Genomic DNA, 136,261 nt, shown 5'->3' with positions numbered 1-136,261 from the left:
CTGCCCTGACACTCTGCTTCATGTTTATCTCTATGTATCTTTTTTATATTTTTTAAAATGTAATAATAAGCACTATATTAAATATAGTAAACTTTCTATAGCCCAGAAGTATATGCTTAGTTGTTGCTCCGTTACATAATAATTAAATTAAATTAAGTCTTTATGTTATGTATGAGTTTGCGCCTGCGTGACAGGTCTGTATGTTTCTTATAGGGTTTTCAAGAGTATCGAAAATCAAGTCCAAATTCATACTAAAACTAGTATCGAGACTAGATACTAATGTGAGGAGTATTGATACTAAAAGAATATATGTTAACAGGACAACACAACCTTTCATGTACAGTTTTAGAACTTGAGCTTTAACCAAACTAAAATGATATAATGTTTAATAAAGAAAACACTATTATTATAGTGTTGCAAATGTCAGTCTACTGTTTAAAACTTTTAATATTAGTGTGGTTTCAAAATTAGTATCGAGAAAATTCCTTTATATCTAAATCGAGTTTGAAATGTTAGTATTTAGTAGTAGCGACTACGATTAGATTTTGATAATAGGATTCTGTACGAAGTTTATATTTTAAACAGCTCCAGAATTGACAGACTGAAATATGCACAAAAAAAAATGTCAGCACTTATATTTCAGCAGACATTTTTCTTACACATCTAAACTACAGGGTTAGCAGTTTTTATGCAGAATAAGCCAAGATATTTTGTCGATTTTAGAGAAATGTTGCAGTCTTTGCGATTTGCTCATTCATTCACTATTCGTTCAAATTTCGATTCGATTGCGATGACACTTACAACCCCTTTTCGTCCAACCGTCCCGTGGGTCGCGTTGCCTTGGTTGACTCCTGCGTGTGTCTTTCCGCTGCCACAGTCCAAAGCTGACGTCTCATTTACTCTGGGCCTGCCGCCTGCTCCGGCCCCCTGCCCTGTGAGGAAGCGTTCAGGGGTCACCGGCGGGGGCCCACAGCTCTGTATATTCACATTACCCAAGGCTAAGCAGACGAGGCTCCTCTATTTACTCAGAGCACACACACGGAGCAGCGGCGAGACCATGCAAAGGCCGACATGTTTGAACTCCTGTCTTAACCAGGTGAAAGCCATTACTGGCCTTCGTCAACGTGAAGAAAGAAACGTCCAAACGCAGCGACGGAAATTGTCGGTAGTTGTGGTGTTGTAACAATATTAGCCGTAGTATTGGTAGTTTCTATAATTTAGGGCTGTCGCAAACATTTGTTTTAGTAGTGGACTAGTCGGCGATCATTTCTATTGTACACTGAGATGTTAAATTACATTATCAAACAAATAAAAGGTTGAAATGTGGAGACTGAAAGCGTCTAGAATGTTTAAGGATAAAGTGTATTAGCAGAAATACTTCATTCTTGTTTTACATTTTGATTTTAATGTCACTGTCTTTGTTATAAAAAAAAGGTCCAGATAACGATTAACAATATAATTACATGAATTAATTACAATTACATCAGTTTTTATTGTCGACCAGTCACAATTTGTCGATTAATCGTTTCAGCCTTACTATGACTTTAAAATGGTTAAAATACTATAATATAACATATGCTACACACAAAGCCATATTATGAGTTATGTTATGTATGCATGGTTTAGTAGTGATAGAAGTAGTAATACAAGTGTAGTAGTAGTAGAAGTTTTGTGTAGTACCTGTAACTACCTGTAACTGTGAGGGACAGGCTTGTTTGCGGGCCTCAGTGCTGGTGTGAACATGTAGTAGTAGTAGTAGTAGTAGTGGTAGTAATAGTAGTACCACTGTTTTCTAAAACTTTCCATTGGGGCAGTGGGAATTCCTTGATAAGATACTTTGTAAAATAAGTAAGGGAAAATAGCTGAGCGGATGTGAAAACGGTGATAAGATTAGAGCGCGCCCGTGAGCACGTATCCACCTGCATCCTGAGTCTTCAGCAAAGGACATCTGTTATTCTTTCACTTCAGATACAATCAGGACAGTTGCAGCCTAGACAAATTCCTTTTCCTTAACGCTTGCTTGTCAGTAATCTCATACAAAAGGCTTCTGAAAATACTTTACGAAGCACTTTTTAAATCACAACTATTGAAAATGACGGGGTTTTTTCATGACATTTCAAGAACATGTATTTAATTGAGCTACTTTTAATGTGAATGTTGTGCATCTCCAACGTAGAAGCGAGGAATGTAACGAAGCACGCAAAGTTGACACATTTTGTAGTATTTATTATCATTTGATTGCAAAAAAGATATAAATAACATTCTGCGTAATCCCCCATTTGTCCAGGAGAGTTCCATCGTAGATAAATAGTCAGTTGTAGTTCTCTGGATACTGTTTTTGGACGATATCGTGAGAACCTGATGAACTCTTCTGTCTCCTGTGCTGCACGAGCCCATTCGCATGTCTTTGTCTCATAAATCACATGACTTATGTTGTATTTTCCTTCTTTACTGTGAATGGCTTTTGTCTCATTGCTGCTGGCTCCTCTACCACAGGTGGAAATTAGCTTTGCAGCTAAACCTGGCACACATGCAGAAACGTTCATTAAAGCTGGCAGACCTAATTTACACACTGTTAAATGAGAAATTAGATATTTAAACCTTCCAAACTCATTCCTCCCTCGCTCTCACAGACCCTTTGGCACGTCACTAGTATTGACATGCATTGATTGTATAGCTTTAGGTCAGCTTTTTCCCAACACAAAGGTGAAGCTGTTGATATCCCTCCACAGCCAATCAGCTTTCATCCCCAAGTGTCATATAGCGACTCACATAGATCATTTTTACAAGTTGGAACAAGATAAAATGTTTCATAATTAGATGAAGACAACATGTGGCGATCTGCTTTTACAATGCACTTTCTGGGTGGAAATGTATTTATTTCAGCTCTAATGCGCAGCGTCCCTGTTCAAACAAATAAATGAAGCCATATCAAATTAAATAATTATCGCTATTCCAAGGTACAGTATTGCCAACACAGTCTCAGCTACTTGGCCTGGCAGCAAGCTGTAGAACAGTTTGTATCTGAATAAAAAGGAATTAATAGGCCCTTTAGTATGCTTTGGCTTAAGCACGCTACCCCATTTCCCTACTTTGCATATTTTAAAACCTAACAGCGAATGAATGGGCGAGCTCCAGCAGTCACTTTGCAATGGACACACAGTAGGTATCCCTTTAAAGAACATTTGCATGTTCCAGGCTAAATCTCCTCTCCTGGTCTTCCCTCAGCTCTTTAAGATTCAAATGTCCCGTGCCAAGTTGGTGTTGGTGTTTGAGTAGGCAAAGCAGAAAGAACCCGAAGAACAAAACGGGGGGTTGTGCGGTGGTGGGAGACTGTTGGCCAAAGAAGGAAATTCCCAGTGACTTTGTTTTTTAGGCGTGTATCTGTATCGATATATAAATATGCAGCGATGAAAAACACCTAGCATTCTTCGTTTATCGGGACAGAAAGGCGTGTGCGCGTAGATAAGTCAAAAAGTACATTGTTGTGTCTTTATCTGATGCGGGCGGTTTTATAATCGCTAACTTTGACAGAGGCGTTTGCGAGCGTAGGCAAAGTGCAAAAGAAATGGGCACCACCGGTATCACTTCGTTTTGGGAAGAGCCCCCATGTCTTATCTTGCACCGGGGCCCCCGAAAGTAAAAAAAAAAAAAAAAGAAGAACAAAACACAGCCCTGCAATTTAAAGCAATATATAAAAGTGTATCGTTATTTCGACAAATGAGTAGAAGTAAAGGTGTTTATAAGTGCTTTTCACAACTTTCAGAGACCAGAGCAAAGATTTTCTGTCAAGGTAACAACACTAGCATGCTAACTGGGAAACTTCCTGGTTCGCGGATGATACACGCTTTATAATAAGATGCAGACAGACATTTTGACCCAGAGAGCTGCTTTTACAATATAATATCTGCACTGGGGTTAAGACAAATGTTGCTCAACTACACAGACAAAAATTGGGTACAAGTTAAGTATCGATTATAGAAATAGTTGTCGACTAATTAACTATCAAATAATCATTAACTAGTCAATACACAGACTCCAAAACATGCCATGAACTGAGAGAAGAGGTTTTATTACTCAGACAGAGCAAGAATCACATACAAGTGACATGGTAAACGTGTACATTTTGTGTTTTTGATGCGAATACCTTTTCATCTGTAAATAATCTCCACCAGCATGTCCTCAGTTCAACTCTATCCACATAAAATTTGATAAAAATCTCACATTTCCAAGCCTTTTGCATTCTGAACAACTTATCAATTCATTGAAAGAATAATTGCTAAACTAATCGATTGGCAAAATAAGTGGCAGAACTAAACCCAAGATCTACTATTGCAACTATCTTATCTTATCTTATATCTACTACTGCTATTATTAGAACTATAAATGTATTATCAGAAATATAAATTGAACTATTACTTTCTTTGTTTATCACATAAATCACCTTAAAAAATACTGAAAAAAATGATATATCAATGGTTCAAAACTGTAATTTACTACTTATCAAAAGACACACAAGACTGTTTATGTAAAATATGCGTCTCTAGTATCTATTCTTAGTCGTAGTTTATCAAAGAGCAAAGTTATGATCAGTAAAATTCCCCTGTTTACATGTTTTGGAGGTCATCTGTTGTTTTGCCTTGTGCATAATGAAAACAGTGACCTGATAAGGCCCAGGCGCCGCGATGTGTGACGTGTTGACTTTAGCGCGGTGAACGTCGTCCGGAAGAACGACATTAGCTGACATTGCTCTTCCCATATTCAACAGTAAATATTTGACCAAACATATTAACAATCACATTCTCTTGACTTAAATTGCCCAATAAACCAATATTATCTTGTGTTCTAGACGGGACATGTGGGGAATTGAGATAGCGTTGTTGTGTTGTTTTTTGCTGTGTGGTCTGAAGGATGGAAGAAGCCCGCTGTGTGTCTGTTTGGGCTGTAACTTATGGGCTGCTGAAGGCCGCTGGAATGTAAAAACAAGATGTTGAGAGAATAACACTTACAAAGACCTGTGCGGTGTCAAAGATCACCGCCATGAAGTCAGACGAGGTTAACACGGCAAAACGACCCACAACAATCTAAAAAAAGAAATCATGATTATTTGAACAACTACAGTGAAAGGTTGTAGAAGAAGAATATACTTGATCTGTCAGTACAAAACTAAAGGTGCACTATATATGCACCTTTAATTATACCTTTAAATAGAACACCTGCTTGTCCTGTGAATATGTTGCCAGGAATATTCAACATACAATATAAACTTGCCCAAAAACTACTTGGTTTTGTGCTGTCACGTGTTTGCCTCATGACATTTTTGTTTTCCAGAGTTTGCAAAGTTAGTCATTTCTCTTTATAATTTGCTCGCTACAGTTAAATAGCTGTTCACTCTCTACCTGCGTAAAAATAAGCACAACACAAGGTGCTGTTGCAGTTACAGTTTGTTCTTTTGTACGTGCTGTGTAATGATTTTGGAGCTGCAGGGGGTTGCGGGCGGTCCATGTATTTGACTATACTATCGTGTTTTTTTGCTGAAATATTGTAAATACTGCATCAGACGTCATTGAATCTTTTTTTCTGGCTCAGAAAAACAGACAGTACGTCCCGGGCTACAGGTCAAATGGTTTGGGAATGGAGAATATTTGCAGTGGCGGTAGTAGCAAGTAGCATTGTGTAAGTTAATGTAATATAAACAGTAGGCACGGTTGTATTTGAAATAACAAAGGAGTTCAATAGCAGTAATTGCAGTGGTATTAGAGGTATTGTATTAGGTGTAGAAACAGGCGTGAAAGTTAAAAGTAGAATCTGTACACACAAAGATACTTATATTAGAGACATACAGTGACAACGAGTTATTATAATTAATTATAATTCAAACAGAAGTAGTAGTATATATTCAATAATAGCATTGGAAGAAGCAATAATATTAAGTTCATAATATTGTCATTATTGTAGTATCAGAACACAGAACTTCTGTATTAGTCATATAAGTATTACATCACAAATTTTAAAATGTGGTTATTCATTGTATCGTGCAAGGATCTGGAATGGACACTGAAAAATGGGAGATAAAGTTGTCTTTATTTCAATTTTTACTGGTTCAGACTATTGTTGTTGTTGTTGTTGTTGTTGTTGTGTTTGTGCGTATGAGTGTGAAACTGGTTGTAGCTGCAGGCAGAGAGCTCAAGACTAATTTCCCTTTAGGGACAATAGTTTATCTAATCAAATCTAATCTAATATACAGTAGCATTATTCAATTATGATTCATGCTTTTTAAAACACTGTTATCTAAGTTTTATACACAACATACAAAATTGATAAATGAATTTTAAAAGTAAATATGATCATTTCCCTGCACGCGGCACGGCCCCAGCAGCGCCTGGTGGGAAAAGAGCACAATAAGGGCCTGTCTGTTGATGAGTGCTTTCTCTGGGCCTTTGTGAGCTTTAGTGTAATGATAGTCTGTGCTGATAGTTTAATAGGCAGGCAGCACACGTAGTTTGCCTGTAATTCCTGGTTGTAAATGAGCTGAACAGGTGAGTAATTCATGTCTTTGTACAGGCCTGACTCAGTGTAATTGGTAACTCGAGTGCAGAGGAGCAGATTTGTGCAGAGACATTACTCTCTGTTACATTCAAGCAATTTTGGGTTAAAGTGCATAGTATTTTGTGTGATTTTCTGTTTGATTCCATCCAATAAAGTGTCGCAAACTGTTAAACTGTACGTTCTCTTTGACACCGAAGTTCAGATACTTTTAATTTAACACTTTGAAATACTGTCTTTAGAGTACTAATTAGTTTGTCTTTTGGCTGTGATTTGTTGGTTATTCTATAAAGACACTAAGATGATGTATTGGTAATTACCAGAATTCATACATACAATGCTATTCCATTATTACTACTACTACTTTAACCTCCATTACTTGATCTTTTTCCTTGAATACCTTGGTTACCTGCCTCTGAACAGCCTTCCCCGCCCCTGCAGTAACTCTTACTGCTCAGTGAATTCACATTGTCTTTGTTATTAGCTCTGACCTTGGGAGGTAAGTGATGTCTCCGCTCTCCTGTAATCATGGAGTTCTTCTTCCTGGTCATGGTGACAGATGATGACGGCAGCAGAAAACTTGGTGAGGGAAATCTCCTGTTGGAACAAGAGGCATCGTGAAAAAAAGAGTGGAGACCACCTGTCTAGACACCATCTGTCTGGAGCTGTAGGTACACGGAGCACTTTTATATCCCCGCGAGCAACCTTCGCCCACTGAGATACTTCAAGAGTGTACAGTCAAACACAGCATGACTCTCAAAGCACAAAGTTGGCAGCGCATAATAGTTTATATAAAGTAATAAGATGAGTTGTGTCAAGTGAAAGGTTTAAAGAGAGAATCAGACTTGCCTCCACATGGTTAATGTCCAGAGTAATTCACCAAAGGCCCGACTTTTGCAGGGAAAGCGGCTGTAGTCACGGTAACAGACTGCGGTTCTGAATTGTTGTTCTATTAAAGCAATTACTCATCTTCTAATAAATGTTTTTATTTTGGCTCAGCTTTGTGGAAGAATTGGTCAAATTGAAGATAAGATGAGATATTCCTTTATTGTCCATACATGGGGAAATTTCATTGTTGCAACGCAGGTAGATACAGAGGAAAAGCACAGATAACTTATAAACAAAACTCTTATAAACAAAAACTCCTATAGACAAAACCTTTCATTTCCTAACAAGGAATGGAGGGGAAAAGTAAAGATAAAATAATATAAATAAATAATAAATAAATAAAAACAGCTAGCGTAAGACAAGATAATACTAATAATAATGGTAAAATAAACACTCTATTTTCATCAGTTATAGGCACATGAATATGACATTATTGCATGTGAGTACGACAGTAATTGCACACAAATATGATGGTAAATGTGTGATTTTAAAGGCAAATTTGATGTGTATTCGTTGTTCATTTTTTGCTCCAAGGGCTTTATTAGACAGGACAGCTGTAGTGAGAAAGGAGGAGGATAGAGAAGGTATAGACATTCAGCATATTGTTGCAGACAGGAATTAAACTCACAACCCTCTGCACCAAGGCTCGCCGGTTTAAACTCTGAGAACGTACATACACTTCATTGTCCCCATGGGGAAACTTGTCCTTTACATTTGACCCGTCCCTCCATGAGCGCAGGGACCCATCTCCAGATAAGTTTGCTCAGGACCACACTCGGGCGGGTGTTGAACCTGGAACTTCGCCGTTAAGGGAGAGTGCTAGTCGCTCGGCCACCACAAATCCACAAATACGGACAGAAATAAAATGCTGCATAAAACAATACAGTCTACAATAGATGCAATACAAGTACCTGCAAATAAAACGTTTAACTCATTGTGCCCGAGTGCTTCTTTCATATTACCCTTTTATCGCTGCATAAATCAACGAAACATATCCAAACATTACGCATAATTTGAGAGCGCTTCAGTGAATACAAAAACAGGTGGAACAAATCACTGTAAGGAGGGCCCCCAGGAAACCAGGAGCAATCATCATTTACCTTCAGCCTGACAAACAGTATCACAATATGGGAACGGACTCGCAGACATGTGCTCGCGCCGTCGATGTGTCGGAGCTCGTAAAGGTTGTGTTTCAGGTGAGCGCTCGCCGCCTCGCCGATCACGGCTTTGTTTATTTAACAATGAGGCTCGACCGAGTGTGAAGAGCTACAGAAGATCTGCCTGAGCCCAACACGACAGCGACAGATACACGGTTTCGCTGGCATTTCAACGCTCCTAGCCACGACTCCCCTTCCTGTTATGTCATAGCCCCAGGTTAATCAGCAATAAAACTAAAATGACACAAAAATGGCGTTATATTTTGGAACTTGGCGTGATGAGGGTGCGTAGTTTCCCATATCTCTGCGTAGCGTGTTTGTGCCTGTGCATTGGTGGGTACATAAGTGCGTTGAATGCAGGTGACGACAAAAAGAAAAGCAGGTTTGGTATAAAATGCTCATTATTTTGGAGGGATTAAAGGTCACAATGCAGAGCTTTATCCGACGGCTTGGACTCCTGTGACGAGACACGCCCCGCCTGAGTTAGACCTGCTTTGAACTGCTGCGAGCGTCACAAAAACAACTGATACCGTTTAGTATTTATCGAACAGAAGTCCGTGTACTTTAATGTACTTTTTCTAATAAACAGGCCAAAGCTTATCCAAAAAATGCATGTGTATTTATGAGATATTCATTCACATACTCACGTTAAATGTTTTCAACTTAAGGACAGTAGATGTTTTACTTGTACTGCATGTTTGTAGTAATAATACCGGTAGTTGTGTTTTTAGTAGTTCGGTCATTGTATCAGAGGAACTAGTACTGGTGGCAGTATTTGTTGAAACAGAAGAAAACGCTTCGTCTAATGTAAAATATACAGTCTATTATTTTATCGTCACTTGAGACAATATTTGACTGTGTATTTTTATCACTTTAACAGGTTTTCCGTGCTTTTTTTCAAGCCCGGGAAAGAACACATTTCAAACAGTCGCACGACAGAAAGAGGAAGGACGACTAAAAGGATTTGAAACTAGATTTATTTTCTGACAGTGATCGCTCTCAGGAGAACAACATGGAAAACACATTAATACAAGCTGTCCACGTTGCACAATAAACTTCTCTGTCCCCCTTTTTTCTTTCAGATAAGACTCCAGCCTAGAACTGCATCCACGCTGTGTTGTTTTGGAGCACAGAGCCACAGACTCGCTCGTCTTTGTGGAGCAGAGGTGTTCCCGGCTGGATTGTTTGATTTGCTTCCTTTTATAAGACTTTCTCAGCAGGATCAGGTGTCGGGGCCCCTGCGAGCCTCGGCGGTGCAGAGGAGGGCGTCCACGGATCGGATATTTGTCGGAAGGATGTGGGCGGAGCTTCAGTTTTATCATATACATCTCAAATGGCTGATCCGCTTTAGCTCCACACTTCATAATAAAGTATCAGGAGTTTCAGGTGCTGTTTCTACTGCAGCTTTCCCAGTCTAAGTTTATGTTAAGATGATGAATAGTAAAGCGGTTGAAGCCTTGATGGTTCAGTTTGGATCTGTGTTGATTTTGCTGACTAAAATAGTATTAATTGTTATATTTTTGCTGACTAAAACTGACTAAAACATAATCATAAAGACTGGCATCTCCTCCCATTCCCTCTACAGACTCCAAATGGTCCAAAACTCCGCTGCCCGCCTCCTCACCCACACCCGGTCCCGTGATCACATCACTCCCGTTCTCCGCTCTCTCCACTGGCTCCCCATCAAGCAGCGCATAAACTTTAAAATACTCCTCCTCACCTTCAAAGCTCTTCACCACCTTGCCCCCCCCTACCTGTCTGACCTCCTCATCCCCCACCGCCCCTCCCGAGCTCTCCGATCCTCCTCCTCTCTCACCCTGACTGCACCAACATCCCGACTCAAAACTTTTGGCGACAGAGCATTCTCCCGAACAGCACCCCGACTCTGGAACTCCCTCCCCCAACCTGTCCGCCACTCTCCCTCACTCACAACATTCAAATCCCGCCTAAAAACATACCTCTTCACCCAAGCCTATGACCTCCCCTACCCCTAGCCTCCTCTACCCCATTGCCTACTCTTCTACCCCCTGTTACATCCCCATCTTTTTCTCTCTACTTCTTCTGTCTTGTTCATTTTATCTGTATATTAATGTGTTCTGTACGTGTTGTCCCCCCCTGTCTGTAAATACCCCCCCTTTTTTATATATGTTCAGCGTCTTTGGGTCACTGAAAAGCGCTATATAAATAAAAGTTATTATTATTATTATTATTATTAAATCTATGGCTGAAATGACATGCATTTTCGTCAATGTTCTTTTTTTTCCCTTTTATCTTCTGCCTGTTTGTTTGATTGCTTTTATGTGTTGACAGATACTGCAAAACCCATTTCCCCTGTGGGACAATGAAGAGAACTACATAATGAATAAAAAGGACAAGTGGAGACTTGGTTCAACTTCCACGTTTCATTCCAAGAGTCAAACCAGAAACAAACTCATCAGCCAAGGAACACGGAACATTCATGAAGTTAAGTATTCATCGTGAAAAATAGAAATATATATTTTCTGGTGGACTAAAACTATTAGGGTTTAGTCAAGTATAATGTTGTTTTTTTCGCACTGGTCTAGATAAAATTTTCTTCCCCAAAAAAGCTGTGCAATTATTTAAAATCAAAGTTAGGATTTAAATAATTACTTCATGCAAATACAAAAGTGACTTAAATAATGAGCAAAATTATTTTGAATATAATTTTTTTCCTTTTTTCCGACACCAAAACACATACAAAACAACCTTTTATAACAACAACAGTGGCATTATCAAATCCAAATGCCAAAAAACAATAAACGATTTCAGAAATGATGAAATAATACACTTTGCTGTTAAATATTCTCTATTTAGAAGCCTTCAGTCACTATATTTCATTTGGCTGATAATGTATGTAAGTCCCAATGTAGAATAGAAATAATTATTCGACAAGATGACTACAGTTACTAATAATCTATAAGAACATTTCCTACTCGATTTCGATACTATGGACTACACTCGATTCTTGATACCAATTTCGACACCAAAATATTATGAATGCTTTTTTTAGATCAAAGTTTTATGACACTTTTATAACACTAGTACTAGTTCAGATAAAGCTCAAGATCCATCTAAAACTGTTCAAGAAAGGTCAGATTTTCTGGTCTGGTAAAAGATATTTCTTTAGTACCGATACTTGCCCAAACGAGACAACATCACATCTAGTTTCAATACTAGTTCCAGTATTGATTAGTATCTGATTTTCAATATGTTTGACAATCCTAATCGTTACTGAAAGCCCTTAGAGAATCAGAATAGTTGTATAATAGTAGAATAGTACAGCGTGGGGAGTGTGAGGAGTGAATGAATAACACATACAAACTGTAACTGCAATGGTGAGAGAATGCTATAAAATGCATTATTATCCGATGACTCATACGGAGTAAATATTGGCCGTGCATTAGCCTGATTTGCGTATGCTTGAGCAAATAAAACAGGCAAATTGCATATTTATCATGAAAGTGTCCGTGTTTTTCCCTGAATTGTGGACAGTATAGAGACGCAGCACTGGACACAGAGGGTTTACACTTATTACAGTTTGATTTGAAGGTGCCCCCCGTGACTCTGGGCTGTTCCTTTACACTCACTTTTATGTCCGTGGCTGACAAAGACATTTTCTGCTTGAATAATATCGCCGTGAATCGCGTCCGCTCTGGGAACAGACTTACTCCATCTCATTCCACCACATCACAGTGTGAACACAGGACTGTAAGAGGGATGTATGGAGGCTCTTACTGCCGACAAGAAAGAACGGTGAATGGTGTTGTAAAGAAATGAAAGGCTATTATATACAAGTAAAAGTACATGTTTGGATCATGTTTTGTATGGAGCTACTTATTTTTGCACGTCAAGGCTAAAAGCTAAAAGCGGCAAGTACTTTTATTCAAAATGCTTCATCAATTATAAGTTATACGTGCGATCTAGAAATAGTGATTCACAACTGAAATATATAATATACATCGAGACAAGTCCAAAACAAGTCAAAGTTGAGTAATACAAGTCCTCAATGTGAAAACCACAATGGAGATTGTATTGTTCTGCAAATATGTACCGCATATGGCATTAAACGTATCCATCTCCATAGACACAAGCAGGTCAGATCTGTGGAGAGGCGCACAGTGCAAATGCATGTTTTGTTTGCTTGTTTTTTTTTGCAATGAAACAGCTGTAAATAAAGAATACAGTTTGGTTTAATTCCATACTGTGGGACATTTCAAACAATGCAATGAGGTGCGGACTCTACCAGAGAAGTTACACCGTGCATAGTTTCATACATACAATGGAACTTTTGAAACACAAATAAGTTCATGGAATACAGTTATAAGTTCAGCTTTCTTCCAAGAGATCGACTGTATCTTGTGTCAAGTCAAAAGTCCACAAAATGAGGACAAAGAAAGTGATTTGTTCCTTTATCCTAGTGGGTGGAGTGAGTGCCTTTGTTTTGTCCTGCTATCAAAAAAACGAAAGCATTGTAAAAGGAATCAGCACATTTTTTACATGAGATCGGCCTAGTTGAAAACAAGGACTTATTATGTGGTGAAATTCAACCCTGGCAAATATATTTTCCATGCATTGACTTTATACTGCATGTGGTGTGTTTAAATGTCTGAGTGTAAGTGGGAGTATGTACGTCAGCCTCTCTAGTGTGTTTCTGAGCCTCGTAACTCCTCTGCTGTGTTTACACTGGTCCGAGCAGCAGAGATGCCTCCCACTGTCACCTGATATCCATGGAAAGTGGATAAGACCAAGACAGACAGTCCATTTAGGCCCTTTTTATGTTTTGGTCAATCCAGTAGATGAGGGATAGTACAACAGTCCACTAGAGCTGGTTAAAGGTGCACTAAGTAACTTTTCTGGAAGGGGTCCGCCACCTGCTTGTCTCCATGGAGATGCTATTTCTTTGCCTGGAATGTCATAACATGTATCTATCTGCAAGGACAACGAATGTCCCGCCCCTGACCGGTCGACCTAGAATCTAGGTCCAAGATGATGACCCTACACTGGATGTCCCACCCCCTCTCACGCCGACACTAGATGCCCCACCCCCTCTCACGCCCCTGACCTGTGGACCTGGATGATGACCCTACACTGGATGTCCCACCCCCTCTCACGCCCCTGACCTGTGGACCTGGATGATGACCCTACACTGGATGTCCCACCCCCTCTCACGCCCCTGACCTGTGGACCTGGATGATGACCCTAGACTGGATGCCCCACCCCCTCTCACGCCCCTGACCTGTGGACCTGGATGATGACCCTACACTGGATGCCCCACCCCCTCTCACGCCCCTGACCTGTGGACCTGGATGATGACCCTAGACTGGATGCCCCACCCCCTCTCACGCCCCTGACCTGTGGACCGAGATGATGACCCTGCACTAGATGCCCCACCCCCTCTCACGCCCCTGACCTGTGGACTGAGATGATGACCCTACACTGGATGCCCCACCCGCTCTCACGCCCCTGACCTGTGGACCTGGATGATGACCCTAGACTGGATGCCCCACCCCCTCTCACGCCCCTGACCTGTGGACCTGGATGATGACCCTACACTGGATGCCCCACCCCCTCTCACGCCCCTGACCTGTGGACCTGGATGATGACCCTAGACTGGATGCCCCACCCCCTCTCACGCCCCTGACCTGTGGACCTGGATGATGACCCTAGACTGGATGCCCCACCCCCTCTCACGCCCCTGACCTGTGGACCTGGATGATGACCCTAGACTGGATGTCCCACCCCCTCTCACGCCCCTGACCTGTGGACCTGGATGATGACCCTACACTGGATGCCCCACCCCCTCTCACGCCCCTGACCTGTGGACCTGGATGATGACCCTAGACTGGATGCCCCACCCCCTCTCACGCCCCTGACCTGTGGACCTGGATGATGACCCTACACTGGATGCCCCACCCCCTCTCACGCCCCTGACCTGTGGACCTGGATGATGACCCTACACTGGATGCCCCACCCCCTCTCACGCCCCTGACCTGTGGACCTGGATGATGACCCTACACTGGATGCCCCACCCCCTCTCACGCCCCTGACCTGTGGACCTGGATGATGACCCTACACTGGATGCCCCACCCCCTCTCACGACCCTGACCTGTGGACCTGGATGATGACCCTACACTAGATGCCCCACCCCCTCTCACGCCCCTGACCTGTGGACCTGGATGATGACCCTACACTGGATGCCCCACCCCCTCTCACGCCCCTGACCTGTGGACCTGGATGATGACCCTACACTGGATGCCCCACCCCCTCTCACACCCCTGACCTGTGGACCTGGATGATGACCCTACACTGGATGCCCCACCCCCTCTCACGCCCCTGACCTGTGGACCTGGATGATGACCCTAGACTGGATGCCCCACCCCCTCTCACGCCCCTGACCTGTGGACCTGGATGATGACCCTACACTGGATGCCCCACCCCCTCTCACGCCCCTGACCTGTGGACCTGGATGATGACCCTACACTGGATGCCCCACCCCCTCTCACGCCCCTGACCTGTGGACCTGGATGATGACCCTACACTGGATGCCCCACCCCCTCTCACACCCCTGACCTGTGGACCTGGATGATGACCCTACACTGGATGCCCCACCCCCTCTCACGCCCCTGACCTGTGGACCTGGATGATGACCCTACACTGGATGCCCCACCCCCTCTCACGCCCCTGACCTGTGGACCTGGATGATGACCCTGCACTAGATGAACTTTTCTATTTTTTCCCACTGGGTTTTTTGTCTTCCTCACCAAGACAGAGGGTCTAAGGCCGGGGAATGTTCTGGGACAGTTTTCCATTTGCTTAATTCCTTTGAACCTTGTTAATCTGCCAATTACTGTTTCATTGGACTTTTTGTTTGTTTTCTGACTTTCTGTTTGTTAAATCCACAGTTCTGGGAAGCAACTGCTGTTGTGATTTTGAGCACTACAAAAATAAATGGAATTGAACTTTCTATTCCATAGAACTAAGCAGTTAAGTTATGACCTCATCACCTAACAAAACCATGCAGTAACAATCATATCTAGTGCAGTTGTAGTAACATTTCTTTATTTCCTCCTCATTCAATAAAACAAACATTTATCCTAGCAACAATCTCAACACCACACTAAAGTTCATAACTTGCAGAATTATTATTCTCAATTGTGTAAAAGGTTTTCAATGCTTTTGTCCTGGAGAAGAGATGGCGAGGGGCCCGTATTTAGTGACACACATGTGCTCTGTGTTTTGTCACTGGACCAGAGAAGATGCACCTCAAATAAAGCATGACAAACAAACCATGTGATGTGTGAGAGCTGCAGCCAAAACCACAGCGAGGGCTCTATTCTAACAACTCTGTTTCATATGTGGACAAGACGGACAACATCAGATGTTTAACAATGAAATCCATGAACATAATGTGGAAGAAGAACTCACAATGTTTACTCAAGTATTTGTACTTCAATATGTTATTACTCAAGAGGAAATATCAAGAAAAGTATTTTACTGAAACAGATTTGAAAGTACTGAAAGGTTGGCATAAACTAGTACTTGTAACATCACACAAACTAAAAAGACTACTATTACCAGTAGTACTTTGGCAGCTCTCTAACTTCTGCCCTGTGACCGGCAGCACAAGGGCCTCCCCTTGTGTCAAGAACCGCACAACACAGACAAGATGAAAAAAAGTTGAGTTGTTGGATTACATCACTTCCTTTTAGAATACATAGCACTCCCATTCATTACCCCATACGAGTCATATAGTCTTCCGGGTCTTCGGTGGCTGTATCAATGTTCTTCGCCAAAATGTCTAAAATACTGGTTCTTTGGTTTATATTTTGTGCCTTTGGATTCGTCTCTGTTGTGAAAATGGACGGTATGTAAGATCACACGTTTTTGAACTGTAATTCTAAAGTCTGGGTTCATGTGGCGAAGTTCAAACTGCGTCACATGAAGTTTACGTTGTTTTTCATGTTTGAGAATTGCACTGATTATTATTTCTTGCTATCTTTGACAGAGTGCACTATACAAAATATTACATGCAAAGACATTCAGACTTCAGATGGATTCAAGTACCAGTATAATGTTGAGACAAAGAACCAGAACCCTGTGCTTGATATAGAAGTAACTCAAGGCGGGGTATGTGTGTTTACTTTTCTGCCATGTTCATTGTTTTTTATAACACCGTTTATATAGATTATTATTTAACTGTTGTTTTTGATGTAACCAATAGACTCAAATTGTCGTTGGTAAAGTTGGCGCCTTGAACTATTCATCTGAGGTGGTACACAGTGATGAAAACTCGACAACTACAAAGATATGCAGCGATCTCATAGTTAAATTCACACACGAGGTTAAGGTAAAGAGCATTTGAGTTTTGCATAAACAGGAACTAAAATGCATGATGCAATGTTGCCAAATAATGTGCATGTTGAAGGGGGATGGAAGGGTAGAGAAAAGGTAAAATAATCTGCATATTATTTGCTGTATTTATTTCTAGGGGGGCAGAATCTCAGACAGTTGTCAGATTTTCATCACAACAGGTGAGACAGTATTTGGTATTATCATCTCCATCAACTTCAACAACAGTTTGGTAATTGATCTGGTCTTTCCTTGTTAAGACGTCAATAATACAGACACGGATTCTCCCACTGGCTGTGGTGGAAAGTGCATTGGTGAGTGCATCTGCTCCACCTGATCGTATATTGTTTAGATTTATTGACATCAAAACATATTGAGTTATTTTACTATTTTCACGGTCATTGTCACAGTCTTGGGAGTTTTTGGAATCTTAGCAGTTTTGGGATTTTCTGGCTGGATCTTATGGAGAAAAAGGTGAGTTTTGTTATTTACTTTCCATTATGAGACTTTCTATTGAAGAGCCCTGATTTACAGGAAAGGGCGTGGCAAGTGTCTTCCCTGCCTCGGCTGCAAGAAGGGGAATCCCGGTACAAAAGTAGACCAATGGTGATAAGAAATACTCCTAATACACTAAGCAATTAAAGAGTAAACAAATAATAAACAACTGCCAGTATCTGTAATATTGTCAAACATTATGATCACAGCTTCATAGGGTTTGAGAAAAAAAGCAAAGTAAAAGTGCTTTACCAACTTACATTACATTTCTTAAAAGTTGTTGTTGTTGTTGTAGAAGTGGTAAGAGGAAGTAAGAGTTATAGTATATCAGTTTAGTGTGTCAACTTGCATTCTATTTTTTTTATTAACAAGTAAAAAAATAACATTTAAAAGAATACTCTAGTGTACTCAAGAAACTTTTACACGTTTATTCTACTCTTTCTTAACAGTGAGGAGGAAAACAACCGCAACTGTCGACAAGAACTGTTACTGGAAAGGTTTGGCTTTTACTTCTGTCGTAATTCCTGTCCCACGATGTTTGTTTGTCTATCACAGAGTAATAAAACGTGTCCTGTGTCCTGTTTGTCTTTACAGCGGTGACGCAAAGGTTAAAAGTGCGACTGAAGACGTTTCAATCGACATGGACGCTCTCAAAACCCTCACAAAGTTAGTTTACGTCAGTTTTACCATTAAGATGATTTTGTCTTCAGATTAAAGTTTGTCGTGTTTGAATTGCAGTGTCCATGTTCCTCGGGTCAACGGGGTGGCGGCACAGAATGGCCTGAACGGGTAAGTATTTGTTTCGTTACTTCCAATCCATACATTATACGCACTCCTTCATACGAGATCTGATGTTTTATTTTAGGAACATGAGACAAGATCCAGGAGGAGGAAAGGACAAAGGAGACTGGTGAATTTTGCACACTGATAATAGACTTATTACTTGTTTTTTTTTTTTAAATCAAAATCACTCAATTATGTAAAGTAGTAATTACACAGTATCCAGACAACCTCTATGTTTTTATCAGCAACGGGAATCTTCAAAACGGTGAACAAAGGACTCTTGATGAACAAAGTTTCAACCGTCGCGAGGACAACGGCGGCCTTTCGTCTCGCAATCACGGGTAAATGAAATTCTTTCTCTCTCTAAACTTGCTTACACTAAAACAGGGCATTATAACCTAAAGACAATTTGCAAACTAACAAACAACTGATGTTAGACAAAAAGGCTCGATGACATTTGAGCTTTAACTTGAAAAATTAGCTTGTGTTTAACGTGTTCAGCATCCACAGATATTATCTTCAAAAAAATTAAGAACCACTGCATTAGCATTATTGTGCTGACACGTTTCAGGCTGTTAAAGGTGCTGTTATTGTCCAAAGTTCTTTTTTCGATCCAAAACCCGTCATTATTGGTGTTTTCAGCATTTGCAGTCTTTTTTTTACCTGTGTCGTCGGCCCCACCCCAGTGTTACAGAAGTACTTTTCCTATGCATTATTCCCATTGGCATTCATTCATTTCTGAAACATTACAAACCACAAAGTTAGACAGACATTTATCCACACTTAGGTCTTCAGTCTGTTTTTGGACTATAAATGATCGATGTTAGTTACAACTTACTGCAGCTGGTTAGCCTCCGCAGTGCTTTTGGACTCATTGATTTTACAAAAAGTCTATGGGAAAATGAACACGAAATGTACTTTAGGGGGGGCTTCAAAGTGGGCGGGACTATTGAGCTATAGGCTATTATCATGGGTTTGAGCGGAGGGTAAAATTAGCAAGTTTCCATAGCAATTAATAAATCAGAATGGGATAGGCTCCAGTCACCCGCGACCCCAAACGGGAACACGCATACAAACTAAATGAATTAATTAACAACTATTCTATCTACTAAAGTGAAAAGTAGTCAACGTGTCGCCTATAAACAAATTTAATGAATAAATATCACGTTATAATCATATAAGACAACAAAGCAATGATGCAATGAGCAACTTGCACACACACGTCACACCAAAATAGTTTTGGCCGGGGTGTGACTTATGCTTATATTTATACTTATTTACTTACTTATACTTATACTCCGGAGCGACTTACATGTGAAATTATTTGTTATTTTCACACTTGCAACCGCATTTCATACTCCAGTGCAACTTATGTGTGTTTTTTCCTTCTCTATTATGCATTTTTTGGCTGGACTTATACCCCGGTGCGACTTCTAGTCCAGAAAATATGGTATAATAAATGAGTATACTACACAAAGACAGAAACATGCATAAATGGGAAGTGCTCAGGCAACTCACCGCTTCATTCAGCCTGTTGCCGTGGTTTTGGACAGCTGTCATGAAGTACCTCCAGCCCCAGCCGTGTTTTGAGGAGTTTATGCGGAAACAGACAACACCCAACTGCTGTCCGGGCCAAAATAGCGAGGGGTTGATCTTTGCGCTCGCTCCGTCTTCATTTCTGTTTGTCTCCGTGTCTAGATCTGCCCGAGAGGAGGCATTTGACGAGACGGCTGGAGATGAGGGCCGAGCGCTGGTGGACAGCTCAGGCCCGGGCAGAGAGAACCTCGCTCCACCTGTAAGCACAACACTGCTTATAAATATATCTGAGCAGTTATAAAGTTGTCACGTCACTTCTGATTTTGCTGCTTTTGTTTTTGCAGCACGGTGTGGGGAAAGGCACTGGCTGTGAAGAAGAAAAGGGGTTAAATAATATAATATAATGGTTGAAAACAGTAATAATATACGTAACTTTTCACAGCGTGGTACATTTTCTGGCAACATTGTTCCATTATACAGATTGAATTTATCTTTCAGATGATTTAATTGATATATTTTGGGGTATTTTGAGTGGATTCTATAGTAAACAATTCACTTGAATTTAAATTAGCCCAATGGGTGCACCAGAGGGCCAGGAACTGTACCACTGCTGGGAGTATTATAATACCTATAGAGTATATAGTATATAAATAGTATATAAAAATGTGGAAATAGCGTGTTGCGATTTCAAGAGTATGTGTATGATGTTAGATAAGATATGGAAACACAGCTATATTTATATTATACATTTATTATAACATACAATGGGCTTATATTGTGTGCAAGAGTATGTGCCCATTTATAGAGTGAATTACATCACACTGATCAGGTCTTGTGGTCCATGAGATTATTTACACACACACACACACACACACACACAGACACACACACACACACACACACACACACACACACACACACACAGACACACACACACACACACACACACACACACACACAAAGGACAGGCTTTTCTAATCACTACTATAATACTGATCTTATTTGCCTTGTATACCACTAGGGGGCAGGAAACATTAATGTACCACTTTTTCTTTTTTCTTTACATGAACCAAACTCTTATTATAAACTGTATTTTGACAACATGGAAGCATAATGATTTATAATTCCAGTTTTCTTGTTCTGCTTGTACTAATACATGTTAGAATTATAACAATTTCCCAATCAATGTTTTATCCATTACTACAAATAAAACTGTACATCTACCTTTATTGTTATAATACATAATCAAATAAATACACGGACAGGCTTACTGGGCCATATACTATTTTGTCTTCATTATTTGTACCACCAGTGTGTACTGTACAGTACAAGAGGGTTTTCTTCCGGGACCTGCTGGGACGCACTGCTCGTTTCGTCGGTGGCTGATTCTATTTTGGTCCCGTGATGTGCAGTGACCTTGAAAAGCCCCTCTTTTACCTCTTAGAGCCGGAGAGAGAGTGTCAGGGGGTGAGGAGAGCGGTGCTGCTGCTGCTGCTGTCTGAAGGGCCATCGTGCTACTGCAGGGCCAACGAGGAGCGAGCTGACACCGGTCAAGGCCCGAGACTGCACCCGCTCTGGGACAGTCACGCGCCGGTCACTGTGCCTCAGGGCGTGGCTCCCGCGGCACACGCGGGATGACGCGTCTAAATAGACCTCTTAGAATGTCACGTGAAGACAGGGAATATGTTTGAGCCATTAGTGACTTACTGTTAGTTAGGCTCAATTATGTGATTACAGGTGATTGGCTTAGAGTGCATATGAAAGGTTTTATTTTTGTTCTAAAATGACCTAGTTTGGTGGGACAGTCCTTGTGGTAAACATAGTTCTTACATCATGTTTTGAGTTCTAAAACAGAATCCCATATGTCATCAATAACCAACTGTCCAAACTGCAGAGACAATTGACATTTTTCTGACAGTTTAAACAATCATTTATCAAAATAACGTTTATCAAATCTGAAATATTGTGGCATTTACTGATACTGGCTCTGCTTTACAGTATGGTTGCTAGGTAACAGTTGTAGAATTACCTCTGCCCATTGCCGGATTTCAGATTATTATTATTACCGTGTATTTGTATAGCGCTTTTCCACCTTCAAGACACTTAAAGCACAGATGGCATCTCGACATTCTTCAGGCCAATAATATTTCACAGATGGAGGCTGCGAAAGTGAGTTTTGTTAAAGTATAGATTTTTGTGGTAATACAAGAACAAGAAGTTTAATCACTAATAGAAATAATTAGATTAAACATTTGTGAATTTGTCTTTTAATTATTTCACGGCAAAGTCCAATGTGATCTACAGGGGATTCTGGCTCCGATGGAATAAAAGCTCTTTAATAAAATGATTTAAGTGAGAAAAGTGACATAAGCTACATTTGGTACGCTTGAATGAATTGATTGTTTCATTTGCTAGAAGCAGGTTATGTGATGTGTGTGTGACATTTCTATATCTTCTTAACTTATCGCTATTTCAATCAATTTTGATGCTGCTTAAAGTGGATCTTCTTCCTCTCCTTTTACACGAACACTAAATATCTGATCATTATCGGATTTCTGGAGTTGTATCAGATTATTGTCGTGTCATGTAACATTTTCATCTAATTTGAGTAATCTGATTTCTATCTGATTATTCACATCGGTGCTGGTGTGGCAAAAATAAATTATGAGGTGGAAAATGGGGCAAACTAAATTTTAAATGTAATGGAAAATGTCATTACTACTACTACTCATTTCCTTCATCTCTACCTCCAGGTCTTGTGGCGTCCAATATTTCACTGTCCTTCTGGAGTCAAGGAAAAGGATGTTATTGTTGTTATTATAGATATTCTTTCTTAGGGACATGTTTTAAAAAATCAATGACTGTTTTATTTGAGTTTCTGTTGGTTAAATCCACATTTTTGTGAAGCCCATATGAGGCGACAAAATACAAAATAAAATTGAACTGAAATAGAACCAGGTCCATCGTGCTTTCATTATATATCTTGATGGCTTTTTTTTCGGAGGCCTTAGTTGGAGATGGTTTCAGGCCAAAATGTTTTACAGAATGTGGTTATAAGGTAAAGCCATTATTGACTAAGGAATAAATCCTTCCTCTGTAACATGTTTTTGAGTTCTTTCGCATGAGTTCCTTCTCATGAGCTTAACATGCTGACTGGTTTTGGTGCAGTAATTGTCAGGAAGGTCAAACGCAGAGTGAAATCTTACTGTCCGCCTTGTGTCACGTGTGCAATGAAAGTGGCCTAAAACATGGGAGAACTGCACTTATGCCTTAATTAGCTGCCAATGCTATGCTCGGATGCCCCTCATATGAGCCAATTTGTCTCCTGTACGACTTCCCTGTGACTGTGGCATTGTGGGAAATGAAGTGGCGGCTCACACAGGAGTTGGCACGGACCAAGACGTGTCTAATATCCAAGACATTTACCTGTACGATGTTTATCCCCTCAGTGATCTCCTGCTCATTGGCCTTCTTATTGTGGCTCCTCAGCGCATAAACACACAGCGGCGTGACTCTCACTACTCAGAATAAAGTTGTTATTAAAAGATTACATCGGGGATCGTACTCGCGGCGTGATTAATTAACCTTGACTGACGATTTGGAGAAACCAGGGCTACACAGACACTTGCTGTATAAGTTTCCCAAGAGCTGGCCTCTAATATGGACCCCGGTTACCGTCGCGAGACAAAGCCCCTCAGTTGGCGAGATTAGCATGGGCCGGGCTCGCTCAAGCCTCTTGTGTGGACAGCTCAGACTCAAATGCCTCGGCCAAACACTGACAATGCTGCAGCCTGCTGGGTTGGCTTTGTGAGGCGGTCTCTGCTGCTCAGTTGGCGGAGGATACACTTCAGATTGGGGGGAACAACAAGCAAGGGGTCCGACACAAAGGGTGTAAAGATATGCAAATTATTTGTGAGTGAATGTCCGAAGTAACAGTTACATTTCCCTAAATCGTACTTAACATGAATATTTTTCTGATTCATCTAGAATGTTGCACTGTATCATTTTCATGAATAAGAAAATTGTATGTGTGTGTGTGGATTGTCCTTTTTGGATGGAGAACTTATTACTCCCTGTATTTTTTAACTTTCAACTTTTCCAACTGCACTTGTCTGATTGACTGCAGTATTTACAACAGGTGCCTCCAAACAAATAGGCAAGAAAAAACAGAAAACCTTTTTTTTGTGATTTCTGTTTCTATCCCAGAAAAATGCACTGGAAGCAGAATTTTGAGACAAGAATCAAACCTCCACAAAGAGCCATGGATATTTCATTAAGCCAAACATACATTTTAGCATTCATTAAAAAATATTCTGACCCTATATAGAGTAATACACGTGACTGCAGTTTATTGAGTCAATGGCTCTGTTAAACCTTTTATATTGTATTTCTATGACCACTGGTTCAGTAGGGCAGCTATGCAACTGTAGTTGTTTTACGTTCCATTCTGGGAATTTTTCAATTCAATTTATTTTTGTTACGCCCAAAATCACAACAGCAGTTGCATCGAGGGGAGTAAACAATGTTCATGTGGACTTGGCAATGTCCCAGGGTCCCCTGTCCTTAGACGCTCCTTCTCGGCCAGGAAAAACTACAAAACCTCTTTGGGAAAAAGTAGAAACGTGGAGGAGTTCCAGAGTGAAGGAGAGATCCGACTCCTTCAGATGGACGCGAGATAGACAGAGGAGCTGGATCCACTCAGGAGGAGAACCAGTTCTTCCATGAGTTTCACATTGCTTTCTTAAAGAGGACATATTTGACATATTGTCAGTATTGAACTGTATAAGTAGATCACACATTTTGTTCATTATGAACCACAATATTGATCCAAAACTACTTAGGGCGAGACACAACAGGCAAAACAATTTTATTGGTCAGTTTGCTCTCTCAAGATAAGCTTTCACTTGGAAACAACAACAATGTCCAACGCTTAAAGAAGCACCTACACAAAGCAAACTTTGCCATTTTAACTGAATTTTGATGCAATGTAAAGAAAAATGTGTTCATATTTAAGTCGAAGTCTGATTTTTAAAAGTTTAAGTTGAAAAAATTAGGCAAAATTTGAATTTAAGTTTACTCAAAAAGGTAATAAAATAATCAAAATCCCCCCAGTATGTTCTTAGTATGACAACAAAATGAATCGTTCAGATTTGAATATGCAATTTTGACCATCCTACACATAAAATGTCTTAATTTTATATGAAAATACGACATGCTGAAACCCAAGGAGTTTCAAAGTAGTTTTTAAGACATTTTCCCTGTGCACCTGCAGTGACTTAATGATAGGAACAGGTCCATTAACTTCCTTTTCAAAGCAGCATCGCCTCTTCACAATTCATTTTTCATGAATTGTCATGTTTTGCGATACATATTTTTTAGATAAATGAGTAAACATATGATGACATATAATGATTGAGTGATGTGTCTGTTTTTTGATATTGTGTTTGATATAGCTTTGGCACAGTAAAAGTATAATTTCTGATTCTGATTTTAATGTGCCCTTTAATATAAATGTATTATCTATAATCTTTAATCTGGTATTCTGTAAATAAACCTAATGATAACATGACATGAATGCATACATGTAGTGAATATTGTTTATGTCTTCGTATCACAATTAAAAGCATCATTTTATTGAAAGGTTCAAATGTGGAAAAAAGTCACTTAGATGGCGTTTATTAATATCAGCTGTTTATTTTATTTTTCATTTAAATATGAAAAGGTCATGCTCAACTAGCTAGCATACATAATTTCTGCTTGATAGATTATTTATTTCCCCCCCAACTAAAACGTAATTTTACTACGCACATACATGTTCAATATTATTTTTATGCTACTCCAGCAACCTTTTTTTTCAGTGCATGTGAGTCACTATGAGAGCTGATTCACCCGCTTCACTTTTATGTTTGAAAAAGCTGATCTAAAGCTCGATGCATGAGAGCGAGAAGTGAGACGGAAAGAATACCTGCTTCACTGTATGATCATGTATTAATTGTATACATATATATTAAACACATTTTGATCAAATTATAAGGAAACAAGGGATATACAAATATGATTTATTGAATAATAAGGACTAAAGGGTGGGATTTTTGACTCTCACATACTCACTTTTCGAACATCCATCCATCCATCCATCCATTTTCTACCGCTTGTTCCCTTTCGGGGTCGCGGGTGACTGGAGCCTATCCCAGTGACTTCGGGCCTTAGGCGGGGTACATCCTGGACAGTGGCCAACTTGTCGTAGGCACTTTTCGAACATGTATTATTAATTTGTATGTCATGATTGATATAAAGTAATAATACGTTTTCTTGCCAAATGTCAGAGAGGGAAACCACCTGAATCAGAACTTACTTATACTATAAGAAAGTATAAGAAGGTATGTAAGTATCACAATATACTGCAAATAAAATACAGCTTCCTCACCTCCACCATAGAGTGTTTTTTATAAGTTATCTGTTCTCTCACTTCTGTACCTACTTATCATATACTTATACTAGTAGCTAAAATGATTAAATAACAAGGAAAATGTATAATGTTAAATTACACTGTCAGCACCAGCCCAATGTCAATCTGATTTCAACATTGCTTTTGTTTGCTGGTGTCACATTCAACTGTTTTTGGATAAACAGTTATTAAAAGCCATCTTTTTCATCCAAAGACCCTTGACTTATTTCATTATTTTTTTTCAATGATTGCATTTCCAAAACAAATCCAAAATAAATCACCCAACGAGATCTTAATTTAGTCTAATTTTCACTCATGATTGGGTCAGTGTAATTGTAAGTCTGAAGAAGATTGCGGCACAAAACCCATTCTGATCATTTTGGGAAACGCAGAGCTGTAGTTGTATCGTAATGGTGACTTTACTCATTGCCCCTTGTCTTGGTTGGGACCACAATAGCATTTTAGCAGTAGTTTTTGACCAGTCAAATCCACGAGAAAGGTCCCAGTAGCCACAGCGTACATCTGCATATGTATTTGGTTCAAAGGGGGGGCTGACTCAGGACCCAGCGCTCTCTTCAGTCCCACTACAGTCCACACCAGAGCCGCAGGACGCTAACCTGCTGGCCGCCCCATGAATAAAACATAAAGCGCAGAAGTGCTTAAAGGAATCTTTTCATTTCCATTTAGAATTATGAGGTTCATACACCGATGTGCATCTACTATGGTAATCACTGTTATTACACATGTATTAATTCAGCATTTGCACGTACAATAACACCACCACAGCGTTGCCTTTAATATGTTTCCACAGAAAGCCTCAAGCACCAACTGTGTACATATCTTTATCTATTTATTTATTTCTTATGTGCGGATACAAGGACGCTCCAATCTCCAGTGATGCAAATTCTAACATGCAAATTTGGAACCAAAACTGATTTTTTATTTTTCAAAGGCAACATTTATTATGAGACTGTTATCTACAAAAATAATTTTGATGCGTTTTGAATCACTTCAATTACATGGGTGCCACGCAACAAAAACATAAACGGATGGGACAAGACATAATTTCCACAAGACACAATTTTACACAAGTACCGGTAAATAATTGGTGTGGTTCAGTTCACAGTTTGGGCCTCAGATTCTGTATTTTTATCACAGGATTTTGTGGCACAATATCACGTCCCATCCCTGATAAATGTCATTAATTTTGGGTCCACCTTTCTTAAATTAAATTGAATCTGAGACTTACGGATTCTTAATGCTTAACCATCCTGACACAGTATCCCAATGTCTTTATTCACTGAAAGAAATACTGTAGAAAGTTTATTTTATTCACTTAAAAATCTAAAGGCCACAGTTACTTTATTACTTGGTTTACCGCCGCACTTAGATTATTGATTTCTACAATATAAATAAAATAAATTATTATAATTTTTTTGTACAAAGTACCGCCCACAATGCAAAATAGCATTAAATGAAATATAAAAAGCGGTATTAAGTCAAAAGATAAGAGCGTGTGAAGCAATTTTTCATCAAAATCCTGCGGGAGTCTGGGACGAAGCGGCTCCGTCCCTGCGCGCGGCCCCGGTAGAGCATGAGAAGACGCGCGCGCCCGTTTCCTTGTCTGCTAGGCACAGCGCTAACTCCTTTATATCGCAAATACACATTTTAAACCCATTTACCACGTTTCTCCAGCGCGTTTTGCAGTGACTAAGGCTGTTCTACCGATGCAAAACACGCTAAATCTACTGTTACACTCACCTGCACGCCGCGTCTCCCCCCCTCCTCCCGTGGTGCATTTTGGGTAAACAAGGGAGAAAAAATCTTTCTAAATTGAAATTATATTTACAGTGATCCCTCGTTTATCGTGGGGGTTACGTTCCAAGAAGAACCCGAGGGAGTCGAAATCCGCGAAGTAGAAACCTTTATTTTTTTACAGTTATTATACAATGAAATACTCCATAAAAGATTGAAGCTCACGTGCGCCGCTCTGACCGGCCTCTCACGCGCGCCGCCGCTCTCACCGGCCTCTCCCGCAGCTCACACGCGCTGCTCTCACCGGCCTCGCAAAATTCTATTTGGCAAGCGGTTTTACGTACGTGTACATATTAATCCATAACGTTATTGACACACAGGTAGAGAAGACGCGGAGAGACTGTTTAGCCAATCAGAATGCAGAACACAATGCATGATGAAAATCCGCGAAGCAGCGAGACCGCGAAATGTGAACCGCGTTATAGCGAGGGATCACTGTATATATATAAATTTTGCCGCCTGTTCAATATATTTCATTTTAAAAATCCGTAAACCAAGTAATAAAATAACTGCGGCCTAAACGGTAATGTATTTTGTCTATTGATTGGCATATGGCTTCACGAGTGCACACGTAGCGGCAGAACGTGCTAGTTTTCCTTTTAAAGTCCATTTAATAGCTACAGTTTGAGCAATTTGAAACAAAATGCCAACACAGTTCTTCCCCGTCCATCTCCAGCTCTGCCTCGGTTGAGATCTCATCCCACCACGGACTCACCTCAATGATTTTGTGACATTTCTGACATTGACGTTGCTGCGGCTCGGTTCCACCCGGAGCCCGTGACCCTTGATCTCCGGCGCCCCCGGGTTCACACAATACCCCTATCTCACGCTGATATGATGTAGTCCACACAAATAAGTGGTTAAAACGGTCCCGAATGAGTACAAGGTCAAGTGTGTGCGGACAGACCGGGCCCTCCACTGGGTAAATGATAGACTGCCACGCTTGGGTGAGCCTCGGAGATGACGGAGGGGTCAAAGGTCAGACAACTCACCTGCAAAACACCTCAAACATCTCAACAATTTGGGCTGTCTTTGTCTTCTCGATGAAGGTCACACGATGGGTACTCACGTTTCAGTGCTGTCTTAGAGTGAAGATTTTTCTCTTTTTATTTTGGACAAATTATAGAGACATTCTTTTATTAGAGAAATGCTCCTCAACATTCAGAGTGGCAGACTTACTGCTGTGTTCAAGGTTTCACAGCTTCACTAATGAAGCTTCACTAATGAAGCTGTCAGGTGTTTATCTTCCACCAAATGCAGGAGGTTTCTGAGTAGAAAGGCTCTTCAGTGAAAATGTACAAGGACGACCTTTTTGTTGTTGCTGCCTTGTTTTAATAAACTATATACGGCAAAACTGATGATAGTTTCTGTGTTGTTCAAACTGCTCAGCTCTGAGCTTGTTTGCAAATAGCAGTTAGAGATTCAGGACACTTCAGCTGCCACTCAACCATTCGTTTCCTGAACAAATAGACTCAAAAACATCTTGTTTAAGGAGAGAAAAATAATCAATTCAACTGTGTGTAATCACAAAGTCTGTATCAGTGATAAATGTGAGCTTAGTCCTGTTGTTTATTTGGTTTAAAATTAAAAAAAAAATTAGATTTCAGATAAACTAAATATTTCGTTGTATACCTTTATATTCGGTATGTTGCCGTGTTTTGAGCTCCTACAAAAGACAATGTCTTTACTCAACATTTTTGCCATTCACTGCAACAATTCAGATGCTGCAAAGTCTATGCAGTCTAAGTTAGAATAATGCATACATACGGAAAACAACTGAAATCTCTAAAAGAGTTCACATGTTGGTACTGAGAAGGTGGAATCAAGCCAAAAACAGTAATTGCAAGTTGGTGAAGGAAACATGAGCTCTAAAGTCACAGGTAGTGGAGCATGGGAGGTGTGTGGACTTAAAACAGAACCACCTGATGACATCACGCAGTGTGATGCAAATCTAGCAGGGTTTTAGCTCACAAGAGGCAGTCTCAGTCCAATGTCTAAGACGTACAACTACAGTAGGGGGCAGTAATGTAACACTTGGATACCAACCGGCATAAAACACCAAAGAAGAAGAAGAGATTATCTATTTTTGGTATAACTACAGAAGACGTACAACTACAGAAGACGTACAACTACAGAACACGTATAACCACAGAAGACGTACAACTACAGAAGACGTACAACTACAGAACACGTACAACTACAGAAGACGTATAACTACAGAAGACGTACAACTACAGAAGACGTACAACTACAGAAGACGTACAACTACAGAAGACGTACAACTACAGAAGACGTACAACTACAGAAGACGTACAACTACAGAAGACGTACAACTACAGTACGTGGCAATAAATACGCTTTTTCAGTTGGCTGTCAACCGCCATTAAAGTAATACAACAACAACAATAACAACAAGAACAACAGATGCTCTATTTTTACGATTACACCAACATGCAATGAAACAAAGAACAACTCCAGATATGTTTTTGATGAAGCAAAAAAGTTGTAGGATCTTTTATTATAGTTTTTCAGGTGCTTAAACGTCTGCGAATCACGCTGGACAATGTCAGTGTTAACTCGGGTTCTACTGGAAGAAACCATGGAATCTTGTTTGATCAGGAGCTCTCATTCAAAGCACATATACATTAAGCCTGTAAAACAGCTTATTTCTATTTGCGTAATTAGCTAAAATTAAAAAAAAAAAATCTCGCCTAAAAGCAATGCTGAAAAATGTCTAGATTCGACTACTGTAACTTTCTGCTCGCAGCATGTCCTAAAAGCTCCATAAAAAACTTTCAACTGGTTGAAAACGCGTCAGCAAGAGTCCTGACAGGAACTAAAAGAAGAGAGTACATGGTGCTTGAGTCTCTTCACTGGCTCCCTGTCGAGTTAAGAATCAAACTTATTTCTTATTTTTTAAGAAATAAGTTTGAGTCTCTAAAAGCACAGTAGGAGGTAGAGCGTTTAGCTCCCAAGCTCCTGTGTTATGGAATCAGCTCCTGTCCATGTTAAAGAGGCCGACACAGACTCTTCATTTAAGACCAGACTTAAAACGTTCCACTTTGAAATGACTTATGGTCAGGCCAGTTAGGAACAGAAATAAAAACCTACAGTTTCAGCTCTGCTGCCCTAGGAGCAACTGTGCTGGGGGAAGTATGGCAGTCAACAATGTTTAATATTTTAGTACACTTCTGTCTGTTCATTGCGGTTCATATGTTTTTCTTCTTTTTCCGCCTCCCTCGGGGAGTAATTCTGTTTCAGACACTAATTCTGACCTGTGGATCCGGATGCTCCTCCTCTGCCTGGATAAAGGGTTACCTGCAAATTGAAGTGCGTCCACCTGTCCATCCGTGGAAGTAGGATCTCTCCTTCACTGTGGTCCTCCCTGAAAGTTCTTTTCCCCCCAAAGGGTTTTGTAGTTTTTCCTCACAGAGAAAGAGGGTCTAAGGACAAAGGATGCTGGAGCAACTATCCATTTGCTCATTTCATGTGAACATTGATTCATCTCTCTATTTCACTGTCACTTTCGAGCCAACTGCTGCTGTGATTTTGGGCGTTACCATAATAAATAGAATTTAATGAACTGAACTATAATACAAGCAGAACTTTATTTAACATGTTGTTCATTGTTAAACTCAATATTTATCTAAAACAGCTTAGTGATAGAAACAAGTCCATTGTCGTGGAAGAGGAAGTGCTCGGGCCTCCATTGGACCACAACACAGAATAAATGAAGGACTCAATCAGATTACAGCCTTGAGTAAACTGATGATGAGGAAACACTGTTGTAACAATGTTAAAAATGCGCAGAAAACGTTTTAGCATAATATGTCTCCTTTAAAGACAGTTTAAAGCTATTCGCAGTCTATATTTTGACTTGTATCGGTTCAGCTGTAATCAACTGACATATGATTAATAAAGTAAAACATTTATATATATACAGATCATACAATTGCGAGATAGTATTACATATACTAACTCCAACCATAACGCCGTAAATGTTAACAAACCGATTTAGTGGACATTTTCTCCCGCACTAATTTACAGTCGTCCAACCATTTAAACTTGCACAATGGCTCCCTCACAACAAAATGTTTGCTAACACAGCCGGGCGCGAGCGAGTTCACTGTGGTAAATTAGTACCTTCTGCGTTATTGTAATGAAAGGTTTTGGAAGGGTCTGAATGCTGCTGGAACTCCCATCCTGCTATTCTACAAATCGTTAGCGTGGGCCCGGACATTTCTAACGTATAATCACGATCATCCAACACCACAATACAGTACGCCGCTGTTTATTGAGATATTAATCCAGGGATAAACAAACCCTTTGACAAAACAAATTAACACTAACAACACCGCACTAATGGAGTCGGCTGAGATTGATATTAAAATTGGTACGAGGGAAAAAAAATAGTGACGTATGATATTGCCTCTCCTGTGGGTTGTTGCTTCCCCAGGGCAAGTCCCGAAAGAACACTATCAGCACATTAAGTCAAATGCAGTAGATGGAACAGGAGCAGGCTTAATGGTGATGGCTGTGAGGAGGAGAATGATGATTATGATGAGGGCTCTCTGGTGGGGCGGCGAACACAGACCCAAGTGAACTGTTCTATCTGTGAGGAAATAGACTTGTCCTCTGTCGACTGGCAAACACACGAGGAGGTGAGCAGGGCAGGGCAGGGCAGGGCATGGCAGGGTAACGCAGGGCAGGGCAGGGCATCGCAGGGCTAAATGTTCGATAACATAAAAGCCAACTTATGTTTGTAGATGGACAAGCTTCTTAAAATAAATTTGAAAAGGGTATAAAGCAGAATTCGTCTTTCTTTCTTTTTTAAGTGTGTTGCAAAACCACCTGAAAGCATGTTCCAATTACAAGTCTGAATCTAATGGCTTTATAGATGCTGCTTTTTCCCGTTTGGCAACATTTCTCTATTTTTATGTTCATTATTTTTTTTCAATTAATATGAAATGAGCTCTCTACTCTAATAAAACATATTTGTAAGGCTCATTGCCTTGCCTTAATTAGTATTATTGTAATTATTATTATTAAATAAATAAATATATTGATTTATCTATTTATCCATTTATCTATTTTTCAAAATAAAAACCAAAAAGACCCAGACAAGACCAGGGAAAAACTAATTAGGTAAAATTGAAAACAAGGCATCCAATGAAAAAGAGAGTGGCAGCATTTCTTAGTATTTAGGTTTAAGGTAGGTTTGACAACTTTAAACATTTTCAGCATTATCTAAATGATGTTACAGTGAATATTACCCAGGAAAGCAGGGACAGTTAAAGGTGCACAATGTAACTTTTCTGATGGGAGTAAAGTTATCCATCTTAAATGTCTGTAGGTGTTTTTATTGCTGAAAAGCATGTGTGGCTCTCCATAGGGTCTCATCTATAACAATAATGTACATATAATATAATGTAATACTTACTAATCTACTACTACTTTTCATCTGTTCGAGTTCATTTGCTTTCTGCCTCATGACTGACAGCATTTTTGGACCGGACCATTCCTTTCCGAGTCAAGTTGTGTTTTTATAGTCCGCAAACTAAACGTGGAGAATCACATAAGTAGCATTGTTGTACGCACGCTTTTGAAATAAAACTCTTGATCTGTAACTTGGTCTGGTGATTGTCTCCATGGCACTTCAAGTTTAATACCGCACTTTGGAAGATTCCAGGCCAAGCAATACCATATTCAGGCGCAGACACTCCAATAAAGTTGCATAGTGCACCTTTAAGCCCCGGTTTGACATGTTTTAAAAAATAGCGTTCTCACACATTCTTTTAAACATTTTTCTGTGTTTAACCCGTCCTTCTTTTTGGCTTCAGGAGTGGAGGCTAAATTGTGTCCTTTACGCTGCTCAGAAGTGGGACATTGAGCCAAATGTCACATACAAGTGGCTGCATTCGCTTTCTCCTCACGTTCTGTCCAAATACTATCGCACTTTTTCACCGGGCCCAGGTTTTTACGGATGAGACTGCGAAAAAACAATGCCATGAATAAATCAAAATACATTTAAATATTAATAACACGCATAAAACGAATAAATAAAGCATAACAAATGTCTATAAATACAACTCAGAACTGTTTTAAAGGTCAGGTAGATGTGGTGAGGCAAAATTAACCTTCCCAGTGGGTTTTATTTTTGTAGTTTCTCAAGTGGCTTACACAAGGTGGAATATTAGAAATGTGTTGTGTCTCAATCATTCAAAGCCACTTGTCATGTTCACGGACCGCGCTCCTTGTCTGTCCCGGGGCAGTCAGGTCAATCCACCTTTATCACAAAAACCTGAACACCACGTCCATTTGTGCGCATTTATATCATCTGGAATTCAGTTTGCCCTTTGAGGTTCTACGTCAACACGCAGAGACGGAGGGAACTGTATTGTGTGCATCCATTCTATCCTCAAATTACATCGCAGTTATATTCTAATTTGTACTCAAGTTGATATTCCATTCACAAAACGACACAGTGCTTTGTAGATGCAGAGCTACAGGAGGTTTCTATGTTGTCAAGAGTGTGTACTGTGTGTCAGTGGGTCTGGAAACGAGCTGGAAACCCAATTGCTTCATGGATGCCGTTGTTTCCCACAATGCCTTTCTGCTCCTCTGAGGCACAGTCTGACATTTGGCAACGTGTCTTTCACTGTTCAAACACCTCCCACTTCCACCTCCCCAGACGCCTCCAGCTAATCATCCCGGAAGGTTCAAAGGTCGGACACAAACTAGCGAACTAGCTAAGGTTTAATTGCCAGACAAACTAGAAATGTCTGTAAAATGTATACCAGTATTTGACAGTTTACAATATAACTTTTTTCATGTTTATTTTTAATCAGCTCTTTGTCCAGCATTTCCCCTGTAAATGATATACTCAATATTAAATGTTGCTATATTGTTAGATGGATTTTCATTTTATGTCAGTGTGAACAGACTGTGTTCCTGGTATATTAAAGGTGCTCTATGTAACTTCTCTAGTTGGGAGGCTGCAACCTGCTTGTTTCCATGGCGATGAAATTACTTTGCCTGGAATGTTACACGGAATAATTCACTTTAAAAAGTATTATTGCTTAAAAATACCTTGAGAAACATGCATAATTATTCTGAGCGGCATCACCTCTCCACAGATCTGACCTGTAATGTAGCCTGGTGGTGTCTGCTGCTTGTCTTCATTGAGGTTAAATACACATACTGTAAAACAATACAACATCTCCATGGAGACAAGAGGCAACACGGTGCACCTTTAACAGGACAAGACAAAGAGAACTATAAAATAAAATAAAACAAGTGAGATGAATCTAAAAGTTCTTTTGTAAACCATCTGCGACAGCGCTTTACTGTATAAAATATTGATCAACTCTATAAATTAAATACATAAATAATACAAATGGTAAACTTTCCTGTAATTTGATTTATTTGTTAAAAAAGTCAACTTTACTACGATGATATTTACCATTTCCACCTCTTTTTCAGCGTAATCTCCTTCGTAACCTGCAGTAAAAGCCCAGGCGCACTGCAGCTCTCCAACAGAAATGTGCTTTGTGGAAACTCCATTAGTGTCGTTGTGTCGGCTGCGAAAGAGCAAGGGACCAGCAAAAGGGAGACAGTAATGTACTTCAGTCACAAACTCCAAAACATTTTATTTTCAGTCTTCAGTTTGTTGCAAATACAAGAATTCATTTCTCAAGTTATGCTGCTTTTGTTGCTTTTGATCATCTGGTGTGTCTATTTACATGGTAGGAATAAAGTAGATTCTTGTGTGGCTCCTATGTACACCGTTATACTATACCAATGACCAGTGAATCTGTGGCATTTCATCATTTGGTTTCACACAACCACACACAGAAACAAGTCCACTTCCAACTGGCTAGGCTGAACACAAAAGTCCTGAGGGTCTGGGAGCATCACGCGCTCTCAGCCCCCAATAGTCAACGAATGGAATACTCTCTTAAAAAACAATAGCAATGCAGTCATTTTTAAATGCCTAAAGCAAACGACCAGAGAGAAGAGCGAAGAGGACAGGCCAGTCTTGGGCGGGGGGTCGCGTCGTCAGCCCCCGCACATTAGAGTCCGTGTTCACCTCCCTTTTTTTGTACATAGTCCCGCTAGTTATCTATTCACAGCAAAGCATCAAGGCAACTCCACTGATTCCATTACTGATCTTCACGATGAGCACTTCTGATGAGTGGCTGTGTGCACATTTGCCTTGAGACAGTTCTACTTTCTGTTCTGGCTCAATACAAGATATTTTTGGCAACAATAAAGACATTTTTGTGTGACATGATTTTGTAGGTTATAATTGTGTACTAGACGGCCTCTCTCCACAGTGACTACTCCTATCAGATGATGAACTATGGACGGTAAGAAAAGGAAAGGAGACAATACAAAATCATAATGTCATCTCTGGAGGCAGGTTTGAAGATAAATTACATAAAAATCTTAACAAACACATATCTGAAGGTAAAAGGGGAAACGGGTACATTCAGATTGCTGGACTTGGCCTTAAGGAACCACAGGAAAGTGGGGCGTACAGGAGAGGGGGCACCTCTCCAACATGATGGGGGTCAAAAACGCCCCCTAAAGGTCACCTTTAGGTAAATCAGAGTCAGAGATAAAGGCATCCAAACATCAGAGAGGCGAGGCAGGAGGCGGGCCCATCACAATAGTCCCCAGCTTCCTGTCGGGCCACAGTCACAGGCTCGTGACCAGCTGCATCTGTCCGTCTCCCTCACTGTGGGGGGGCTCAAGAGCAGGGGGGCCCTCCCTGCTCGGCCTCCGGGGCGCGGCCTGATAGAAGGTCTGCATTGGGGCCCCGCGGGAGCCCAGCGCGGGACGTCCCGAGCTGTAGTAGAGTTCCTCAGGGGGCTGTGCGGATCGGGGCACCACCTCCAGGGGCTCGGGGCTGCTGTCGGGATAGGGTGAGTCTCGCAGGTTGGTGATGCTGGTGTACAGGGAGTCACGGGCCGGGGAGTCTGCGCCCCTACTTCCCCCCTGCCCGGCCGCGCTCTGTCCACTGGTCCCACTGTGCCCACTGTGCCCCAGGCTCTCAGTGAGGTCGGCTGTGTAGCTCTCTGACTCCTCTGCGTCGCTCTGGTACAGCACAGACTGGGCCTGCTGCAGTAACAGAGGCTCCTCCAGCGCCTTGTACAGCAGCTCCACGTCCTGTGGGGTGCGCTGGTGCCCCTCTCTAAGGAAGTCCTCGTCCTCATCCAGGCTCAGAGAAGGTTCCACCGGACCCCGGCAAAGCCCAGGGTGAGCGCGATTCATGTTAGCACACTTTCGGTCCGCTTGATCTCCCCCTCCTCCTCCTCCTCTTAGGTTGTTGTGCACAAGTTCTGAGATGATCATCTTCTCAAAGGCCGCAGCGTCTGACAGGTTTCTGTTGACTCCACCCCCCAGAGTCTCAGTCCCGCGAGGGTTCAACAGAGGAGGGCTGTTCCTGTCTCCGCTCAGGAAGTCACAGCTGCCCCCCGCCCCGGGCCCAATGCGCAGGGAGTAGCTGTTGTTGAAGTTACCATTGAGAGGCAGGGTTTCCATCCCACAGGGGTCGCGGCCTTTGGACAGCGTGCTCTCTGGACCCAAACACACACAGCACACGCACTCATTATTCCAAAGTGGGACAAAAGCATATTATATTTTAATTATAAGATGAGACGCTTACAGCAGAGTGAACTGTGGTGAGCTACACTTACTTGGGTCGCGAAAGGTTCCTGTGCATCAAATGGAAAGTCATGCAAAACAAAAAGAAAGTACAAGCTTAGTAAGTGTTTTAGGCGTGTAGCGACATCACAGTGACTTAAAACATTCAGTTTGTAATGTTTTAGAAGAATAACATTAACAGCATCACATGTCCTTGTCATCCACTCTTCACTGTCTCATCCACACAAACTTCCACCAGCTGTGGCCCACACAGCCTCTTCCTGGTTTAGTCAACTGACGGAAAACTTTGTAAGACTTTTATATTTATTTACTGTTGTCAGTAAATAAATATAAAAGTGCCTGAATGAATGAATAAATGATCGATTCACAGAAGTCGCAGCAGTGTTTATCTAATCACTTCACCAAACCATAAGCAGAGCCGCAGCCATCTCCCTCAGACAGCCAGGATCATGTCTACTGTTAAAATTTAATGCAGAGTTTGACTTTAATCAACGTTCTTATTCTGGAGTGCGGTGGGTAATTAGACATTGTAATGAAGCGCACCCCACACTTTCTCTCCCACTCAGTCCTAAAACCATCATGGCTGCCGAGCCTGTGGCCATCAGGCCTGACGTATTGTGCAGAGAGCCTCTAAAATATTAAATGCAAATGCTGCCTTAACTTCCTCCTCACACTTTGTGGCTGAACACTGCTGCTGTATTCTGTATTCTGTGATACACCGCACAGGCAGCCATTTCAGGGATGTAGATACAGGAGCAGAGGTGGGTAAAATGATCAAAATGTGTACTCAAGTAAGAGTACTATTACTTCAATAATATTACTCAAGTTAAAGAACAAAGTACAGGTACATGAGTAAGAGTAAGTAAATATTTGGGGAAATGATTACTCAAGAGTAACTGTTGTGACGTAACATCTGACAATTACATCAACATTTGAAGTAGATGTAATTGTAACGACAAAATTATTAATCAGGCTCAAATCTGGTATTTTCAAAGGATTGACACAAAAATGTGAAGAAACAAATTCATATTCATATAAGGAGTGGTTCAAGAAACTCAAATGTTAAAATGATTTAATATTAACGTTTTTGTCATTTACTTACTCATAGAGGGAATGGGAACCAACACATTTACATAAGAGTACTGTTACTTCAAACTCAATATTACTCAAGTAAAGGTATGATATCAAGAGTACAATTTCTTCAAAAAGTTACTCAATTAAATGTGAAAAACAAATGTACCCACCTCTGCCCCGAGCGTTACACTGTGGGCTGAAATACAACTAAACCATTTCCAATACGCCTTTGCCCTGTTGTTAAATGAAACAACAGGCATAACCTACTGCAGCAGAATTGGTTAAATTTAATGAAGAGCAAGAGAACCTCATTTTCTACTGGGCCACCAAAACATAAATATTGTTTTGTTTTTTTTAAATAGAAAAGTAAGTGTGTTTTGGCAGGTGCACTCGTCACTAGGGCGCACGCCAATTTCCACCGCGCTACCGTCATTAAAACGACTTCACTTCCACAAAGAGAGGTGGAAGAAAAGTGCGGCGTTTTGTGGCAGGCGCAGCTGTAGCTAAAGTTCCAATCAATTTGCACTCTTTTTTTTTTTCAACAGAGTCTCTGGATCTGGGCAGATGGCGGCCGATTCTGGCGGTGCTTGGCTCTGTTTTGTTTGGTCTGGTGCGTCCGCCTGACAGCTACATCATTTCAGGAGAAAAACGCCAGGTACACGGGGCGCACGCGGGACCACAGCTGTGTGAACGCACGCGCCGTGTCTCGCTCTGACGTACGCGGATGCAACGTGGAGATACACACTAACCGGTGGAGTTGAAGACGCCGGGGGACGGAGGGGTGAAGCTCTCCGCCAGCAGCGTGTTGTAGGGGGACGTGCCGGAGCGCGTCTGCAGCACGGGGTTCGTCAGGAGGTGGTTACCCATAGTCGCTGTGTGACGAAAAAACAAACCATAAGTGTCCATTAAATATATGCAAATACGCCACCGTGCTCTCAATAGGTGTAACAAATTCACAGAGTCAATAATAAAATCCGCTATCATAAAAAATATTTACTGTTTATCCATTCTGGGGTTATTTTTTTATGATGTTGCGCCTTTATAGAGTAATGCATTTCACAGTGTAGCCCTGGATGTTTACGCCTGCTGATTGTAACCTTTGAGTAACAAATAAAATGGCAGCCGACAGGTAATGTTTAAAAGCGTTGCCATTCATTTGTATTCCCTCCTTTCCTTTTACTCGCGACAATGTAGCCAGATGGGGGCAAAAACTGTATTGCCTGCCATTATGTAGTCTTGGGGTGCAGCCATCGAAACACAGTTAATTTCACAGTGGAAATGTAAATGCCAGCAACACAAGACAAATATATATAGTGTAGTGTAATGTCCATGTATGTCGGCAGCCTGAGGCGACTGGAACAGAAATGGCATGAAATTAAAAATAGGACAGCATGACGGAGAGTATTCAGGGGCAACCTTCAGGTCTGGTGTGCGCCGTTCATCACACAAAGAGACATCAGCGAATCTAACGACAACAACAAAAAAAACGGGAAAAAATGCGCTGGCACTCGAATATTTATTTGTCATTTCCACTCCCGGCCCGTCGTTTTTTGGCACAATCGTGCATCTTCTGGCTCGCTCAGCTGTGTCTTCAATTAGCTGTGTTCTAAAGCCAGATTTTTAAATTCATCCACAACAGAGATGGGGCTGGGATTTGCAGCGTGTTTTGTACCTAATAGGAGTGTGTGTACATGAAGCTCTGCAGGGGCTGTATGTAGCACTGGTTGGAGCCGGCACGGTGGGGGGTCGCTGGATAAAATACCATGAAAGCATCAGAACAAGGGCCGTGACTAAATGCATAAAATTTGAAGCTTTTATGCAAATGTGGGCAAGTCCTTCAAAGTCAGTGCATTGTGTTCAGTTCTATGCTTAGACTCATAAAGGGCCTAATGATGCTAATGGGATGGAGGAGGTACTCGAATCTGTCTTCATGTTATCGTTGAAAAGAACTTTTTATGTGTAGAAACATGTGCCGCAGCTAAATTTACTTAAACTTTTACTATATGGCTACTGCTACTTCTACTATGACTACTTATCAACAGCTCCTGCTTTTTGTACTGATTTTACTACTACAACCTGCCTTCAAGGAAGGCAGGTTGTAGTAGTAAACTACAACCTGCCGTTGCAGTAGTAGTAAACTACAACCTTCAAGGAACTTCCTGCCTCAAGGACAGGAAGTTCTCCTCCATGTAAAATAAAACTACTCATAGGGACATTTTTTTACAAGTTGTTTCTGGGGAAAACAAACAAGAAAAAGGACAAAATGTATAAAAATATATAATAACTACACCTTAATTGCCCTTAATAACGCATGAGCAAAGACATTGTAGACATAATGAACAAATAGCTGATTAAGAATGTTTCAGGCTGAGTAATATGTACCGGTATATAATGATTAATAAGCCTGGATTTTTCTTAGTAAACTAATAGATCATAATGTGTAGTTATTACCAATTCTTATTATTTGTTTATTTTCTTTCTGATTACCATTTCCCCAAGATGTAAAGTTAACTTTTAAAAAATGGTTGTGTAAAAATAATGCTACCAGAGCAAACCAGTGTGCTTAACAGAACAAAATGCATGCTTTTAAACACTGGTGAAATCTTTAGCATGTTTCACTACGTATTATCATAAAATCATATCACAACGTTTTAGTCACTTTTTGACAGAAAACAAGTCCAACAGGGGAAATTGCGAGAAGTCATATGCACGTCTCAACATATCAGACGTATTAATCACCATTGTCAGGAGGAAACTGCAGTTCAAACAGGAGTCAAACGGAAAAAATCAAAGTGCGGTGCTGGAATGACAGCGCTAGACTGGAACGAGGCTTCTTTAATGACTAATCCATGATGTTGGTTCTCTCACCCTCCAACCTCTGTGTCTCTCAGCTCTCTGCCAACAGACAAACTTCTCTCTGAAGGAGATGCTCCACCGTGCACATGTTTGACAGCACAACACTTGCCTCTCCTGGTTGTGTGTCTGCTGATTGCTGTATCGTGACGACCCCCCCCCCCCCACACACACACACCCCGACTCTCTCATCCATTCTCATCCCAACACATACAGCTCCTCTTCCTCACCCATCTTCGTCACCCCCTGCCTTGCTCCTGTCGCTCTCCTCAATTAGAATAATTACCCCCTGTTCGCTCGCACGCTAATCAGTTCATTAAAAACAAAATGGATGAAATTAGCATACAGAGTGACGGCTGATTTAGCGACTTGCCTGTGTGTCATCATCAGCGGCGGGGCTAACCCTGTCCTCAACCTGCCGCTGATTCTCACTGCTGAACCCTGATTGTCTATCTTTTCAGAGGTGAAAGCGGTGTTCAGAAGTGGCATTTTCGCCCGTCTCCGGCTCCCAAATACCAGTGTGGCGGGCTGCGTGTGGGTCAGAGGTGGCGGGTGCCTCATTACTGTACATGGATGAGATTGGTGCAAAAGGGGCTTGAGTTGCCACAGGGCTGCGCAATCCAATCTCAAGTCTGTGTAGTGGATAGATTGAACATTTGAAATCAGTTTAGGGCAATTATGTTATCAATTACGGTATTAATTTAATGTGCTTTGTGTCTAGGCAACTGGAATATCAGCTTGAAAGAAGAAAGTAGATATCTGTCGTATTTCAAATTAAAAAGGCTATTCTCGTGGTCAGTGTTGTGCAATGGCATTCTTGTGTGCATAGTATTATATTGTATCACTAAATTACCCTGGTTTATGTCTTGTATAACCGTTGTGTTCCAAACAGCCTGCAGCAACATGAACCGACAGGATTTTGAAGTGGGACTGGTTTTACTGCATGGATTGATTGGATGAGTAATGTAATTGTATTGATATAGTACTTGTCATCTGTATTGGGATTTAAAAAAAAAAAATAAAAAAAAAATCAGATACTAATCAATACTAAAACTAGTATTGAAATTAGTTACTAATTTTAACAAGTATCGATACTAAAAGATATCAAATCAAAAGTGTGACAATGTGACATTTTGTGAACAGTTTTAGAATGATTTTGACCATAATAAAAACTATCATAAGACCACAATGTTTAATCAAAGAAAATACTATTGTTTTATGTGAGAATGTAAGCCTATTGTGTAAAATTCTGAACTAAAAAACGGTGTTATCGAAATCAAAATCAGTGTTGAGAATTGAGTATATTCCTTAGTATCGGAGTTTAAACTTTATATATTGTATTTCATTGACAATTTTGACATAAACTAGTCCAGGAACCGCAGGTGGAAATGAGCAAATTTGCAATAACCTGACACAAAGATATTACCTCTTTAGTGGGTCAGTATTTTTGTGTGCACTGTCCCTGATGACCCAACAAACAATACATTCAAAGTCATTTAAGTCAGCCTGTTTCTTCTGCTGTGAGTCTGTCTGGACATGCACAAGTGACAAGGGAAGTGCCCTGGGAACGGGAGTGACTTGGACTTAAGAAATTAAAAGCTCTAACGATTGTTCAAAATATCTACATGAATATATACTGACAAACGGTAGCTTTTCATTAACACTGCTGTGGTGCGCTGCCTGTGTATCCAAGTGTAAAGTCCTTGGGAATAGTGGGGTGGAAAAGTCATTCAAGCAGAAGCAGATAGCACTGACAGTACAAGGGCTCACCGCGGTTCAGCGTCGGGGTGCTGTTGATATCCCCCGCCATGAACGAAGACTCCGACTGCTTCCGGACCGTGTCGTTCCACATCCGACGGATCCGGCTCTGGAACAACGAGCAGGCGAAAACAGAAAGAGGGAAAGCAGAAAGAGGGAGTAAAAAGAGGGGAGTAGAGATGAAAAGAGCAGCGGAGAAAGGGGAAAAGAGGAGAGAACAAGCGAGAGAGTGAGAGAGCGAAAAAGAGAGCGACGAGACAAGTTATCAACATACAGTAGGAAGTTGGAAGCAAGACTTTGTAACTCAGTGGGGCGGCTGTAATCAGAGCGGCGGGGGTCGCTCTAATCCGCAAAAGAACAATGGCAAACATGGCACACAAAGGCAGAGAGGGAGAGGCGAAATGTCGAGGAGGCGCGATGTTGTGTCACCTTATCAAGAGGAGCCCAATAATCGGGAGATGTCTGACACGATTACAACAGCAGATACAATTGTAGCGGGGTCGTGGCTTATTAAAGGAAGCCTTTGTTTGTTTGCGAGAATAAACAGCGCGTACGAGGGACGCAGCATGTTGTACAGTGATTCCACATTGACGCGTTTTGGTGCCAGTGTCTATCTATAACACAAGTTTTTTTTTTCTCCTAATGAGTCATCGAGTTGAATGAGTGCAGATGACATTTAATACCACATAAAAGCGAATCACAAGAGTATAGAACAGACTAAGGCAAATAAATAATTTCAGAAACGGAGTGGGAAAGTGTAAAGGGATTGTGTATTTCAAAGGAAGATGAAATATTACATTTGTGTCATGCAGGGAGCAATCAGTAATTGATATTATTTGTGATACTTGAAAAAAAATCTGTGTAGCACATATCAGCAGGATATTTCTTTGTTTTTTATACATCTATTCATTTTGGCCGAGCTTGGAAATAGGTTAAGATAGCATCAGGAGATTTTTCATTTCATTGTACTGAGGCAACTCCATTTCCTGTGAAGAAATTATTTTGACACACAAGCAGATTTGGTTTTGTTCGGTCGAAGAAAAAGGAATAAAAAACCTTATAACTCAGTGGGGATGCGAATGGCCTCGAAAAAGGTGAGATATGGGCCCTAACCAGCCTTTTATAACACAATAGAGTTGTATTGTTTTTTAGACAGATCAGGCGTAACATTTTTAGGAGGCATTTGTAAGGCTGAGTGAAAAGTTTGTGTAGAATGTTAGACGAGGTGAAAAGGGCAAGGACTGACCAAGACGAAACACACAAAATGGCTTAATTGGGTCAGAGAATCCCAAATTGGAGCTATGCAGTGCGGTCCAAGAAAGGATAGAGTTAGAAAGATGATCTGCTCCTTGCCAAGTCTAAAGCCAAACTGTGAAACCTTCCAAGCAAAGGCAAAGCAGCCGGCCTGCTGTCTGAACCTGCCTCTGTGCAGGCGAAGAACATCTGCAGATAGAAATGCATTGTTGTGCTAATGCTGCTAATATCTACATTAAGCTAATGCCAACAAAAGCAAAAAATCATATTAAATGTAAATTCTTAAGATGTAAAACATTGTTTGTGTAAATAAATTGATTTAAATGGATTGATATTTTTGGTTGATTTGAGAACCTTTGAGAAGTTGCAGGATAGCAAAAGACAACAAAATAACATTAATAATATAAACATGTAACGTTCCATCGACAGAAAAGTTTCATGGCGCACCTTTAAAGTTTGGAGCTATATTCTATTTCTGCAGTTGTTTTGTTTGCATGTTATAGTTTAAGTTTCAGCCCGGATTTCCCTGCAGGACTGGAGACAGTTGGGAGTGTGTTTACCTGTCGATGTGTGGCGGCGTGGCGGGCCTGGCTGCCGCTGTAGTAGCGGTTGTTGGTGCGGAGGCCGGAGTTCTTGAGCGAGCCGTGGGAGCTGCTGGTGGAAGTGCGACTGCAGCAGTACGAGTGACGCAGACACTTACTGTACTCCTTATGGACCTGGAAGAAACAGGGCTTTTACTCGTAAACACAAACACTTTCAATAGAAGTGGGTGAGGCTTTTAACACATAGCTACAGGGAAGAGTACTTAATGTGAAGGCCACTGTCTGAATAAGATATGCACACGGGCACGCTGCACTGTTACCTTCCCATACTTTGAAATATATTGCATTTATGTTGTTCTTGACTTGTTTTAATGAAAAATAAGAAGTACACTCACATTGTTCTACTTGAACTGTTCACTACCGCCTATTCTTTTGTCCATAGTTTATCATTAGACAATATTTAAAGAAATAAGTGCCATTTTAAAACGTTATTGGAGGCTTGCAGTTTACTCTTTGTGTACTAATGTGTTCAAACGCCAAATGTATTTTACTGCAATCAAATTATTATTTAATAAAACACATATGATGCTTTGTTTCGATAATACTTTGGATGGTTTAGCAAATCAGTAGCAGGCCTTCTTAATGCATGCTACATCTTGTAATCAAAATCAATCAATTACCCATTGCCCTTAGTGTTTTCATATAAGATGAGATGTTCTGCTTTTGGGGGGTATTAGATATTAAACTCACAGATAATTATTTTACATATTGTTCATCATAAACCTCATTATTGATCTGAAAATTGGCTGTTTTACATCTTTTAACCCAAATGTGTGACCTGGAGTCTGAATTTTATTGAATAATTACAAAAAAGGGTGGCGATAGTGTTGTTTTCTGAGCACTCAAGCTTCAAATGCATGCATGCAGGTGTAAAAAATAAATAAATTATCACTCAAAATCCAACTTTGAGTAAGATAACATTGAGCGAACACAGTTACAATATGTACAAAAACTCAAAGGGTCGATTTGGTGCCACATGTCCCCTTAAAGTACCAAACACGCTCACACAAAACCGTAAAGGTGCTTAGTTCACAAAAGCGGGTGAGGCGGTACCTTCTTCTGCAGGGCACAGTGAAAGATGAAGATGAACATGCCCTGGAAGGCGTTGAAGGTGGTGAAGAGGTAGGCCATGATCACTGTGTTCTCATTGATGAAGAGGAGCCCAAACGCCCAGGTGAGTCCGAGGAGGAAGAGCAGCGTGATGGCCCCGAGAGCCCAAGATCTGAAGAGGAAATACCTGTCACTACACCTGTATGCAGTTACTTCAAACTTTGCAACAACCTCTGATCACGGACTAACAACCACGCTCTGTTATTTTCTTGCAAGTTGGGAAAACATTTTGACTCGCTAATAGCATGTTGTAGTATCGAGCTGCCATTGTTTAGCTAACCCACTCGTCAATGTTGAACTTAATGGTGGCTGATACACAAACCGGCACAGAGGGACAACCAAAAACACCTCACATCACTCAAATTTAGGCTTATTTACTAATGATTTGTGGTGAAAAAAGTGCAATGTGTATTTTAGTAGCTTTAATTCCTTGATTTGTTATTCGTGTTTATCTCAAATTTCATCAAACTGACAGAGAAAATGAAGAAATAACACAACAACTCTTGATAGGTCTTGTCAATGGGGGCATGCAATTCTATAGTGTGTATGCAAATAATGGAATAATATAAATAAGATATAGGTAAAATAATAAATAAATAAGTCTAGATAGGAATACACACATACTTTCTGAACGATTTTTTTTTTACATAATTTATCGTATGTATGGCATAGATACATAATAGATCAGCAGCATGAATACTTTATCAAACTGGGTAAATAAGTGGGGCTTACTTTATGTTATCCAGACGACTAGAGTCAGGTTTAAGGGCTGAGGAGTTACGAATCATCTTATGTAATGTCACCATGAGGAACATTAGGTTGAGCTGGGAAGAGATAAAAACAATCAATAATTTACATCAGCATAACACGGTCAAATTATATACATCACATTATTACTACTGATTTTACAAACACAGTCTCCAATGCAATGTTTAAACAATGCTAAAACAACTTAAAGCAAATGTAATAAAAGTCACTGTTTAGTCGCATAATTCTTTCAAGGATTCTGCACCTTTTTGCGTGAAATAAAATGAAGGGAAAAAAGCGTTTACTGAACTACTCATAAGGCAAGCCATATCATATCATTTTTGTTACACCTTTCCATGTTCAATCTTACCATTTCACACTGTCTATTTCACGGTACAGTGCGGGTGATAAGATTTTTTTTTTTGACTGTGATATACTGTAAAAATAGGGACGAAAAGAGAAAGGCTAATACCATAATAACAAATGAAACGGGCCCAATGAAGCTCCAGATGAAGTAGTTATCCACTCGGAGCCAGCATCTGCAGTGGTACAAAGGAGAGGAAGACAGTTTTACACACACACACGCACACACACACACACACCACAGTGCTCACACCACTTTCCTGTCTCTGCGGATTATCTCATGAAAGCTAATCATAGGGCTTTGGCTAAGTGTGTTCAGAAAAAAGGCATTCCACGGGGGAGCGTGCTAGGTCTGTTCACACACACTTCTGCATATTACATATCCGACCGCGGGAATAGCCTAATCCTGCTCCTCTCGATCTGCAAAGGTGCAAAAAGGCCTGGATTCACACGTACGCTTTCTTGGTCCCATAGCTCCGGTAGTCTATCGCGGCTGAGATGCCCACCACCAGCGCGGGGAAGCAGTATCCGCACAGATAGTAGTACTTTTTGCGGGAGTACTCGCTCTCAAAGACCTCGACAAGCATGAGGTAGAGCTGCACGCCTTCCAGACACATCCAGCAGAAGGCGGCCAGGAAGAAGAAATGGAGCAGGCCGGCAAAGATGGGACAGGCGATCTGAAGACAGGGGAAAGGAGAAGCCAAGAGATAGGAAAAAAAGAGGAAGAAAATGTTGTAGAATGGAATTTTTGATCCAAGACACATAGTGATTTGTGGAAAAACAAGATTCTTCAACGTCGTCGAGGTTTTATTATTGACCTCCATTGATTGATACAAACACATTAAAATTTACATTATTTAGTGCAAACGGAATAAAATACACTATGATGTACACGTATACACTATGATCATTAATTTGGTTTATTTGTATTTGTTGTCAGGACAACTATGCCAGGTGCAGTGCCCCTGAACCTATCTCCAGATCTTTAGCCTGGATCTTTGCACGGATTATCTACTTGGAGGATTAGCCAACATCTTACGAAATAAAGTGGTACATCTTTCAATCAATAATAATTGACAAGAAAGACATAACCATTTATCTTGTGGAAAACTGGTCATGTCTCAATATTTAATTGAATGTAATAGAGATGCTACACTGTTGTTAAGACCACATAGAAAGAGAGGTCATGTATTGCATAGTTTTATTACAAAATTATAAAATGAAACTCTGTCACCAACAATTTCCTATTTCTTTCTTCTCTCTCATAAGGAACATTTTAAAAGAAGGAGCATTTGCAGAGTGTCATGTAGCAGTGCTAAAATGCCACAAATCTTTTTGCACCTCCAATCACACAATTTTGTTCTATGAACAAAAGAAAAATGATTCTCATATTTAATGTAATTTTATCAGTTTTACTACAGTGACCAACGTTCAAGAAAGGAGAAAAACAGGAGGAAATTATCCTCAGTGAGGAACAAGGGTTTATAAATTCTGATATAATTTGTCTGTTCATCTGAACCAAAAACTACTCCAACACTCCAACATCATCAGTACAAATGTTATCGGTAAAATCAGTCTTTGATTTGATATTTACTTATATTTACTATATCTGAGAACAGAGACAGGTAATGTTAATCAAATATTTAATAATAAGGGAGTGTCAACAGAGCCGCAACATGCGGCTGAAACTGCTGGGCTATTTGACCGCGCCAGGTTAGGGTTAAGGTTAGGGTTAGGGTTAAGGTTAAGGTTAGGGTTAGGGTTAGGGTTAGGGTTAAGGTTAGGGTTAAGGTTAAGGTTAAGGTTAAGGTTAAGGTTAGGGTTAAGGTTAAGGTTAAGGTGTTAAGGTTAGGGTTAAGGTTAGGGTTAGGGTTAGGGTTAGCCATGAGGCTATATGAAACTGCTGGGCTCTTTCACCGCGCCGCGGCTCTGTAGCCACGGCCTAATGATAAGGCTACTCATACTACCTTTAATGGTGCACTATGTAACTTTTCTGGTGATGGGCGATAGAGAAATGTTCCATAGTAAGGCATTAAACTGATGACATATTAACTGGTTTTATTACAGAAAAATATCCTTCCTGTGACCTCGCTGCCTCTCTTGTCCCCACAGAGGTAGATATGTTTCACACATTCAAGGTCTATAGCTATAACATCTCCATCGTTACAAGCTGGTGGTAGACCCTCCTGCAGATAAGTTACATTGTGCACCTTTAAACTATATAAAGTTGCTGTAAAAAAGGTAACCAAGCCCACCTGATAGTCCGTTTTGTCGATGCCGATGAGGAAGAGCAGCTCTGCGATGAACAGGTTGATGCACAGGTTCTTGTGGATGGTGTTTCGGTCGGTTTGGAGTCCGCGCAGGAAGCAGAAGGTGGAGATGCAGATGGCCAGGCACACCAGCGAGATGACAATACCCACCCAGGTGATGACGAACAGAATCAGCTCATGCATGCGCCCCGGGTACTGCGGAGAGGGGAGGGAGGGGGGGAGGAAATGTTTAAAATGTCACCAGAGATGACAAGATGAATGTGGGTGGAATCAGCGGCAGGACAAGCAGAACAATGGGGAGGAGAAGAAAAAAAGTTGATTTTCTTAATATTTGTAAATATATGCAAAGAGCTAAAGTGTGGAGACAAGAGAGAAGACGGAGCATTTAAATTCATGTTGTTGTCAAATGCAAGTACTGGGACATGTATTTGTGCGCTTTGCTGAATAACATCAATGCGGACATCAAAACAAAGACTATGTCAACCTGAGAATGCATGCGATACTGAAAAACTGCATAAATTACTTCTTTAAGGGACCACATATAAGAATATATTAAGTAGAAAATCCTCGCTTCCTCCTTTGTAGATTGTTTTATGTTTATTTATATACTTTTATCCCATATTTTCCCTTTTTGTTGTTTTTGTTTTGTGGCATTGAAACTCTGAACTTGCTATCTTCCTTTGTTCTATAGTTTCTTATGAACATGAACCGCTGTTTTGATCATACCTTGACAGTTTTGTCTGCACTTGTGACGAGTCTGGCCAGCTGATTTAAACAGATTTTGATGCTGTCTCCCTTCACGGAACTGTAAGACGACAGCCTCTGAACACGACCTACTCAGCCTCTTCAGAACTGTATCCCAGCAATGAGACACTCCCTCGCCTACACCCGAGCCACTGAGATTAGAATTGTACAATGCAAAGGCACAGAGAGTAACACATGCCATTGTTGGATCAGGGAGGTCATCAAGCTCTGGAAACGCGCCCACCAGAGTAAATCGGGATAAGGGTCCTGACTAAATTCACATCTATGCTAGACCATGAGTCTCACCCCCTGCAGGACACTCTGTCTGCTCTGGAGAGCAGCTTCAGTGAGAGACTGATCCACCCTCGCTGTGTGAAGGAAAGGTTTCGTAGGTCTTTCCTTCCTGCTGCTGTCAGACTGTACAACAAAGACTGCTAGCCCTGAACACGAGCAGTACTTGACATACTTGACTGACTTAATCATGTGCAATACTGTCATATTCATGTGCAATACTGACTTAACCATGTGCAATACCATCATATTCATATTTTTATTGTATTATTATTATTTTATTATTATTATTATTTCATTTTTATTTTTATTTTTTCATTTTCCCCCCCTCCATTCCCTATTAAGATAGGAGAGGAGTTTTGTTAATAAGAGCTTTTTGTTTTGTTTATAAGAGTCCTTCCTATAAGTTATCTGTCCTTTTCCCCTGTATCTACTGCGTTGTAACAATGAAATTTCCCCATGTGTGGACAATAAAGGATTATCTTACTTTCTCATACCTGGTATACAGATGATGCTGTCGTCCTACTGTTCCAAGTAGAGGCATCACAAAATCTGTTTAAAGCCCTGTTTGCACAGCAACAGTGACCAACGGATCGTTCACACTTAATTTAATCTGCCTCCACATAAGACATAAACAAAGGTGTGAGGTGTGAAAAGCTTCAGAACATAGATTCCAACAAACAGCGCGGTGCTCCCTACTTGTTTGCATCTCGCAGACAACTTTTAGAACATGTGCTTTTCTGGGGCATTACTGGTGCACTCTAAAGTAAAAGTAAGTAATAATAATAAATCATTTTTCTGAAAGTTCCTTGCAAAGACAAAAACGTATGAGGCCTAAAAGTGTTTTGTGCGATCGCCAGTCACTGCACAGATTCTCCTCTCTCTGTGAGACAATCAGTTTGTCCAGTATTTATGAGCTCAGAATGGCCTCCCCAGAGAAACATCCCCTTCCAGCCTGGATGCAGTGAACATGTAGCTCGTTGTCATATGAAAAAGAGGCCAATCTGATACCAAAACATTGTGGATTTGTGAAAACTCATGGCCTTGTAAACAACCTAAATCAGATGACCAGACACATCACAGCAACGTGATGGTTCTGAAGAGAGCAGCAGAGGCAAGATATAATAAAAAACAAAGACAAAAAACAAAGTTTGTTGGCCGTATAGTATGTCCCCCTATGTGTCATTCAAGTACCGTATTTTCCGGAGTATAAGTCGCACCAGCCAAAAAATGCATAATAGAGAAGAAAAAAACATATATAAGTTGCAATGGAGTATGAAATGCGATTGAACGTGCAAAAATAACAAATAATATCACATATAAGTCACTCCGGAGTATAAAAGTATAAATATAAGTATAAGTCACATCCCGGCCCAAAACTATGAATGACTTATAGTCCAGAAAATAATGGTACATTCCATAGGTATCCATCAATTGTTTCCATTGTTGGTGTTTTATGTCATAGATACATAAGACATAAGCATAACAATATGGGGGGGAAAGTATAAGCTTAAACTGGCCACAATGAAAATTGTCATTAGTTTATATATTATAGAAGAAAATAGTGTTCGTCACGAATTGTTGAACTCACGTCTGGCTCGTGGCTGGCCATTAGCACGGCGAAGTTGGTGAGGTGGCTACAGGAGCACGTGGTGTGGGTGCTGTTGGAGCTCAGCAGTCTGCAGCCCTGGGACGACCACTGTCCCATCATGGAGCGCTCCGAGTAGTTCCAGAACGAGCAGTTTGGGGTGTGGTAGTTGTCCATCTGTGGATCCAGAACAGAACAACTGGTTTAGAGGACATTTCGAGTGTTCTTCAGTAGTTATTGCAGTTATGATTATATAAATGTTTGTTTCATAAATACTTTTCATTGTTTAGGTCTGACAGAAGAATCTAATTCAATCGCACAATAAACTGGTTCCAACAAAGCAGTGTCGAAACTAAAACTATTCTGTCTGTTTGGACAGTTTTGGTTCCTACCAGCATATGAATGTGTAAGTTGTTAAATTGAATGACTAGAAATGAAGGTTTTGTGATTTCTGTCATGTCTTTGTGATTTAAATTTAAAAGAAAATGTTCCTGTTGTGTGAATCACTTTGAATTGCCTTTAGTACGAATTGTGCTCTACAAATAAACTTGCCTTGCCTAAAAGGAACATAATCTAAATGTTAACACTTTGTAAAGCTTTGTGAAAACTAGAAAATGTGACGGCTGGTTAGAAATGAGAATGGAGCACCTATCCACAAGTTGGAAATAAACGCTGTCAGTGCCGTGGTTTGTCCCTTTTTACCTTTGGCTCGCTCTCTTTCCCACTGTGTCATGAATGCGTCTGAACATGATCGAGATTATGATAGTAAAACAACACCTCGGCATATGAAACCACGATGGCGTTTGTCCACAGCGTGCGTGACTTGACATATCTATTGTTAGTAACTACTTATTCCTTATTTCCACCTTATTGTAAGTTTCATTACAATAGTTTTATTCAGGGACAACAAGGCCAACTACGTCAATATTACACCTCCCAAAGGCTTTTTGTGTTCATGGTTTACAATTGGAAATAACTCGTACTTTTGATTTATTGTTTTCAAAATGACTGGACATGAGATAACAGCAGAAATCAATGAACTTGGCAAACAGCAGACACTGATTACCGTTAAAAGGCTGTACGTGAAAATAATTACATACATTTTAATTAGTACGTAATGATATACAGATTTTTGGTTGACATTTGAAGTCTTAACGGTATCACATTTCAATCTACTTAAGCCCACGTTTATTTTCTCCAACAAACTGTGTCAAAATGTCTATTACTTTGAGGCAGACTTTACAGCATAACTTAGATAAATGTTCCCATTAATTTATTTTGATCATCAAACCATGACATGAGCATTTTAGAGACATGACTCACACCTAAAGTACTGATAATAAGAAATGAGCAACACAGGGCTTCTTTTTTCTTTCATTATTGTATAATGTTCCTACAAATACAAGTACACATGAAATTACTTTCTTTATTGTAAAGAAAGTATTTTAGTTAAGCTTTATGACTTTCTGTCTTGCCTTTTTGTTTTTATTTGATTTAGTTTATTTTATAATGTATATTTCTTAATTGCATTTTTTGTGTTTGATGTGTTAATTTGTAAAAACAGCCATTTAAAAACAAAAAATGGTGGCATGCAATTTACCCTGAAAAATATACTACCCCTTTGTGATAAAATCCACCCGAAATTGATAATATATATATGTAACTAAAATAAAAAAAAGCATATTTTGGCAATTGTTCCTAAATTTAAATCTTCATTTGTATTTCTACATTAATTTACTGTTTTTATTTTTCTGTTGGGTCAGGCTGCTAATCTGTTGTTATGTTAAGGTTAAGTTAAAATCATAAAAAAAGCATCTGTGCTCACTGCCAAAAACACAAACATCCAGCACAAACATCCAGTATGTTGTTTTAGCTCTTTACTGGGATTTATATATGTTTTTATTGACCTGTAAGTGGCGCAACGTGAAGACCACTGGCTCGGTGAGGAACACTCGGCTGGACTCTTTGTTTATGGACGCTGCTATTACATGAGAATTGACCGCCAGCCGCCTCCGGTCGTGGCTCGACTCCATTTCCATTTTCACTGTGGCGTTCTCCGTGGACAGGAACGATCCCAGGTTTTTATAGAGTAGAAACACCACCTTCACTTGCCCTGGATGTGAATAAAAGATGTTATAGGAGGGAGAAACCTTTTAAAAAAATGAAAGTGCAGATGCGGTCGGATCAATACGTTGCGGTGCGGGGGATATAAGAGTAAATGTATGTGCATGAGGGTATAATATGGTAATGGTGGCTGGAGTGACAGAGACAGACAGAGGGAAGTGACAGGACTCGGGGAGAGGGAAGACGGAGAGGGGGACTTAGTGAAGGTTGGAGCGATGGTAAAGAGCGTTTCATTTTGACTGGTGCAAGAGAGCGCCATTTAATGTGGAGGGCAACGCTACAGTCATCCCTCAAGCATTCACAGATCTCCTATTATTCCATATGAATATTTCATGTGCATTGTTTCAATCATTCTAATCTCGTTCCCGCCACAGAGCCGGAGCGGAGACGGAGGGGGGGGGGATAGACGGTGAGAGAGGAGGGGCCGATGTGAGAGGGGGTAAAGATGGCGGAGAGAGAGAAGAGAAAGAGGGGAAGAGGGAGAGAGAGAGTGCTGAGATAGCTCTGTCAGACTGTGGGCCCGATTGTAATCTACCCGCCTCCCAAGCTATTCTATTAAGACCGCTGTTAAGAAACCATCAAGAAAAAGGAATTGTCTCAGCGTTTTTGTTAATCTGATTAGACTATTATTATGACCCAATAACTAAGTCAACCGCGTGCAGGTAGTTTAAGGCGTTGGTGAAAATGCAAATGGCGACATGTGTGAGCGTGGAGAGAGCGGGACGGGGTGATGCGTGGGGTGAAAGAGGTGAAAGAGGGGGCAGTGCTGACCGTTTCGACTGTACTGTTTGATGGTGGAAGCGGAGAGCTGGATGGCGCTGTCGCTGGCGTAGTTTTGCGGGAAGGATAAATCCTGAAGCTCCATCTCCGTGTTGAGAACGTGGACTTCTAAATCTGTAATTGTGTTGTAACAAAACAGGACGTTCATGCGTGAGGCCAGTGCACAGAGTAGAGTTACTTTTACTCAGTTACACGATTGGAATTGTACATTTTTCACACAATATATTGACTTGTTTAATTCACGCAAAAGTAGTCAGACTCTGTTTACTGTTTACTGCTTTTTTAAAAACTCTTTTATGAGTATTTAGTTAGCTACTTTGGACCGCTACTTGAGTATTGTAGTTTTGAAAGTCATAGTAATTAAAGAGGCTAAACATATATATTTTTTAATTTTCAAGTTACATCTGTCTTGCCCCAGTATAGACATTTTGTAAAGGGTTCTATTCAGGTCAAAATGAGACCACAGTGCTTTCTCTGCCTCTATTTATAGAGCGTTTTTATTCTGCAGAAAGCGTGCTGATAGCATGCTAATGTTTAGCTCTCCATGATGGTAAAATTTGCTTTGGGCTCATAAAATTGTGTTATAAACTCATCACGCTGAATATTTAGGATGAGAATGTGTTAGGTAAGTGAGGAACATACACTGCCTGTCAAAAAGAAAGAGCACACGCTCTGATATTTTGTAGGACCGTCTTTAGCTTTGATTACAGCACATATTTGCTGTAGCATAGTTTCAATAAGCTTCTGCAATATTAAAAGATTGATTTCCATCCAGTGTTGAATTATTTTGCATTACTTTCACTCATTTATTTTGTACTGATGATGGGATTGATTTCTGCTTCTTCTTAGATGTTTTCTCTGCTTGATGCCAATGACCCTTCTCAAACATACTAACATCTTCTCTATGACCACGGGATTTGTCTTTCCACTTGGTTGATTCAGAAATGAGAAGCCACTCACTGCATAAAGATCATCACCAACGCAGCGTTTCTCCAGTAGGAGGAGAGGACCTACTGTACTACTACTTTTTTCTTGGACAGGTAGTATACAGTATGTGCATCACTGCAAACTGTTTAAAACAAACTAGTAGTGTTTTTCACGTTTTGAGACAGTAAATCAGGTACAGTGCCTTTAAACTTAAAGCTGTACTATGTAACTTTTCTGGTGGAAGAGATGCCACCTGCTTGTCTCAATATATACGTAAGCCTTGTCTAGAATGTTCTAAAGTATGGTATTAAACTGATCTAACAAGCAACAGCAGGCTGTTATAGGTCACATCTGTGGAAAGGCCACCGCATTCACAGTAGAATACATGTTTTTCAAGATATTTTAGATAAAAAAATGAAATCAAAAAGTGCTCTATAGTTTTAATGTAGACTCCATGGAGACAAGCAGGTGACATCTTCCTCATCCGCTAACCAGGTCCGGCAGTATGAGACAGTGTGGAGGAGGCTTACCGATGCTGGGGGCGTGGTCAGTGAAGTAGTTAGCGTACATGTTGTTGGCCAGCAGGAAGGCGCCTTTCTCCAGGACGTCCAGCAGCATGGTGGCCGTGTGCGCCTGCTCCGTGCTGTTCATGTCCTGCCACGACTCCAACGCTTCAGGACGCAGCAGGTTATCCACGATCTGAACCACAGCCTGGAATAAAACAGAGGAAAGCTTCACGGTTATGGAGGAGGGACTTATGCTTCTTCTTGTAATCTGACTTTAGTGAAGGTTTCAGCAATGTGTCAGAGAAGAAACAATTTGCTCAAAGATTGTTAAAAGAATTCCATTGCGAGATAGGGTCTGACTCCTGGCTCAGTGTTTAGTCAAGGTGATCATTTATTTTAACAGATTCTTTACCGTTGTGAATGATCGGTTGGAATATGTTTGTGAGACGGAGCCATGGCTTGTATCTTTAGTCTATATAGAAAACCTTTAACCAATGTGCTTCAAGCAAAACCTTTAGTACCAGCAATGAAAAGCAAATATTGAAACCTTTCTGTAAACTATAATGTTCCCTATTTTCAGAGTGTACCAGACGCACAAAGAGTCTCTACATAAAGACGTAACTGGCATTGAACATTTTGCTTTTTTCAAACATAAATAGACCGCAATTTGAGTTCCTTGCCATTCAAATACCCACATTGGACTTTAAATTATGATTGGTTTTGTGTCGTTTAATGGCTTATTCAGACTTAATCAAGAACAATTCATTAAGAAAGTGCTTTGCATGCAATTTTCAGATAAGTGATAACTAATCACGAGACTCTGCTTCATTAACACTGTTTCGGAAAGCGCTATTAGCATTTGCAACTTTGTAATTATCAGCTAACGTTTCCATTTGTGTCATACTCCTACGCAATTAGCCATTGTGTGCACTATTTGAAGGTTCTTATAGAAAGTCTATAGGTGAGGCACAAAGTCACTATTGTGCCACTGTTATTGTGTGTTTTTGTTTGCAGTAATAGCATTCGGAGTAGCTACATTTGTATTTGCATCGTGTATTGTAATAGTTATTGGAGTTTAGTATTAGGGCTGGGCAATATGACAAAAACATGTATTAAAACATTTCTCAAATGGATTTATTTCTGATCCCATTTTATTTTGTATTAAAAACCAGTGGCTATATTTACATGCACACAAAGCTGATTATTATGTCATTTCTGGACCTGTAAGATTATTTAAATGACATGCAACGTGGGAGACCAGGATCAGAAAGAAATCCGATGGTTTTGCTGTTTACATGTCACTTTAATAATATTAAAACTTGCCATAAAAAAGTGCCAAAAGTGCCATTTAACACACACAAAAATAGTTGGAATAAAACATAACACTGCTGCTGCTGCTGCTGCTGCTGCTGCTGCTGCTGCTGCTGCTGCTGCTGCTACTACTACTACTACTACTACTACTACTACTACTACTACTACTACTACTACTACTACTACTACTACTACTACTACTACTACTACTACTACTACTACTACTACTACTACTACTACTACTATTACTACTACTACTACTACTACTACTACTGAATCGGTGTCTTTTTACTGTAACTATAACCCACTGAAATTCAACAAAGAAGAACAAAAAGTATTGATGTAGCCTAATCTGATATAGACTTTTTGGTGAAAGATAAGACATCTTCTACTTTGTGTACACTTTTCCTTCATTTCCATTGTTTAACACATTACTATTCCTCAAGTTTGTGACAGACTTCATGAAACCGAACTTTCTGAATGATAAAATAAAGTAATGTGACAAATTTAAGAAAAATCTGATAAAAAAAAGCGCTTTACGTTGAGTTAATTTTGCTTCTAAAATGGTCTTCTTCTTAGCTATAGTTATTCGTCTCACGTTAGAGGCTGAAATGTATCACCGGTAAATCAAAAACAGATTTCGGATACGTCTTTATCTCTACACAAACTCTGTCTCTCATTACTTCAACAACTTTTTCAGGTCAAGCGAATGATTATACCATTCTATTTCACACTTACAATTCCTTTAACGGTCATTTGGACGCACGTATACGCTATCCAATTTGTTGAAGTAGCCGGCTTGATGAATCGAGTAATTCCTCTGCTCGGGCCTTTCAAAATGAAGGATTGACTGTTGTGAAATCTCTTTAAAATGAATTTAACATTACACTATACGCCCTGTGTTGTGTAGAGGTAAGAAGATTGTATTCTCTTCTTTTCCTTTTGCTATGTATCTTCTCATCTTTGTGCTTATGCTGCAGCTGGTGACAAAACAAATGACCGGGTTGCTTACTACGCAGGAGCCTTTGCATTCATTTTGCGGCAAGATCTGAAGATGGGCGTCATATTACGGCTCAGACTGCCGACAGGTCAAGACACACAGAACGGGCAGCGCGACGCATACGCACACACACACACACACACGCACACACACACACACACAAGGCCTTTCTCATCATATTAGATTACTGCGTTCTATGAAACACTGCAATAATGTTGAAAGAGCAGAGTGAAAAGAGGGGCGTAGAGGCACAAACCCTCGCCCACCGTACAGTCGACAAATTGCGTTTTCCAAAAGATATTGTGCCGTTTTGTGCATCGCAAATAGGGCCAATATTACAGGAGTCAGGTTCGATGGCAGAGCAGAAGTGAGATTACAGGGCACAAGTGTACGGCTGCTGTGTTAACTCAAAGATCCTATATGTTACATATGAGAAAACGACTACTCTGGGGAAATGCACCGCATTATTATGTAAAGAGCAAAACTACCAGAAAATCCTCAACATACTCAATCATATCATCAATAATGCAACCAGTGCTATTTACACTATGCCAACTACTACTATTACAAGTACTACTACTACTACTACTACTACTATTACTACTACTACTACTATTACAAGTACTACTACCACAACTATTAGAGCAAGAACATCTAATAGCAAAATATAGTGCAATTTGAGTTGACACAATTATCAAATTGAAAAGGCTGCAATTATTTGGATAATAGAATGTCTTCTACAAAGAACAGGATATCCTGACTTTTAATAGAAAACTCTTCTTGTACCTGTAGTTTACTTTAGACCTGTACAAACATGTTCTGAAATGCATGTGGTTCTTGTATGTCTTCACTGCTCCTGTGTCACAATGTGCTCTCTGAACACAGACTATTTGTGGATGTGGTCTGTGCGCCCTGGTGCAGAACGCTGAAGGTCACTATGCCCTGCGCTCATTTGTCCGTACCTCCAGTACGGACAGATTGGGGGATCGAGTCTTCTTCGATGCTGCTCCCGCAGCTTGGAACTACAATCAGACATGAGGTTGTGTGATGTTTTGTGTGATTTGTGTGCTGCTACTCTTTCACTTTGGCCCAGGCCACCCTTTAAAAAGAGGTTTTGATCTCAATGGTTTGGTTGGTTGGCTGGCTGGTTAAATAAGGGTTAATAAATACATAAATAAAGATAATCCTACTTTTTAAACAAATCTCATCCCAATCGCAAAAATGGCAATTTGAGTAATGACTCTTCGTACACTTTAGTTTAGAGACCAGATGTTAATTGCTAAGTGATAATAGGATGTTAGTTACTGTTCATTCAGTGTTTATAAAGCATTTATAGGTTATAGTTAAGATAATGTCCAACAACGTCCATTTGAAGCTAATCAAAACGTATTGATGGGAAAAAATAGTAGTAATAGTAATGATTGTACAGTCATACAGAATAAACATGAATAAGTCTGTTATAAACACAAACAGCATTAAATAACTACTTGGGACGCGTATTACGACTATTTGGTCCCAGAACTAAAGTGTTTTAACATTTACTCCTACTTGACATTCTATTTGTAGACATTTGACACTGACAAATTGCTTGCACATTAGCTCCAGATACATATGTGTCCACTCAAAGTAGAAGAAAAACGACAAATCCGCTTTGGGACACTACAGCCCCATTTTAATCCTGTCTGTGAGGAGCAATAGCCAAACACAACCCACCGCTCTTCAGCGCAAACCAGAAATCCTATAAGTGATGATTCCAAAGGCCGTATAAATCATAGAACGCAGCAACGAGCCTCGGAAATCTCCTCCACACTATTCCACTAGTCTAGTCCTGGATTTATCTGCACTTGGTTATTCGCAGTCACGCTGCTGTCCAATACTGCAGACGTGTGGTATGTATATGTGAGAGAAAAGATACCTGGATGTAGGCCCGGCACGTTCTCTCGCGTTTTTGGAGCTGCAAAGAAGAAACAATGTCAAAGATTTCAGTTAAATCAAAGCTAAATCTATTTTTGCTATAAAATGTGAGCAGCCTGTCCGACCTTGTTGTAGTTGCGTGTTGCCAGGTCTTTGTTGCCAGGTCGGAGGGCTTGTAGCTGAGCGTCCAGAATATCCAGAAGTTGCTCGATGAGTCGCACAGAGGAGCTGACGTCTCCGGCTTGGATTCTGCCCCGCGTGTGGTTCACCAACTCGCCGGCGATGTTAGCGGCGTTCTCGCCACTTTTTATCTGCACAAAAACATGGACAAACTGTCAACGTGGAGGCTTCATACACAAAGGGTACACATTCCCTTCTCTAAATATGTTCATTATGCAGTGTGAAAACCCAGAATTAACTATAATTTCTCGTGAGATTTTAGTTACTTGTGTGTAATTAGCACAATATACTGTTCCCTGGGTTCATCGGGGGAACAGCGGTACCCGGGAATAGCAGCCCCGGGGGAACACCGGTGCAGAGGAACACCATTACCAGGGAATATAAGGCGGCCCCATGTTACCCCGTTCATAGAAAAAGGGGGAATGTAGGTACCGGGGAATATAGGTACGCACCCGGCGCAGCCATGTTGAAATGTCTAACTCTTGGTTCTGAAATGTTGCACAGAAAATCCGACTTCCGAAGAAAACTGGAAATTCGTCCCATAGAGAACCTTGCAATTGCCCAATTTGTGTCATTTGCCGAATTTGCGTCAATAATGCTAGCCGTTAGCCTGACTATATTTTCATTATTTAAAAAGCCAGAAATGGTTTAAGTTATTTATCAGTTATAGCTTTAGTTCGTCATTCATTTAATTTGAATTGAGCTTGTTTAGACAGATTCACAACATTTCGATTTTTAAAGACACGTTACATCTTGTTCCTGCCACAGTTAACAAACATTAAATCTAACATTAAAGTCAGTTGGCATCGACGTTTCTCTGCACTGATCTGCTTGCTCTGGTTTATTAGCAGTTAAATGTTTAGTTTTCACAAACAAAGATCTCATCTTTAACTTAAAGTACACTTGTTACTATGTTGGTATGTTAGAAGTAATGTGTCCGCCTACGTGTTGTCGTGGTAACAGACCAATGTTAGTGAACTGAATGAAATCAATGAATCACTAACCTTGGCATCTTCAGCCTGACATTTGCTCTCGAGTCCCAAAAACATATTTTAAAATGTAGAAGTCAATTCATAGTATCCGCGTCTTACAGCTTTTATTTATTCCAAGTCCCTTAGACATCATTGTAAATAAATCTGACTATGTAGAACACTATGAAGTTTTTTCATTCCCTTTAGTGCTGTTTCATTTGCAAATCAAACCTTTAGCAACCCCAACGCGATTGCAATTGATTTTAGCCAAAAGGGGAACGTGTAATGGATTCCAGCGCGGAAGGTTAGCCTTCCAGTCAAAAAAAAGTCTCTTCAAAGCCATGCATAACTAAATAATCAGTGTATTCTCTGGCATTAATCGAGCCGGCTAACACTTTAGTTTCCTTCACATTTTTTAGGGAAATCTAATTACTGGCAAAAATGAGCGGAGATGTGTTCAATACAGAATATGTAATCACACGCTTTGGTGGTTCATATTGTGGATCAATGTCAGTCATTTAAAGTTATATGGCTTGGAAGTGAGGAGATTGTATGAAATAAATTGCGGTGATTCGAGAATATTAGTGAAAAGGGGATTTAATTAACTATTAAGAGTGCAGCGGTAATGAAGGAGCAATTGAAATGCATGTAAATGAGGTTAGCCTTTGAGATATGCTAATTGGCTCTGAAGAGTGGCCCGGGTCTCACCTTCTGGGCCACCTGGTTGACCCACGGAGAGGTGCAGTTGCTCAGGTCGGGGCCTCGTGGGTTCCAGATGACTTGGTCGACCAAACATTGGTATGAAGCGATGCCTGTGGAGACAGAGGGAGGAAAAAAAAGAAAGAGTGATGCATAAAATGAATATAGTGCAGTATTCCAGTTATGGGGCAGTATTCCAGTTATGGGGCTGTGACTTTATTATTATTTTTTTTTCATATTGATCGATACAATATTATTTCTAAACCTTTCAAAAACACTTAAAATGTTCATTCAGTTTTAATTTCATGATCATAACCAATACAGACTTTTAATCAGAAACATTCAACCTAAAATAGTAAAATTTCTTCCTCCAAAGTCCAAACTTTCACTGACAGATGTGGACCGTGATTAAAAAAACACACCATATCATTGCTGATTAAACATGAATTTCGATCATGATTCAAATGTTATTATTTGCATAACCACAATATTCTTACTTTTTATTAAGACAAAAATGTGTTTGTAGGGCAGCAACTAACAATAATTTTAGTAGTCAACTTGCACGTTGAGACTGTCTAAACACATTTCTTAACCAAATAATGCTTGGAACGTGGTGACTGAAGGCTTCCAAATAGAGATTATTTATGAATAAAGTGCATTATTAATGAAAATCATCAATAGTTTGTTTTTGATTACATTTTCGATCAAAGTACTAAGAATATTTTTAAAGACTACTTGCCCCGTTAAGTCGATTAATTGTTGCAGCCACATTTGCGCTTTCTATTTGTATGTAGCACTTTTCAAAATCATGTTTACAAAGTGCTTCACACAATCTCAGAAGATATGAGGATAACATTAACATTTTCTTACATAATCTAATACATACAGAAAATGTATTAGATTTAAAATTCTCACAATGTTTAACAAACTTAAAATCAGCCTTAAAGGTGCACTGTGTAACTGTTCATGACCTACTTTTGTCATAGGTGTTATTGCTTTGCCTTAGTGAGGAAATAAATGTATCTGTCTTGCTTTTAATTCATTAAGATGTTTGTATTGCTCAAAAATACTTTGCTTCTCCAGATCTGAGCTGTAACTAACATGTCCACCAGAACTTAATTCCATGTTTTTACATGTTAACCCCATTCAATATACTGTATGCAGTATTTTGAGCTTGTAATTGCATTATTCCGTAAGTGACTTTCACAAACACATTCAGTTTTAAGAATAATTATCTGTGGCGGATTTTAGGTGCTTGAAATTAAGGTGGGACGTGTGGCACGAAGAGTAAGAAGTAGGTGTGATTTTTACACTTTTACAGCAAAATGGAGTTTTAAAAATGCAAAGTGTTTCTGATGTGAGAAGAACGGAGGGAGGAAGCAGGAAACATGGGTCGGAGATGGGAAAGGTTAAGTAAAAGAGTGCGAGACGGAGGAAGCGAGAGAGGAGCCGCTATGGTTTTTGCACGCACACTCCAAAAGACATTACCATCAGCTCCGATTCCCCACTGCCGAATAACAACACACCTGAAGGGAAGCACCTTTTACCAGCGCGCGCTCTCATGTGGAGCGCCTCTGTTTAGTTACAGGGTTCACGCAGAGGACACGAGGCGGGTGAAAAAACAAAAAAAAACAAAAGGGGAAAGTGTCTGTTGCAGCCGCTAATGCAAATAACAGGCATCCACTTACACCAACAAGGAAAGGAGAGAGGAGATATGGGAATCAGCAGCGGAGCGGACAGCGACACTCCACTGTGGTCAATAGGAGCTTATACTTCTATAGACCATCACTTTTTCTCAAGAGTGCAGTTATTCAGCTCTGATTGGGACCATAATATGTAAGAGAAAACCAGGAGTCAGGAGAGTAAAGCGGGAGAAGCTGTAAAAAGTGGCCATGGATTATTGATACATTAAGGCAAACTGTGATACAATCGTGAATGTTGTTTATTTAAACCAGTATTTCAGCCGGAGTCCTAACCATGGGCTTCAGAATGATGCTAAAACTAAGATTGTTGCCAATTTAAAACTTAATATCACGTCTTTTGAATGTGAAAAAGTCCTCAAAATGTTGAAAATGACAAGAAACTGAAATCGATGACTATTTCTCTCACTGATGTGGTCCAATACCAACATTTTTGTCTATATCAATGTAAATATTTTAGAATGAATTGCATAACAGGACTAAATTTGGGCTAAAGTAGGAGGATACAACATTGCTACCGTTATTATTCAAGGAAGATCAAAAATAAAACGTACTCGAAATGAGGAAACACTAGAACTGAAGAGGTGTTCATGTACCACAGTTTGAGACACACCTCATGTTATGAGGCCGTCGCTATGAAAACTTCCCTGATACAATATTAGCACAGATATAATGTCCAAGGCTGCAATGGCACATTATTCCTGCAATAACACAAAGAACCAGTGATTTAAAACTGTCTAAACCTTTTCAATTCCAAACATAACGTGGCACCAAATAGGTAACGAGACAAATGCTTTACAACTAAAAAAGAACAGCTCTTGCTTTAGTTTTTGGACAAGGAACCATCCAAAACCCAGCACAGATACTATGTAAGTATTTTAACTTTGATGACACGCATACTAGATTTGAACAACATGTGGACACAGTCATTAAAAACAAGTTTAACTTTCAAGGTGGCATTAATGTAGTTGAAACAGGTCTAATGGATGAAAGTTCTGGCTGGTGTTAAGACAAAGCATCTTCTTTCTACACTTCAGAGAACGTTTAAAGTCATGCCAGGACGCTGCAATTAGCCCAGTTGTTAATGCGATGTTTCTGCAGCAGTCACAAGACGGACCCACAGCAGACCACATGCTCACAATGGCAGATAAATGGTGAGGTAAAGCCTTTCATTTTATTATTCACTACGTTCAATCGGCTCAGTGTCTCTGGGAAAGCTTGTATTTATAGAGGACAGGCTTTCATCCAGATGTCCCATGGGGGGATGTGCCGGCTGGTGGGAGCACGGCAGGGACACAGGACAACAACAGTGGAAAAAACATCACTCATACACTTACTTCAATTACATATTCAGCAACATGTACAAAGCATATTGTATTTCTGTTTTGTATAAGCTAAATAAATCATTACGTTATCAAGAGCTATGATCTTTTACTGCGTCAAAGCACTGTATTTGAACTAAACAGCAGAAAAAACTATTATGTTATTATTTTATTAACAATACCTGTTCAGCAACATTTAAACAGCATATTGTATTTTGTACAAGCTAAAGAAATAATTATGTTTTCAAGATCGAATGCAGCGTGAAAACACTGTACTTAAATAAACAGAAATGGCTAAACCACAATTCTGGTTCAATTATCCATTTATTTTTACACTTTTGTAAACATTGGATCATAATTTGGCATTCATAGTGATTCATTTTTATGAATTTATTTATTTTGGAGCAGGTCAATAAAGGCAAGAAGAAAGTCAAAATGCATGTATACAAAAGAAACAAAAACACATTTGACAAAGAATTCAGTTTTCTTATTTACTAGAAATGAAATAGAAAGAAGAAAACATATTGAATGCCCATCCAGAAATATCAATATTTAATGTTTAATGTACGGGGAAAAAGTCTTAAAGTTTAGTTTCAGTTTCCAACAGGGCCAATATTAACAGGAGGATACTTTGTAATGAAGGAAACTGCAGCTGAAGTGTCAAAAACTCTGGATATGTTTATAATCAGAGAACATATTGACATGGTTTCAACTCAAAAAGTGACATTTTACCTCACATTTGACGTATAAGTGAATGTGTAAGCCTGGTGTAGTCATGGGGACTGTAATGTTTTCTGTTTGACACATTTGACCGGCAGCATTACCACCCTTAGGTCACAGAGGGCGGAGGTCAACTACATGTACATACATTACAGGGAGCGGAAATCCCAGAGTGGACTCCATCTGTCTCGACAATGGGAATTTTAAATAGTTAGTGTCATTCACATTGACCAAACCAAAAATGTCTTATGCGTGGGTAAATGACAGCTTGTTTACAGCGGCAGGGATTGACTGGATTTAACAAACAAGATAAATACAGATTAGTTTGATGCTAAATTTAGTAAGGACTTTGTTGGACACAAACAAGAAGAAATAAATGTATTGTGCCTGCTTTCTATTTGTAATTTTCAAATTCCAACTTCTGTCCCACAATCAGACTCTTGATCTTGTTACATGCAGAATAAAGAGGATTAAAATGATATCTTTTAGGGAATCAAGAAAACTAATTTTAGAACAAAGCTCTGTTGTTTTTTTGTTTTCTCTGTTTGTGTTTATTCTTAATAATTCACTTGAGCACTTTTAAGCCAACTTTCAAAACTATTTCTGAGTAGAAATAAGAATCTTTTGGCACTGGATAATGCTCAGTTGCCATTACATTTTCTTCTAATATCTAATAGCGTGACCAAAAGATTGTGATATCGCATCATCAAACGTACCACAATAATATATAAAGCTAAAAACAAGCAGCATGCTAACACGCTCTAAAACGCTCTGTGTTTCAAAGCAGAAAGCACACAAGGAACTCATTTTTACCTGAACAGAGCCTCCTCTCAAAATCGTGAGACGCACACCGTGATAACATCGTACCCTGAGATTTGGACATAGTCACATTCCTAAACCAAAGCCACTAACCTAGCGATCCTTTGGGGCACGGTCGATCCACCGTCTCTCCTCTCAGCGTGGCGGGCCACTGCACTCCTCGCACCATCTTGGGCTCGCAGAGGTACATCTCCGGGCCCTGCGGAGGTCGGGACGGGCGGCGGGTGACCGGGACAGTGGCCGTGATGGGCCTCAAGTCCGGGTGCTTGTTGATGGATCCGATTGGCCGGGAGGTCGGGGAAATGGGGCGAGCCGTGGAGGGGCTGTCGCTGGAGGAGAAGGGCCGGGCCGGGAGGGTTGTGGAGACTTGGGTCGTTGTCAGCGGACCTAAAATAACCCAAAGAATAGAAGTTATAGTTGAGACATTGAAGATTTGAAAGACATTTGGGATTTGCGCGAGGATGAAAAAGGATTTGTTGGCGAGCGAGAAAGAAAAAAAAAAACATGCCAAGAGCCTAAAAGAGACATGAAGAGGACTAAGGACAGAGCCACACGACTGTAAGACACATCTCTCAGAAGTCAAGTTCAAAAGTGATCCCCGACAATAATTGGGGTGACAAACACTTTTTTTGGTCCCCTCAAAGTTTGGCTCTCAAGAGGAAGGAGGAGGCGCACGAAAGGGGAGGCGTCGACACAAGTTAGAGCGGAGTAAATAATTGATCAAATGTATCACACACAAGGCAGCATCAGTAACAACCAAAACCTAATGCGGAGATAAAAGAACGCTTCACAAACTACAAAATCCCACTGATCAAACGCGTTGGATCTTTCCCCCTCCCGCTCCCGCCTCCCTTTTCTGTGGCTCTCGCACTACTGTACGGCCAAAACGGCTCGCTGCTATTCATAGGCCGACAAATTGCACAGAAATATCCTCATTCATCCTCCTCTTTGAGTTCACAATGACCTTTTTTTTTCTTCTTTTTTTTTTTAGTTTTCATGACAAAGATGAGTTGATCTGACGTTTCTGGTCGGGCGCTTGAAAGACGACTTAACATATTAGAAAGTGACGAGTACAATTAAAAAACGTTTAAAAGCTATTTGTGAGTTTTTCCTTTGGGTGTTTTACTTTCTATCGACCGGTAAATCATTTTCGAAGTACTTTCCAAGCAAATATTGTACATTCTATACACAGTGACTTGCCCATTACAGTGACAAAGTTTTAAATCTGATGCCCTAACGTACTGACATCAAAGCATCTCCTGCACAAGCTGAAAGTGTCATTTTCGAAACACTAATACTAATACTAATACTAATACTGATACTAATACTAATACTAATACTAATACTAATACTAATTACTGATACTGATACTAATACTAATACTAATACTAATACTGCTACTAATACTAATACTAAACTGTACTGTACTGTAACGGTGAATAATCTGATACATTTCCCACCATCATATTGAACAATAACCAATTTAGAACAACACAGCATTACAAATAGTACAAACAATACAAGCTTCAAGTTTTGCACATAATTATGCTTTTTTGTAATCAACTGTTATAGATACTAACATTTCCAATTCAGTTGCAGCTCCTAATGCTCTTAGTTTTGGGAAGAAACTGAATAATTGTACTGAAAATTCATGTTTATATTCATTTTGAGTGACTATAGGTTGTGTTCATGTGACATTACTACATTCTGCATTCCCTATTGCGGTTTAATTGTCAGATAGCAGAATTGTTGACCTGATTTGTGGTTCATATCTCTGTAATTACGAACAAAATCTGACACAATGTCTTCTCTTTCAGCACAAATAAACAAAAGTGAAATGATTTTTTTCAGAAAAAGGTGCCATTATTCAACTACAAAGGCTCAATTGTTGTCAGTTGAAAGGACTGTAAGATATCAAATTAATAATTTGTGGAGCCAATCCCTAACAAATAATGATAAGGCTTAACATTTCGTCGTTTTCTATTTTGTATATTTCTTTAAAAACATTTCTATGGAGTTGCTTTTCATCTGAGATTACAACATCATCAAATTGTAGAACGCAACACATTATGGTTCAGTCACTTTTTCATTTGGTGATATAGAGAATATTATTACTATCCAAAAATGGAAAGAATAAATGGCTTCAAAGGCATATTAGTGAGAAAATAGAAAACACAGTATAACACAGTGTATGCGTGATTTCATCTTCTCGAATCAGTGATACATAAATGCATTACAAAGGGTGAAAACATTCTTTTTCACGATGACTTTGCACTCTTACATTCGACTCTTTAATTGTAACTAAATACATTTTCAGTAGTATTTGTATGTATACTCAAAATCAGATTATTATGAGACATTTTGCGTGTCATTTAAAGTCCATAAATCCATAAAATAATCAGATTTTGGTGCGTATGTGTGCACAGCGACAGAGTTTAGAGCCGCCTTAAAGACCCTCTGGACCCTTCTTACCTGTGGTGGGGTCCGGTGGTCCAAACTCCAGGGGGTATCGCAGCACATTGTAGTTGTTCCACACGTAGAGCTGGTTGTCCCGCGGGTTGTAGTCCACGGAGGAGATGTACTGGTACGGGTTTGGGAAGGGGATGCTGACCGGCTCCTCTCGGTTGCGGTTGGTGTTGTAGGCGTACAGGATGAGGTCTCCGCCGGCCTCGCTGTCGTCGTCCTGGTACACCGAGCGCACGGCGTAAAGAACCCCGCACGCCATGAACGCGTTGGACGCCATCCTCTTGTCGAAGCTCGTCTCCCAGGTGCCCTCGAAACGCAAAGTGTAGGGATTGACCTGTTGGAAAAGCAACGTTATAAGCGTTATAGCGGTGAGTACGAGAACAATGGGAAAGGGGGAAATTCACCTAAAATGTCTACGTTTTGTTACACAGTATGAGCTTTTTTGCAGGGAGTTAAACGTCAAAATCCACTCAAAAACATTCAAATATACTGATTAAAATAGCAAAAGACTGCAGATGTTCAGCACTACTACTAAAATGTAAAGGGAAAAAAAAACAGAACTGAAAAATACAACATTTTGAAATAAGGTTTCTTTGTAATCCATTTATAAGTCGTTAATAAGCACAAGTTATTTGTTAATAAGAACTAAGTCAATCACTAGCACTTGTAGATGGCTTATAATACCAAAACGTGTGGTAATAAACCCAGTACAGCATGTTTGAAAGAGCATTAATATTATCATATTAAACTACGGTCAATAACCAATGATAAATGCAAGTAAATGCTATATAAGTGCATAAAAACAAATAACTAACACACAAAACAAAGTAACTTTCTTTTAAAAAGTTACCAATAACCCAAATAAAGCAAATAGTTACAGAATTATGGGGGAAAACTCCATAATTTACAGCTTTTTGGCAGAATGATGTAAATGTTTCATAAGCCAGCAGAAGCATATGTACAAAATAAAATGTAAAGAGGAACATATAAGCAGTGGTAATCACATCAAAAACTAATTAAGCCTGGAGCTGTGGAGAACTGTATGTTTCTGCGGCTTTCTAATAAAATTGCACACCAAGGCATAACAGCGACTCTCTTTCTGCGGCGCGCTGAGAACGCTATAGGAAAACTAATGAAATTCCCTGGAAAACAAACAAGTCCTTGATGATGGAAATGATCACCTTCTTATTTATTACGCACTTCTTCCATTATTCAACACCGGCAAAGCTTATGGGGATTTGATATGTTAGATTGATAGTTTAACTTATGCAGTTTGAAAAATAGTTTAGCGCTAAGGTCAAACATAATAAATGTGGCCCTTTTATGAGAACAACACATTAATTTTTACTGTTTATGTGGGAAGGTTATGTACATCAAGAAATAAAGAAAGCGAACGGAGTGTTCCAAAGTTCAGTGATGGATTGTACTTAAAGTTTTGCAAAAGGTACTCAGAAGTGACTTTGGATTAGACAGACAAACAGTATATAGTGTGTTCACATTTTTGTTCTGGAGGCTCGATAAATTATGTAAAAAGAGAAAGAGCCCATCCGAAAAAACACAAATATTTTGGAATATTAGTTTTGGATTTGATGGGATTTGGGCACGACTTAACCTTTGTCAGATTATATTCACGTGACCCCTTTTGGATCGACTTCATTTGTCAGAGCCGTTTTATCGTGTGCCATACGACCCACGCTGACTGAACTAAATAATCTCTTTGTCTAATCCTCGGGCCCCACCTGGCTGACCACCAGCTTGCCGTTGTTTGACTCGGTGGCGTAGATGACCCACAGGCCGTTCTCGTCCACGGCCAGGTCGATGTCGGACTTCCCTCCCCAGCGGTACGGGGACGTGTCGTGATAGTTGGCGTTGGTGATGATGGCCTCTCCGCTCTTGATGCGAGTCCGCAGGTCGTACTTGACAATGTTCCTCGTCCTCTCCTTATTGTAAAACACTGCTCCGTCGTACACCACGAAGCCAGTGCCGTCCACTCTGTTGGGCAACCTGTCAGACAGAGGAAAGAAGCAAAATAAACATGTTGCCAGGCCTGTTGCAATAACACATTTTGAAGTGTGACACTGTGTTGAACAAAATATTACAATAAAATAGTGCTGTAGTCCTTTAGTTGTGCAGTTTATTCATCGGTTAATAACTCGTTTAATGTCAACTAATTATTTTATTGGGATAAAATGTGGAATGCATGGAGATTATTATAATACATATTTTTTAAGAAGATACAGTTTATGAGTTCATCTCTGCAGTTGATTTGTGCATGATCTTAATCATAAGGAGCTTTAGCCAGCACCAGGCCTCACCCTCTTTTAGTCAGTTAATCAATGTAATACAACTGGGCATGTTTGCGTGGCATATATTTTTGTATATATATATATATATATATATATATATATATATATATATATATTGGAATAAAAACATTTTTATTCAAGTGTAAAATAGATCATTTTAATCTCACACTGTAGAACATCCCTGGCAAAGCAATCATATCTCTATGGAAACAAGCAAGAGGCAGACCCTTGAATTTAGGGAGTGCCCCTTTAGTATCTGTAATGAATCATATATGTTAATTACGTGACACACAAATATGAACAAACTACAAACAAATAAACAGTTTCCAGATGAACTGCAGAAGCTGGTCTGATGAACGGCGAAATGTCTTCACGCTTAAAACCTTGAATTAATGAATGAATTTGCTTTTGCCACCCAATAAATATTGTTTATCTGTTATTTATAGGAAGTCGACAGTCGACAGAGCAATTATCGTGTCAGGCCGACATGTGTGACACATCGCTACAAGATGGTCTCATGGTGAGTCGGCTGACACCACAGCGGGGATCGTTCCACCGTCCCCATCCATATCCACATCAAACGCCAATAAATCAATACACGAGCAGCTGCTGTTTGATCAGGCCGCCCGTAGGGGGCGCACTCACTTGTAGGTGGTGGTGGCCCGCGCCTGTTTGAAGTCCTCCCAGGAGGCGTACTCGAACAACACGTCGGTGCGATAGGGGGTCCAGGGCATGACGTAGAGGCGGTCTCCAGACTGCAGAGGGTCCTTGCACCACGCCCCCGCCTGATGCTCCGCCTCCTGCTGAGAGCTGGCTGACTGGACACGCAGCAGCGTCCCGGGACAAACGAAGACTGCAGAGGGGGGAGAGAAGAGACAAACACAAATGAAAACAAAGCACGGTACGGGGGACGGAGATGATGGAGATGAAGGGTAAATTAGGGAAAAGCCAAAGACCAGGGAATATATTAGATATGGAAGATGTAAGGAGATTCAAATCAATTAAGAGTAAAAAACGGGGTGATTATCAGATTAAAAATGAGCAAACTTATAAAAGCTAATTTGTAGAACATCACTTTTGGGGTTGGGAAGCGTCTGAATAAGATAAATGAGAGATTTCAGGCTGCCACCACAGATTTAGATGTGTGCTCTGATCTAATTCATCTTGCCCTACTTTTGTTTGATTGTGCATTTTCTATTTCAAAGGCCTTTTCTCTGCCCTCCCTCTCTCACTGTGCTCTACTACAGGGTGGGAAAACAGTAATTGCACTGCTTGTTTTATCAGGACTCAGACTTGGCTCTTAGTCAGGAATAATGCCTCAAAGACGAAAGGTGTTCTGGGGTAAAGATTTGACGTTTGGCCCAGCTTCCACTTCATCCGCTACGCACAAGACAAGACACAGAGGACAAAACGAAACAAAGAATACATGAGAAAATTGGTGTCTTTGCCAAGTTTTTAAGATGGTGGGCTTGTTTTGGCTTGTGACACAACCATTACCCGCTGGTCACCTCATGATCGCACGCATCTATGAACTAATTGGACACAGCGGGCCCTTCTGGACGCAGATGACAGGCAGTGTGCATCGGAAAACACTATCCCCAAAGCATGCACATACATTCACTGTCACTGTTAAGAGTGATGCATCAGTCTCGGCTCCAGCTCTATTGAATATTGTATGAAGTCTGGTGCAGGAGGTGAATCATAATAGCGAGATAGAGTAGTTACTCAAATCCACTGCTCCCCTTTCTGCTGTCATGCTGTTTTTTATAGTGTTTGGTGATCTGTGGCGCTGCCGGGCCACTTAAGAATTAGCCTGTTCTGACTGAGGGGGTGCGACAGGGAATGAGACTCGAAGCCAAACCGGAATCTAATCAAGGCGAGGCATAAACAAACACTCAAAAGGCAGAGTTCTCATAGGGGGGGAGGCTTGTCATGCGCCATTGTTGAAGCAAAATGTTTGAAACAAGGGGCGCCTGAGGTACTTTCTTTGCTACAGTCGGGATGTGGCTGAAGTAAAATGTGTACAAACTAAAAGCAATTGGACTACACTGGTATAATACTGCAGTTTTGAGGCCATTGACACAAATGTGGTCAGTTCAATCCTCAATCGATCACTAATTTACACTACATCCGATGTTGTTTTATTGCTCCTATGAGGTATCATATTTATATACTGTATTTGAACAGAAGGAACTGATCTATCTGGCAGCATAAATATATTGAAATGCCTCTCAAAATAGCATTAACCTTCCACTAAACCAAAAAGGCAAAACGAGCGGTTACATTTTCAGCTTAAAGTGAACCATCCTTCAATCATTGAAATATGATTTATTCGAGCTATACACAATGAAAATCATACATTTTCTACTGCATGTTCCCATTAGGGATGTTTTTAACAAATATTATACAACTTTGTGTATTTGTTAAAGGGGTAAATACGTATCTGGAACTGTTGTACAGATGCAGTGGAATCATGTACTTTCTTGATGTTTAAATTTCAGCAGATACATGAATTCTGAGTCTCAGTTTTGTGAAAAAAATGTACTTTGCATCTTTTTGCTTTCTGCGAATTAAGAATGTTTTCACACTTACATTATGACAGCGAGATATACAGTGTCAGCCTAATGCATGCCAAGTGTTATTGTTTCTGGAATAAACTGTACATGTGCGACTGAAATAGACAAAATCTACACCCGAGAACTGAAATGTGGTTCCTTTGCTAAGCTCTTTTTTAACGTCCAGTCAACATCTTTTGCCTTATCTCGCAATGATACCTACATATTTCCAAGACAGCCAGACCGATAAACAATCCTCATTTAATCCTATCTAATGGTAAAGACATATTTTTTTATTAAACTTTTGCTGAAGCAGTTGTTATCAATGTTACGGTTTTGCTAACAGGCAAAAACAGCAACGAGTCCACGTCCGATTAGAGGTGTTCATTCATTTCCCACAAACAATCAGCTGATTCTACAAATCGCTACCAACTCAACAATCTCTATGCAACAAATACACAAATGTTGGGCTGACAGGGCAGGGAAATCTTAAGTAAAGCACAATGCAGGCTGATCTGTCCACCAGTAGAAGGAGGTCACAGCGTCTAAAGTACATTGCTACAGTAAATAGATAACTGAACAGCGTGGGGTTAACAGTGTAGCATCAGGTGACCTATAAATCCGGCCTCAAGGTAGACTACAGGACACCAAAACATGCTGGAGCCAACTTCAAACTCTCACAAAAACATTACCTTCTAACTCTGTGTGTGCGAAAAGAGAAACTGTAATGATGATGTACAACAATTGACTCGCGTACATTTTTTTTCCACCTGAAAGTAGTGCGTTCAGGATGGGGCAGACCTATTTATATGGATGCTTATGCTTATCTAATTTGGGATCTCGTTTCTGCTGCTCCATTAGCACAAACAAACCTTGCAAATTGTAAAGCCGCAGCGTTTGTCCTCATTATAGCTTAAACACTGCACTAAAATTAGGAGCTCATATAGGGCAGAATCTGTAGAAAAGAAGATCCACCGCAACGGAAATATCACACCTCGGAAATAACATAGCTGTGCGCAAAGTGATCCTGACACAACGTCCTCCCAAATCCCCCATCTGATTGCGTTCATTATGTACCCAACCTGGCAGCGCTGGATTAAATTGGCATCGGTGTGTTCTCTCTCCCTCTCATCATGACAATAACATCACATACTAATGCTATACTAGTTTTTCCCAATCTTGTCTCGGCGCTCGTGTTCCTCGCCTCTGCAGTCTGTGCCCGACTCACTGCCCATGGATGCCTTATTCTAAAGAGGAAGGCCCCGGGTGGGTCAGGAGTCATGGGGCTCACCGCCCCCCCACAGCAGTACATACAGGACAAACACATCCACCCTCCATGGCCTGCAGACCCGGCCAGAGGGGCTTCATTACCTCACCCTTGTTCTTGCTGCTCCTGGTAGGCCTCCTGTTTACATCCTCTCCTCCTCAAGGCCCCTCTCACTGTGAAGGGTGATTGTAACAGTGGGAAGCCTGAGCCGCTAAACCCTGGGAGCAGAGTCTACACTACAAGAGGCTATTATGGCTGCAGTATGAATGAGGTATTAGGCATTATGCATTAGGCGTAAGTCTTAAGATTAGGCATTATACTAGACTGGCAAGAGCAGGTTAGCAGGAGTAAGAGCCATCTGGGATTATATGTGATAGTTGGATTAATAGATTAATTCCGGTTTAGGTGCAGATGGAAACCCTGTGCCATCACAATGAACCTATATTTAAGTCACAGACACTTTACTACAAACTAGCCAGATGGCTAATGAAACTTACCTTATCAGGGATTAAAAGCCAGGCTGTAGCTATTATACTTTAGTATGCCAATTACTGCCACACAGGCCGGAAAAATCCCTGTAATAATTGAGTATTTATCTCCATAATCCCTTATGCTGGCAGAGGTCAGCTGTTACTTGTCAATATGAGGCTCATAAAGTGGTGTAAATGCCACAACTTTGAGGAAAATGACAGTAAATATGTCCCATTAGTGTCCGGCGGCAGTTTGTGATCGACTGGTGACGCAATTAAAACTGAGAGCTGACAGCTTCGGCCTAAATTTAGCCCTTTCATTTTGGATGTCCAGAGCAATCCACAGTGTTTTTATGTTTGATGTGACAGCGTCCTGTTGGTGGTTAATATATGACTTTGATGATTCAAACAGCTCCTGCCAAAGCCTGGCAGCTGCACAGAAGAGCCCAGTGATTGTGTCTGTTTTTGTTTGTGAAAACATGTATCTGAGGGCTGAGCTGGCCTCGGGCCCCTGTCTGCAGACATGGGCTGCACACAGGAGCCACTGCTGGGAGCATGCTGCTATAATTGAATCCCACACCTGTCACTTGCAGGTGCAACTAAAGGGCAGCAGAGGGCAGACTGGAGCATGGCATGGAGCTGTGTCCACTTGGGCTGGAGGTAATGTACAGTGTATGTAACAGTATGAGCCAGTGATTGTCTGAAGCCTCTCTAACTAAATGTGTCATGTGTAGAAACAGCAGAAGCATGGAGCATGTGCCAGAGCCAGTGCTGTGTGGAGAGAAGTGAGAAGAGCGATGGAGCAGGGAGAGTAAATAGGTTATTTCCTGTGAAATAAGAATTAGGAGTTAATCTGCTGCAGTGAAGGAGCACAGGAAACGTGGAGGTCCCATTGTGTGACGGCTTCCTTTCAAAAGTCATGGAGTAAGGAATAACAATAACAGACACATACAGCACTCAGACAAAGCACACAGACAGAGAGCAGACAGTGGAAGAGGCAGGTGTTGCACCTTTATCAGCCCAAACATTCACCCCAGAGAGCCCCATTCACCAGACCCAACGCAACCGGGCCGATACTGTGTGAAAGCAGCGTCTTATCTGCAGAGGACACTGAGTGACAGGACTGAGCTGGGACCGAGCGGCAGATACTCACTGATCGCCGACAAGACTCCTGCTCACTGCTGTTAGCCTGATTACAAATAAAGCTGGAGTTCTGCTAAATATGGCAGACAAAGGTACACTGTGTAACTTTGCTGCTTGTCTCCATGGCGATGGTATTGCTTTGCCTGGAACATTTCAAAGTATGGCATTAAACCTTTCTAAGCGACGCTACCGGGCCAAGTTACAAGTCACACCAAGGCAAATATTGGACAGTGAGGTCGTAGTTTGCTAACATTTTATAGCTCAACTAATTATTTGATTTGGATTATAAATATTGATATGGACCACAGCCAAAAAGAGACAGCAAGGAGTGAGTTAGTTTGAGATTAGGGAGGAATTGTTTAATGTTCATTCTAGTTCTGAAATCTTTTGCCAGCACAACGCGCCAAAACCGATGTCTTTAGTTGACAACAGCTCAAAAAACATGCATAATTAAATAAATGGCAGATAATTTTAATGCACAAGTGCGAAACATTCCAGGCAAAGCAGGTAGAGAACTCGTCATCAGAAAAGTTACATAGTGCAACTTTAAAACTATATTCAAATAAATGACCATTGTCTTTGCTTATAACAGGAATTTGAAATTGTGTGTATAGACTTATCACATTTCTGCATTAGTTACTGAGGTAAGGAAACACTAGGTTTTATAACTACATTAAAATGGCGTGTTGTAAACGGCACACATCTGTAGTGGCTGTAGTTTGCCTTTGTATGGCCGTGTACTCCCCTCCACCGCCTCCCCATCTAAATAAGCCCTTTCATAGGCGTAGTCTCTCTATAAAGGTCCCGGGAACTCGCTCGCAGTGATTTATATTCATGGCCAGCCGCCTCACAAACTCACCTTTCTGTTCCTCTCCCCTAACAATGCAATGACTCCTGCATGTACAGTCAATCCCCACACTATTACCTCTCCCCCTCGCTGAATGGGCCTGTCTCCGCCTCAGCCCCGGTCACGTGACTTGGCCGGCGCGTGGTGGGTCATTCCTAATGAGCTGCTTGACTCATCGTCTCTATAGCAACCGCGCCGCCTCCTCCCATCTCGTACCATTCCCAACCCGGCGCTCTGCTCTCTGTTTTCCTGTCACATATGGGAGCGGTTCCTCACTTGTTCCTAAATCGCACTTACGGGGAGGTGCCTGTGTGACGGATTGGCCTGTCCTCGAGTGCACCCAGCAATGGGCGCTTTTGAAAATTACTAGGTGTTTGTGAAGTCTAAGGATCGGTCTTTTTTTTTTTTTTTTTTTTAGCAAACAGGCAGGAGGTGATGGAAATTTGTTGGGTACTTGTTTAGTCCTGCCAGCAGTGGTAAAACATCAGTAATGACATAGGGAGTGTACCCAGCTGGACTTGTAAAATAAGGCTGTTAGAGGGGATAAAGTGAATAATAAACAGTGCAAACAGCCTTAAATTACCAGAACTTCAAAAATACAGTGATGTTTTACTCTCTACAGTGGTAAAACAGCAAAAGTACTGTACTTTCCTATAAGTTATTTGTTCTTTTCTTCTGTATCTACCTCTGTATCTACCTGCGTTGCATCAATTATATTTCCCCATGTGGGACAATAAAGGAACATCTTATGATTATCTTATCTCAAGTAAAGATTTTAGCGTTTACGATTTTTTACTTACTACAAATATCTGTACTTTCTACTTGATTACATTTTTTAAGAATACAGTACTTTTCATATGATTTAAGGGGTTATTTTTAGTATGGTGACATTCTGAATAAAGGTTTATGCAAATGAGTAAATTGAAAATAAATAAGGCAGAATTGGCCAAAAATAAGCACAATTCTTTATCAAGCACTTAATCTCTTAATCAACATTAACATTTAAAAGCACATTTTTAAGCAGGTACTTTTATTTAAGTAGATTTGTATGTGCTACTTTTACTGTACTTAAAATAATAATAATATAAATACTTCCACTACTGCTCTGGTGGTGGTCAGCTGATTCTTTCATTAACAAAACGTTACCAGTCGCGGCACATGTGCAAGTGCACTGTGTAACTGTTCTGCTTATGCTTTTAAAAATGCTTTTTCAAGGTATTTTTAAAAGCATAAGAATGCAAAAGGTAGACACATTCAATAGTGCTGAACAGACAAAGCATTAACATCTCAATAGGAACAAGCAAGCCACCAGAAAAGTTAAATAGTGCATCTTTAAGACAGATATTCTACATTTAGTACCAATTTAACACCTATAAATATTGGGTTATCTAAACTAGGGTTTATTTTCTGTCCACTCAAATATGGTGTATTTTAATGTGGGTAAGGGTCTTTTGAAAGGTGATTTCAAATAGAGAAATATTGAAGTATGTGTTGTTTTGAATGCTTTTTACGTTCAAGGACAGATTTAAAATGTTTAAAAACTTAGAGAATAGTGTACTATTGTTTTTCTCATCAGAAGAAACCGTTATGCTGCCTAAAAATAAACATTTGTTCATTGTGTCCCAAAAGCCTTATTCTTATAGTGAAAAACTAACACATGACACTTTAACAATGAAAACTGGCTCTGACACTCTGATAGTCTCAGTATAAGTCAGGAAAACAAAATTGTGGTTTTAGTGAACAGAGATTTGGAAATTGTATTCTTTTCGATGACTATCCAGAAGATACATGTAGAAGTGTATCATAATGCGTCCCGCCCATGTTTTGAGCAGCAGAAGGGTTTCGCAGACACACACTACTTACGGGGAAATGTCAAGGATCTATTTGACTGAAAAGCCAGGGACATATAATGTAGTTAATTGGACTAACATATGGGGTCAGTGAATGAGGCCGGACAGAAATGGCCCAGGACGATGTGGATAGAGGGGTTCAGGGAGAGGTGATGGAGACCTGAGAGGGGGAGTCAGGCGGCGTAATGGCCACTACTCCGGCTCCAACCTTGTTTTGTAGGTCATGCCTTTTTGTGCCTCTTTGTGCTCTTTCAGAAGCCTCTGATTGGGGACGTTAGTGCGACCAGTGCCTGATTGGTGAGAGCTCGTGCAAGGTCCATTACAACAAGCTTGAGCACTCCTTCTTTTGTTCACTACCCCCTCAGCGGTCTCGGCTAACACACAAAAAAACTGGCAAAAAGAACAGGGAATGGGAGACGAGAGGAGAGGAGATGGGGAAGGGGGCGGCAAGTACAAAGTGTGTAGGAAATAATATCAACCAAAGCACATGTGTCAGTGAAGAGCGGAAGAATTAGAGGAAAGTGTGAGAGGAGCACAGAGAAGCCCGAGGCGGCTTGTAATGGCCAGATGTGATGAAGGAAGGAAGGAAGGAAGGAAGGAAGAGGAGAATGGAAGTTGAGGCGCAGCACAGAGAGCGATGTGAGGAAAATGGAGCCCCGTACTGTTTAATTTCACCTGTAAAAAAGACAGGTTTTTACAATGGGGGAATAGTTACTGCAGAGAAATGAGGTGTGATCACAGCTACACTGCCAAAACGCAGGTACAGGCAGCGCAATACTGGCATGTTCACATTCAGTAATTTGTACAATAATTGGCTGTTGTGTTGATGAGCCAAATAGATGTATATAATTAAAACAACAAACAAACAAGGAACAAAACAATCCCTTTAAACTATAAGGTAATTATAGAGGTAGATAATGGAATAATATTAGGTTAATCGATAATTGTGATTATTCAGGTCAGAAAAAAAAATCTGAAAATCGAAAAAATTATAATTCTGACCATTTTAAATGCAAAATGTAGTATTTTAATTCAATCTGTATTCATCTGTGTAAAGAAAATACATGGAAATGTGAAGAACTGTTTGGTCTGGTTGTTTTCGTCATTCAGAAAGTTGAAGAATAGTAACATTTTAGACACTGAGAATAAATGTCACTGCTGTTTGGTCATGATCTCAGTTCTCAGTAATAATCGTTCAATTGTGGTCTTTTTTCCTCACAATAATCATCAACACTGAAACGTGATAATGTGACATCCCTAGTCCCAAGCATGTCAAAATTACCTCTTTTACTAACACAAAAGGGAATACAATGGTTTTGTGGTTCAGTCAATATTCAGCCCTTATAAAGGAATTAGTTCAAACATTAGCTTAAGTACTAATTGTTGTATTTTTGTTAGGGAGTGACAACCAACTAGGCAATTTAACAGAATGGCTTTCATTAAAAGTAAGTGTGCATTGAAGATAAGCTACCATTTAGATTTTTAAATGGAAACTACCCCGTTGATTTGGATGTTAGCGGTCTATTTCCCCCCCCCCCCTTTTGGAATAGGCCTTTTAGACACATGACAGATCCTGCTGGTAGGATTTTGATGTGCCACATTACAGCAAATATTACGGTAACAAGATGTAGTGGGGCTGTGGTGGGAGTAAGAGAAAAGAGACAGAGAAAAGGGACAGAGCGAGAGAGAGCGAGAGACTGATGCACCTGGAAATGGGATGCTGTAAATAGTATCTGACGAGTGTTAGCTAAACACAATGTTTGTGCTATGAAGGCGACAACAAACGCTGAAGTGGTCCTGGAAAATTAAAAAGGGAAGGGGGGAGAGGATGAGAGAGGGCGCTGGATGAATTCGAAATGTGTGTACACTGAAATGACTCTGTCTGCGAGTGATCAGCTACGGGAGAGGAATGAAGTTATTTTCAGTTTATCTCTCTTGAGCCCTTTACAAACACGCACCCGACCTGCTCAGGAGCGCCAGGTTATTTGCGCAAAGTATAACGGCCACTTTTCCCACTCGGAGGTGATACTTCCAGGTCCAGTGTCCGCGGCGCCAATAGACTTTTCTTGATTTTGTTAAAGGTGGACGCTAGGTGAAAAGAAATCAGCGTTTATATTGCCGGAAAATGCGATGTACTAGCTACTTTTCGCCTTTTGCTTTGAGTTGTTTGTCGCAGCGCTGCTACGCCACAGACTTTATTGACACGTGTGTGCTGTTGAAGAGCAGGAAAAGAGCCGGGGGGACAGCATCCAGAGATCTCCTGCGTGCGTTGTTTGTAAAGGGCTTTGGATACTTGTGTGAGTGAGCTTGCTTTGATTTGTTAGTGTGTTTGTATTTGTGGTGCATGCGTGCAGGTCGGGCTGGTGTCGTCAAGACCGTGAATCTAGAAAGAGTTTTGGTTATACGTCAAAGAGAAAAAGGAATAGAGAGCAGTAAATATATATACAGGGAGGGATTTCGACATCAAACATGACCACTACACAAGGTGCTGGGTAAGGAAGTAGGGGGCATGGAAGGAGGGGAGGAAAGGAGACAAGGGAAAAAGGAAGGAGGAGGGAAGGGGCGAGCTGTGGTTGTTATGTTCATTGTGGTCTTTACCTTTTTGATCCACTTCTATTCAAGCATCGGAAAAAAAGAGGGAGAAAGTAGAGAAAGACAGGAAGAGGAAAGAAATAAAAACCAAAGAAAAAGACAGGTGCAGGAAAAAAGAGAAAATTTAGATTAAATAAAACGCCGTCCTCTCTCGCGCTCTTTCTCTCGCTCTCTGACTCAACGTTATCTGTCTGCGTTATGGTTGGCTACTCAGAGAAAAGGATGGACTCTGGAGAATGAAGAGGTCGGGGGAGAAAAAAAATGGCCTGGCCTTGATTTAAATCCGGTCAATTTTAACTTTAGCAATAATCCTCGCACAACAACACACAACACAATTCACCCCCGCGACCTCACTCTCTTCACCCCCACCCTCTCGCTGCCATATTCCGGCGCTTTGGAAAACCTGCTGGGAAAAGATAGAGTCCGCTTCTTCCTGGAATAAAAAAAACATGAAGGCATATATATATATATAGAAGATAGATAGATGTGGTAGTCATTAGAATAGTCGTTAGAAAGCAGGATCTAAAGAAAGGAAGAGTTTTTACCCCGGCGTTACGCAATACAAAGTCAGAACTCCCGGTGTAAGTCGCCAAGCAAAAACACTCAACACATCGACCGGCCAATCAATGCAAGACCGAGCTGAGGAGGGGGTAAAGTGTCGGTCGGGCCCATCAAAGACAAAGAGAGAAGGGGGAATAAACAAAGAAATATAGATACCGAGAGCTAGATAAAAAAAGAACGATTAACATCTCAAAACAATGACAAAGAAGGCATTGAGGTGGAAGCTGAACAGAGAGGCTTTAAACAAGTAAAAACAAGTAAACACAATTAGTTGCAGGTCATTCTTTTACATTCTTTGGTACTTAGTATTGAACTATAACATAAGCAGATCATTTTACATTTTGTTCATTGTAAACTGCAATATTGCTCTTCAAAACGGCAAATCTGAATTCCCTCTTCATGGTGACATTTCACTAAAACAAGCAACAGATTGATGTGTTTTTGTTTTTGAAAAGTGGTTACGTGACATTTCAGAACCAGACATGTATCCCTTTTTTCAAATAATCACAACTAAGCACAGAGATGTAGGCGGAGATAGGGGGTAGGTGAAAACAAGATTTTCTGCGCACTCGAGCCTCAGTTGCAGGACAGGATACTGAGGATAGGATTACTTAAACATGCATGAATCAATCAAAATACAACTTTCATTTTTAATACAAAGTGAGCAAACTAATGCTGAGGAAACACTGTTGTAACAATATTAAACGCTCATCAAAGTGGTTCTTGCGTAATATGTCACCTTCAAATATCAGATGTTTTTCCTGTCACAAACCTGGGTCTACAGCGGTGAAAAGGACTGAACTGAAATTAGTGTAGATTTTAAAACGCTTGCACCCTTTGCACTCATGTTGAGCAGTAAATAATCACACTTAATAGAAGCGTTTTGTCTTTGTAGCCCTTTGAAATGCCAATGCACCCTCGGTTTGTTTGGTTTGAATCTGCTGCTGTTCCAATTAATCCAGCTCTAAACAAACACTATGTGATTTTTTCATTTTTCTTATCTGAAAATTCAGTTCAGTTTATTTAGTTTCAGTCATATCACAATTCATCACACATAAGCACATATGCGTTCTGTGACCAAAACATTGCAAGTCGCATTTTAAGCATTTAAAGAATAATAATTTTGACATTAACATATTCATTAATTAATTCAAGTAACCATCTGGAATGTTCTGAGACAAAAGCTTTTTAAAAATGTAAGAATTGCACGATTTAATCTCCAGTCTAATATTATTCCATAAGTGTTGCCAAATATTTCAAACTTTTGCAATGACTTTAGAATGTTCTTTTACCTGCATCCAAAGCCAAAGTCATTATCACATTTGAAAATAGACTTCTGTCATTGCAGAATAGTGTTAATCCCGCATCTCACTAGGCTTAATTCTGTTGAAAAGAAAATCCCAGTTACTTGAATCACAGTTATTTGTGTGACACTCTCACTTTAGCTGAACAAGCAGGAAAGGTGTGCCCTGTTTTTGTATATCAAGCACATAGTTATCCTGCAGTCGATGGTATCACATTGCCTGCAACACCCTTTGCCGTGTTGAGGACGGATCACCATTTCCTCGTGGGAGTGGAGAAGTGTCAAAAGCCACGTGGCGCCTGGCGAATCCCTGCTGCGTGTGAAATAGTCATGTGGGTAGACGCAAGTTCACTGTCCCCTGGGGAAGCCTGCAAAACTGCCACGCCCCCCCCCAAAAAAGTGCCGTAAGAAGACAAATATCCAGCGTATTTTACAAAGGAAGGCTGTTCTGTGTTGGGGGGGGGATGGGAGAAAGGATAGCATCGCAGTACAGCAGCGCCAGCATCAGTATCACATCATTTATCATCTTACGCCAAGATCAAACTGGACAAACAACCTCCACCAAGACCTGGGGAATGAAAAGCCGCTTTTGCCCAGAGGGGTAAACAACATGGCAAAGCTATGAATGCGAGCCCTGTGAAGAAAGCATCACAACCCTGCCACCGACCGAGAGAGTGGTCGTTAGCTTCAAGGTTAGGAGAGAGAGAAAGACCTTTTATCCAGACTGGGACTGCTGCAGTGAGGGGGGCACCAAACAGGAGCATATAATAGGGGTTTATTTGAAGCTTCAGTCACTATATACAGCTACTAGAGGAGTCGAGGCAGGGTACTTGCTGGTCTTTGTTCTACAAGCAAAACAGTTATTGACCAGTGAACCTTAGCTCGAGAAAAGGTGAAGCTCGACTTTGGATGAAACAAAGTGAATGTACTAACTCAGATTATGAATATTTCAAGAGTAACTCCACAATTTTGGAGCGTAATTAAGTGAAAGGTGGATGGATAGAGCCAGGCTGAGTACTTTCAAGGTGTTCTTTACCCATCTTGCCAGCGGCTGATAGTATTCAATGTTGGTTTAAGCTATTGGCATAATATGACTGACACATCTCAATCTGAGCAGCTGTGATTTCGGCACTATTTTATATTAAAGGCTGCTTGCAAACAATTTTTTGCTAAAAAGTTTATGAGATTGAGATTTGTACTGCATTTGTCTGGATGCCACTTAAATAGGCATAAATCAATAAATGTACATGTTTCCTGAGACATTTTGATGTAATTCTTGGTTTGTCTGATTCATAAAACCTCTTCTCTCAGCACAGGACATGTTTGTAGTCCATGTCTAGTCCAGATAACGATTCTATGACTAAATTAGAATAATTTCCTGTGTGTGTCTCAGTTGGCCAGCTAAGGGTGCAAGGACTGCCTCTACTGGTGAAGGGCTGAACAATTTAGGCCATTGCAATTACAATTCAATTCTGTACAGGAAGAGCCAGAGTGGGCTCAACATTCTGAGGAGACTCAGGTCTTTGAGTGACAGGGCCACTCCTGAAGACCTTCTATGACTCTGTGGTGGCATCAGCTCCTGTAGGTGTGGCCTGCTGGAGCAGCAGCATCACAGAGAGGGAGAGGAAGAAGCTGGACAAAGTTATCAAGAAGTCCAGCTAGTCCTGGGCTGTGCTCTGGACTCGGTGCAGGAGGTGGGGGACAGAGGGGTCCTGGCTAAACTCACGTCTATGCTGGACCATGAGTGTCGCCCCCTGCAGGACACTCTGTCCGCTCTGGAGAGCAGCTTCAGTGAGAGACTGATCCACCCTCGCTGTGTGAAGGAGACGTTTTGTAGGTCTTTCTTGCTGCTGTCAGACTCTATAACAAACACTGTTAGCCCTGAATATGTGTCATCATCTTTCATAATCATGTGCACTACTGTCATAATCATGTGCAATACTATTAGACTCATGCGCAATACTGTAACATAATGTCAATCATCACTGGTGCATTATTTTTATTTACCTTTATACTAGAATTAAATATACAGATTTAAGTATGTATATTTTTATGGAAGTTTTCATTATTCCACTTCTGTTTTTAATCTTTAGGTGTCTGTACCTAATCTGTATTGCAACACTGGAATCTCCCCATTGTGGGACAAATAAATCTTATCTCATCTTATCTTATCAATTGGTGATTTGTTTTTAAAGTAGGATTCTGTTCAAAATGTACATTTAAAGTCAAGGAGAAATAAGTAAATGTTTTTTTAGATTATCTGTTCTTGGCAAAATTGCAAAATAATTTCAGTCCTCGCACAGTGCCATTTAAGACTTTCATAATTGGAATCTGGCCTTTGTTGCTTTTAAAAGAGCAGTATTTTGTATAAGCTTGAAAAAAATAGGTGGTCGAATTTCTAAAACAGTGTCGATCTGGAAAAAAAAGTCATCATATTAAAACCATTGCTTTGAGTGTATAAGACAATTAGAAGCACAGCAGGCAGCTTTCTTATCCTCCTTAAAACCTAAAGGGAAACGTTAAAATAATATCATCAAATATGATCCTGAACATTCACAGTGGTCTCACGGACACTTAGATGTAGAAAGTGAAACTGGAATCTGCAAAAGTTAAGGTAAAGAAAAAGACAAAGTGAACCTCTTTACAGTCAGTCTCCATCTTCCCGTGTAATCCTGAAAAAGAAGCACATAGACTCAAAGCAGATCACCCTCGTACCCTTGAGAACACAAACTCATTAAAGTGTCCGCAACCGGAGCAGCCGGAGCAGGGGGTTACTGTGAGGCCACCGTGGTTGTTTGTCGATTTCATTCCGCATTTTCTCTTTCAGAGCCCTTTTGAGAAATAAGCCTGTGCTCTCGATTGCTTAATCACTCTGCTCGGCGCTCTCCACAACCTTATCAATTACTCCCCCACTAATGAGAGCGGCTCGAGGCACGCGCTGCCCACCACACACACTGTATCAGAGCGGCGCGGGACGTCTCAATCTGACACACGGGGAGGCCAGATAGTGGATCATCTGTGAGAGCTGATCCTAAACACCTCACACCATCACTTCTGAGTAGTACCTCCTAAGAAAATAATTGGACGGCAAACTAAATTCTCAATGGACTAAAAAACCATGAATCTGAAATAAGTGGGGCCTAAATCAGGACTAAACTAGGTCTACGCAAAGACTGGGTTGGGTCTAATCAAGTCAAATTTGTTCAGACTCAGGTGACAAATATTGATATTATATGTATATAGATCAAGTTCAATTCAATTCAATTCAATTCCATTTATTTTTGGAACGCCCAAAATCACAACAGCGGTTGTCTCGGAGGGCGAAAGTGAAAAACGGATTTAACAATGTCCATAGGGATGAGGGGCAATGTCCCAGGGTCCCTTGTCCTTAGACCCTCCTTCTCGTCCAGGAAAAACTACAAAAAAACACAAATAAATAAAGTCTGACAATATTATAAAGATAGTCAGACAATATTATTATTTCAGGTTTAATTATCAAAGAAATGTGAAAAGTAATTTCAAAACAATGTTCACAATATTATCTTAAAGTCAAAAATATGGCCCCCCTCTACTGCTGTTTGCATCTAATTATATAGCGTTTTATCATCCACGAACCAGGAAGTGTGCTGTTAACATGCTAGCTACTGCTCGGTGAGTACCTATATTCCTTCCCCCTTTTCTATCAACGGGGGAACCACACATACTAGCATAGGCACTGGTTCAGGTTCCACATCCCAAATAGTTGTGCATAAATGAACTAGCTGTTTAGCGCTTTTAAGAGTAAAAAAAAAAATCAGATACAGCAACTTTAACTAAGTCAAAAGCAAGCAACACACAGCAGTGTTTTTGTGTCCTTGGGTAAGTACATTATGGGCAATGTATTGAAATTCAGATATCATGAATGTTGTTGTTTTATTGTTGGTTTGACACAATATCATCTAAATATTGTTATCGGGATATTAATAGTTGTCAATATCGCCCACTCCTAGGGACAAGACACTTCATTTTGGTTGTATTGTTAACCATTTTTCTGCCCCAGGACAAAATAACTCCTGCACATCTGGGAAAAAAACCACTAAGCTGAATGACGTCTCTCCAGATTCAGCTATAGATTTTTCTCAAAGGTTTCCCACCATCCCGAGCCAAGCCTCCTCCTCATTCCCCCAACATTTATGAGCCCCACGTCTAATGGCGGCCCCTATACATATTAATAGACTTTTCATTTTCAGCTACATCAAAGTGTTGCCTCTCCTCCCCTGAAAACTTGTCACATTACAATGCCATTATTCCTTCGACTGACAAACTCTTCTCGACAAGTCAACTATCATTTCCAGCGCCTTTGTGTCCGAAAACGCGACGTGTTGTAATGAATAGGCGGCACTGAATACATTTGTGGTGAAGAATCAATTTTATAAAGTGAAACAGTGGCATAGGCAGGAAATATGAACTGAAGGTGAAGAATATGTTACCTAGCATAGGCGCTGAACTGTGCTGTTTTAAATCTCCAGCCCCATGCATATTAACAAGATAAATCATGGCTGCTGAAACTGGCTCTAATGGCTTGCAATGATACAAAGCATCAGGAATCAATAATGATGTAGTACAGTGTCATGGGAAGGGAGGGGCAGGTGAAGGCCCTCCCAGGCTAGATTTACTTGAGTGTACGTCTTTATTGAGGCCGTAGACCTCACTGCAGTGCTGTGTGCAGAAAAGATGGAACAGGGTCATTTAGCTTAAGAAATACAACATCTGCTGCTTGGTAAATGTTGTCTTTCAGCAATATGTATACGATGCTAATGTTGTAATTTAGCAATAGAGTCTTTGCCATTTCATAGTGACTTGTGCTCTACAGTGTCACACTTGCACGTGTTTGGTACCGGTGTGAGCCCAGGTAAATTCTCGACTCGATTTGGTCCCGTTTTAGTCCTGGTTTAGCCCAATTTGAATGTGGTGTTTGTGAACGCACCGTAAATATTTCCAGTGTACTGCCACACCACTGGGCCAGCCGGAGCTTGATTAGTTGGATTATAAGATGTTGTAAACTTCCAAATGTCAAGCCATGCCAACTACAGTAAATATTTTAGTCATATAAATAAAATGGAATAATAATAACAGTAATCCCTTATTCAGTCATCTGGACACTTTTCGACCTCAAATTGATCTAGTTCAAATGGAGGAGAAACTTGCTCTGTCTTTGCTCACCACTTAGTTTCACACTTCAAGCTTAAGTTGTTGAGGCCTATTAAAGTTGAGTTTTTATTGCAGTGAAGCCAAGATCGGCCCGTGGAATAAACAAACCAAGCAATTGTTTAGGGCCACAACCACTATGAGGGCAACAAGTGCATGCAGCAGATCAAGCACTGAAGAGCCCATTACATTGATCACGATCCACAGGTCAATCAGAGGCAGTGGAGCTCAATCCCAAAATCCTGTCTGTTTATATGAGGTAAGGTATTGACTGATATACAAATGACAGGGGGGAAACTCTCTGAACGACCAGTGCATTAAACTCTGTTCCGATTTTTTTTGGTGCACTTTGAATTGCCCTGTGTATGAAATGTGCTCTACAAATAAACTTGCCTTGGTGAAAACCCTTATAACCCCGTCATGCAGCTTTCCCACAAAAAAAACCCAAAAACATATGTGGTCTGCTTACGTGTGGTTTCTCCAGACCATCTGTCTTTATTTACTTTATTTCATGGTCTTGTTTAGGGCCCCCAAAAGCCTAGAGCCAGCCCTGACTAAAGCAGACTTGGGAATATAATATACTATACAATGAGAAGAGAGGAGGGTATAATGACAGGGGAAGCTCTGGGACAAGCCCAGGTCTAGACCAAACTGACTAAGGGTGCATCCGAGTTTCAAAGGGGTGCAAAGATGACACTTTTCCATAAAGTGTCATTATTTATTGCACCTGAAATGAGGGTGAAATGACAGTTAACCATTTACTTAATTCCAGTTAACGTTGGTTAATTTGCTTCTCTTGACAAATGATGTTTGTTTTTCTTACTATCTGCTGATAAAATACAATTTTGGAAAGCCCTGCGAGGCAACTGCTGGTGTGATTTTTGGCGTTAGAAAAATACATTGCATTGAATTACGGTAAATAAAATCCTCAGTCGATATATGTTACAATTGTACATTTTTGTGGTTGAACGCTTTATTTAAACCTCAGCACACATTCCAGGTATGCTTTTCAGTCTAGTTGTATTTGACTGCACAGAGGCTGCAGTAGCTCGGCCGTGGTGCTGTGTGGGGTTGATGTCTTAATGGAACGCAGCGGTCGACAGCAGCTTGTGACAGTGTGAAATGAGAGTCCACTTGAGCCATTTTGTCTTGCTGTGTTCAGCTGGCCAAAAAAACAAGTTATTCTCTCCGGCCTGTTCCTTTTGGGCTGATGAGATATGATTTGACTTGTTGTCGGATGTTTATTCTGCCAGGACAATCCAGCAGCAAACATGCACGAGGCAGGACATGGTGGACAGTGCGTGTGAGAGGAGCGCTGCTGTCGCCTCTCTGATTCAGGTGACTGCTAACATGGCACAGAGACACGCACTGCGACTGTTAAAATGGTCCTCCGGTGGTGTCAAACACGGCTCTACATTTCACCTCTGAACAGGTCGCCTTCTTCTGAGGTTTGGTTTGCATTATAGGCCACTAAAAACTTGACTTGAGTACATGGCACTATTGGCCCAAGTCACCTCAATAACAACTTTTCATGGCTAATAAGTAACAAATTGGCCACGTTTAATTAACTTGGAGTTTTTTAGGAGTGTCGAGCCCTTTCAGAATATTTAAAATTTCAATATCCCTGTATTATCGAACAGGGATATATGACGGGTTTACTTCCAAAAACAGAAGTGACATTTAAAAACAATTTTGGTGGTTGGCAGTTTACAACATTATTTTCAACATAAAACATTTTCTAAATGGATCTGTTTTTTCATTATTGAACCTTTTGTAGGGACAATAATTAACTTACAAATACAGTTTTTTTCCTAAACACTTCTGCTTTTATAGCAACTTTATCTGTTATAATAGAAATAAGGATAGTTTTGTTGATGCTACTCATGCCTGAATGCCACATTAAGATAAGATAAGATAAGATAATACTTTATTGTCCCACATGGGGAAATTCCATTGATGCAACGCAGGTAGATACAGAGATAGATACAGAAGAAAAGAACAAATAATTATGCATTGGAGATTGAACATTTAATACACAACTGATGAAAAATGTGTTTCTTTGCGTCTTTGTCCATGAAGATGTTGTTTTGTACAAATGATACTGCAAAATGTAAACTGAAAGTAGTTTGTTGCTCTGTTGTTGCTCACCATTGTCTCTCATGTATTTTTGCCATTGACAGCTAAAATTCCGAATGCTGTGACGACACCTGCATAACCTCTTTAATCCAGAAGACAACCATGTTTTTTTCAAACAAATATATACAAAAAACATCATGGCCCATAATGCCCAGCAGCCACAGCCAGGCGTGAACGATGGGGCATTACCGAGGCGATTAGCAGTACCAAATTCAATTAATCTTGACAAATCTCCAACGGAGGAAAGCGACGCACCCACTCTCCTGGTAATTAAAAGTGGGCGCGTGGAGTGGCGTTGGGTGCAACGGCGGTGACTAACTTTCGGGATGATCAACTCCGGCTGACGCTCTGAGTGTCAGCTTGCATTTAGTTTGTCAGAATGTCAAGTCCCAAACTAGTTTCTACTTCCAGTTTCCAGGAGAGTGACAGAGGACAGACATAATGAGCTCTTTCCTGTCACCTCACACAACCATGGGGATCAGGTTCCAATTTTCTAAGTCCGTGCCGTACTTTGGAGACAATCAACAAAGTTTTTTTTTTCCTTCGCAAACAATGTGAGAGGGGTGAAAAATGCAAGTCAGCAGCTATTTAATCATCCTTTTGATTGCTTTGTGCCGAGTGAACAAGCTCCCCGGAGCAGCAAAGAAAACAAGGCTGGAATGCACAAAAAGGAGAGGCGGAAAGAGCACCAAAATGTTATGTTGTTGTCGAAAAGGAAAAGTTTAAAGGCCGAAAATACCTTACAAGTATACATCACAAATAAAAACAGTACAAACTATTCTGGTTCAAAGTTCAAAATTAAAATGTGTTGAAGTAATTTATTTTAATTGAATTAGTGCTGTCAATAGAAAAAAATAATCAAATTAAACGCACTTTTGAAATAAAACTTTTGATTCATTGCACATTGCAAACAATGTAATTTTTTTATACATAACATTTTCTATTTAAGTATTGAACACATTTGATATATTTTTCATAATTTCACAAATCAAAATAAATATATTCCTATTGGCTATAATTTCAGTGTATTTTATAATTAATCACTGTGGCCACATGTTTCTTGCAAATTCGCATGACCAAACAACAGGCTTGGCAGGGTTCAAGGCCCTTCATTGCCGCTTGCGGGTCTAACTGACTCTTATGGTGACAGATGTAAGCGGTCGGGATTGCCCTGGCATTTAAAAGGGTTCTGCAGGAAGATTTGACCCATATTATTAGTTTTACAGCCTAAACACAACCTTTAATTTGTCACAGGGCGCACAGACTTCAACTAGAGAAGTCTCCGAGTTTGTTCTTCTGCACAAAACAATGTTGTACTGCTCTTCACCGATCTGCACACGACCACGTGAGGACATGGATTTGATGTGGAAATTAAACCAAAACATTAATATGCATCAAATCATGATTAATCTGAGTTTTAAATTGAATTAACGCATTAACGCTTTGATAGCCCTAAATATAATCTAACTGTCTCTAAACTGAAAAAAAAATACAATCGATTTGATAAAGGACCTAACGTATTACTGTATGAGAACCACTGATATACATTTACAATACAATATTTACACTTTTACAACTCCCAATGACAAAAACCCTTGCCGTTAACAATGCAATCCAGTGAGATCAAGCACAGAAGCAGACCTTTGCAGATTGCAAATCAAACTGAAAGGCAGCGGCTGGACAGGGACTGGCAGAGGAGGAGACTTCCAAAGAACACTTGTTGCCACTTTTGAAAGGCTGAGGAGAAAATGTCGCACACTAGAAAATAACCCCCAACGGCAAGAAAGCCAACTCCTTTCTTATCTGTGACAGTGACTGCACCGACTCAACACAAAGAGGTAAAGCGAGGGCACAGCGCCGAGCAGAGGAGGCAGCCGAATCCAAAAGCGAGGGCCATTTCAAGTAGAAGTAGCATCAGCAGTAGTCTCTTGTTTGTTGAACACACCAAAAGTTACTGTGTTTTATCAGGGAAAGGTAAGGCACAGAAAAAAACAGGAAGTGGTAATTAATTTAGTTGTAATAAGTAGTAGTTGCCAACACAATCGCTACACCTGGAACAGTGAACCGAAAGCAGAGCATTAGGATGAAGTAAACAGTGGTCGTAGAGGTAGTAGTAGTAGTCGAAGTAGTCGCAGTAGTAGTTATTATTTCCTGAGTAAATCCAGTGCTCCAACCTTTACTTGTGCATCTGCAAAAGAAAAAAGGAAAGAGACAGCACGAAAAGAGGCTGGATCGAATGGAAACAGATGGACAGAGGAAGCATAATACAGTATGAATCAGAGCATTTGAATAGACTGAAGAGGAGACTGAGAGGTTGAAATGCTGAGGATGCATGATAGAAAAAAATATTAGTTACACAGCGACTTCGCATCAGCACCTGGGGGAAAGAAAGAGACCCCGACATGCAGAGAGTGCCGTACCAAGACAAGCCCGACCAATCACAAGTCCCGGGACAGAGGGTGGGTGTGTCCATAGTCCCGCCCCTCCGTACAGGTGAAACCACAGTAATTGGAAAGATGCTGAAGTAATAATGTGTAAGAGGAGGGATAAAGGGTGTTAGGCCTTAGTGGAGATTTTCACACGAGCCAGAATCAACTCAACAGTGAAGAAAGATTGTGATATGTTTAAAACCCCGGCACTAAAATGTGTTAAAAGTGGGTTGGCAATTCAACTACTCATCAAAATGGCACTTAAATACAGATTAGAATGTTACATTTTCCAAAATGGAGGCAACTGGAGGCCATTACAAGCTCACATTTGATCTAAATGTTGATAATTTTAATTCTTTACAACAAAAAATCAGTAAACATGTTTTAATTTACAGGGTAGAAATGCCAGTTGGTTTGCTTTTCTATTAAAAAGAATGAAAACATTACAATTATTTAGCCTTAGAATTGTATTTGAGTATAATTTGTATGTAATGTATTTGTAGATAAAATGAAAAACTATAATGTATGTAAATATTGCAGTAAGTAATAATCTGGTAAATGGTTTGCATTCATCGCAAATACTAATTGTCTGTCATAGTCTCCTATTAATGAACTAATTATGTAAAATACACTTAAACCAGGCTCTGAAATTACTCATATGAGTCTAAGTGGCTTTTATTAGAGAAAGCCACCTGGAATTTTCATACTTTGTGATATTCTGAGGTTAATCCCAGTTTCTCCATTGGAATCACACTTTACTTTTGCCTCCACTACATAATTTAAGAATGTTTTTGTTTACAAACCTTTAAAGAGTCTACTCCTTCCAGCAAAATACAATACATCAAACTAAGGGAGTTTTTATTTATTTATAGGAGATCTTCTACTGAAAGTGATTTTCAGACTTCCTATAAGTGATCTGTTCTTCTGTATCTACCTCTGTATCTACCTGCGTTGCACCAATGAAATTTCCCCATGTGGGACAATAAAGGAATATCTTATCTTATCTTATCTTAAAATATGACGTGGGTCCTAAGCATTTGGATTCTATAGCTAAGTCTACTTCAACATTCACAAAGTAGTGAATAGTATTTCACATCTAATGAAATATAAAATGAACAGATTTTGATCACTGTGAGATTAATTCCTGTGCCTGCGTTTTGATCAACTTCTTGATAGCAAATACAGCCAGCCCTTCCTTCACTATCTGTTAAATTGTCAAAGCAATTCACACTGAACCAAGTCAGCCGTTACCATAGCGACAATCAAATGGGTGCTCTGGGTCACGTGACCTTAAATCAGCTCGTGACCTGTCATTGTTAATATTCCTATTGTGTTCTCGCAGTGCCCATAATGTGCCCTACGCCTCTTTAAATCTCTCTGTGCCGAATTTTAATTTTTATTGGAAATGGCAGGGAAGGCTAAGGTGTTTGGAGCCAGATAAAGGTACAATATGGCCCGGGGCGACGATACACAGAGGGGGCCGCCAATAAGGGCTGACCTCCTGTTTGCAGTGGGGTGGGCGTCAAGCGCTTATCTTAGCCCTGCTGCTCCTCATGTGAAAACCTCCACGGCCACTGGTGCGTCGCTCTGCAGATGAAGAAAAGGTCTTTTTTTGTTGTGAGCAGTGCAAATTTCAGGAGACAGAAAGAGCAGAAGAGAATGTGTGTATGGACGTCTACAGGAGAGTCTGCGTGTGTGTTTTTTAGTAGAAGAGGGAGAGGGTGAGGGTTAGAGAAGCTGATGGGGCAGGTGTGGATGAAGTGAGGGGGCAGGGGGAGGAGGAGCGGGGGGCAAGCGGACGCGCAGTACTCACTGTATGGGACGCATTCGTATTGGATCTCCAAATACTTGTAGGTTCCAGGGCAGGGGTCCGGGAACACGTCCGAGCCCGCGACCACCACACACTGTGTACGGTTGTTACATCTGTGAAGACCAAACACAAAAGTGAAAGTGTTAGTAAATCTTACTGAGTATATGGTAAAAATAATCATAGGCCTTTTGTAACTTATGAATTGTGTTTGTTTATGTGGTTGTTATATGGTTATGTGGTTGTTCTTAATGTTTTGCAATGTACTCTGAGATTTTTTTTAACTTAATCTGGTTCTCAATCTACAACTTGCAAAAAATATTCTCAACTCAACAGTGGTTTCCAACATGTTTTTGTCTTGAGTACTTCCTAAAGCTTTGTCTCACACCCCCTAACTCAGGTGCGAGGCAAATAAATCTGTTTTCGAAGTAGTATATAGTATGCAATTATTTCCATTATATTTTATTTTTTAAATGACATTGACGTCCAAAATCCTCTTTTGCAAAATGCACTACAAAGAGCCTTTTTTTCTTTCAGGAATGTGCTAAAATGTGCCTGTAATTGTCTTGCGGTTGAGATTGAAGTATTGCACAAACCATGAAAGAACCGTAAAATTAACCACAACAAGGCAGAAATATCCCTTTACACACTTGATTGGGAGATTACACGATATACATATATATTCTAATTTACTTATCTCCTGAACATCAATTGAGATGTTGCCCATACCCATATCTCCCACCTCTGATTCAAATACTAGTCAATTTCACCTTTATTTAAACATTTGAAACCATTCCAAGTAACATTCGCTATGTGCTCGCATATTAATAATATTCGATGCAAGAACAAAAGACTGCTTCATTAGCCACATTAGACACACTGATTATTTTTAAATTATAGTTCCCTAAAATATGGCTGGGATTTGTGCTTTTTGCATCACACTTAACATTGAATAACGGACAGAGACAAATCTACATTCAAAATTGTTGTCGATTTTTATTTCAACGCTCAAAAAATGTAGGAACAAAACACTGACAATGATTTATTTCTGACTAAACCCCCAGATTGAACTCGCTGTAACTAACTAACTAAAATTACTGTAAAACTTCTCTGTAGGAAAGCAATATTTTTTACAGTGTAAGAAAGATGAAGTGAGGTGCAAAAAACATCTCCAGGCCCTGAAAGACAAAAAGAACGGTTGGGGAAGGGAGTAATTTCACACTAGACTAGATCATGTGACAGATGCACCCGCGGGGAGGAGGAGATAGAGATGGAGGAGAGGGAGCGAGTGAGCGAGGGGAGGGCGGGTGTGTGCGTGTGGAGCAGAGGCAGCGAGAGGGCGCGTGACGTCACCCGCTCCTCTCTGGGGGAACAGCGAGTGGGAGCAATTAGAGGTGAGAGAACAGGGAAGGACACAGGCAAATACGAGGGTACAAAAATGATATGTACACAATACCATCATGACGATCCCGCATGCCTGCTCACGCCTAGGCAAAGGTACACCCGCCCACGCACACTTATTCTCATCAGCCCTCAGCATCCTCTCCTGTGTGGCTGCTCCCTCCGCGCAAATCTCTGCTACTCTCAACTCGATCATCAAATCATTTCAAGCAATCTCTTCTCTCCTCTTCCGCTACCCTTTCAATTCGCCAAACACCTCCCACTACTTTTCTCCTGCATCCTTTCTGGCCGAGCTAGCGCCCTGCCTCCATTACACACGTGATGGATAGTGAGGAGAAGGCTGCCATTGATCTGAGGAAGGAAGGAGATGCCTGGTGCGAACATAAAAGACGGGCCCTCACAAATACAAGCAAAGCAAAACTCGCATGTTATCTGTGGCTGAGATTGGTTACAGCATATTTTTGTATTCATGTATTCACCGCCGTTACAAATAATGCAGAGAATATTTTTTGTGGTTTGAAGGCAGGCTTTAGTTGTGTGTAAACATGTCCACACCCATGTGAATTTACCTCTGGGACATGATCTTAAAGGCGTCAGGTAGATAGCACTGTGTATTCTCCATCTGGAAAGGGTCAGCGTCACAGATCTTGTCGTCGGTGCGCCCGTAGTTGGCCGTCTCGATCATGATGACATCACTTCCAGGGCAGCGCAGCTCGATAGGGTAGCCTTCACATGCCAGCTCCCGTCGCATTAAACCGAAGGGCATCATTGACCGGCTCAGAGCTGGAGTGGAAAGAGGAGAGGGAGAGACATGGTTATTGATAATTCAATATACCTTGATACTTTCAGGAGGCACTTTATTATTAAGCCACATTGTAAACATAGAGTGTAGTATTCGGCGAGAGGCAAACATGAAAGCGCTTCTGTTTGTGCGTAAAGCACAAATGAGCAACTCTTGACAACACAAATATTATTACTGTTGCGACATAATTGAACCTCACAGATTGCATAGTGCCATGAGGAATTTGCCGCCATACCAGCTTCTCCAGATAGATACTTGTGAAACAAACTGCGATTTTGAAATATTAACAAACTCCTCCACACAGACGGCAGGCATCAGCATATAGCTATGCTCACACCAGAACTGTGTGTCCCTCACAGTTTTCTTAAGTCTCCTGTGCCTCGGCGAAGTGTCGGCACACCATGTTTTAGGCCGCACTCTGCATGAAGAATTGCTGCTAAAACACAGCAAACAACCAGGAGAGTGAAGGCAGAGCACAGGTTGACCTCTGTGTCCACACCTTTTACTGTTAATTAGCTGTCTGTGAGGGGGCTGATGGACTGTGGCCAGATGTACGCTCTGTATGGAGGGGTCAACCGGGACAATGTAGCATTCAGGGTTAATCACTGAGCCAAGCACAGAGGCATGAGAGAGGAGGCCCAGAGGTGAGGGAGAGGCACTTGGTGTCTTTATAAACACTGCACATGGTCCTATTCTGAGTGTTTAGTATTTAGCCAAATAAACAGTTTTGAAAGGGTAAAATTGAACCAAAGAAGTCTTGTAGAGCACACATATCCACACACATTCTACAGTCTAACAGGCCCCTTCCCAAAGCAGGTGGAGGCCTATTGTCTAGACGGGTGACTGATCTGGTTGTGAAGTACTTGTGGAAGGACAGCCAGTGTTGCTTCGTATTTAAGCGCCTGCCTCTTTGTGAGCAGTGATGGTGCTGAACCTTGGGTACATAGTGTGGGAGTAGTTTGAGACAAGTGGTGAAAGGAGCTGTCCGTGGTACTGAACGGGGAGAAGCAATCTTCCACGTTAAGCATATGGCAGTGTGGCTAAAGGTGGCCATACTATCTTGTTTAAACAATGCAGTTAAACTTACACACAGCTCAGGACTCTTCATGAGAACACTTCCTCCTGACAGACAGCCTCTGACTCAGCCTCTGTTAGCTCTCAAACGTGCCGAGCAGAGCTTTTTTCTGCCCTGATACTGCACTAGCACGGCTTGGGTTTCAGCCACGTCCACTCAGGAGCACGGCCCATCTGCCTCAATGTCAGCGTCAGTCATCTCAGACATGTTCCGCAGTAGCTACATGACTCACTGCCTCACGAGTAGCTCACATTTCCAAATGCCACTCTTTTATACAGCTGGGCCTGGAGTTCTGTTGTGTAACTAACGCTATTAAGGCTGAACCGCTCACACAGACCAACTCCACATCTTTTATGCCTCACCAGCATGCAGTGTCGGAGCCAAATCACAAAGGCCTGGATACAAACACGCATACTAATTAAAACAGAGACATGCAAACAGCAGGCGAGGCGAGACCAAAATCTCCTTAAACAAATGCGAGGGGACACCACACACAAACAACTTCTACACCTCTCTCTCTCCCTCTCTCTGGAGGCACAGTGGGCATGCAGACCTGCACCAGTGTGGGGCCATGTTCCTTTACATCTCCTGCAGAGTGAGTACACCGCGGCGTACAGCTGGACAGCCATTAGACCCATAGTGAGCGGAAAGGAATGTAAAACTGAAAGAGGCCACAAGGAGCAATGGCCCTCGCTTCACTAAGACTGTGGATCAACACAACAGGAACATTAGCCCCCACTGCGGGAGGTAGATTACAAGTTACACACACTTTACATACCCCATGATAAACAGTCTGGGGTTTTGAGGGTTATTTTGCCACTAACAAAAACATCCATTATGGGGCAACCCAGGTATTAGACTTTGATTGGTGCTTTTAAATAGTTTTCACACAGCTGCAGGGAGTGTTCTTTTGGATTTATTCCAAGTACTGAAACACAGCTTTATGAGGTAGGGCATCAAGCTTAAAATATATGTTGAGTTGTATGTTGGATTCCTACAAAATATTTAACTCAAAGCACACACTATTTTACAACTAGTCAATAGTCAAATTATTACCAGGTTATAATGTCAGAGGACAGATGAACTTTAAAACACCTAAAACAAGAACAACAAAAAGTTGAATCTGTTTGTCTGCTTGCCAACAATTATTCAGAATTAATCAATAACTCTTGTTTAGAGGCCAAGTATTTCTTTGTTTGTATTAGATTACGAGAGGACATTTTTCTGATGTTTAAAAAGTTAAGGGTCACAAATGCTAAATAAACTAAACTAATCCAAACTAGAACCAAACTAAAACTTACTAACTCAAGCCTAAGCACTTTCATCATTTATTTCAGTGCGTGTGTATTTTTGGGTCATGGCACTACTAGGGCAGCTGGCCATTAGTTGTTTAGTCCAATAATCAATTGACATAAGATTGTAAATGTACCGGTATATGGATCGCAGCAGAAAAGAGAATACTTGGAGTGAGTTAGTTTGAGATTTGGGAGTGAATTGTGAGTATAATCTGTCATTTAGCCGATAAATACACTGTTTACTAGTAGTTTTCTGTGTAAGTATACGTAATTGTGTGAATTTTGTTCATTTCAGTGCAGTTTAGATGAGACACAAGGTCTGTTCATAGATGTACTTGTTAGTTCTGAGAGCATTAGACAGTACCACGCGTTTCTGCTTTTTAGTCGATTCATTGACACACAAGGACCAGGACTTTTCTTTAGTCAACAGCCCTAGCCAAGAAAATACATGAACAGTATGAACAGTAGTTGAATCAAATTAGCTTACTGTTTAGGTCAGCAGAGCCAGTGCACAGCCATGATAACAAGCCTATCCGAATTGCAAATCTGCCAAATACTATCAGGTTTCACACCTGCACAGTTCACACTTACAGCCCACTATTTGACAAGTCCCAGGATTAAGGCATATTTCACACCGTAAATGCGGCTGAATGCACCTCTCAGAGTCATTTAGGCTGGAATTTTTTGAATGGTATTTTCAAACAAACAAGTGCAGAACTTGATTTGAGAGACTGACGGAGTGTGTATGCCGCTCCATCTGAATGCGGCTGTGTGAGAGCCAGATGGCCCGGGGCCTAGCTGGAGCTGTGGCTGGCTCTGAGCGGGGCTTAGATGAGATGAGCGGGGGATAAGCTTGGACTGGCCATGGGCTACGACTGTCCTTCACTCTGCAGGAATCCATTAAGGGTTTCAGGGTCTCTCCGCAGCCAAAAAAGACACCGCTGTACCCATGTGGCCATTTAGGAGTGGCACGTCACTCCACCACTGTAATAGCTGGATGACAGATGCCTCTCTCAGCAGCAGCCATATATAGGTGGACCCCGACTTGCGGCTATGACTCATTTAGTGTGTTACTGTACATACAACTTCATCTGGTTCTGTATGGTCTTTGAGGGAAAGCAATCGTCAACTTCAATAATGACACAAGCGCTGTAGCTGGCAATGAAAATATTATACTGCACAGATTATAAAAATAAACATTACTCTGACAAAACAGTTAATCAAGAAGACTGTGTGCTCATGAATTAAAGCAGATGTATCAATTTATAAGCCTATAAACTCTTTACAACAAAAGATTTATTCTAGTGAGTGTTACAGGCATTTTTATCTGTAGCCGCAGGTAAAACTGGTCTTTTTAAATGTTAGCATCAAAAGCTCTATCACTTTATGGAGGTCTCATATAGGTCGGAGTGTTCCGTGAATTGAAATGATTAGGTGTATTTCTGGACCTGAGCACTTTTATGTGGCATTATGGCTTCAGTGGCAGGAAACTGTTTGCTCTCCTTTGATGGAGAGACAGGTTTGAATTAGGACGTGGGCTGGAGTCACTGTGAAGGGCTGAGGTGCTCGGCTTTGTAATGGGCGCTCTGTGCAAATTAAGTGGAAGAGAGAGAGAACCTGATTGGATTTGACTCATTATCCTCACTCGGCCAGAAGCCTGGGGCTAGAGAGAAACATGGGCCATTTTAAGGATGCAATGATTTGTATTGACACAGTTTTTATTATTTTGCTATTGTAAATTAAAAGAAAAAAAAATCAATATGAAACATGTTGTATCCTTTATCTGTTAATGTAATATCAACATTATCTTGTGTCGTTTTGGTGCTGCTTCTTTGTAAATGAGAAGGAAAAATATTGAAGAAATAAACAACTTTTCAATTCCTAAAGCTTGATAATACAAATCTTCTAGCAAAGAGGAATGGCGATCTAGTATCAGTGAAACCTTTTTGGTCAGGATGTCCAAACCTGTTATTTGAGATGCAGCACCAAGTGTTCAACAGCTTGACCTTGGACTGCGATATCACTGCCTTTGAATACGGCACGTGTTTGTTTTCCAGGAAAGAGAAGATCTGGCCTTGCAGGTAACCACAAATGATGATAGGGACTGCGATAGATTCACAATAAGAGATTATACTCATGGAGCTCAGAGCACCTAAGGCTGGCGGGTTAGTTGGCTCAATGATGGTCTTTTGGTCTGCTGTTGATACTTATTAGGAAGTTGCTGGAGCATAGAGCCAGGCAGTGGTCTTAAGGATTAACACATTCAATACTGTAAAAAAGTTACCATTTTGGAAACAGTTCCAAAAGCTTTATAAAAGATTCAGAACAAAAACAAGCCAAAATATCACGCACCAGTGGACTATTTGTGTCTGCGCAACATCAGAATAAATGAGGCACACAACAGTTTTTTCGAACATTCTCTGTAAACCAAAAAGATAGTTCGGGCTAAAAGTGCTCTATAATTAGATGCAAAGAGTGCACAATGGACTGATTTTTACCCAAATAGATGTGTTTACAATATAGCTGTATAGTGGCAAAAACAGAATTGACTTTATTCATGAGGAAATCCCGGGTGCAGTCCATTTATCTTCAGCAAGAGCAGCAATGCAGTTTGTGGCAGAAATGACAAAAAGTAACAATCACGACAATAGTTTAATTTAACATTCAGCAGATAGAACTGAGAGCGGATGGTATTTCCCCTCTGGGTCTCGACTCGTACTTTAGCGACTCACTTAGCACCGCGAGTTAGCGCAATGAGTCGCTGGTGCATGGCCTGCCACTGCCGATCCGCCGAGGCCACAGCTGTCACATCTGGACGGCCTTTCAAAATGAAGAGTTGTGACAATGTGACATTCTGAGACCAACCAAACGGGGCAGACATGAGGATGCAGGGGGCACGGGGGGCGAGCGGGACAGTGGTCGGTAATGGCAAGGGGGAGCGAGACCAGTCTAGGAGCTATAGGATACGATCTCGTCTCCTCTCTCGTCTATTTTGCCCCAAGGAGACAAGAGAGAAGACGAGATGAGGAGTGACTGTTTTGGGAGTCACCAGTCGCACTATAAGGTCGGAGCACAAAGCAGCATCAAAATGACATATATATCTACTTGCCCGCTGGAGAAAAATGCTCAAAGAAGGAAAAATGAGATGGCAGAGCAAATCAGGCGGGATAACAATAGGAGGAAAAACATAGAAAGACTTGGAAATGGATGGTGGAGCTGACGTGGCTCTACGGTGGAGGTCAAAGAGACAGGCGGATAGGAAGAAAGACAAAGGACCTCCCATTGTTCAAGCCTAACCCTTCTCTTATACGCTGCCGAGCCCTAACGCTGAACCCAATTACAACACAGCCCATAACATTACATCATTCATAAGAGAATTAAACGTGCCCTCAATGGAAACAAGATACCCGCTCTGCTTCGTCCAACACACACCCAAATCCTTTTACGCTGGACCAGAGCAGCCTCCAGAAACGAGATTGTGTCATCTTTGCAACTGTGAATGATGTCATTTCTTTCAAAAACACAAGTTATTTTGTTTAGTGATGAAATATTTTAATATATAATTTTTTTGTCTGGTGTAGCTCTTGCTTTTACCTTTTTGTACAATAACTAGAGTGGGATTAATGTCAGTTGGAAATTCAGTTCCATCAGTACTGTGTAGAGTTTAACGATTCGGGAAAAATATCTAATTGCAATTTTTCTGACAAGAATTGCTTTGATTCTGTTCAAAGAGAATTGACAAAAAAGGCTGGAATATGAACTGACAAACTATGTATTTCAGAACATGTTTGTACAGATCTAAACTACATTGTGAGCAGTTTTTTTTTGCAGAATAAGACAGGATATGTTGTTGTTTGTGGAGGAAATTGAAATGTAGCCATATCAACTTGTCTCAGAAGCTAAGCCGGGATGAGCCTGGTTAGTCCTTGGAAGGGACACCACTGGAATGCCAGGTGCGACAGGGGGCGGTAATGCACACTGTCCTTGTATCCTTAGGCTGGACGCTTCACCCACCTTGCCTCCAATGTCCAGTGTGTTGTGAGAGCTAATGTGGGACAACAGCTGGACATTGACTACAACTACGTGTTTACGGCATGTGTCTCATATATGTTCATTAAAATGCACTGTCCCAACCAAATAAAACAAACAGATGGTACTTCAAAAAGTTCAGCCTTTGCGATTTGCCAATTGCATCCATTCAAATTGCGTTTTGGATTCGATTGTGATTAATCTTGCAGTTCTTATACTGTGATAATCTACTCTCGATCCAATGCCCTTGTGATTAAATAACGATTGATAAGATAGTCAAAGATTTCAGAATGATGAAAAGCTATTTAAATATACTGTACTAGTATATCTTTTGAGTGGTGAAAAGTACTAAAGTCGTAACTAGCTTTTAATTCGATCTCAACCAATATACATTTTTTCAATATTGCCCACCTCTAATTGAAGGCATTTGTGTTCTAGTTGTATAAAACATCTTAGTAACAATACTTCTGGTGCTGGAAGTTTGCCCAACTTTTCTGTGGGGAGAAGCCGCTCCGACATAAAGACAGGCAGTCACAAAGAAGCTCCAAAAACACATAAACTGTGAGAAGGCAAGACGGGACGTGCCCATACTGTGAAATCATCTCATCACCGGCCCTGTTGTCTAATTATGCAATAAAGTCACCTCAGCGGGGGAGTCGTTCAGCTCGAAATAAAACTCTACTTGCTTTAAAAAAAAAAAAATGAAGATCCACCTGGTGTAAAATATCCAGCCTTTCCCCCTTGGGACAGCGCTACGGGCCCAACACAACCTGCTTCTGCTCGGCGCGGCGCATATCACAAGAGGCAAGCCAGGAGACTGAGTCAGACCTAGATTCATATAAACAGTGTTGTGGTGTAAAAAGTGTGGGTGCTGCTGGGAAAACGCCAGAGGGATGAAAGCCGCGAGATAGAAAAGTACTGGTGAGAGACTGTATATATATATTTTTATACATATATATAGAAGGCTTGTCTGAGAGACGGCTGTGAAGAGAGAAAAACATCTAGTGGCCCGAGTGTGACGGCGCAGCGACTACATTAGACACTTACAGTAATTAACCTCTTTACTCAGCCAAACGCAGAAAGGGCACGAACTGTAGCGTACGAGGGAGTTACTGCGAGATCAATGCGTTAGCAGCTGGAAGTGATACCAGGGAGATTTGGGTACAAGAAAGAAACAGGAATATTTGGGGTGGCTTAATGGGTTTGCAATAAGAAGAGAGAAAAGCAGTGTAATATATAGTGGGGGAAGATGTTGTGTTATTTAAGTAAAAGTATTGATGTATCACCATAAAAATGTTCTGCCAGAGTAAAAAATGTTCGTATTTCAGACAGATAAAGCATCAAAAGTCTGGATAAAACTATTTGCTGCCTTTTGTTCAATAGAAACAACTGAATGCATTTCCTAAATGTTATAGATGTTTTATTTGTATATTTTTGTTTGCTCAAAGTTGGGATGTTGAATCAAATTATATGAGCGTGCTAAAGTATTATCCCATCAGCCACGTCTGAAACCGTAAAGGAAAGTACTTTTTTAATTTTTAGTGCTGTTTAAAAAAAAATATAGAAGAAAGTATGGATACCTGCTAAAATCAAAACCACTGTTAAATTTACTAAACTGAAATACAGATACCAACACTTTTTACCAAATTATATTTTTTCTTTTGTACTCTGTTCCTTCCATCACTGGTAATATGTGGGAGAAGAAATAATGGACCATAGAATCAGTTGCTGACAGGTAAAATGTGGAATATACATACGCAGACGTATAGTCAAGTACTCAATAGTGTTTATCATTATGCGTGTTGTAAAATACTTGACTATTTCAGTCTGCAGTGCAGCGCTGCAGAACATACCTTTGTCTCCTCGTACAAAGCACTCATAGAAAGGATTTAATTTCATAGGTTACATAACTTATGTAATGTCCATTAGATATTATTATTGTGAGTCATGATACAATATCTCCAATGTAAAGCAACAACACTTTTAACGGCGTCTAATTGTTTGTTACTCTTAATTTAACAAATTACAAACTTGTTATCCATAGGGACTCAACAGAATACATTGAGTCAAATACCATATACTATACTGTAAAAAAATATTGTTTTTATCTAGTCGTGTTTTTTATGCCTTCATCTTGATTTGTATATAAACTTGGCTTTCTCAGGTCTCATTTTGCTAACATTTTTACAAATCACTTTTCACTCTTTCTTGTCCTGCTTTTATATTACTGCCAGTTTCAAATGTCTGATTGCCACCGCACTTTACAAACACATATTCTGGAGAGTCCCGCATGTCCACAAAGCCCGGCAGTTTTTCCTATATAGACTGGACAAAAGAGAAGCAGCTATCTCCGCGCGGCACAAACGGCTCCGCTCTCCACATCACATTTGTGTCGACGCATGTTTATGTTGCACCAATCAATGTACGCAAGTGAGCAAACTCGTACTAGGCAAATACACAGACAGAAAGGGCCTGGTGTCCTCTGAAGTGATGAGCAAACAGAAACCAGGCAAGGTATAGAGACAGAGTAGCACCTTCAAAAACAGCCATTCCAAAAGCAAGCCGCCTACGTGTCCCAATATATGTTCAAAGGGCGTGCATTAACCTTTGGCTCACACGACGGGCCGCTCTGTGATCCACGGCTCTCAGCTCAGCCTTTGATGAGCCGCCACCAAACGGGACAGAGAGGGGGGTGGGATTTTCAGACACATTTTGATACAACTGATTCAGAGTGCTGATTTTCAATTCAATATGAGATGCTGGTTCTAAAAGTGCTGCTGTTTTTTTTCTTTTTTAGACTAGCTATTAAAGGAGAAATATGATGCGTTTTATCAGTGACTTTGTATTGAGCTATAACGTGATCATTGTAAACCACAATATTGATCTAAAACGGCTTGAAAATAGAAACAATGACTGGTTCTGGTTGAAAACGAATAATAATAAGCAGCGGATTGTCATTTACATGATTTAAATTTTTAAAAGAGAAAACGTTTTAAAACAGTTATTTGTAGTCATTTTTACAGGGATGTGGGCGGAGATAGGGGGTAGGTGAAAACAGGACTTTTCTGAGCACTCAAGCCTCTGTTGCAGGACAATACAGAATTGCTCAAATATACATGAATCAATCATAATACAACTATATGTAATATTTTAGTTCAGCTGTAGTTCATTGCTGTTCACATGTTCTCCGCTCGGGGAATGATGCCGTTTCAGACACTTCTGATGCTGCTCCAGTGATGACACGCCCCATGTCATGACCCTGACCTGGAGATCTGGACGCTCCTCAGGAACACACTCTACACTAGATGAACGGCTCCTCTGCTGCCCGGATGAACTCTCTTATCTGCAAATGAACATCTGCAGCCTGTAACGTCCGTAAGAGTAGGATCTCTGCTTAACTTCCCGCAGGTTTCTACTTTTTCCTCCAGGGTTGTTGTTGTTTTTCCTCCACGAGAAGGAGGGATGCTGGGACAGCTGTGAACATTGTTTAATCTGCTTCTCTATTTCATTGTTGCCCATCGAGGCAACTACTGCTGTGATTGTGAGTGTAACAAAAATAAAATGAATTGAATTGAATAATACAGCAAACAAACTACCAAGTTTTTCAAAATCTGATCATAATTATGTATTTACAATTTGAGCCATGGGAAACATTAATTTTGTTACAAATGTTTGTTGGCCCCGTTTAGTAAATGTATCTGTTTCACTGGGATTTTTGAATTCCAAATCTTTCAATAGCTCAACACATTATTAAGATTACATATGGGTTAATAAGATAAAGTTAGGGTTTAGCTTAAAAATTGGCAAGTAGTAATGAAGCCTGCGTAAATTCAGCCTGGAAGACCTAACTCCATCCATCTACGTCAAGGCCACCATGGAAGGACCCCTCTCCCCAGCGCCATCATCGCACTCAAGCGGGCGCCTGCCTGTCCGTCTGTGAGAGTCAGATCCCTCACTTCACCATGGACTCTCCCAGGTTTCTGTGCTTATCCCAAAGAGGTTATGCAGTTTTTCCTGGCCAAAGAAGGAGGGTGAAAGGTCAGGGGGCGTCTGTACCATGGCCCTCGCACCTGCTCCTCATCCCCAATCAACGCTCCCAGTGACTCCTCCCCGCTCCAATCGGCACCAGGCGGTCACATTTAAGCCCTCAGGCAGATGGCTCGGCCGCTCAAACCGTACTGCGACCCACCGCCTCCCCTGCTCCTCCTCTGCATTCCCCTCATCCTCTACCTCCTCTTAACATCTACCACCACTAGTCTCCAGGCTCCGGGGGGAGACATCTAATACAAATAGATCATGGAGCGCCCATGATTGCAACGTCTTCCGCCGGGGTCTGAGCGCCAAATAACTCTCGAATAAAGCTTGCTCAACAGTCCATTCTCGTGGTCTCTTTGTCTCTTCACGGTGAAATAATATTCAAGGTTATAAGACCAGTCTTCAGGAAATGTAATGCAAAGCATGGAAACCCAACATGTGTGTGTGGATAACATAAGTTTGAGATTCACAAACAATTGCTATCTGCTTGTATTTGTGTTTCGCTTGTATTTGTGTTTCGCTTGTATTTGTGTTTTGCCTAAACCTTGAACTTTGGTCTGGTATCTGTGCAACTGATTTTCTTCCCTTGATATTTTGTCGACAGCAAAGCAAGGAAAATAGGGGTAGTAAATAGAGAAATTCAATTTGCGAGAAGCCAAGTCATCATGGTGTAAGTGTTTAGAGAGCAAAAGCACAATCACAGGAGGAAAATGAACGACAAGAGAGGATCGACTGTGGCTAATAAGACTCAACAAAAGAACCAGGAACCAGGAACCAAGGAAATCAGGAGCCACAAAGGGCTTTAGAGGCAATCTTTACAACAAAACACACACGTGGAGCTGAAATTTCCAACAGTCAACAAAATTAACAATTACAGTCAGAGGCAGATTTAGCCCCAACCCCCAGAAATGTGATTCAATTCTGTGCCTATGAGCAGCCATTTCCCACTGGTCAAGGCTGAGAAGTCATAAAGATCTTAACATTAAAATGCAATTGCTTCATATGGCTCACCAGTGACACAATTTAAGCCCAGGATACATTATTCCTTATGTCAATTATTATGCAATTTAAACTGGTTTCATTTAAACAGATTTGTGCATATCGGTGCATAACAGGCAGCAGATTTTTCACTGCACCAGGTCATTACAGCTGTCAATCATCTGTTTTTCTAACCCCCCCTCACTTCACCCCACCACCCCGACCTCTCAGAAAGGCCCCTGATTGGGCAACGTCTGCCGTCACACACTCTGGCTTTGTTAAGTCTGAAGGAGAGGCAAGACTATGTGCAGCAGCCTCTGTTTTCACTGCAATATGCTAAAAGGTTATTATGGAATTATTGCTCAGTGGTGCAAAAGAAATGCCTACTGCCTACTGGAGCTTTAAGGGTGTTTTCTATGAGATTTATCCACCGGTGGCTTAGTGTAAACAAAATGTAAAGGTTTCCGTTGTTGCACATTCTGAGCTTTGCAGCAAATGTGTGTGGGCACAATTAGAACATAAGGAAAGATAATTCAGTGACATTAGACAAAACAGTGTCAGTTGGTGTTGTCAAGGAGCTTTTTAATAAGATTTAATGAGACAAAATGTACTAAACTATATCATAATATTGCGTAGTATTGTTAATCAGGGCTGCAAATTAGTTTGACGTTTTTGTAGACCGTCTATAGCCATTTGTTCTCCTTTTTTCCACATTTTGTCTCGTCATGACCACAAACTTAAATCAATTGTATTCGCATCTTTTGTGAAAGAGTAACACAAAGTGGCACACTACTGTGAAGTGCAAAGAAAATTATACGTGATTTCCAGATTTTATAAAAACTGAAAAGTGCAACGTGCAAAAGTATTCATCCGCCTTGAGTCAATATTGCGTGGATGCGCCTTTCCCTGCAATTACAGCTGAAAGTCTTCTGGGATACGTCGCTACATTTTTGCCCATTTTTTTGTTAAACAGCTCAAAGCTCAGTCAGATTTGATGGAGAGTGTTTATGAACAGCAGTTTTTAGAGCTTGCCATTGATTCTCAATTGCTTTTAGGTCTGGACTTTGATCGGGTCATTCAAATACATTCGTTTGTTTTTGTTTTAAACCATTCTATTGTAGCTCTAGCTTTATTTTCAGGGTTGTTGTCCTGTTAAAAGGTGTGAAAATCATTATATGTATAATCTAAACCTGTCTGGTGTGTTCCTCGGACTTCATGATGCTGTTTGCGCCTCAACCTTCTCGTAACAAACGTCTGCGGCCTTCACAGAACAGCTGTATTTATACTGAGATTAGATTGGGTTGCGTCTCTGAGTTGTTTCCATGGAGAAGTTATTAACAGTGAGCGCAGTCGCCTCGCCACAGATCTGACCTGTAACTTGGTTTATGTTGTCTCCATGGAGATAGATATGTTTAATGCCATTCTGTGGAACATTCCAGACACCAGAGAAGTTACATTGTGCACATTTATGATTCATTTACTTACAGTTAGACCTACATGTAACAAACTAAGTTCAAACACACTGATACACAGGACAGTCTGAGGCTTTTAATGAGGAGATGATAGGAATGTGCAATTATGAATGAAAAACCTGGTCTCAATTACAAATAAAACATGTGCAAACACAGAATAAACAAAGACAAGAGCAGGACTAAATCAGCCAATCAGGGCTCTCCGCGCACCACACACGCAATCCCCAAAAGTACATACTTATAAACATGACTACTTTGACTAGTGCTCATTCCAAAATGTGAAAAACAGAGCTAATAGAGATATCTACGTTGGAATATATGAGGATTTAGACATAGATGGAATAACTTAATGAGGAAATTGCTGGTTTAGCAGGATAAATATTCACTGTGTGTGGAGGGATGTGTACATAAGTCATGCTGCTTAAGAGCATTTTGGCTAAAGGGCCGGCTCCGTAGCAGAACCAATGTGTCTGAATATTGGGGTAAATATTAGCGTGTGCAGCCAAGAGGAGAGTGAGGTTAAGTCACAGCAGATTAATAGGAACAAAGACGACTACCCAGAGCCTACATTACCCCGTGAGGCCATGTGTGGTGATCCTGCAGCAATTCAAATAAGTTCTGATTAGCCCAGGAGTGATTTCAGCTGCTCTTGTCAAATTCAAACTCCAAAAAAATCTCTCATGCTTCAGGCTAAAACCAGGATAGAGCCAAAATTCTAATTTCTTAATAATATCACATTTCTCTTAGGCAACTACACCCATATATATATTACTCAGACTAATATCTGGATGATAATATTTTATTCATGATCAAATTTATTTGGACAATATGGGGGAGAGAACAAACAAAGAAAACAGACCAAATATAAAAGTTACATGCCATGCAGTTAAGTGAAATAACAGACTGTCTCTGTCTCTGTCTCTGTCTGAAAAGAGTGGGAGGATGCAAAAAACATTTTGCCCCACCCCTTTTCTACAACACAATGAAACAAAATGAATTCAATTCCACAATTTCTGATTCTTTTATGATGCAATCTGCACTACTGTACAATTATTAGACTTCACCAACTTTTAAAAGCTGGTTTTAACAACACCATTAGCAATACTTGTAAATATTTTCCTGGGTCTTCAGCCTGAATTATGTATGATTTATAGTTTCTCTTTCATCTTATTCTACATTTTAACACCACAGACGGAAACAAAAAGCACTGGTCACTTTAAAATGATACAAGTGCACCTTAAATGATGTTTTCCTTCCCTTTAAAGAACATGTGTTGTATTTGTTGGTTTATAGTATTTTATGGTTGGTTTATAGTATTTTAGAATATATAAACAGAGAATTGAGGTGTTATTCACTATTAGTTATTATCCCCAAATGTATTTATTACTATTTTGTTAATGTATGTTAGGATAAGGTATATCAAAAGCTATTGTATTATCCTGTAAAACTGCCTATGAATAAAACTACATGTGAAATTTGTCCTGTAAATTTCAAACTCCTAAAAAAACCTCTCCCGGGGCAGCACCAGAAGAACTAAAATTCATCCAAAACCAAATTAGAATAACAGGAACACTATATATGAGCCTGAGAGCCCTATTTAAAGTGAAAAAAGTGATTTCTAAATTACATCTCAACAAATGGCGCGGCTGTGCTTTGGGGCTGAATGCTGATAACAGTCAATTGATTATTAATCCATTCCTAATACTCCCCCAGTGCCCGGGCAAACAGGGAGTTGGAGGCAAAACCGGGCACAAAAACACACTCCCACATCCACACAGCAACACTGAGAGACACAACGCCAGAGGCCAAAAGTGTCAGATGGAACAGAACGTACGCTACCAAATTCAGTGTTGCACAAAGCGGCCAAATTAAGATGCAGAATAACAGAAAACAAGCACCTACTCGATTTGGAACCACATGGTCAGCGGGCGCCAACGCAGAAGGACGGATCTCTAATATTTTGGCCGCTGTCTCGTTCCATTAACCCTCGCATATTTCTGACATTCTGTACATTCTATTTCTGAGTGGAGCCCGTGTGTCCCGCCTGTGTCCAAATTATTTCTCTCCAGCTTCCTCCCACTGCCCAAAGCAATCCATGCTGGGAGTTGAAAAGGTGGAGCTGAATTGTGCCAAATGAATGAACATGATTGGTTGGTTTTGTCAGTGTGTTTTGTGTGTTAGCTTAGAAAAATAACAGGCGAAAATGTGGACTCTGCTCAAATTTAGATGCTTTGATGAGTTCCTCTTACTCGCACAGAGAGTGTCAGGGATGTAGCTACCTGAAGGTCAATGTTTCAAATCTTGTCGGATTGTTGTGTTGTAGTTCCATTTATACTGCGTTGTATGGTGTTTTCCTTTAGGCTGCATGGTTTGGGGAAATTATATAACTGCGATTTTCCTGACAAGAATTGACTAAAAGAGGCTGATAACTAATAAAAGAGTCACATGTATTATTTCAAAACATGTTCAGATCTAAGACATTCAGTTTTCTTTGGAGGAAATGATGGCACAAGAAACATTTTAGTCTTTGTGATTTACTTACTGCATCCATACAGATTGCAATTCCTCTTGCAGCCCAAGACTCTAGTCTGGTATGTACGCCAGTGGTTCCCAAACTGTGGTATGGGTGCCCTTATGAGAATGCAGAATGGAAGTATTAGCTGCACCTCCCCGGCCAGTCTAAATGTTTTAAATGTAAACCACATGCATATTTTTTAGTACAGAATGTGCTAACTATAAAATATGTCATCTTTTTCAAAGTGTGTTGGAGTTGGGGGTAAATAACTGACTGATCATCAAAAGTCTCAGGGGGAGATGACTATAAAAAGTTTGGCAACCATTGGCGTAAGCATTTGGTAGGGGTTACTTGGAATCATTTCATGTTCAAAATAGAAATAGAAAATGATTTGAAAACAACATTTTAATAAAGTTACATACGCACCAATGTTGTGTAGAATAAATTTGAATATGAAATAATAATACAACTTGTTTAGTAGTAAATGTTTTATTTGTTTAGTTTCTTTCAGAATCCCCTGCACACAGTTTGGTTGCTTGTACTCGGAGTACGAGCCAAAGCTTAGGGGTACTAGAGACAAAAACGACTGGGACCCACAGCTCTGGTCGACCTCATGTCCATCACACTGTGTCCTATTGGCCCAGGCACATCATTGGGGGCACTCAGCAGATGGTCACCACCAGCAGAACCTCCTCCTCCTGCTGTCCCACACTTATCCTGCCCATCTTCGACCATGCGCCCGCTGGTATTATTTTAAATCAAGCAGGTCTTCTACCCTCCAGCTCCACACCCACCAGTGCATACAGTCACACACAAGGAGCAAATGAAAGAATCTTACGGTACATGCACACTCAGGCAGGTCACACATATGGTGCCATTACATGCACGGGTTCCCCCTCGTACCGTCTCCACGCTTCAAATCACCTCAAGATGACAAGAGATTTTATTGACGTCGTCCACATAGGCCATTTCGCTCTGCCTCTCTTCTTCTCCGTGGCTCTGTATTAGTCGTTATACGCGGACAGTTTGGTTAATCAAGTGAGGTGTTTCCCGCCTGGTCAGCAAGTCGATATGTTTACGGGCTACGGAGTGCTCGAAGCTAGGGTATAAATATGGGGACTTCATTTGCAATAACATGGTCATTGCTGTTACAGATCACAACGGGGCTCGTGCACTCATTTCAGCCATGTTCAGTAATTAAATACCTACAGCGTAACCTTTATGCTACATGGATATAGCTCTTTGGTTTATTGTATGTACTATTGTTTACATAATACTACTAAGCCTTCACTGAATAACACAATTGCTAGTAAAATTCCTATATATGATGTTATGTTCTATAACCCGCACCCGGAAACAGAATACTTTTCAGCTAATAATGTATCAGAAATTGTCTTCAACTTAATGCCAGACATGCATTACCTGTTTGTGCATGACCTAATTGACGAAAATGTTAGTAACGTAAGATTTTATCTATCATTTTAAGCAAAAAATACAAAAGCCATTCACTGTTCTTCGCGATTTTTGTTGAAGAAAAACGAAAAATAGTTCATGTCGTTCAAATTGAATTATGCTTGGCCATTTTGTGTAGGCTATCCAGTTAACTAACTTACAAAAGCGTAATCCTTTTACATAGAGAGCTAGTTTCGAGTATATGACCTTCAAATGCCCACTTATGTTTCACTATAACCTGGCCAGCTAGATAAAGTATTGAAATATTTGTGATAAACCAGACTCTTCAGAATCCATCTGGATCAGGCTGTTGGCAATCGGACCCCAAACCACCAATGGTCTAGACCAATCACACAATAGTGGTTCAGGAGGAAGCCCAAGTTGAAACACAAAACACAATGAAAACAAACATGATAACGCCGACGGACTTCCACCTATTTTAGCAGAATGATGGACTATTCAGTTTTTGAAAACCTGCACATAGTGGCACTTTGTGCATTTGTGAAAGAAAAGATGTCTGTGTTTTTCTCTCAACAGGATTTAGCTAAAGTTGAATTTCTTGGATAGTTCCGCTGTTTTGACGCTTTGAACAATCATATTCAAATATTTGTCATGACGTCCCGCATTTTCTGACATGTTTGTTTCCATTGCTGTTTTATTTCTTTTTTGTAAATCTAATACATCAACATACCTTGAGATGAGGGACTGATGTTGCTGAAAGCCACAGCACAGGTGAAGATTAACCAGACTGTGAGAGCCATGTTTGAGTCTGATGATGGAGGGGGCGGGGCTACAGCTGACCGCAGGCACAGGTGAGTGTGAAACACCTCTCCAGCTCACACCCTCCCCACAACGATCCTGCGAAGAGAAAAGAAAGACAAGACTTTAAGAAGTTTGCACGATAAAGTTTCTCAGATCTTCTTTAAAACTTTGCAATTCTCCAATTTGACAGAGCAGGATAATGTATTCATTTCGTACTGGACGATGTGCTTATAACGGCGCAGAATACTAAACACTGCATCAAAGAGCAGCATGGAGTCGGAGTTTGGCTGAAGTTAAAATAATTAGTCACAAAATGAGTAGGAGAAACAAATCTATAAATGCTAACATAACATTCTTCATGGTAGCAATGACTTAAGAAAATAAAATATTGAGTTTGATTACAAAACACATCACAGCCCGTGCATGTTTTTCTTTTTTACTTTTGCAAATTGTCCCACGCTCCTTTGGGGGAAGCGGGTACAAATTCAAACCCGCTGAAGCATAAAAAGACTAGTATCATAACATTTGCTCTCCTCAGCGTTAGACACGAAATAATGACTATATTCCCTGTCCTATGAAAAGAAGAAGCCCCATTTACAGCCAGGCGGAGAGAAAGCGCACAAATTTGAGGCCATTTTCTGCAGGCTGGCATGGAAACAGCTGTTCACACTGCCATCACTCTCCCGTGTTTGAATGCTTGATTGAATAAGACACGCTACATATGTTTTGGGGCTGTTGCCGGAGCAATACTCAACATGTGAAAAATACATATCTGCCGTGTGTGTGTGTGTGTGTGTGTGCTTGTTTATGTGTGTGTATGTGCACGCGCATGCAGCGAGACAGTGAAAAGCGGTGAGTCAGTGAGCAGTGCCGCAGGGCTCACACATTTCATTTGCCTTATGAAATAAATCACAATCTGGAACTTAGCTGTGATTTTCTGACAGGGAGCGGGGTCTTCCCCCTTCAGGCTCCAACGCACACAGACTGCTGAGGTTGTGTTTTAGAGTGCACTGTTGGTGACCACATCTGTAGTGTGGACTTTTAAGAGACATCAGTGACATTTTATACAGTTGTTGTGATGAATCTGATTTCCTTTAAGGGAGAACATTGGCGAGTGTGCACGCTTTACTGAGGAGGTTGCAATGGAACGTTTGAGTGTTATGATTATTGTGGGAGAAGAAACAACACAATTTAAACGGTGATGCATGATTATTAACACATGACCAAGTTAAATCCTTAATGTTCCTTCACAGCCATTGTCTCGTAGATTACCAGACAATGAGCAGCAAAGCAGCTTTTTGAAAGTTAACATGACAAAAAAAAAGCCAGATAGGAAGGGAATTTATTGATTTATTTTTTAAGGATGGCCTGTAGGCTTTGTTAAACAGAACAGCTTAATGTGAAATGGGGATGAGAGAGAAGGGAGGACATGCAGTAAAATGTCGAAGCCGGGATTCCAATGATGTCGAGTCCTTTAATATCTCTCCATGAACTAAAACTAAACTTTAGCTTTTTTACCAATATATCTTGACACAAACTGAAGACATAAAATATTCATGTTTCTCAAATTGTGTCTAAAGCTAACCAACCAAACAAACCAAGATCAGTGTGGTCATTTTAAAGCATACAATAGACCAATTTTCCAAAACTGCTGTAGGCCTAGTATAGAACCTTGAGGTACCCCTAAATAAATGTAAAAGCATTTGACTGAAAATGTATGTACAGCTCAAAGTCCAAGCTGTCAAAGTCATTACTGATAAATAGAATATATTTTTGGGAATATTTCAGAAGGATCCTGTTTTTCTTCCCCCCAAAACTGATTCCGCCCCTCCTCCTGCTGCTGACCTTCGTTGATATTTACCCAGTTCCCTAGTGTCAAGCCACCGCCCCCTGCCTGTTAACACTGTTTGAGAATGTGTATAATAAAAGTATAGTCAGAACAAGCAAACACCGAGGACAGAAACAGAATTTAAGTACGCCAAAAAAAGTTACGCTGTCTGTTTGTTTTCCTCACAGAATGTTTTACAGACCGTTTGACACATAACAGTTGGAGTTAGACTTTTGTTGGACAAAAGCTGACAGCTAATAGCACAAGCCATGTTCAGTGTTTGTGATTCCTATTGCTGCACATTTTTTATTGACAATCAAAAGTTGACTCCCTGGTGAGCAGGGACAGGCCCGCTCACCATGGAGTCACCTTCTCAACACCAACACCAACCAGCCCACGCATCGGCCAAAACCGCATTTTAGACGTACTATTTTATCATCGCTCTTGTTTTTCATTGTCAATACCAGCAAGCTATTCATCATTTTAAAGATTATTTTCTAAACAAAACAGATATATCATTGATTACCAAGTTAGTGATAAAAATCTACTTTTCATAACACATTTCTTTCACTTATTCCGATTATGATGTACCAACAGGATTCAATCCATCAGTAGCTGTACTCATTCTGTCTGTAAAAATCCACAGAAAAACAATATCCACTTGTATTTTTCCTGAAGTATTCCCATTTGGAGAAATAGTCCAGTAAACAGCGTTTTCTTCTGTGAAAAAAAATCACAAATAAAGCTTGTTCGATACTTCTCTCCTTCCATCACAAATACGTGATGTTGCTATGATTTGGAACATAATGAGACTATCCACAAGTTTTTTAGTTTGTGGGTTTGTGTAGCACAGCCCTTTAAATGAAGCGTCACTTTTTGGCGCCCACGCCTTTAGCTGTGGTTGTATGCTAAAAAAGTGACTTTGATTGTCATATTATTCTAGCCAATGAGGCAAGCTTTCAAACCGTGGGTGGGTTTTGAGAATAAGCCAGGCGTGGAGCTGACTATGACATAATGACTGACTTCAGCCATTATGTCCTCTAAAAGCTCAACTTGTGTCCTAGACCCCATTCCAAGCAGACTCCTCAAAGACATTCTTCCCCTAATTATAGACCCTATTCTTAATATAATAAATATTTCACTCGAAAGTGGCTATGTTCCACAGTCCTTCAAACATGCAGTCATTAAACCTCTTCTGAAAAAGCCTAATCTAGATCCCGACCTATTGGTAAACTACAGACCTATTTCAAATCTTCCCTTCGTCTCTAAAATCCTTGAAAAAGTTGTAGTAAAACAGCTTTGTCGCCACCTGCAGGACAATAACTTATTTGAAGTTTTCCAGTCAGGGTTCAGAGCCCACCACAGCACTGAAACTGCACTAGTTAAAGTCACAAATGATTTGTTATTAGCCGCTGACGATGGACTGGTCTCAATCCTGGTTCTGTTGGACCTCAGCGCAGCGTTTGACACTATTGACCACAACATTCTACTGCAGAGGTTAGAATGTGATGTAGGTGTTGGAGGAACAGCCCTCAGCTGGTTTAAATCATATCTATCTGATAGGTTCCAATTTGTTAATGTAAACCAGAGCTCCTCACCAAGCTCTAAAGTAATTTACGGTGTGCCACAGGGTTCGGTACTCGGTCCAATTCTGTTTACTCTTTATATGCTACCATTAGGCAACATTATCAGAAAGCATGGCATTAACTTCCACTGCTATGCAGATGACACTCAGCTGTATTTATCAATGAAACCTGATCAGAGCGATCAAGTAGACAGACTTAGTACTTGTGTGAAGGAGATAAAAACCTGGATGACACTAAACTACCTGCTTCTTAACCCTGAAAAAACCGAGGTCATTGTGCTTGGCCCTAAGCATCTACGAGACGCTCTATCTGAGCAGATAGTCACACTGGACAATGTCAGTGTAGCCTCCAGTTCTACTGTAAGAAACCTTGGAGTCTTATTTGACCAGGAGCTCTCATTTAAAGCTCATATAAATCAAGCTTGTAAAACAGCCTATTTCCATTTGCGCAACATCGCCAAAATCAGAAGAATCCTGCCTAAAAGTGATGCCGAAAAACTTATCCATGCATTTGTAACGACTAGATTAGACTACTGTAACTCCCTGCTTGCAGCGTGTCCTAAAAGCTCCATAAAAAGCTTTCAACTGGTTCAAAATGCAGCAGCAAGATTACTAACAGGAACAAAAAGAAGAGAGCACATTACGCCGGTGCTGAAGTCTCTTCACTGGCTCCCCGTCGAGTCTAGAATCAAATTCAAAATTCTACTCTTGACCTACAAAGCCATAAATGACATGGCCCCATCCTACCTCAAAGATGCTATAGAACCATATCATCCAAACAGAGCTCTTCGCTCTCAGAATGCCGGCCTTCTGGTGGTGCCAAGAGTCTCTAAAAGTACTGTAGGAGGTAGAGCGTTTAGCTACCAAGCTCCTGTGTTATGGAATCAGCTCCCGACCCATGTTAAATATGCTGACACAGTCTCTTCATTTAAGTCCAGGCTTAAAACGTTCCTCTTCGAAATCGCTTATGGTCAGAGTAGTTAGGAACAGAAAGATAAACCCACAGCTTCAGCTACGCTGCCCTAGGAGTAACTATGCTGGGGGAAGTATGACAGCTTGAGCACTATCCTCTTCTTCTTCTGACTACTTATGCTATCAAACAATATTTATTTTTTGATTCCACTTGCAAACTGTTCACCGCCTTCTTTTCTTTCTCTCACTCCTGAGGACCTGTGGACCCAGATGCCCCTCTCCTGGTGAAGTGGTCCCTGCCCTGTGTGGACGGTCCCTCATCTGCCTGAAGAGTGGCTCCAGTTCGCCTCAGTCGGTCCCTCATCTGCCTGAAGAGTGGGTCCAGCTCGCCTCCGACGGTCCCTTATCTGCCTGAAGAGTGGGTCCAGCTCGCCTCCGACGGTCCCTCTTCTGCCTGAAGAGTGGGTCCAGCTCGACTCAGACGGTCCCTCTTCTGCCTGAAGAGTGGGTCCAGCTCGACTCAGACGGTCCCTCATCTGCCTGAAGAGTGGGTCCAGCTCGACTCAGACGGTCCCTCTTCTGCCTGAAGAGTGGGTCCAGCTCCAGTCTCCTTGTGTCCGTCTGTCCGTCTGTGAGAGTCGGATCTCTCCTTCACTGGAACTCCTCCAGGTTTCTACGCTTTTTTCCCAAAGAGGTTTTTTTTGTAGTTTTTCCTGGCCGAGAAGGAGAGTCTAAGGACAGAGGACCCTGGGACATCGTCCCTCGCCACCACAGACATTGTCTGACTTCATCGCCACCACAGACATTGTCTGACTTCATCGCCACCACAGACATTGTTGATTCATTTCTCCCTGTGGCCCTCAGAGGCAACTGTTGTTGTGATTTTGGGCCTTACAAAAATAAATTGATTTGATTTGATTTGATTTGACTATTCAGATGCGTAGTAAACAGACAATTTTTTAGGCGCGCGCCAACAAGACTTATTAAGAATATATAATAGTTATAATATATATATATGGTTTAGATTTCTTCTTTTACTTTTTTTTTTCTCCAATGCAGGGTTCTATTTGGAAATTCATGGTTACACTCACACTACACATTTTCACATACATTGTTATTAGCAGTGATAATATGTATTTGTGGTTTCCAAAACATCAAACTATACTTTTCATTATCATTGAGGAGCTAAGATTGTAGTATAACAGTTTGGCACAGTTGGCACATATTTGGATAATTTGTTCCGAATATACTTTTTTGATGCAAAAAGATCAACAGCACCAAAATGCCTGTTCCTAGAGATCTAAAACTTACATCGTTGTTGTCAACAAGATAAACAGAAAGTACTGTGAATAGCATAAGCACACAATGAAGTGTGTAATGCTTTGGACATTTACCAATTGCCAATATTCAGGTGAGACTAAAAAGGATGTATTGTTCATGTTTGGGCTTCTTTATAACAAGCACTGCTAGCCCAGAACACGTGCAATACTGACTTAACCATGTGCAATACCGTCATAGTTCATGTGCAATTACTGTCGTACTCACACGCAATAATGTCACATTCATGTGCATACAACTGATGTAAATAGAGTGTTTATTTTACCATTATCATTAGTATTATTTTGTCTTACGTTAGCTGTTTTTATTTTATTTTATCTTTATTTTTCCCCTCCATTCCGTATTAAGAAATGAGAGGTTCTGTCTATAGGAGTTTTTGTTTATAAGAGTTTTGTTTATAAGAGTTCTTCTATTAAGAGTGATTTTTATTTTTTATTTTTTTAAGCTTCCTATACGTTATCTGTCCTTTTCCTCTGTATCTACCTGCGTTGCAACAATGAAATTTCCCCATGTGTGAACAATAAAAGGAATATCTTATAGTGTAAGTTCTGAAGCCCTGACAGTGTTCTTATGCACATCTCAATGAACAAGAAGGCCTAAGCTCTCTAAAGATGCATCACACTTGCATGTGGGCTGTAAGATCTTCTCTTAATCAGCAATGCCATTTGGGTTTGTCCAACTATTGTGCACAGAGCAAAAAAGGCGGCTGTTATGAGGTAACAAAACAAATATGTATATCATCTCATTCATTTTCATTGTCTAGACTCAGCAGCAGCAGCATTAGCAGCTCTCCAGTGGGCCAAAACCCCAAATACAAATGTGGACAAATTGATTTTATTTTCAGACAAACATAAAACAGGCATAATTTTGTTGTGGTGGCAGCACAGGAATAAAATGGGAGATGTGCGGAAGGCCAGGATGTGGGGGGGGATCCTGACAAAGAAGGGATCAAAGAAACTATAAAAAGATGTGAAATTGTGATGCAGCTCAAGTCACTTCCAAAACAAAGAACAGACGCCACATCGGAAGAGCGGAGAATATGAAGTTGACTCTGAGAGCAGAAAGAAGTAGGATTTTGCTGAAAATAGCCAAGAGGTGCACAAATGAATAGCAAGACGGAAAACTAATCACAATGGTTGTAACATCATTGCTTGTGTGAGAGTCCGTTGGCCTAAGGGTGCGGGGCAGTTAGGAACGGAGCGAGATGATGAGAATCCTTGGTCAACTACGCGGCTTACATTTTACTTACTATCATTTTGCCCAAGGCCTGAAGCTGACCTCTTGCACAGATCTCATTTAACATTATAATCCTGTGTGTTTGTAACGGTGTGGCACATCACTTCCAGAACAACAGAAGACAGTGAAGTAAACAAACGGGACAAACACATTTTAAGCAAATGTGCGTTTAAATTTCAAATCTAGAACATTTTTGGGTCTTTGTCTTAGACTTCTTTCAAGCCTAAATGTCCTCCTGTACACAACTATTCCTTCTGAACAAAAAGCCCATTCTGACATCAATCTTATCTTCAGTAACAATAGCACGCGGATTAAAAACACTTTATCTTTTTTAATACCAGTATTTATTTTTTGAAACATAAAACAAACACAAACGCACACACAAAAAAATATTTTATGGAGGGAGGATAACTTTAAAATGTAGTGAACATGTTTATATTCAAGATTGTACAAAATATTTAGCCTAGTTTTCCCCAGTTTGACCATTTTAAGACGTTTATAGTGTTAACGTCTTACACGAGCAGCAGATGTGACATATGTAGAAGTGAATCCAGAACTGTTACCTAGCAACCATACGGTATACAAGGGCCAAAATATATACATATACATTACACAATAGTTATGATTTGACAGATAATAATACCTGATGGCACCTTTATTTTTGCTAAATGGTTGTTTAAACTGTTTTTTATTGGAATGTGACATGTTGATGATAGAGGGATTCATGTTTGTTTTATTCACAATTTTTTTTATTGTTTTCAACCAAACTAAGTCATAAAACACATATGCACTTTAATGCCATACTCCACGCAAAGCATCTCCATGGAGACAAGCAGGTGGCGGTCCCCCTCTGCCAGAAAAGCTACGCAGTGCACCTTGAACACAACATGAAAATAGATAGAATGTTATGCGTATGTGAAACTATTTACATTACCTTTAGGGGGAAAAGCCATAAGAGTTTGAACTGAAATGCTTCGTCGACATGTTTCATATGCGTTTTTTCCCCATTGACCTCAAATGCCTCCCGCTGTACAGGCCTAAGCGAAAACATTTTTGGGGGCCCCTCACCACGTCATCAGAATCAGTTTTATTGCCATTGTCAGTAAACAATTCACATATGGGAACTTTCTTCAACGCAAACAAAGCGCACCAGAACGTCAGGGCATCTGTTTGCCAGTTAGTTGATTCTCAACACCTCACAAGCTCAAATATTGATAACTTAAATCCCACAATGCAACTTGGTATTCCGCTGACATCACCTCTACTCCCTGTACAAATAACACACATCCCAGATGTGTTTTTGGGTGTATTTGTGGGCGTTAAGGGTCTACAGCCACATTAGCACATTAGTTTAAATTAATGAACAGGGGGGTGTGGGGGGCCCTCCCCCAGAAATTTTCAGACCTTTTTTGGGTCTTCTGCTGCATTTTCAGCCGGCTAAAGTAAGAGTAAAATGTTGAGGTTGTAATGCTATAAAATGATGATGTGATGAAACTGTGCCAGGAGAAAATGACTGAAGCCAGTTATTAATACATTAGTGTACTTAATTACTCAATACAGTATTGGCTATGAAAAATAATTATGGTCAAATTGATTCATTTTAACTGAAAATGTAAAAGTAATATATTGTTATCCTTACTAATTTATCTTTTACAGCTCCCAACTGTTCCTTCTTGCCAAAGTGACAAAACAAGTTATATTAAATTAAAGAAATGGCATAAGCATTGCTTGATTAACAATTAACACTGATAAAACAGTGCAAACATGTTATTCCCAGAGAATGAACAGAACTAGAAGTGAAGGTCCAAACCTAGCTATAGTGAAGAGACTGTGTTTCTGCAACTTTGCCACTTTTATATAAAAATATATAGTATTATTCTATAACAGACATAATCATAATATGTCTGGTTATTTTTCACTATCAATTTATTATAATTTATAACAAATAGTCTAATGATGCTTTTTAAATAAATTGAAATGTTTTATTGCTCTATTAAAAGTGAATTACAATATAAATGTTTGTTCTGATCTGAACATCACACACTGGACTCCTCTGCATGAAACAATGCTGCGATGTTATTGGCTGATGGACCTTACATGCATAAACCTTTACGTTCCTCTCATTGCACGTTAAGAAGTCAAAGTAAAACAGACATCACGAGTCACGATTGATCTCACACATGGTGATGTGAGCGAGAGGGACGCAAACTCAAAACCGCTCATCTCTAACTGAGGCTGCACAGGGGCCCGGGACAGGGGCCCGGGACAGGGCCGCACACTGTTCACTCCAAAGTCTCACGTCAGAGGTTCTGGACGAGACGGCGCTCGTCTGGACCGGATCTCCGCCTCTTAGTGACCGGGGCACAGACGCCCCTCACCGGCCTCACCTGCAGCTCACACTACCGGGCTGGTGTAAATATTTAGCTTATTATCTTTCATTCAGACACATTATGCGCGGTGCAGAGCTCTCCTCGCCTCCAGCCTGAGCGAACTAACGTGACAGAATCGTGTTGTTTCAAACAGCAGCATTAACCGTCTCTTTGTAAGAGAAGTTCAATACCTGGAGAGTGTTGTTGAGTTTGCAGTTTCTTTACATTGTCAAGAAGTTTCTTCTTTCGTTTTTCGGCATCGGGGAGATATATTCCTCTGGACATGAGGGCCACGCAGGGGCCACGTTGTGTTGTGTTTATGTTTTGCTCTCGTTCTGCTCGCGCACAATCAGCGCAGGTTTGGTGTCTTGGTTGCCAGATTGTCATTACAAATAAATGCGGTTTGTGCGTTATATGTTACCGCTGTGTGCGCTGCCGCGCCAGCAGCACTACTACATTAGTGGCGCACGCTGCGCTTGCACTTCGCATAAAACGGGTTGCCAGATTGGGGGCCCTATTAAAGCCTCGGGGCCCTACGCGGCTGCTTAGTTCGCTTATAGGCTGGGCCGGCCCTGCCGCTGTATCCCGAGAAAGATTACCTCATTGTGTACGTCTATTAGATCATAGCGTAATCACCACATTCATCTGACATTCTCGAGAAACTATAGATATCGCAGGATCTGTTACATTTCAGACGGATGCTGCTGCGACTGTCAATGTTTGTGCAGAAAAAGCGTGTGAATTTGGGGACGTTCTGCATCAACCTCGCAGAGAACAAAGACTTTACATTGACAGTTTTTGCTGCATAATTAGAAAATGCTGGTGCAACTCTGGGTACTGCTACAGCGTCAGGCTTTTTCTACTTACACGTGACTTCAAAATGAGGAGAGCAAGGTGGTGGAAGATAAACTGTACAAGTTGCGCAAATGTTCGCTTTTTACCAAGATGTGTTCAGGGATTCAAGGGATAAACACCAAAGAGATATTTAGGGCATAGTCAAAGGGATGCTATTTGGCAACTAATGTCATAATTTGCATTTCAATATGTTTCCAAGATAGGATATGCTGTATGACTGAAAGAAGATCACAGGGGGCATTTGTGAAGGCAAAAAGCCACACACTAATTTACTCTGTTAAGAAAACTCGTGATGGATTTGAAGATGGTGCATTATAAATCACAACATTTGGTGTCTCTATGCATGGAGAAGAAGTCTTTGGATCCTCAGACGACTCCCCAGCGCTTTCCCCTTGCTATTAAGATTGATGTTTATGCCTCAGATGCTCCAACAGCAAATAGTTGGTTCAGTGGCACGGCTCCCGCTACGACGGAAATGATTCCTGCTCCTGGCACAGTCGAGCATACAAATCTGAATGGCAATCACATCTTACTTACAAATAAGAAAGAGACACAAATAGCGGCATTAAATATTTGTAATCAAGACAAATCATTTAAATACACCTTAAACATGCTCATAAAAGTAAATGTCATACAGTTTGATGAGATTTCTGTCCTGAACTGTAAAAGTCACACTCTTGGGCCGATACGTTAACAAAAACAACATGTATATATCATGATTAATACATTATTTGCAGCAGTAATCACACATCAAATAAGAATATATTACTGAAGCCTTATTTATTTTTGGAAATGTCAGAGACACAACAGGATCTCAGAGTGGAGTTAGTGTGAACTAGAGTTGCCCCCAAAAAAAATCAATACTAAAGTATCCAAACCAGATACAAATTTGAACAAATGTCAATACATGGGGAAAAAGAAACAACTAACCAAAATATACATATAAGAATAAATAAATAAATGCCTATATAAAATTATTTATAATATATATATTTTAGAAATGAGAACATGTGGTAAAATTAAAACCATAAAATGTATTGTAAAAGCAGAATTTTCTGACAAAAAACAGACACGCTGTCTTCATCTAATTAGAAAACATTTAATCCATGGCAAACTTGTAAGAGAGAGTCATGTGAGTCTCTATATGACTCTCTGGAATGAGAGCTGATTGGTTGCTCAAGTATTGCTTCACTTCTCTTGTCCATGTTGTAGTAGTATTCAAATCATTTTTATGGCAAATCTTTTCTTTGGCCTTCTTTGGACCAACAGTTGACTGCACTTTTGGTGAGTGGGAGTGTTGGAGCATGTCAGGGTCAAACTGTTCTGGACATTCTTCATCCCCTATGACCCTATTCTTATTATTTTTATACTGAATCACAGGTAGACACACTCCATTAAATCTGAATCGACTGTTGTTACTATCTGAGAATATTGATGAAAGATGTGGCTTTTTTGGAAAGGATTAAATGTCCTTCCTTCGAGCAGCAGAATTCATTCATTCAAAATTCAGAACAACTTGGACACTAAGACAATAACATGTTTGGAACATATCTCTGCATGTTAACAATTCCACTTCACGTTAGTCTCATCCTCCAGTTGGCCAATGATTAAACCCGGCTTTATAGTTTGGGCTCATGCAAGCAAAGACACATAATGGAATTACATATTATTCTTTCAAAACAAACTGCCTTTATTACATTTGCATTGATGTCCACAGCCCGCTTTGCAGACATCTCAATTTACATCGACAACTGTAATGCCATCAGCTACAAATTAATATTATGATTCTAGGCTGGATCCCAATTTAATTTTTTTAATTTACTCGTCACATTTACTTGAGTAACTTCTTGAAGAAATATTAGTTTTTCTCTTTAAATGCTTTAAGTTCTTCCACCTTATACGGTATGTGTGTGTATGTTTGTTGTTTTTGTATTATATTCCTTGTTTCATGTTGCACCTTATCACCGAAGAAAATTCCTAGTTTATGAATCTTGCTTTTATTCACTGACAATGGCAATTAACCTTTATAATCTTATTTCCAAACTGTTACTCAGTGTTCAAGTATTTGTTTCTGCAAATACTTTTTACAAATTATGTGGACCATGACCATTGAGCTGCATTGATCAGAAACACTATATCACCAAAATAGCACATCGTTCCAGAGACCGGATCAAGAGTAAAAAATAAAAAGTCCTGTTCAATATCACATTGCGACGTATAAAGTAGAGGGAAATATTGGACGTAATTATTTGAAAAAGCCTTAACTATTTAGGTGATGATAAAACTGTATGTCAGCAGTGGTCATTATGTAATGGCTGATTGTAATATCATAATGTTAACACTTGTTTTTGTAACATTGTTATGCTTCTGCGATTCAAGTCGGATCCTCTCCAGCACCACTGCCATCACTGTGTAGGTCAGTTTTGTTAGCTCCTTTCTCGCCACTGAGGAAAGAGGACCCTGTTTCTATAATGACACCATTGTGCAGCCGGAGCATCAGAGCTCTAGTAATGGCCTGTGTATTAAGGCCAATGCGTTTGATTACTGACTCGCGGCAAAGTAGAGATAGGCTGTGTATTCAACAGGGAATAAGGCTCCCCTCAACAACAACAAAAAAAACAGCCAACCCGGGGAGCAAAAAAGACTTATTTGAAGAAACAGAAGGAAGATACTTTAATGGAAGTGTTCTTTAAGGGAATGCAAATGAGACAGGGGAGTGTGCGGAGCGGTGGAACACGCTGCAGTAGAATCAAACGGGGATAGTGTGGCTGTCAGAGAGAGGTAAAGCCAAGAGGTAGAGAGCGAGAGAGAAGCATAAAAACTATCTTCCTTTATTCAATAGACACTTTTCTGACTTTGGCATCAACCCACACAAACCCTCATCCGCACACACTACACTTAAACATAATGTGCTCCAGGAATACCAGTGTTTACGCAAAACCCTCGAGCCTCGAGTAAGGGAGACAATTGCATTCCTCAGTGATGGCTGATGCAAGCAACGGTGCAGGGAGAGAGTAGCCAAAGTAAAGTAGTACAAGTACAGCTACTTCAAACAATACACGTTAAGGTGTGAAATGTGAGGATGGGTAGCAGTACTAAACGGGACCATCAGCTCCCCACTTCGCCTGGACTCACCCATCCCCCCAGCACACGGTCCCCCTGCCAACCACTGACTGTCACAGCAGCACAGGTGAGGAGTGAGCTGAAGAGGATTAAAGTGAGGAAGGCAGCAGGACCTGATGGCATCAGCCCCAGGCTCCTTAAGTCCTGCGCAGATGAACTGTGTGGAGTTGTGGAGCATGTCTTCAACATGAGCCTGAAGCTGAGGGTGGTACCACAGGTCTGGAAGACCTCCTGTCTGGTACCTGTGCCTAAGACACCGCGCCCCAAAGACCTCAACAGCTTCAGGCCAGTGGCTCTCACGTCCCACTTGATGAAGACACTGGAGCGGCTAGTCCTGGACCACCTCCGCTCCACCGTGAGCTCAGCCATGGACCCGCTGCAGTTTGCATATCGGCTTGGCATCGGAGTGGAGGACGCCGTCATCTCCCTGCTGCACCGCTCTCTCTCTCACCTGGAAAAGCCTGGCAGCTCTGTGAGGATTCTGTTCTTCGATCTTTCCAGCGCCTTCAACACCATCCAGCCGCTGCTCCTGAGGGACAAGCTGGAGACGGCTGGTGTGGACTATGACCTGGCAGAGTGGATCCTGGACTACCTCACAGACCGACCCCAGTTTGTGAGAGCCTGGAACTGTGTGTCTGACACTCGGGCCTGCAGTGTGGGGGACCTGCAGTGTGGGGGCGCCCCAGGGCACTGTCCTCGCGCCATTTCTCTTCACCCTTTACACTGCAGACTTCAGACATGACACGGACAGCTGTGTCCTGCAGAAGTTCTCTGACGACTCTGCCATCATCGGACTCATCACAGACGACGATGACGAGGAGTACAGAGGACTGGCACAGGACTTTGTGGACTGGTGTCAGCGGAACCACCTCCTCATCAACGCGGGGAAGACCAAGGAGATGGTGGTGGATTTCCGCAGACGCCACCCCACTGCCCCCTCACCAGTGAACATCCAGGGACGGGACATTGAGAGAGTGGACTCATACAAGTACCTGGGTGTTCATCTGAACCACAAACTGAACTGGACTTATAACACAGACGCACTGTACAGGAAGAGCCAGAGTGGGCTCTACCTCCTGAGGAGACTCAGGTCTTTTGGAGTGACAGGGCCACTCCTGAAGACCTTCTATGACTCTGTGGTGGCATCAGCCCTCCTGTATGGTGTGGTCTGCTGGAGCAGCAGCATCACAGAGAGGGAGAGGAGGAGGCTGGACAGAGTCATCAAGAAGTCCAGCTCCGTCCTGGGCTGCGCTCTGGACTCGGTGCAGGAGGTGGGGGACAGGAGGGTCCTGGCTAGATTCACATCTATGCTGGACCATGAGTGTCACCCCCTGCAGGACACTCTCTCCGCTCTGGAGAGCAGCTTCAGTGAGAGACTGATCCACCCTCGATGTGTGAAGGAAAGGTTCCGTAGGTCTTTCCTTCCTGCTGCTGTCAGACTTTATAACAAAAACTGTTAGTACTGAACACTCGCAATACTGACCTAACCTAATACTGATGTGCTATTCTGTCATATGTGCAATTGCTGTTGGAATTCATGTGCAATTACTGTGAAATTACTGTGAAATTCATGTGCAATCTATGTGCTGTCGTGACACATATTCATGTGCAATTACTGTCGTGATCACATGCAATGGTATTTATGTATTTATTTATTTATTTGTCTATGGGAGTTTTTATTTATTTATAGGAGATCTTCTACTGAAAGTGTTTTTCAGACTTCCTATAAGTGATCTGTTCTTCTGTATCTACCTCTGTATCTACCTGCGTTGCACCAATGAAATTTCCCTATGTGGGACAATAAAGGAATATCTTATCTTATCTTATCTTATCTTAAGAATCACAGTACACTTCACTAGTCAATATCATACACGATATATCGCTCACGTTATCAAAATCACAATATATACATGGCACGAGTTAACCCAAGATATATCACGATTTATGAAAGAAACAAATACTTTTAAACAGCGTTCCTTTATTTTTGGTTTGCCAATGTAAGTATCACTGTGAATATGTGAATATTGTTTTATGTCTACTTATTAAAGCAGGACTATGTAAGTTTTTCTAGTCTCCATGGAAAAATAAATGTTGCATAATTTGTTCCCTGGTATTTGCCTGACCAGCCACTTCCTTCTACATACTGTTCAAATACAGAAGGATCTGGAATCGGAAACAGAAAATGCGTGAAAACTCCAACCACAGCCGCTAATATGTATCACGTGTCGCTCAAATGTGGAGGACAACACGTTACAAATTCTTGTACAGAACAAAATATACAACTTAAATTTACCTCATGTTTACATAGTTCAGTGCTGTCTGCAAAAAATCGCTTAGTTTCTTTCCCCTTTTTCCCTTGTACGTATGTTTGACCATGCGTTTCTCTGATTGGTTAATCTGCCCGTCAACCGTGAACATTTGAAATCTACAATCCAGAAAGGCTACAATTCCAGATCAAAACGTCATTATACAATAATGTCAAAGCGTGTGATCTTGGCTCTGTACACTATGGCATTCACCTTCTGCATTTACTCCACGCTGCATTGTTATTGCGCAAATATCAATTGAATAACAAGCGTTCTTACTGTGGGCGATGTCACCTCTTCACAGATCTGACCTATAACCTGTCGCTTGATTCCATGACGAAAGATAGATTTAATGCCACACTCCAGAATATTCCAGGCAAAGCAATAACATAACCAGAGAAATGAGCAGGTACTGTGCACTTTTAACTACGACTACTCTTCGAAATACAATTAGATACTCAAATAAATGTAGTATAACGAAAGCCATCCATCTTATTCTACTTTGTGCATCCCGTGTTTTCTCCAAAAAAAATCACCTGCTCGAGCCAGTCTCTCATAAGGATTGAGTACAAGGGTCACTGCCACTGTCTGTGATTTATTATAGTGGCACAAGACTTGTCACTGTTCATTACCGCTGATGCAACAGGGGGCAACGCCGCTCGCCATCAATGCCTGCCCTGTTATGGCGCCACAGCTGCCAAAGAAAAGGACCTCAGCACCCACCTCGGTCTCCTCACACACAAGCACAGGCTGCAGGTCCACCTTCAGCAGCAGCAGCAGCAGCAGCAGCGGAGATATTAGCGAACAGTGGTCTCTAGGTGAAAAGGCAATTAGAATTATCTGGGAAAACCGCAGTGTTTCAGCCTAATGCAAGGTTTGTGTTATATAATCAAACGTATAACCACTGCGCCAAGGTATAAAAAAGACTGTAATCATTTTAGTCGGCCATTTTGAATTTTTTCATTCTTTTAAGCTAAAGTTTAGGGCTGTGCAATACTGTAAATTGGAATTGCATCCGAATCATGGCAAAAAATGTGGCTTTCTTGGATTAGTTTAAAGTTCAGATTTCAGTCTTTGCACAGATGTTATTTGCAATGTGCAAAAAAATTATGTCATTTCCCCCCCCCCCCATACCACCCACCCTAGAAGCCATTACAGATCTTTGGACAGAGGACGACATACCAAAACTGAAAGTAAAGCGGGGTACGTTCAGAAATACTGTGGGTTGGATTCCTTGGAATGCTAGCCACTCTGCAAAATATCTTCAAATTGATTGGTAGAACTCTAACTTCAAACCTGAGATAGAACCATAAATAAACAAAATGCGTAAGTGCTATAGCTGCACTCTATATTGTGTGCTAAATCCATTATTTGTGAGGCAGTCGAGGGCGTGAATCGTACCTGACTTGTGGCACGCCACATTGTCTTGGTTCTCACGCTTTCCTCCATTTCTACAGCCTGCCTGCAATAGTCAAATTAGATACACTTCATATCAGTCAACCTGCGCTGTCAACTCTGTCAGCGCGAGAGCTGCTGCAAATCAATAGAGGGAAATGAATAATTTACTGTTGCCATTAAGTCTTAACAACAAGAGTGATAAGTGCTGCTCCGGGCATTAATCTGTGAAAGCCACCAACAATGGATTACAAAGATATAACCTGATAATGTTATGAACGAGTGCTGCATGGTGACTCTTGCCCCCGCCCGCCCTCTGGATCCTTCTGTATTGAGTTGCTCCCAGATGTCATTTGGCTGTGACTGGCAGACTGCCACCCTGAGTGTCTCAGAGCCACAGAGCCCTCCAGATCCATCTTCATTAGGGCACAATGGCTGTGAGTTGTGTTATTATCAGTGTCTATTAATCTGAACTGCAGCAGGGCAACAATGTCTTGCTGTAACGCACTCCAGCCAAGAATAATCCACAGTATGTACACATAGAGAGGGGGGTTTGTGTACAGTGAGGGGGGAGTACACACTTCACCTGCATCTGACGCACTTTAATAATGTGAAGGCTTCAACGTGGCACACCACAATAAACACGCAATACAATATAGCAATACTCAATAACTAAACAATACAATTCAACAATCATACCAAGCTGTACACTGTGAATGTTGGTATCTAAAACTGCACTCTCGAATAAAAGCAGCTTTGGGCATTTTTCATTTTAAAGTGGTATGGTTTGTTTGGTAGGATAGTCCTTGTGGAGAATATTATCACAGTTTTACATCTTTCCATTGGCATTTTGTTAAGAAACACAAAAATAAAAGTGAGTTGAGTTCTAAAACAGAATCTCACAGTTTTCTGACAGTTTAAACAATTATTTAACAAAATGAAAGGTGTTATCGGTTATTCTTATTCGTCAAATCATAACTATTGTGTAATTTATATAGATTAGTCAAATGTATTTAAGCATACCCAGAACAAAAAGAGTATATACCGGTATATACTTTTTTATTCATTCATTCATCATTTTCTTACACATAAAGCCAGTCAAGGGAATCTCAATAGACATTTTTGATCATGTTTCCTCCTCCTGATCATAATTAAACATCATAAGAAAAATAAGTCAATTACATGTATTTAGCTCCTCTGGGATTTAGGGTCAATAGCAGAAGACAGTCCTGTGCATTACTGGTGCTGGCGTGTGGTAGGATAAACACAAGATCATGGCTGGAAGCAGTCGCGGAGTCGGAGGCCCACAGAGGAGCCCACCGGGGCCCCTCCACATGTGACGCTGACCCACTTTAGATGTGTGGCACTAAGTAGAGCAGGGATCCAGAACAGAAAGAGACAGTGACATTTAAAAATAGGTTGACATTTTTCATCTAATCGCCAAGACATGCATAATGCTACTTTCCATCACTTAAGTGTCAATAATACAATGGACTACTTTCTGTCAACAAACTACGACTACTACTACTACTACTAATCTTTACATGCAACTTGGCTTAATGTCACTGAGCCAAAGTTGTAAATGTTCCAAGCATGGGACAGCAGACAAATAAAATTGGAATTGCAGCAATAGAAAAGAGTTTTGTTGTTTTTTTTTCATTCGGTTGCTGTATCTTCTTTTCTTCCTTCTTTGCTCCCGCGTTTGCCGCTGCAACAAACTGATTTTTACCAGATGCCAGATGCCCTTTATATCGTAACCAGACAAAACCAGACAAAATACTGCAACCGAAGTGGGCACTGCAAAAAAACAGTATGGGATTGGAACAAGAATTGCCTTACTTTACTTCTTTCTGCAAGACAAATGCTACAAAACTGATGATGCCCTTTGGCCAGGCAGAAATGGCAAGAGTATTGTAAAAAAAAAAAGTACTTCTGTAACTTAGGCTGTTATATAACTTTCAAAGCAAACAACAGAAAGTGAACTATCAACGATCTACATTCATTGATTCATTACGTTCCTGTCATATTTCTGGCCTGAGATCAGGGCTGTCAGCTTCCTAGACATTCCCCAAAACAAATTGATGACTCTTCCATTTTTTCTTTTTCTTTTTGGTTGCAGCCAAAAAAGAGTCCGAGCATCAAAATTACAAATCCAGACAGATAACCGTAGCACAACATCAGCATCAAATAAATCCATGTGGACAAGGCTTTGTTTCTCAGCGACAGATGGCCAGATGGGTATCGCTTTTACTGCAAATTTAGCAAGAAAAAAAATACGTCTCCATGTTGAATCGTATCAGTCTCCAGTCGTGGTTTTGTTGTGCGGTGCAGAAAGAGCAAGTTGCCCTTTGTTTGAGAGAGAAGGCAAACATGTCGACGCAGGTCAAAGCTCAGTGTCTGGCATAAGCATATACTGCACATGTATAAGGCTGTGAGCTGATGACTGATGGATTTCATTTGATAGTACTGACCCTAATCTGTCTGCAGAGGTTAAGCAGTTTTAGAATGGACCGTGCGGGTGGGCACATCCAGGACTGTCCCCACTCTTTTTTCTGTCCATTCATGTCCACTATAGTCCAGGGGCGTCAAACTGGAGAGGGGAAGTGTAGTCATTTAGTCGAAGCCCAGCGGGAAATGGTTAAAATGGGAGTTAAAAGCCCTCACAAAGCCTGCAGTGTGGACTCAGTTTTGTAAGTATGTATGTATGTATGTCATGGCCTGTATGTATGTCAGTAAGTATAAGTATGTCACGATATCAAAGTTTAGCATTAAAATGATCATGATGAGTTTCTTTTTCTTTCATTCCCAATGTGCTACTATTCCTCAAGTTTATGACCAGCTTTATCAAACTTCCTGAATGGCAAAATAAAGTATATGTGACAAAAACAGCTAGACATCCCTAGTGGGTATAAACCGGTATACACAATTTGATAATCGACAATATAGTTTATAGAAAAACAAAAGCTACAAAAAGAGCTGATTAATAATAAAAATGTAATAAGTTATGCTGCAAACGTTCAGGGTATTAGGTGATATTTCTGCCCTTTTGTGATTCATTTTACAGACAATTTTACAGATAATTAAGCCTCAAATAATGCATATAAAGACCTATTTTAGCTCATTACTTTTGGATTGACATAATATTGTCTGAATATAATTATTGGGATACTCCCAAAAATAAATTGAGATATTCATTTTTTGCCCATTTGTGTATATAATATGTCTTGTGGGCGCAGAACACTCCT

At 40.6% G+C, this 136,261-nt stretch overlaps 1 protein-coding gene across 5 annotated transcripts; it reads right to left on the bottom strand.

Moving 5' to 3' along the window:
• Positions 1-35,667: 35,667 nt before the first annotated feature.
• adgrl1a (adhesion G protein-coupled receptor L1a) lies at positions 35,668-116,167 on the bottom strand. Of its 5 annotated transcripts, none has more exons than XM_072443168.1 (25): positions 115,999-116,167; positions 98,224-98,437; positions 96,260-96,369; positions 82,837-82,851; positions 72,752-72,959; positions 71,540-71,804; positions 69,807-70,134; positions 67,428-67,721; positions 62,783-62,886; positions 61,049-61,234; positions 60,925-60,963; positions 56,723-56,903; positions 55,257-55,379; positions 54,269-54,474; positions 52,365-52,538; positions 49,724-49,933; positions 47,925-48,145; positions 47,578-47,644; positions 47,091-47,182; positions 46,302-46,470; positions 45,207-45,362; positions 43,405-43,501; positions 39,531-39,653; positions 37,740-37,757; positions 35,668-37,619 (listed from the first exon to the last, which is right to left on the bottom strand). In XM_072443168.1, exons 1-25 carry the CDS (start codon positions 116,066-116,068, stop codon positions 36,739-36,741), a joined length of 4,551 nt encoding a protein of 1,516 aa, XP_072299269.1. In that variant the 5' UTR covers positions 116,069-116,167; the 3' UTR covers positions 35,668-36,738. The 5 variants fall into 5 exon arrangements, with proteins under 5 accessions (XP_072299269.1, XP_072299271.1, XP_072299270.1 ...); XM_072443171.1 differs by having other exon boundaries at positions 37,353-37,619; positions 37,709-37,757; XM_072443170.1 differs by lacking the exon at positions 37,740-37,757.
• Positions 116,168-136,261: the final 20,094 nt, after the last annotated feature.

Source organism: Eucyclogobius newberryi, unplaced genomic scaffold (assembly GCF_026437365.1).
Source record: "Eucyclogobius newberryi isolate DKJ021-1_F unplaced genomic scaffold, fEucNew1.0.hap1 SCAF_13, whole genome shotgun sequence".
Taxonomy (NCBI): Eukaryota; Metazoa; Chordata; class Actinopteri; order Gobiiformes; family Gobiidae; genus Eucyclogobius; species Eucyclogobius newberryi.
The sequence above is the reverse complement of the archived record's forward strand: the minus strand, read 5'-3'. Positions and strand labels throughout refer to the sequence as shown.

What these genes read in the sequence shown, in the direction of transcription:
- adgrl1a (XM_072443168.1), bottom strand. Translation starts at nt 116,068, where the DNA reads ATGGCTCTCACAGTCTGGTTAATCTTCACCTGTGCTGTGGCTTTCAGC. An exon ending in CGGGCCACCACCACCTACAA is followed by an intron (nt 71,805 to 72,751) that starts GTGAGTGCGCCC and finishes TCTGTCTGACAG; the next exon opens with GTTGCCCAACAGAGTGGACG. An exon ending in TGACCACGCCCCCAGCATCG is followed by an intron (nt 55,380 to 56,722) that starts GTAAGCCTCCTC and finishes ACACAATTACAG; the next exon opens with ATTTAGAAGTCCACGTTCTC.